Source organism: Populus nigra, chromosome 1 (assembly GCF_951802175.1).
Source record: "Populus nigra chromosome 1, ddPopNigr1.1, whole genome shotgun sequence".
NCBI lineage: Eukaryota > Viridiplantae > Streptophyta > Magnoliopsida > Malpighiales > Salicaceae > Populus > Populus nigra.
This window is the reverse complement of record NC_084852.1, coordinates 1,986,166-2,130,344: the sequence shown is the minus strand read 5'-3', so window position 1 is coordinate 2,130,344 and position 144,179 is coordinate 1,986,166. Positions and strand designations below refer to the sequence as shown.

Here is a 144,179-nt window from a genome sequence, read left to right as displayed (position 1 = left end):
AAGTACTTGGGCTTGGCATGTAGTCGAGCTCAAAGGGATTGGATTTAACATCTTACTAAACCCACAAGTGCTTAATGTTTTATCAAGTTTATGCATATTAGGGCATCACCTTACATTTGACCCTTCTATTCATCGGCCTTTTAAGCTAATTGAGATATGTAAAAAATATATCAATCCATCAATTATTTATTGATTTGAATATGAGATATTTTCTAATCATCTTATATTAAGTGACACTAAGTTTTTTCACTCTTCTTATCTAATGTTGTGTATTTGATAAAATAAATTTTATTTGATGCTAATTTTAAGATTCCAAACCTAAAAATAACAAAAAAATAAACTTTGTTTGATCATTTAATGAGATTCTCTAGTTAAACATATTATGTCCACATTAGAATCAAAGAAGGTATGAAAAATTTACTCCTTTAGTTTTGAACTATATTTTCCTTCGTTGGACTCAAAATTTTCATGGGCTATTGTCTTCTTTTTCTATCACAATAGATCCATTACTATTTGGAAGCGGGCTTAAAGCCCAAGACAGGAAAAATCATACAATGGACATGGAACTATCCATAAATCTCTGTTTATATGTGAGCAAGGTTGTCAAAAACAATTTTCTGACACAACGCGGAATATATAATATAAACTTGGATCATAAATCAAATAGTAAAATCATAAAATTACAAGTAAAATATTTTAACTAATTATAGATTGACAATTTCATTCAAATAGTAAATAATAATATAACACAATTAAAATAAAAGTGAAATAAACAATACAAATGTCCAAATATCTTAAAATACATAATTCAAAAAAAAAACATACATGGTTTAAATAACTTAAAAATACAATATAATACAATTATATCTATAGAATTTCAATAACTAAAAATCAACAAACCTAAAACAAACAATCTGTTGATGTGTCATGTAACTAAACATAGCCTCATTGCCTTTCTCTTCCTCGTTATTTCTAAAACATTCATCAAAATTATTATCATCTAAAAGATTATTACTGCCACAACTAGTACTAGTATCCTTTTGAGTGTAAGTCAAATAATGCTTGAAACAGGAAATGTCTCCACTAAAATTTTTCTGACAATACTTGCACTGAATTCTTTTTGAATTTTTATCAACATCTATACCATATTGTCATTCCACATCAAGTCTATTGTCATTGGTAGTTTTTTTAGATGTCATGTATCATGTAGTTCAAGAATCAATATATGCATTAATAAGAATATATGATGTAGAGTGTAGAGTGTAGAGAGTTTAACAAAATATCATAGTTCATAGTTAGAACTGCAATTTAGGAAGAAGAAGAAGTCGATCATGGCACAATTTTAATCTTAACATGGTATTGGTGGTATTTGTGAAATGTGTTTTATAATCTTCTTTTTTTTTTCATTCTTAGAACACAGTTATGTAGTGATAGTGTTTCTATTGATGACTAATAAGGTTATACGCTTTTCTTTTTCTTATTTTAGGTGGGTATTAAATTCTATGCTTTCCTGTTTTCTGCCGTTGATCCATATTCACTTCTAGTCTAGGAAAAAACCTATTTTTGTTTGTTTGTGTCTCATAACCAAACCAAAGCATTTCTCATCAACAAGTTTATATCTCTTCTATTTTTCTTTTTTGTTTTGTGGCCATGACCAGGAATCTAGAAAAGTGATTAGGTGCTGGTAATGAGTCGCCATCAAGAAATAGTGGTGGCAATGGTAAGGTTGTTTCTAGATCTATTGTAGAAAAAAATCTCCAACAACACCAGAAAATATTAATAGAAAGATATTTAGCTCTAGCTCAGTAGCTAAAGATGAGAAATCAAATGGATGCTCATGGCCCGCCGTCCATTTCCAATTACCAAGCAGATGCATTTCTCAAGCCAACTTATGAGCACTGCTAGGTGTTACGAATATGGCATGAAAGTTGAGAACTGTTGAAATGATTTTCTTGTTATATTCGAGACAAGACAAGGAATTCGTAATATGAAGCATTTACCATTTATTATCATGAATAAATGGTGATTTTAATATAGAACGGGTCTCCATAGAAAATTCATATAAAATAGGAGAATTAATATGAGATTTTCTCAATTAACAATCATTGAATTAAGGGTGCCTTGATTTCTTCGTTAGCAGAGATTTTTTTTTTTTTTAGTTTGCGTTGTCCCTAACAAAAACAGAAATTTATTTTTATATAATTATTAATGTAACAAAAATAATATCAACAATAAGTCTAAGATTTATCCTTTATTGTAGAAATTTTTTTTTCAGATCATGAAGTTTTATTACAGAAACACATGAAAAATGCATATGCCTGAAGCACTTCAAGATTTAGCATCATTCACAAAATACTAAACAACAGAAGATTTGAAGAGGTCTAATAAGCAGCATTCAGTGGCAAGTCCTCTGTTCCAGAATTTCTCATAATATTCACTAAATGAGTAATTTCTGTAGGCTGCTGGATTATCATCGTCAATCAACTCCTTAGCAGGTCCCATTGTAGCATCAAGTGATGGGTAGTAAAATGTAGCGATGGATATTCGTTCCTTGTCACAGTTCACTACAGCTCGATGTAGCACACTCTTATATCGATCATTGCTAAGTACCTGATGCAAAAAGGAATGAGGAAAAAAAAAGTTTGATGCACTAAAATGGAAAACGAAATTAATGGATATAAGAGTGTTGGGAACATGGTGGATATTGATAAAAAAAAAACAGTTAATCCACCTGCATTTGGTCACCGATATTGATCACAAAGGTGTTGGGAACAGAATTGACTGCCATCCATTTGCCATTTTTAAAAACTTGCAATCCAGGCACTTCATTTGGTAGAAGAACAGTGATCATGGTAGGATCAGTATGGCCTGGCACTCCAAAAGTAAGCTCTGGTTGTGGACATGGTGGATAGTAGTTCATAGAAACATGTTGGCCATGCTTGCCCAGTGCCTTATTTATATAATCTTTTTCCAGCCCTAGGCTCTCTGAGATAGCCTCTAGCAGTCTCAAAACCAGCGCTCTAACACCTGTGCAATATTCACCCACGTCCTTCCTGATAACACTCAAAAGAAAATTTTCAAACAATGGTGTTTAAGGGAATAATAGATACGTGGCGTCAGCTGACCACACGCGTCACCAAGTATTGAAGATTAAGAATATCATAGTTATCAAATCCAGTCTTGGATTCATGTCAAGGAGCTAGATTACGGATTCTATGAATTAATCTGGATTAACTTGGAAAAATTTAAAAATATATATTTAAAATTTTAATATTTTGTAAAGAAAATAAAAAAAAATTCATGTAAATATAGACTATACATGTGAAACATTGTTCTGCCCCTCAAAAAGAGAGGATGCTATCCATGTGTAAGTTATTTTTTTAATAATATTTATATTTATTTAATTACATAATTTTCTCATAATCAAATTAATTGTAACTCAAAAAGCCAAAAGAAAAACCCTTAGAAACTAGTGGAAGAAATTATGCTTTTAAGGATGTTTTAGTGATTTTATTGTGTTAAAAAGCCCATGAATGCTAAATTTAACATAGTTAGCTTTTAAGGTTAGTCAAGTCGTTTCATTGAATTTTAAAAATGGTAAAGGAATTATATGCCTCATATAAATCCAATAATAACCATTGGATAATGTAAAAAAACCATATTACCCCGAACGGCAACAAGACTATTGATTTTTTGTTAAGAGTGACAAAAATATAATTAAGACCGATTGCATTTAGATTTTTGTTAACATGCCAGTATATAAATTTGTTCAACCATTATTACGTACGCGTACAAATTTCATATATTACTTTTTCCCAGACTATGATGAACATTTAAGGCCTATATGAGTTGTTGTAGTGATGGCTATTTAAAGTATTTTTCGTTTATAAATGTATTAAAATAAAAAATTTTTATTTTTTAAAAATCAATTTTGACATCAGCACATCAAAACAATTTAAAAACATAAAAAAACACTACCACAATCTTTATATTTACCGACCGAATTTTCCATCGGTATTTGTATTATCATTCTGTTGGTAATTAATTTACTAATAAAATCACTGATGAAAATGCTCTGTCGGTGAATCTTTCATATGTAATTTTTTGTTCCTTCGATAAATCTGTTGGTAGTAAAACAATATTATTACTGATGAATTTACTAACGGAAAAGGCATGCAAAAAAAAATTACCCACTTCAGTTTGTTAGTATTTCCCTCGAAAAAATACCGTATGTAATTCCATCGGTAATTATTTAAAAATATTTTTAAAAAATATATTTTAGAAAACTATAAAATAATTAAATTAATATAAATCAACACTCTATAATACTCAAAACGCTTGAAAGAAAAAAGAAGAAAATCAACTCAAAAAAATTCGCAACAAATAAATAACATGAAAAAATAAATTCAACTAAAAAAATTCTTATGAAAAAAATAAAGTTGCAATAGCTAAAAATTGATCTCATATGAAAAAAAAATTCCTACAACAACATTCATACAATTATTAAGAACAAAAACAATTAAAAATAAAAAAAAATATAGTGAAAACAACTTGAAAAAAAAAAGAAAAAAGAAAAATCTTATCTTAATATAGTTGCAAGTGAAGCTAAGAAGAGAAAATTTTTTTCGTAAAATATATTAATTAAAAAAAAACTGAGAAGAAAAAAGAAGAAAGGAGAAGAAGGCATATCTGAGCATGGAGGAGAAGAGAAGGAGTTGAAGAGAGAAGAGAAGAGAAAGAAATAGATATTGATGTTTTTTACATATGGGGAAAAAGAAGCACAAAGGAGCTCCGTCTGTTGTGAAATTAGGGATTCTAGGCTTCTTATTTGGGTGTTTTACCGACGGATAATTAAATATTAATATTTTTAATCATTCCGTCGGTGATTCCAACTATAATATTTAATTTAAATTTTTAATTTAATCAAAAAATTTCAGAAACCGCCAAAGATCATGGACAACTTTTTAATCTGTCGGTGATTCCGTCTGTAAAGAACAACAATTAATAATGCAAATTAATAGTGTAATTGAGAAGTGAACAATTCCAGAGCTCTCTGGAAAATACCGACGGATTTTACCTACGGACTTTATTCCGTCGGTAATTCTGTTGGTATAAATTACATGTTATCGTTTTTTTTGCTTTATTTTAATTATTATTTTTCCCACTGTAATTCCCTCGGTATATACCGAGGGAATATTTCCGTCGGTATATATCAAGGGAATATTTCTATCGGTAAAATCCATCAGAAATTTACCGACAAAAATATTTTGTTTGTATTTATTAATTTTCTGGTAGTGAAAATTTTCATTTTAAGCCACAAAAAAATTTAAAATTTTTTAGAAACGCTGTTTACACCGCATTCCTATTCCTAGAGAACAGATACTATTTTGGGTTTTTGTTAATGAAATCAGAAAACAGTAACAAAGTCATGAGATTGTTATTTACCTGAAGGATGGAGGATTTGGAGGCCATTCGTGTACATAATCTTCTAAAGGATTGGAATGAAATCTCAAGAAATCTCTCCAGATATAAACTTTTTCAGTTTTAACGTTAAAAGTAGTCGACAACCTGATGCTCCTCCTATGATCATCAGAGTAATATTTCATCCTTTCATTCTCTGGTAACTTGAAGAACTCCTTTGCCATGAGTAGTGCATTATTCATCATCTTCTCCGGAACGCCATGGTTCCTCACCTGAAAACATGACACATATTGCTGTCAGGGCAACATTTCCTAGCATTTATCTCAGCAACATCAAGGCCATTCGGTTCATAAATGCATATAAATGTAAATTATCTGGCTACCAAAAAGAAACCATAGTCTTGGCAAGCTTGACCAATCTGCATGATGATCTCGGAGCGGCGATGACTGTGCAACCCTTCGAGGTCGACAAGAGGAATGGAACCGGATCTTTCCACCTCGGAAAAATTCGGACGGTCAGAGATAGGACGGATGTAATTGGAAGGAATTTGTTTTACACATGAAGCAGCAACGTCAGTTAGAAGTAACTTCGTGGCCATTACTCAATTTGGTATTTAGTTGAGCACTCAATGCTGAATTGATGAGGATGTATGGATGTGCTGTTGCCTCTGTGACCCTATCTGTAGAAGGAAGGAGGCTGTGGGACTGGCATGGCTACGAATGACATGATATGACCACCCCAGCCAATAATGCTAGGAAGAGACAATGTAGTGGCCGGTGAATCCTTTGTTGACAAGAGGAAAAGGCCCACTTGTCTTGGTTATTCGATAAATGAAACTAGTTGCCCTAAATACTTTGTTTACAACAGGATTTTAATGGATACTGCCGTATCATTGGATTTTATAACAGTTTCCATTGAGATATGTGTGCTTCTGACAAGTTTCATTGCGTTGAACCTTCATTGTAAGAACATCACCCACATGGACCGAGTTATTAAAAATTCATTTGAATTAAATAAATTTCACTATATTTAATGTTTTATCTAACTAAACTAGAAACTTATTCAAATTAAACTTCACATTTTAAGTTTTTTCAATTCAACTTATGGTACCTTGATGGATATTGTGGCAAGAGCCAAAATATTTATCGTGAAAAATTAGAGTTGCAACCAAATAATTAGAAAAAAAATACAAGTTCCAAAGATAAGTATTGATTTAAGAGATTTAAATAGGGGGTTAATTATATTCAAGGAAAAAATAATATCACTCTCACAACATCATTTCTTATGATTATTTATAATATGTGTTTTATTATAAATTTGTCTTTTTGAATTGACATTAATCATCTTAATAATTGTTAATTCTTTTTTATTTATATTCAAACTATTTATAAAATATTTTTACATCAATTCCCAAAATGAAAGACACATTGTTTTAGCAATTCGTAAAAGAAATTAACATCATTTAAAAAAAAAAAGAAATATGCACACAAAAGGCTCGATATCGGTTTTAAAAGACGAGACTTATCGAAAAATAGAATGAATTAAAATTATGGAATTTTGACAAATTTATTTCTACGGTCCTATTTGCTTGAAACAATTTGTTTTTTTTTTTTTTACAATGGGTGTTATTTAATTTTAACTTTTTTATCCTTTTTTCATGATACAAGGAAACTTAGCACAAACCCAATACACTATCCCTTTGGATTTAACCTAGACAAACCATAGCCCAAAAGGAAATTGATGGATGTGTTAACTTGTTCTCTCATTTTAATTATTACAGGTGACCTACCTAAGTAACCTTATTTTTATGGGTGGCCTATCCAAGAAGATTTCATTCTTACGAGTGACCTATCCAAAATGATCTTATTATAACGAGTGACTTACCCAGTGTAAAAATAATAAAATTTGGTTGTTTAGAGAGGTGACCTGCCTCAAGATGTAGAAATGACTTACCTAGCTACAGGATTTTCTGGCATTTTCTAATTGCATGGTCAAAATTTTTTTTACTATCATGGCTCAAGGATAACTTTTTTATTGATTTGGATTCATTTGAGCTTTCTTGGATTCTATCAAGGATTTTTTTGCATAAACAATATGAAATGCTTTGGGATTAAATAATATGCATGCATCTTTACCTAGTTTAAAATATAGCTCCCATTTTTCTTCGCCATCTCTCTTACTTTGTTTTCACTTGACTCTTCAGCTCACTGGAATTTTTCCCGTGTGATTAATATGTCTAATTGCTTCTTGGTTATATAACGAGGTGCCACATATATTGCTCTCTCTGTATGTGCTACGTGAAGCTCTTTCTCAGTGGACCATTCCTTGAGAAATGATAAAATGCCTGTTAGTTGTGGAATTTATAAGTCATCGTGCAGTCATCATTTATCTAAATAAAGAATCGATGCTTCATTTTCTCTTTGTTTTTAAGGAGTTTAGCATGTCATATACTACCAACAATTATTTTGAGTTGCCTTCAACTGATCTGGCTATGTAAACCCTTTCAGTGATTAAAAAAAAGGCACTTATATAGAACCATTTATGAAAGTTGTACTTCTATGTTTTAGCCATTACTAAAGACAACTCAAGCCCAAAATAGAGTTTTACAGCTTTAGTTATGATAAAAACACTAGATAGTGTTTCGAGTTGGTTAAGCTAGGTAATTTTTAATCTTTGCTTGGAATCACTATGGAGTGATGATTTTAATAACAAAATTATAAGAATGAATATGAAAATGAAAATGAGTAAGAGTATGAGATCCTAAGAAAATTCCTTATGATTGGTTTGAGAATACTAGTTGAATGAGAATTAAATGAAGATGTGATATTGGTTGTATTGTTGATAAAAACTGAATCCATGGTGGTACAGGGGAAGCTGCGGGGACTGGACAATTGCATGGAGTGGCAGCACGTGCATTTATTCTAGGTAGGTGATTCATCACCATAGTTTGTAATTATTACTTTTCCTTAAATATATGTGTTGTTTATTTAATTGATGTTAAAAGAATGAAGCAAATGAATAAGTTGAGTGATTATTACAAATGAGAATTATTGGTAATTCGTATGGAATTACTGGAATGATTGGCTAACAAAAGAGGTTAGCCGGATGCTGTGTAATTCGTATGGAATTATCAGATTGATCGTGGTAACCAAGATGGGTTAGCCGAATTTCTTAGGTAATTAAGAGAATTATCGGGTTCATTCGTTAACAAGGAAGTTAACCAGATATGGGATAATTCATATGAAATTACCGGATTGATTGGCTAACAAAAGAGGTTAGCTGGAGGCTGGGTAATTCATATGGAATTACCAGATTTATTGGTAACCGAGGAAGGTTAACCAAATGTGTGGGTAATTATATGAAATTACTAGAATTATTGGCAATCGAGATGAGTTGGCCAGATATTTAAGTTTTGAAGAGATTGTGTAAATTAATTGATTGAAGTTAGAAGTAGTAAATTCTAAAGGTTATGAGTAAACTAATTAATATATGACTAAGATATTGAGTAAATTAATTAATGTGGTTATTGGGTATACACAATGGCTTAGAGATTGGAGGGGAATTGATAGATAATTGATCATCATAGTGTTGGTGGCTAAGGATATATTACAATGATACTTAGCATCATAGTGACGGTGGTTAAGGGCATAAATTGATACCTGGCACTGTGATAAGGGTGACCAAGGTTATGTGAAGGATGCTTAGTGACTATAATGTTGATAACTAAGATTGTGTGTGAATGATACATGGCAACCGTGGTTACAATGCATATGATGTTAATAAGAAAAATGAAAGTGGTTCGGTACGAATGGAAGATTCATATGGCAATGATTAGCTATCCAGTTTTGGATAGTTAATAGTATCGATGAGGTTTCATTGGTGCCGACATTTCTTAAATTGATTAGTCGATCCCGGACAATTGGGTGACTAATGATGTTAGTAAAGATTACTAACATTAGCATGGTTACTCCTGGTTAAGTGAAAAGGATAAGTTGATTAACTATTCTAGGTCGAGAATAGTTAATGATATCAATGGGTCACATTGATATTGACAACTATTTCGGGTGTGATTAGTTACTCCAAGTAAGGAGACAATGATGCCAAGGGTACTTGACATCGGCAACTTTGATGGTAAACTAGATATCAATAAGATTTGATAAACTATTCTGGGGAAGGATATTGACACATGAATGTAATTAATTTGTCTAACCCAATATTGGGAGACTAATGATACTAATGAGATTCGTTAGTATCGGCAATCACCTTAAAAAAATAGAAGGGAAATATTGATTAGTTATTCCAAAAGAATAAGATAAGCTAATGACATCAAGAGAGGAATATCTTAGTATCAAATGAGAATTGATTTATAAGAAGATGGTGTTTGAAAACCATTGAGTTGTGTTGAGATTTCCAAGATGAAATTATTCTCAGCAAATAAGATATGATATTAGATAGATATTGGTAATAGATGGAAAATGTATGTTGTAAAAGAGGGTTATGCCTAATTTTATGTATCAAAAGAAATTCTATGAAGATTATTGCGTGTCATTGTTATTGCTTGTTATTATATTTTTATATTTATATGTACACGTTAATTTCTATTTTCAGGACCATCAGGGTCGTGTCAGGAATGGTTTAGTTACCTTTTGCTTTTGACCATGTAATTATTTATAAATTAAGGGTCTTGTCTCCTAAAACTTGAAATGTAATATTAATCCGTAAATTTGAATGTATGACTTTAATCTAATGTTTGTAACTCTAAGTACCTATTTAACAATGCATGTTTATAGTTGAAATCGATTCTTTCACTTGAATTACATTATATGATGTTATTGAATAAGATTTATTGTGTTGATGATGATGAGTTAGGTTGAGATCCAGATGATTGGATCAGGGTGAGAAATAAAATTGGAAGTGTAATATGATTTTGTCAATAACTTGAGACCTCCTAGTATAAGGGAGACTCTGTTGAAATTTTGGTTTAACCTGTATAAAAAAAATTACTTGAAAATTTTCAATGTATCGTGGAAAAAGATGTAGAAAATCAAGGTTGTTACAGGTTGGTTAAATTTCTTTTCTCTTAGCATTGGGTCCTGCTACTAAATGATCAAATAACGTTAGGTCTTGCCTCCAGCAGAACCCGATATAGTTGGATTGCCGCCAGACCCAAGGCATTTAATATATTCTCTATACTCTTCATAAGTGTTTTAATATTTGAAATTTTTATTATTATTAACCCGCTATAGAGCATGGGCCAATATGCTAGTTGTATTATTTTGCATGTAGGTTGTGTAAATAACAATTTTACCTTAATATATTAGATAATATTTATAAGTTGTTCAACCTTGCATAATTTTTTTTTATTGAATCAATTTCATGTGTGTGTCTAATTATATTATCATTTGATTCAAAAAAAATTAATTTTAATAAATACAAGTTAGTAAACTCAACCGGGTAAATATTCCATGTTGCGGGATCAAATATATTGATCTACATTTATCTCTTAATTTTTCCAACTTTGCTTTTAGTTATTGTTAATAATTTTTTTTCATATTTACATAGATAATTATCAATTTATTTAATTAGATACTTGCATAAGCTTTTTTATTTACACTTAGAATTTTTATATATATAAAAAGCATTGAAATAACTTGCATATATATAAATAAAATTGAAAAAAAATATTCATGACAAAACTTGAGTCAAAAAGCTAGTTGTATTATATTGCATGTAGGTTGCGTAAATAACACGAGTGTGTATAACATTGTAGAAGATTAGATTTTTAAGGACTTTTTATCTGTTTGCTCAAATGATATGTTTTAATATTTTTATTTATAGATATAGGATTTTACATCAAGATGCGGGACAATTTTTAATTGGATAAAATAAAACTCTTTCTATTTAAATATATTTTTTTAATAAACCAAATCAAATCTAATCAAATCAACAATAAAAAATGAAACACTACAAAACTAATAAAGACAGTTGATCCAGTAATACAATCTCTTCATATCATCACCTGAATGTAGAGACTGTCATGACGGCTCACCGACGACAATGCTGACAAGAGGCGCATTAAGAAATTGTCACCATCTTTCTTTTTTCTTTCATTTTATTTTTTTGTTTTTTTTGGATAAACAAGTGCAAAAGGAGCTGTGGTGCTATGACTAGTCACCGTTATGTCATTCGTCGCCATGCCAGTCCCACAACTTATTTCCTTCTACAGTGGGATCACAAAGGCAAAAGGATCAACACATCCATACACCCAAATTAAACGATGGCCACAAAGTTACTACTAGCTGACCTTGCTTCGTCTTATGTAAAACAAATTCCTATCTCTGACCGTCCGAGTTTTTCCGAGGTCGAAAGATTCGATTCCATTCCTCTTATCGACCTTGAAGGGTTGGACGGTCATCGCCGCTACGAGATCATCAAGCAGATTGGTCAAGCATGCCAAGAGTACTATATATGGTTTCTTTTTTATAGCCAGATAATTTACATTAGTAAAATCAATAAAAAATTTACATTTCATACCTTTATTTTATGTGCATTGTCGCACGTGTGCGGCGTCACGGCGAAATCGTTCCACTTTAAAACTAGGATGCATCTATCTATCTGGTAAATATGGAAGGATAAGAAAATCTAGTCTTTTATTGGTGGAAAATGGAATGGGAGTCGCCACCTAATATTTTAATCAATAGAAACACTAACTGGTCTCAGAGATCGAGTACGGGGACTGGATGTGTAAAGGGAAGGTATTAGCACCCCAAATACGTCCTACCTAAGGTAAGCTGCATTGTTTTATTGTCTGATAAAATCTAAGGTCTTTTCTTATTTCCTAGTTGTTGGTATGGTTTAAGAAAAGTCCTCCTCGGTGAGGAGATTCTTATCTTATCGGGTAATTCTGACCTCAACACAAGAATTTAATATCCGAAATACGTCTTACGTATAAGGTCGTAACCTCAGATATTAAAAGACAACAAAATAATTTTTTTAGAATTTTTAAAATATTGGCCTAGTTCTCATGGCTTGAATAAACTGGTTATTAAAGCCAAAATGCATGCTAATATATATATTTTTTGAAATTTTCTTTGTTGCCTTTATGCTAAGACAAAGCACATAAGGCATGTCTTGGTTGTCAATCATTCATTGAAAGATAAATAATGAATGACAAAACACAAAAACTAGGAGAATTAAGATCATGATGATATTAAAATCCAAACGAAAAGCCTGAAAGATAACGTAAGCGATCCATTTTTTCATAACTGTGAGCCTTATGATTATTCAATTTTTTTTCATAATCATAAGTCGTAGCCTACATTACATGCCTTCAAAGTCTTTTTTGATAAAAAAAGAAAAGAAAAGAAAAAGATTTGTGTATGTTGAAAGGTATCATCCTTCACAAATAGAGAAAAAACTATAACTTGAATGTGCACCACACGTCATTTTCATGCCATTAAGTCTGTAGCTACCCAATATTTGACTCATGTTTTGATAAATTTAAAAAAAAAAAAATAAGGGTTTACATGTGGCGATAACATAGAGCATCAGGGCTAATATCAAGGAAGCAATATGTCAAGGAGATAATTACTGAATCATATATAATTACTGCAATATAAAATACTATAGATATATGATTTGATTCATGTTGGTTATGGAAAATAATCACTGCAATATAAAATGCCATATATATAGGATTTGTTGGTACTGGTTATAGAAAATAATCTCTACAATAATTATTGCAATATTTCCTTAAATAGCACGTGTAGAGATTTTCTATATAAGTTAACCTCCAGCCATATGCAAAAGGGGGAGAAAATAGACAAAGGGGCAATTTTGCACAATTAAGCCACAAAAAACCCAAAACCACGAGAAAAACCTAAAGCCATACAAAAAAACCTAGAAACCTAAACCCTTACCCGGGCCGCCGCCCCCTGCCTTTGAAAAAGAAAACAAAGGAACCAGAGAGCTCTCTAAACGGCGACCCCCATTTTGGCTCTTGCCATCTTCCCCTGTTTGAAAGTCGTCGACCCCTCTCCCCTTTGGTTTTGAGGTTTTTCTTCTTGTCCCAGAACCAGTAAAAAGCTTGGCTCTCCATCTCCCTCACGACTCTCCCTCCTTACCTAGCTGCTCACACTCATTCCCCACAAAAGAAAGCAACCGCCGCCCTTCCCCTCTCCTGGGACCAAAACCATAGAGAACCTCAAGGCCCTCTTTCCCATCGTCGTTTCTCCTTCCACAGCCATCCCCATTTTCTTTCCCCTCAGCCCTAAAACAAAACCCAACCAATCGAGAGCATCCTCCTTTCCCAGTCATCAATAGTCGGCCACCGCACACTCCTTTCATCCTCACCCGGTAGAGCCACCACCTTCGGACCCAACAACCAAAGCTGCCACCATGGATTAACCCTCGTTCATAGCAGATCACGGCCACCAAAGTAAAGGGTTTCCTTTACAGTAGAACCATGTACGAAGGAGAAGAAAAGGGGAACCAAGAACCGATCTAAAAATGAAAAATACAATGAATCGACTAGCTTGTGTTGCTTTTCTTTTGCAGGTGACAGTGGTTCTCATAGACGGCAGGGAAGGGAAGAAGTCGTTCCAGATCCCATCATCTCCTGGCGTTTTCCTCGTGGTAGCGCGTGAAACCACACTCCGCCAGTGGCGGTGGCGCGTGAACCCACGCTCCGCCACTGTTCCTACATTCCCAAAAGTCTTCCTCTGCAAATCCTGAATGTTTGGGGGTCTATTTTGCAATTTCTGAATTGTATATTATGTCATTAGATTTGTTGAGAATTTATGGTATTTTGAATCATGTAAAAATAATGTGTGAGTGGAGCATAATAAAAAAAGATATGTGTGTGTTTGTATTTTTTTTTTGTATGTTATTGAATTATAAAATCAAAAAGACAAAAAAAATGAATTTAATGTTTTAATTTGGTATATGGTCAAGTATCTGAAGGACAAATAAAATCATGTTGTATTTCCCGTGAAAATATAAGAACATGTTTCTACATATATTCTGGGATTTAATAGCTAATTTATTAAAGCCTTAAGAATTTGACTAATACGTGGTTTGTTGACTTTGATTGTGATTAATTGTGATGTGTGTGTGTGTGTTTTTTACAAAGAAAATATAAAAAATGTTTTTTTGTGTGTTGCATACGGCTAATACCCTAACATGTTTTGAATGTTCTTTTAAAAAAAATATTGGAAGTTTAGAAAATGTGTTTCTGCATGGATTTCTTAAACACAACAAAAATTATTTTCTTCCATTTCTGGATTTTACAACATATTTGTAAAACTCCAAAGGGTATTGGCCAATATTCCAAAAAATACAAAAAATTTATTTTGAGGGAATTCATCTATTATTCACCACTAATGTTTGGATAAAGAAATTCCTAAGGGACGAATATCCAAAATATTATTGGGAATAATTTGTTATTATTCACTGTTAATATTTGGATAAAGAAACCCTAAGTGGTAAATATCCAAAATAATTTTCTAAGAATAATAAGTCGTCACACATCCTTGAAAGAAGCCTCAATTATAATTGAGGACATTTCAACTTTTGACTCTCAGGATTTACGAGCCCTGAAAGTATGAAACACTAAGGCAAAAGGAGGTTTTTAAAGCGCTCTGAATTTCCTTAGATTTCTAAATCTTTGTCCTCCCTCCTTACGATTCACGAGTCGCAAACTCTTGAAATACTAAGGGAAAAATGAGCTTTTAAAGCACATGGAATCTCCTGGATTTCTACCTTAATAAATTTAGTATGAATCAAACCTAGGAAAACTGATGGTATTAGAAAACACCAACACCATAGCTATTATAAGACAAACCAAATACCAAGTAACTTACCTTAGGTAGGACGTATTAGGGGTGCTAATACCTTCCCTTTACACAACCAGTCTCTTGCCTTAGAATCTCTGAAAGACCAGTTAAGTTTCCTAGTGACCATAATACTAGGTGGCGACTCCCTTTTACACAAACAACAAAGACCTGAAATCAATCGAGGATCGTCGTGACGCCGCACTCCGCTGCGAGGGTGCAACAGGATGGCAACTCCACTGGGTTCCCTTGGACTAAGCTTGGTAATTGTTTTTTTTATTATGCTATGTGTTGTTGTTTTTTTTACTACGAATGATAATTTGTTTAAAAGCTTTAGCATACATCTTTACATTCTGTCATACATAATGTAGTCATTCATCACTTTATTATTATTTTCTTTTTGGAGAGCACACACATTAAATTTTAAGTTAAGTGGGGGACTAGCAACTTGCCTTATGACTTGAGTCAAGGTTTAAGTTTGTGTAAACCCCAACTCTTTGCTGAGTGTTTAGACTGATAGTGATTGGTACATGTATCATCCCACTATCTGGTGATCACTAGGACAACAAGAGACCCTTTTTAGAGACCAAGTAGTAAACCTACCCTATGTCTCACATAAAGGAACTAGAACCTATCATTAGGATGTATGCTCCATAATATCGTTTTGCATCTAAACAAGCCTAAGCTCAAAGCATCTTGAATCTTAAGACCTTCATTCAAAAGCTAGCCAAGGGAGAGATGTTCCAGAGTTGGGAGACCTAGGAAGCTTCATAGGTGTTCAAATTTAATCAATAATGCTTGTTTGATCATGATATTGTGTTATTTGCCTTTTTCACCTTTTTAAATCAAGGTTCCAAATATGAATTGGATTTTATCATTGTTTTTTTTTAGCCAAACTTTTCCTTTTAATGAGATCATGCATTTTCAAAAGTTTCAAAAGTTCATCTTGGTGTTTTTACACATCACTTTTCGTTTTCAAAGTCGATCTTCCATAACAACATCTACACTTTACACTGAGAATGAATGACCGGACTTTAAAGAATACATATTAGTTGTAGAAAAGGAAGAATGGGAGGAAAATGACATTACGGGATTCACAAAAAATTAATAAGAACAACATGAATAAGCTTGGAAACCCGATAAAGAGGAACTTGAAACCATAGATGTGGGCAATGAAGAAATCAAGAGAGAGTTGAAGATAGGGACTTTGATCACCCCTAAAGAAAGAGAAGGTTTGATTGCACTACTCCAAGAGTATGTAGATTTTTTTTCCTGGTCCTACAAGGATATGCCTGGTTTGTATAGGGTACCACTAGTAGAAGGATGCAAATCGGTTAAGCAAAGATTGAGAAGGACCAATCTGAATGTCTTGATCAAGGTAAAGACATAAATTGAAAAGCAATGGAATGCTGGTTTTCTAGAAATAGTCAAGTATCCGTAATGTGTGTCTAACATAGTGGTAGTACCCAAAGAGGAAGATAAAATCAGAGTTTGTGTGGACTTTAGGGACTTAAACCGGACTAGCCCTAAAGACAATTTTCCTCTATCACACCTAGATATGCTGGTTGATAATGCAGCACGTAACTCTATAGATTCCTTTATGGATGGATTTTATGGCTACAATAAGATAAAAATGGCACAAGAAGATAAGGAGAAGAAACCTTTGTAACACTATGGGGAACATTTTGCTATAAAGTCATGCCATTTGGGTTAAAGAACGTTGGGGCCACCTACCAAAGGGCCATGTTGACTCTATTTCACGACATGATGCATAAAGAGATAACATGATTGCTAAATCTAGAGAGGGAGAGAATCATGTCCAAATATTGAAGAAATTGTTTGAAAGACTAAGGAAATATAATTTGAGGCTTAACCCAACGAAGTGTTCATTCGGGGTGAAATCTGAGAAGTTCTTAGAATTGGTAAGTGACAAAAGGATAAAAGTGGATCCCAACAAAGTAAAGGCTATTCAATCTATGCCACCTCCCAAGACTGAGAAGGATGTAATAAGGTTCTTAGAAAGATTGAATTACATTGCTCGGTTTATATCCCAATCAACCATGACTTGTGACCCAATCTTCGATTGTTAAGGAAGAAAAATCTTGGAATTTGGAATAAGACTGTGAAAAAACTTTCGTGAAAATCAAGCAGTACCTACTGAATCCACCTTTATCTATCAAGCGAAATGGCAAGTTCTACTGGCTGAGTACGACATAGTATATATGATAAGGAAAGCCATGAATGTCATCGCCGATCACCTAGCTGACCATGCTATGGAATATTATGAGCTGTTAAACTTTGATTTTCCTGATGAAGATATGTTTTCATTCAAGAAAGGGAAATCAGATTGGTGGATTATGTACTTTGATGGTGCTATGGTAACGAAGTGGGAGCAGTGCTAATCTCTCCTGATGAGAAACATTATCCAGTTTCATTTAAGTCGTAGTTTAGGTGCAATAACAACATAGGAGTATGAAGCTTGCATTCTCATTTTAGAGGTAGCATTGGAGCTGAATATCAGAAAGATAAATATGTATGGAGACTCGATTTTGGTTATTTGCCAAATGAAAGGAAAATGGCAAACCAAGGACGAGAAGTTGAGACCTTACCAATAATACCTGTCTAAATTGGTTAGAGAATTTGAGGAAATAAAGTTCACCCATCTAGGAAGGGAAGGAAACCATTTTGTTGATGCTTTGGTCACGCTAGCTTCTATGACTAGAATAGACTTTGGGCACAAGGTGCGGCCAATACACATTGATACCAGAAATAACCCAGCTCATTGTTGCTCAGTTGAAAGAGAAATAGATGGAAACCCTTGGTACTATGATATCAAGAATTTCATCCAAAAACCAGACATATCCCATGAGGGCATCAACAATCGACAAGAAGACTTTGAGAAGGTTGGTAAGGGATTTCTATCTTGATGAGAAAAATTTGTATAAGAAATCATCTGACGGGACTTTGTTGAGATGTTTGGATGACGTGGAGGCAAAAGGTGGTGAAGAAATTTATGAAAAGAGATTTGATTTATCGATATGGTCCACTAGAAAAGATTATATCTAATAATAGCCAGAACTTCAATAGCAAGATGATAATAGAACTCTATGGTAAATGGAAAATCAAGCATTCTAATTCCTCGCCATATAGGCCAAAGATGAATGGTGTGGTAGAAGCTGCTAACGAAAACGTCAAGAAGATTATTTAAAAGATGGTAGTCATGTACAAGTATTGGCATGAGATGTTGCCATTAGCCCTTTGTGCGTGTCGCACCGCAGTCTGAACCTCACTAAGAGCCACCTCGTATACATTGGTATATGGAATGGAGGCGGTGATGCCTTTAGAAGTGGAAAACCCCTCATTAAGAGTATTGGTAGACTCTGAGTTTAGAAGAGGTGGAATGAGTAAAAGTTAGATATGAATAGTTAAATCTGATCAGTGAAAAGAGAATAGTTGCAATCTGTCATCATCAAAGATGGCCAAACCATATGATAATAAGGTTTGACCCCGAGGATTAAACAAAATAGATCTTGTATTGAAGAAAATATTGCTTTTATTAGGAGAGGATCAAAGTAAATGGGTGCCAAACAATGAGGGCCCTTACATGTTAAAGAAAACGTTCTCGAAAGAAGCTTTATTTGTTATCTAGAAGGGATGGAGAAGATCTAGTCAAACCTGTGAATGCTAACTCTATAAAGAAATACTATGCTTCCCGATCAATAAAATAAAGTTCGGCCATGAATTCTCTCTATAAAGAACCTTTTCTTCATAAAACGCATGATCTCATAACATTCAAAATCTTTTACTGTTTTTATGCATGACTAAGGAGATGACTCCATCAATTTTTAAATTGGAGCGATCCAAACCAAATTTAAACTTGATAGGTATTGCACACCACATTGGGGGCAAAAAGTGCACATGGGAGTCTATAGTGAACCAAAGCTCAAAAGGATATCATCATAGAACTTCTGAAACACCTTTTATGAGAGTTGCTTAAAACAAAATATGATGATTGCATTAAAAGTTTCAGTTTTCATGAGTAAAACCAGATCCTTCGAGTTTTCCCTGAAAATAATTTCTTAAAAAATGGAAAAGACAATTAAAACATTTGTAAAAGTATAATAAAATGCAATATTCAATGGAGCAAGAAAGGGCCCCATAAGGAACTAGAGATCTCTTCATCAAGCATAAAGGATAGGAAATGCAGCACGTGGAGCACATATTGGTTAAAGAGGACATGTCAGGCACAAATGAAAACAAGAGCTCGAAGAAGGCAACAACAAAAAAGGGGGACCTATGTTTCAAAAAAATACGTAACAAAAACATGCATGCTATATTTTCATAACACTAACCTGGCAGGAAAAGGTGTGATGAAAGCCAAACTAGTTTCCAAGTTTTTGGGAACTGTTAAGGTAAGAAATCTTAGGTCAACGGAACTGTTTCACTCCTCGAGGTAAGATGATTTCTTTTGAAGTTTAAAACGGGCAGGTCACTCGATATTGAGATCATTTTTTAAAGAAAAAAAACGTGAGTTTTTCTTAAAAATTTTAAAATAGGAAGGTAATCCGATTTTGAGACCATTCCCTAGAAAAAGCATGGAGTTTTTCTAAAAAAAAAAAGGGCAAGTCTCTAGATATTGAGATCCCTTTCTAAAATCCTTTTCACTTACATCTGGGTAGGTCACCCATCATAATGAGACCATCATTTTTTCTGGGTAGGTCACCCATTAGAATGAGACCATTCTCCATTTTTTTTTACGTTGGTAGGTCACCCATTATAATGAGGTCATTCTTCCCCCTAGGTAGGTCACCCATAAAAATGAAACCACTTTTCCCCTTTTCCACTTGGGTAGGTCACTCATCACAATAAGACCATCATTTTTTCTAGGTAGGTCACCCATTAGAATGAGACCATTCTTCATTTTTTTTACCTGAGTAGGTCACCCATTATAATGAGGCTATTTTTTCCCCTGAGTAGGTCACCCATAAGAATGAGACCACTCTTCCCCTTTTCCACTTGGGTAGGTCACCCATCACAATGAGACCATCATTTTTTCTAGGTAGGTCACCCATTAGAATGAGATCATTCTCCATTTTCTTTTACCTGGGTAGGTCACCCATTATAATGAGGTCATTCTTCCCCCTAGGTAGGTCACCCATAAAAATGAGACCACTCTTTCCCTTTTCCACTTGGGTAGGTCACCCATCACAATGAGACCATTCTCCATCTTTTTTTTACCTGAGTAGATCACCCATTATAATGAGGCCATTCTTCCCCTTGAGTAGGTCACCCATAAGAATGAGACCACTCTTCCCCTTTTCCACTTGGGTAGGTCACCCGTCATAATGAAGCCATCTTTCATTTTCGGTAAGTCACCCGTCATAATGAGACCACACACACTTTTTTGTATTGGTTGTGGTTAAAGGAAATCGCCAGATAGGATCTCAGGTTAACCCAACCACAAACAGAATTTAGCTCTTGTTAAAGGGAATCGCTAGATGGGATTTCAGGTTAACCGAGCTACACACCAAGTTTGCTTAGGATTAAAAGAGATCGCCAGATGGGATCTCAGGTTAACTCAACCACACACAGAGTTTAGCTCTGGTTAAAGGGAATCGCCAGATGGGATTTCAGGATAACCGAGCTACACACCGACTTTGCTTCGAATTAAAGGAGATCGCCAGATGGGATCTCAGGTTAACTCAACCACATAGAGAGTTTAGCTCTAGTTAAAAGTTATCGTCAAATGGGATTTCAGGTTGACCGAGCTACACACTGACTTTGCTTCGGATTAAAGGAGATCGCTAGATGGGATCTCAGGTTAACCCAACCACACACAGAGTTTAACTCTGGTTAAAGGGAATCGCCAGATGGGATTTTAGGTTAACCGAGCTACACACCGACTTTGCTTAGGATTAAAGGAGATCGCCAGATGGAATCTCAGGTTAACCCAACCACACACAGAGTTTAGCTTTGGTTAAAGGGAATCGCTAAATGGATTTCAGGTTGACTAAGTTACACACCGACTTTGCTTTGGGTTAAAGGAGATTGTCAGATGGGATCTTAGGTTAACTCAATCAAAAGGGTAGGTCGCCCGTGAAAATAGACCAGCGTAAGTATGTGGGCAGGTCGCCCCTGAAAATAGATAAGGTTTGAGTGTGTGTGGGCAGGTCGCCCGTGAAAATAGACCATTTTTCTTTAGAAAAAGGGGGGGCAGGTCACCCATGATAACGAGACCATTTTGTTTTAAAAAAATGAAGTTCTTGGATGAGTGGATCACTCAGTAAGCAATGAAGACTTTTTTCTTCTTCTTCTTCTTTACAAGCTTACTATGCAAAACATTGAGAAGTTTTGCTTCGTAAGCATTGTAAAGAGGGGGCATCTGTTGCTACCCAATATTTGACCCATGTTTTGATAAATTTAAAATAAAATAAAATAAATAAATAAATAATAAAAAATAAGGGTTTACATGTGGCGATAACATAAAGCATCAGGGCTAATATCAAGGAAGCAATATGTCAAAAAGATAATTACTGAATCATATATAAAATACAATAAATATATGATTTGATTTGTGCTGGTTATGGAAAATAATCACTGCAATATAAAACACCATATATATAGGATTTATTGGTGCTAGTTATAGAAAACAATCTATACAATAATTATTGCAATATTATCTTAAATAGTACGTGTAGATATTTTCTATATAAGTTAACCTCCAGCCATATGCAAAAGGGGGAGAAAATAGACAAAGAGGCAATTTTGCACAATTAAGCCACAAAAAACCCAAAACCACAAGAAATACCTAAAGCCATACAAAAAAAACCTAGAAACCTAAACCCTCACCCGGGCCGCCGCCCCCTGCCTTTGAAAAAGAAAACAAAGGAACTAGAGAGCTCTCTGAGCGGCGACCCCCATTTTGGCTCCTGTCATCTTCCCCTGTTTGAAAGCCGCCGACCCTCCTTCCCTTTGGCTTTGAGGTTTTTCTTCTTATCCCAAAACCAGTAAAAAGCTTGGCTCTCCATCTCCCTCACGACTCTCCCTCCTTACCTAGTCGCTCACACTCATTCCCCACAAAAGAAAGCAGTCACCGCCCTTCCCCTCTCCTGGGACCAAAACCATAGAGAACCTCAAAGCCCTCTTCCGCATCGTCGTTTCTCCTTCCACAGTCGTCCCCATTTTCCTTCCCCTCATCCCCAAAACAAAACCCAACCGATCGAGAGCATCCTCCTTTCCCAGTCATCAACAGCCGGCCACCGCACACTCCTTTCATCCTCACCCGGCAGAGCCACCACCTTCGGACCCAACAACCAAAGCTGCCACCATGGATTAACCCTCGTTCACAGCAGATCACGGCCACCAAAGTAAAGGGTTTCCTTTACAGCAGAACCGTGTACGAAGGAGAAGAAAAGGGGAACCAAGAACCGATCTAAAAATGAAAAATACAATGAATCGACTGGCTTGTGTTGCTTTTCTTTTGCAGGTGACAGTGGTTCCTGCATTCCCAGAAGTCTTCCTCTGCAAATCCTGAATTTTTAGGGGTCTATTTTGCTATTTCTGAATTGTATATTATGTCATTAGATTTGTTGAGAATTTATGGTATTTTGTATCATGTAAAAATAATGTCTCAGTGGAGCATAATAAAAAGAGATGTGTGTGTGTTTGTATTTTTTTTTAATGTATGTTATTGAATTATAAAATGAATTTAATGTTTTAATTTGGTATATAGTCAAGTATATGAAGGACAAATAAAATCGAGTTGTATTTCTCGTGAAAATGTAAGAACATGTTTCTATAATATATTCTGGGATTTAATAGTTGATTTATTAAAGCCTTAAGAATTTGACTAATACGTGGTTTGTTGATTTTAATTGTGATTGACTGTGATGTGTGTTTTTTTTCACAAAGAAAATATAAAAAATATTTTTTTGTGTGTTGCATACGGTCAATATCCTAATATGTTTTGAATGTTTTTTAAAAACAAATATTGGAAGTTTAGAAAATGTGTTTTTGCAAGGCTTTTTTAAACACAACAAAAATTATTTTCTTGCATTTCTGAATTTTACAACATGTTTGTAAAACTCCAAAGGGTATTGGACAATATTCCAAAAAATACAAAAAATTTATTTTGAGGGAATTCATCTATTATTCACCACTAATGTTTGGATAAAGAAATCCCTAAAGGACGAAAATCCAAAATATTATTAGGAATAATTTGTTATTATTCACTGTTAATATTTGGATAAAAAAACTGTAAATGGTAAATATCCAAAATAATTTTCTAGGAATAATAAGTCGTCACACATTCTTGAAAGAAGCCTCAATTATAATTGAGGACATTTCAACTTTTGACTCTCAGGATTTACGAGCCGTGAAAGTATGAAACACTAAGGCAAAAGGAGGCTTTTAAAGCGCTCTGAATTTCCTTAGATTTCTAAATCTTTGTCCTCCCTCCTTGCGATTCACAAGTCGCAAACTCTTGTAATACTAAGAGAAAAATGAGCAATCACATGGAATCTTTTAGATTTCTACCTTAATAAATTTAGTTTGAATCAAACCTAGGAAAATTGATAATATTAGAAAACACCAACACCATAGCTATTATAAGGCAAACCAAATACCAAACAACTTACCCTAGGTAGGGCGTACTAGGGGTACTAATACCTTCCCTTTACGCAACTAGTCCCTTACCTTAGAATCTCTAAAAGACCAGTTAGGTTTCCTAGTGACCATAATACTAGCTGGCGACTCCCTTTTACACAAACAACAAAGACCTAAAATCAAGCAAGGGTGCGACAAAGTCATCCGGTCTTTACCAATAAATGGAAAAGCTTAATATAACACAAACAAGATGTTTTCCCTTTTTAAATAAAAAAAAATTACCTTTGAAACCTTATCTTGCTAAGATACCATGAAAATTTATTTGATCCAGATCATGCTTCTTCTCAAACCCAATTAACAGTTGGCCCATATACGAAAGTGCATCCTATCATTGAATAATATGTTTTGGGTTTTTAACCAAAGCATTTTGATCTTCATGAAATTACTTTCAAATTTAAATCTCAAGGATTTATTTTTCAATAATTAGATTTGAAAAAAATACCATGTTTAAATGGTCTATTTCCAATACAAGAAAAACAATTTTTTAAAAAAATCCTCGATCGAGTTTGCAAAATTCTTTAGCAAAGATGATATTGATGCATGAGAAGTTCACATGGCCTACTAGGAAAACAAGCAGCATGATTGTCTAAAAGGTTAACCAATGATGATGGATAAGAGTGACCTCATTTAAGGGGCAATGTTGTCCATGGACAAAATAGTGAGGTAGCAATTTTATGAGAAGAATATGTATAGCAAGATCAATGTGGCTTGAAACAATCCATGATAATGATTAAACTAGTGAACTCCCTCAACTTTCATGAAGAAATTAACTTCAAATTATTTTGTTTTGAGACTCAAAATCAATAATCATAATAACCCCTTCTTTATAGCTAAAATTTTAGACAACGAGGATTTTCATCCCTTGAAAATCCTTTTCAACTTCCAACTTATTTTCATACATAAACAACATTATCCAAGGTTATTTGGCATTATTTAAATCACAACAATAATTTCACCTTGCTAATTGGAATCCATGATAATCTTCATTAACTAATCAATTTGCCAAGAAAATATACTTATGAGCAGGCTTAAATATGGTTTTTTTTTTCAAATTTCTTTCATTTTAATTTCTTCACGGTTCCACCCCATTCATATCCACACAAGCAACAAGTTAGCTTTTTATTCAATCACATGTTCATATAGCAATGTTCCTTTCTATTCTTACACAATAATCATTATTCTCCTCATATAAAGAATACACAATTAATCTATAACAATACTAATAACAAAAACATATTTTACCATTGCATCTTCCATAAACCCTAACACCCACACAATTCTAATTTCATCAAAACATGTTTTTAATCAAGCTTCCTAAATTTGCCTAAACTAGCAATAGATTCAAAAAGCAATAAGTCATCAACCTCTGATTATTGGTTTACACCCAACGGTCAGACTATATATCATAGAGTTCTGCACAATATATATCAAAATCAAAATGATCCAACAGTTGGATCTCCCTCGATCTAAATAAAATCGAGCTAACCTGAAAATGGACGAGTTAATGTTCAGCATGAACGAAACCTTTTCGGAGAATGATATTCCGATCTCCACCATCCAGAATGTAAGAATCATCTAGTCGCACCACATATCCAATATTGAGCATGATCCAATGGTGGAAGAGAGAGAAATTTCCCAGCGACTAAAACTACCCTGCAGGTGTATTTCCTTTTGTTTTTTAGGAAATTTCCGATGATGATTTCTGTCAAACGGATTATGTTCCTTCCAATCCCTCCGGTCACTTAGTAGAGGATTGTGAGAAGAATAATATATCACAAACACAGCATGATCCAATGGTGGATTCCAGAAATATGGCTACTAGAGCATTATTGGTTTCTCTATATTCTACACTTCTCTTTAGCCGAATATTGTCTCTCCCTTTTCCTTTTTCTTTTTCTTTTTCTTTTTTTGAGCTGGTGGCCTCTTTGCAGTTTTATAGGCACCTTTTCCCCTAATTACAATTTTGTCTCTCATTTATGCCTTTATGTATTTTATTTTATTTTTCATGTATACTATCTAGTTTATTTCTACTTAACCAAGGTAGGAAAACATATTAATAGACTTCATGCAAAATTTAATCTCAAGCCGACGATCGGATTGAGAGCTCTGTTTTCTAATGTAAAATTGGTCAGTTCATGACTTTTCGTCAACGATCTAAATTTTCTTGTTCAATCTTTACATAAAATCATATCAATTATCCTTTAAAGTCATTTTATTATTTTGGAATATATTCATTTTAGAATTTTCACCTTTATTTATTTATCGGGCTTATTACCATTTCAAAGTAACGTCACTGGTTTTTAATCGGTGCTTGCACTTTGAGTCCTACCCTTTTCATTGCACTATCTTTTATTATAATGTATTCTTTATTACCTCACTTATTTCTTAGAAACATTTTGTTTTTTTTTGTCATTATTTTTTCCTTCAAAACATGTTACAAGTTTCTCTATCCTTATGAATTCTAAACCAGAATTCATTTTATGGAGGTCATCCCTTTTATTATATGTCATTATTTATCTATTATTTCTAATCTCGGTTTCCATCATTCATTGAAATCATACCACTTTCAATATTACGTTTACATGAGGGTTTACACATCTACATATTTAAATTATAAATTTTCAGGGTTTCACATTCTCCTCTCTTTCAAGAAATTTCATTCTCGAAATTTAAGATTTCTACTTATATTTGTGAATATTATTTGGTACTTTTTTCTCCCTTTTTTTGTTATTTCTCCTTTCTGTAACATGAATACAAGAAACGCGTCTTGGATTCTATATAAAACATTATCTATACAGGTTTTTTCAACGCATTTTGGTAATTTAAAAATATAACAAATCAAAAAATTTATGCTCGCATGTAATCAAATGAACTTAAAATTATTTGCGTTAATAAATAAATAAAAAATCATTAATGACACCTAAAAACAAAACTTGAAAAATCAAAAGATAAATGTAGATCAAGATATTGAATCTTGAAAAATAGGACATTAAATTGATTGAATAAAAAAAAGGAATAACATATAAGGCTACACATATTAAGAATATCATCTAAAAATAAATATTTGTTATTTTAAAAAACATAGTTTATCTATATAAAAGATAAAAACAAAATCATAGATGAAACATAAAAATCACTCTGAAAATTAAACACATAACAAAAAAAATCAATATTTTTTAAAAGAGGCCCTTGAACAAAATATAAAAGAGGAGGTTTTATCAATTTTTTTAGTTTTTAATTTTTTAACCGGTCACGTCACTTTATTTCTTTTCAATTGCATTCTTTAAAGTTATATTTTCATGGAAACCATAGTTATCAAACCCGGCTTGGGGGTTGACTCGACCAAGGAGCCGGGTCCCGGGTTACACGGGTTGTCTTGGGTTAACTAGGAAAAATTGAAAAAAAATATTTGAGGTTTTAATATTTTATATGAAAAAAAAATAAGAAACAATCCATGTGAATATAGGTTATACATGTTGTAAACAATTAGGTTTAAAAGATTATTTCAAAATATTTTTTATCCCACATTAAAAAGATATTATCTTATTCTTCTAAGTTGAAGTATTTAAACCAAAAACATTTTCTATCCCACATTAAAAAAACAAAACTTTTTTTTTCTTATGAATATAGAGTATATATACTAAAGGACTTTAAATCTCACATTAAAAAAATAAAATATTTTTCTAGTATTTATATAGTAAACTTTGAAATGAGTTAATAACCAATTAAAAAATATGAAAAAAGGGTCTCTTGGTAGGAGAAAAATACATTTGAAAAAAAAAGGTCTCTACCCGGCGGGTCGACTAGGTTACTCCGAACCACTTGCAAGCCCGGATTTTGAATGAAACAGACCATGCCAAGGCCTTGGGTCACCTGAAAAAATTTGAAAATAATATTTGATGCTTCAATATTTTATATTAAAAAATTAAAAAAAACAATAATTAAGTTGATTATTTTAAAAGGTTTTTTTTATCCTACATTGGAAAGATACTTTCTTATTCTTCTAAGTTGAAGTATTTAAATAAAAAAGATTTATTATCCCATATTGAAAAAACAAAAAACAGTTCTTATGAACATAGAGTACATATACTAAAAGGTTTTAAATTCCACATTGCAAAAATAAAACATTCTTCTTATATTTATATAGTAAACTTTGAAATGAGTTAGTAACCAACTGAAAAATATGAAAAAGAGGGGTCTCTAGGTAGGAGACTAAAAACATTTGAAAAAAAAAGGTCACTACCCGGGTTTTTTTGGGTCACCTGAGTTTTGGGCTGACCCAACAGGTCAACCAGTTCACTCTAGGCCAATTGCCGGCTCGAATCTTGAACGAAACAGACTTGGCCAAGGCCTCGAGTCACCGATAAGATTTAAAAAATATATTTTATGTTTTATTATTTTATATAAAAAAATTAAGAAACAATTTGTGTGGATATAGACTATACATGTTATAAACAATTAAGTTTAAAGGATTATTTCAAAAGATTTTTTATCCCATATTGGAAAGATAATATATTATTCTTTTAACCCAAGTCCATGATACTATAATAACTTTTTTTTCTTATAAATATAGAGTATATATATTAAAGGGTTTCAAATCTCACATTGAAAAAATAAAACATTCTTCTCGTATTTATATAGTGAACTTTGAAATAAGTTAGTAACCAATTGAAAAGTATGAAAAAAAAAGAGTTTTTGGGTAGGATGAAAAACACATTTGAAAAAAAAGGTCATTACAGGGGTTGTCGGGTCACCCGAGTTCCAGGTTGACCCGGCAAGTCGACCAGATTACTCAGGGCCAATTGCAAGGTCGGATTTTGAATGAAACAGACTCAGCTAGCGCTATTGGGTACGGCTAGGTAGCAATGTCCAACACTATTCGGCCTTGCTAGGCATCAGCACCTAACAGCATTGGATCTGGTCGTCAAGTCAGATCCAATGCTTTGGGTATCGCTGCGGAGCTAGACCCAATATCATTTTTTGACTAAACACAGAAAATACAACACCTCCCATGACACTACAGTATCATTCAAAGTACAAACACTCCATGTCAAAAAAATATTGAGATAATATTTTTTTATTTTTTAAATTTATTTTTTATATCATCACATCAAAATAATACAAAAACATCAAAAAAAAAATATTAATTTGATGTTAGTAAAAAAATAAAAAAAAATTCAAAATTTTTTAATACCATTTTGAAATGCAAAAACAAACATGTATCAATAAGAAAATTCAATCCAACCTAAAATTCAAAAAATTATCAACTTTTGTACAATATAAAAAAATTACATTAATTTATTTTCTCTTCATAGTATAAAAAAAATTGTTACCGATATATTGAACGTTGCTCTCCTATACGCTATTTATAAATAGCTACGGCAGAAATTACTTTATTTGTAGTTCAACAGTCAGCAACAGTAGCGATTGATCTCATAAGGCTGCTGTAACAAAACTCGTTAGGCATGTTTTTTTTATAAAAAAAGAAGTTGTCATGATAGTTTACTTTGAATATAATGTAATAGAGAAATAATGTAATAGAGAAAGACTGAGCATGTTTAAATATTCTGGAAGGAGGAGAGGTGCTGGTTAAAATTCATACAATTTTTAGTTTGATCTTTAATAGGTGAAAGGCTTTCTTGTTTCTTTGTTCATGGACTTGGGTTTTTAATCTCCTTTGTTCTGAAAGGACAAAAAAAAAAAAAAAAAGAAGGAAGGCTAGGTTATTTATTGTAGCTCTTTCGGACTAGGCCTAGGTATTCTCAAGAAACACAGCCTATATTCTCGAGAAGCACAGCCTATATGGCTGGGCTAGACTTGAGTCTAGCCCGCGTGGCTGGATTGAATTCTTTAAATCTTAAGAACATGTTTGGCTTGTTAAAAATTTCACAAGGAAAATGAATCCATTTTTTGTTTTTAGAATGTGTGTAGTAAACATGCCGTAAAAAATTGTTAACAATTTTGATTTACTGATTTTTTTGCTAAAAAAATTTTAAATGATCTCCAAAAATTTTGAAAAAAAATATTAGGAATCATTTTAGAATTATTTGTAGGTTCCTCACGTATTTTTCAATAATTTAACTATAAAATTATTATATTTTAAAAATATAATAATTAATCACTAAATATTATAACAAATTATGTTTATTTATTAGGATTTGTCTCAAATTTAAAAAACACCACAAAAATTAATTTGTACTGATATAGTCTTTCAAAAACTGATTGTTTCTCTACCCTATAATTACACATTTTATTCCATAAAAAACAAACACGTAAAATAATTTAGGGTTATAAGAGAAACAAGGGTGAATGAGTAAAATTACAACAACAAAAAAGGGGGAGAGAATGTGATATGAAGGTAAATTCTACTATGAAAATTTTGGATATTGCAGTGATATAATATTTGTTTGATTTGTTGGATATCTGAACTGGCAATGATATATCAGGATAGGTTTAATTATTATATTGTAAAGTTTAAACTTTTAAAATCGTTTTCATTAGTCAATGACAATCTTTTATGACTTCTGCTGATCTTCCTTTTAAATATATTTGCTTAATTTAATGTAGATGCTTATGTGCATGAGTTCTATATTACTTCCATATAAAACCACAATTAACAAAAATTAATTGAGGAGAGGAAATTTCTACTGTTCCTTGAAGTATTGTTCATTGCAACAATATTTATTTTATTTATTTAATATAATTTTTTTTAATTTTATCTTTTAATCTTAGATTTATTGAGGATTGAGCTTTATTAACCTAATTGAATTAGATTTGCGGGTTAGGTTGGGTTGACCCGTATTTGATTTAATATGTTATCATCTTAATATTTTTTATAAAACAAAAATGTTATCTTAAAATTATTTTTAGTCAAACTATATTTTTTTTGTTTGGATTGCCTTTGGATATACTAAGTCAATCAAGTCACTTCAAATCAATTCTTCCGTAGTTAAAGAAAATATTAAAAACATGTTAGTAATAATTAGATATTTTTTTAACGTTAAAAAAATATTGAGACAATAACATATTAGATCAACATAGGTCTACATATTAAAAAAAAATTATTCAACCCACAGTGTAGCGCGAATAAATAATCAAGTAATTATTAACTGTCAACATATTACAAAAAAAAAAATTAATTTGACCTGCAGTGTTGCGCAAGTAAATGATATAGTAATTATTAATTTAGTCCCTATATTTTTTTTTTAATCTTGCAAGTTAATATCTGTAGTTCTGAAAAACACAAGTTAGTTTTTTATTCAAAATTGACTATTAATTGATTTTTTTTTCAATTTTTTCTTTCAATATTGGATTCATTGAAAATTAAACATCATAATTTGTTTTGATTTCCTTTCCATTGGGTTATCCTAGTCTCATGATCCAGGTTTGACAAATTAACTCGAGTTTATTCAAGTCTCTTTTTTTTCTCTTTTTTAATTGATTTTCTCAATTTCATTCTCCAGCATTTGGTTGATTGAGAACTGGATTTCAATATGTTTTTTATATTTACTTTCTACAAGGTTATCATGGACTTATAACCTAGATCGCGGATTTTACATGTTAACTTGGGTTGTCCGGTATTTGATCCAATATGTTGTCGTTTCAATATTTGTTTTTTGAAAGATATCATGTTGAAATTGTTTTTAGTTAAACTATATTTTTTTTAGTTGCCCAGATTGTCTTTAAACTTGCGAAGTCGATCAAATCACATTAAGTCAATCTCTACACAATAATTTTTTTTTATTATTAAAAACATATTAGCAATGACTAGATATTTTTTTAACATTTAAAAAAATATTAAGACGATAACATATTGGATCAACACGGACCAACATATTAAAAGAATTGTCAATTTTTAAATGAAATTTGAATTTTGTAAGTGGTAGGTGAGATTGAAAATTTTAATTATAAATTACGGGTATTTAAACAAAACAATAATTTAATTATCATGAAAGATCTATAAACTGATTAAATCACAATCAATTATGAAAATATGGCAACTTCATATTCGGTAACCTGAATATTAAATAATTATATTCGTTAAGATAATAGAGATCAAACAAATATAATAGTTTACTCGTTAGCTTATCGACGACCTAGTGGGGGCGGGTGCAGTTGCTGTCTTCTTGTATAAATCGGCAAGTGGAAGCCAGCATCTTCGGTGGGAAGCTACCAAGCATTCGAACAAGATTTGTTGGACTTGAATGGATCCTCGAAATCAAACCACACCATGACGTAGCCATTGTGACATCGATACAACGTCACGCATCCAAGTTTATATTTTCTTCTTCTTCTCTTTAGTCTATATTTTGTGCGATGGGGCCTCACTTCTTGTGATATGTTTGGTGCGTGTGAAAATGAATCGAACAAGATTAAGTTAGATAAGGAAGAGAAATCTAGTTCTGCTGACAATGATGAAGGTAGTGTGTAGTTACTAATTAACAATTAACAAAAATAAAAAATAAAAAATAAAAAATTAGAGAGTGTGGTAAAAGCACTGTTCACTCATGCTGCAGTCAGTGTCTATTGTAATAGTTCTGTGAATTCTCTTTTTTTTTTATGTCTATTTCCTCCTATTTGATTTGGCGCGACTGTGATGGGTTATTAGAGGTTTTGGAAATTCTCTTAAAATCTCTTAAAATTAAATAGGATTTAAAAATTTTATTTTTTTCAATATTATTTTTTATTGGGTATTTTTCACAATTGATTTAGTATAGATATTATTTTAAAATATAGTTTGCACGTGGCACACACATGCCAGCGTGTGAAATATCCCAAGCCCTTTGGGTTGCGCCTAAAATGTCATGTGGCAGTCACAACATTGCTTGTTCCAAAGAATACATGGTTTGGCGTGTGGAACCTTTATTCTCTTTTTTTTTTCTTCTTTAATTTTCATGCTGGCTCTAAAAAAAAAATTAAAAGTAGCCCTTTACTTTGTTATTTTTTCACTTTTGTTTTTTATTTTATTTTATTACTATTTATTTTATTTGAAATTATTTATGAAATTGAATTTTTTTTTCAAATTTATTCTCCTTTAATTTTTTTATCTTTTAGATTTAGTCTCTATTCTTTTAATGATATTTGTTTTTATATAAGATAATTTTCAAAAGATTTTTTTAAAATTTCATCCTTTTTAAGATTTCTTTTCTACCAATTTGATCCACATTATTTTAATTGATATTTTTTTATCCTTAACAGTTTTTTTAGATTGATCTATTTTTTCTCGATTTCATACTAACAATGACTATTTTTTTATATTTTTTATTTTTATTAAATATTTTAAGTTGGACATGGCCTAGCCGTTTGGGCAAGGCTGAAACATGTCCAACTAGACTCAGTCAAACTAGGTTGGTTCAATTGATGACCCAACAATCCTCTTCTTTTTTTTAATATTAGGCTGGATCTCGGCAGAGCCATCTAGGCTGGGCTGAAACGAGTCCAGTCCGACTCAGATGGTCTTCGGCCTAGCCCAACGACCATGTAAATTAATTTTTTTCTTTTGCATGCAAAAAAAATTATCATTCTGCATGCAGTGGCCAGTCTTATAGCAGGGGGGAGAATAAGCTTACCTAGCATAGGGGGTAGCTGGTACGGTGGTTAAAGCTAGCGCCTGTTAGTGGATGAACTGGCAATCACAGTGGCACAAAGGAGTTATTGGTTGAGAGGTTAACTAATTGTAGTGTGTGGGGGGAAGAGGGGGAGGAGAAGCTCACGGTGGCTATTCTTATTGTTGGGAAAAAGATGGGGTTGCAAGGGTGCTGGGCCACCAATGGTCATGGTGTAGGTGAGGTGGTGGTAGATGCAAGTGGAGAAGAAAAACAATAATGGAAGAAAAATTAGGGAGAATATTTATTTTTTACCAATTATGCACACTAATTTATTATTTCTCAATGCTCAAAATCCACCATTATTTAGAGAGGGTGGAAAAGGTACATCTTATTTTTATTTAGAAAAAATCTTGGCTCTTGATTCAGGTACGAAAGATCCCAACCATTGACCCAAAGGTGTCATCATGGTTTATAAAAATTGGCTGGAAAAAAAGTGATCAGGTTAGCCTCTTTGAGACAGCACTACGGCGGCTACAAAGGCAACCAACCATCAAGGATTACACTGGGTGTAGTAGAATGTCAGGTCATCATGGTGGTGTATAGGTTTGCCTATTTGAAAAATTTTGTTTGTTCTAATATTAAGTAATACGAACATATACATAAGATGCATTCATGATATTAAAAGAAAAAAAAAGAAAAAGTTTTGACTTTAGAATGGCTAGACTTAACCCTAAAGCTATGGTCCATATTATTGGAGTTGATCGACCATTAGACAGACCAATGATTAGAAAACATAACAACACATTAGATTATATCAGATAGATAAATAATACACCTTATTTTAGGTAAGGTGTATTAAGAGTGATACGTCCTCCTTATATACAATAATTCCACTTATCTAAACTCTAATAACAGTTAGGGTTTCTTGGAAGATTAACTCAAGTTTAAGAAATTTGTGTGCACTTGCTTGTTTTTTTCCTTTTTGTTTTTAAATTTTATGTGTTTCAGTTTCATCCCCCAACATTTATTTAATTAAATATTAGACTTCATTATTTTATTTTAATTGATTTTTATAGAATTTTGCACTAAGTTTGATAATGACAAGAATTATATCGAATCTTTTTATTTATTGTTTTTTTTTGTTTAATTTAGCTTTTTTAAAAATTTTATTTTTAAATTAAATTAATTAAATTTATTAAATTTAAAAATGAGATGCACTCATTTTATAATATTATGATTAGTTTACTTTCACAATAATGTTTAAAATGTCAATATGGAGCTTTTCACAATAATGTTTAAAATTATTTCTTGTGATTGAGTAATGTTAAGTTGTTAACGGCAAAACAAAGATAGGTCTGCTTTTGATATGATGATTAATTATTGTTTTATTTTTCATGGTATTTATAATATTTTTTAAATCATATAATTAAATTAATTGTACTTATTATAATACAATCTCAATTTTTTTTTAGTTCTTTAAAAACAGTAACATCAATTTGACATTGAAAATTTTTCCCGTGATATAGAGTCTACCACCTGTCTAGGACAGCCTAACCTTACAAGGACGGTTTGTAGTGGCAACACGTCAGAATAATGACGTCAGTCTACCACCTTTCCCGTGATTCTTTTTAAGTCCTGCACGACACGTCAGAATTCGTCAGAAAATGACGACTGTGATGATGTGACAATTCTTTTTTATATTAGGACACCGATGGTGCTGGAAAAGCCTGATTTTGAAACTTGGAAGAGACAAATAAGTTATTTTTTAAATTCTATTGCCTAAATTTCTACCCCAAAAACCTGACATGTGATTTGACCCAACATAAGGTAGGTTCACTCTATTTTTGTTTTTAAAAAATTAAAATTATATGATTGTGAGAAAAAAAAGTAAATAAATAAAGTTGATTATTTTAACTAGAACGTTTTAAAATATAGTAAAAATTATACTTATTAAAAATTTAATTTTTTTTATATTTTTATATTATTTTGATATGGTGATATTAAAAATAATTTTTTAAAAATATTATTCTAATATATTTTCAAGTATAAAATATTTTAAATCACAAGCGCTACCATATTCTCAAACACATCATAAATCTACGTATCACGAAATCAATTTATATTTTTTACTGAGTTACATCAATTTAACTCCCTCTTATTTTTTTTTATGTTTCATGAGACTAAACTAAGTTAGGTCTAGAATGGATCGATTGATTGGTTCTGTATTAATCTGTCGGGTCTAGGTTTATTAATAGTAGTTCCACCTAAAACCGTCCATTTATTTAATTTTATTTTTCGACGAGGGTACATCGTGGTATTTGGTTTTTGATATGTCATTGCTTGAAACGTCACGATGTATGACAGATTGATGAGGTGACAAATTTGTTTTTAATTTTAGCATTGATAAAGTGATCAAACCGTGATTTCAAAAAAAATTAATTTTTTAATTAAAATTTAATATAATTTATATGTTTTGTATTGTTTTTATATACTGATATCAAAAATAATTTTTAAAAAATTAAAAAAAATTATTAACATGTATTTCAGTAGAAAAAATTATTTAAAAAATAATCGTTACTGGACTGCCCAACACCTACTAATTTTATGTACCAAACTGCGTTGACTCTTTGACAGACGTGGTGTTGCCCTAAGCGTGGTGTTGCCCCACGACCAGTAATATTTTTTTTAGTTTATTTTTTTATTTTTTTAATTTTAGTATTGTTTAATTTAAATTTTTTTCATCATAGTTTCTCCATATATTATTTTCTCTTAGCTGAAACTGTGGAGAACACCGAAGGACATATTGCCTTTTGTCTTCTTGTTGAACAAATGAATACTTTTATTCAGCTTTTTACTGACAAAAGAAAAAGGAAAATTGTTTTAATTTTTTTTAATGAAGAATCAATCAATTTAAAAAATCACATGAAATCACTTTAATTTGTTTTCAAATATTAAGAATTCGTTCCAGTAGTCGAAGTTAAGGGATCCGACAAAATCGAATAACACATCAGGTCAATGATTGAATAACAAGGGCAGTATCTTTCACGATGACTAAACGATCTCAGAGTCTGTACTTGGTACAGATTGATTGGAAATAAATTTAAGTTAGATGAAGCACACAATTAACTTAGTATTTTACTTACTTATTTCACCATTGCTTTGTATCGGTGGAATAATTTTTTTAAAAAAATAAATCTATAAAATTTTTAATGTGCTTTTTTTAATTCTAATTGTAAATTAAAAAATCTATGCATATATTTAATTAACTACATTGAGAATTATTCATGCTAATAAATATAAAAAACAAAATATTAATATATTTATTCAACTCGCATTGCTGCAAGTCAAATTTTTTTTTTCTAGTGCAAAAGAGTTAATGTATAGATGTTATTAACATGTTTTTTAATATCAAATAAAAAAATAACTGTGAATCAAAAAGTCGATACTTATATATGATAAAATATAGTAAAGATCATATGCGTTAATAAAAATTTATAAGATTTCAAATTAATTTTTAATGTAACAGAAGAATAAAACAAGGTTACAATTGCTACAGTGAAAGACAATTTTCTTAGTGTTTGTTTAATAATTTAAAAAAAATTAAAGAAAAAAAATGATAAATCACAATAAAATAAAGATAAGAATAACAAGAATGGTACCAATAAGTCAAATGTAGAGTGATATGTATATATAATAAACTTAAAATTTAATTTGTGAATTATTTGATCAACCCAATTTAATTTTTAAATTATTCTAGATTGGAATTTAAAAAATTAAAATTATATTTTTTTATACATGATTTTGATTCAGGTTAATATTTGTCACATTTATTGTTAAAATTAAAGAAATACATATGGTCATGCAAGTGGGATGAAAAATGAATATGGGATTCCAATCGATTAAAACATTATGAATCGAGGTGTGTGTTGTGTTGTTTTTTAATGGTTACTGGTTTGAATTTCTTCAGGACAACTAGAAATTTACTTGATTATTAGTTTCAGGATCTCATAAAATTCATCGAAATATATATAAAATGACTCAAAGACTAACAATTATATATATATATATATATATATATATATATATATATATATATAACATCATGAATCAGGAGAGGCTTTGAACAAGTCTAAGCAGCATTCTTTTACGAGTCCTCTATTCCAAAACCTCTCATAGTATTCACCATATGTAAAATCTCTGTAAACTGCCGGATGATCGTCGTCAATTAGCTCATTAGGGGGGCCTATGACAGCATCTGTCGAAGGACAGTAGAATGTTGGTATGGATATTCGCTCGTTGTTACAGTTCACCACTGCTCGATGAAGCACGCTTTTGTAACGGTCGTTGCTAAGTACCTTATCATAGTAAGTAAATAAATAAATAACACAACTTAGTTAGAGTTAATAAAAATTATTAATTGCATCGTGGAACCAGTGCGGAATAATTAACCATCAAATTAAGTGCATTTGTGGATGCAAATACAAGTGATTAGAGGCATGGTTGTAAGAACTGCTCAAAGGGTTTGACCCGATGAAGGACCGGAGTCATTAAATCAACTTAAAATAAGATTGTTTTAATGTTTTTAAATAAAAAATAAAAAAATATTATTTAAAAAAATTAAAAATTAAAACAATTTTATTCTAAACAAAATTAAAAAAAAGAATTATTGAAATTGACCCATCAAATCTCACTCGGTTTTAGTCGAGTAAATTAATTGTGAATTGATCCTTAAAATCACCAAGTTCATAGTCGGCAGGTGACGAGAGTAGACAGACAAGGCTGGGCTAGGTTTTGAAAGGTTCTGTAAAAATCATAATTCCAGTGTTGTCGGTCAATTTCAAAATATTACTTTTCCACGCAAACTCCGAGGCAGCCTCATGGGAAGCCGTAATAAGCACATACTAATTCAATGATGACTTCTCAATCCTACCAACCGACGTAGCTATATTATTTGCCAATATTTTGAATTTCTGAGCTAATAACACAAAATCCCCACCAATCTAATGCTCCGATGAATCAACTCCATTTTTAAAAAATATATTTTTGTTCCGATGACCGGAAAGTACAGAGAAGTTCACCTGCATTTGATCACCAATGTTGATAATGAAGGTATTGGGAATGGGATTCACAGCAATCCACTTGCCATTCCTCAGAACCTGCAATCCAGGCACGTCATCTTGCAAAAGAATGGTGATTAAATTAGGGTCGGTATGTCCTGGCAATCCATACGTGAGCTCTGGCTGTGGACACGGTGGATAGTAGTTCATAGCCATATGCTGTCCATGCTTGCCCAATTTCTTATCTATGTGGTCTCTTTCCAGCCCCAAACTTTCTGATATGGCCTCGAGCAGTTTTAACACAAGACCTCTAATGCTTGTACAATATTCAGCCACATCTCTCCTGGAACAAGAAACAAAAATGGTGTGTTATAATTTAGCCCTTAATTTCTAATGTTCTATAAGTCAGTCCTTTGAGTCTTGAAAGTCATAGGTTAGTTTCTTAACCAAAGTTCACTATTGGTTGTTTCTTAAAATTCCCAAATTACCCTTTTCAAATACAATTATAATTTTGTAAGCTAGCACATATAAAACAAATTAAGGGAGTGTTTTTGTTGGCTAGCACATTTAAAAAAAATATTTTATAAAATAGCATAGACATAAAAATAATTAGAAAAGTAGCTCAGTTGAAAGTGTTGCAGTTAGCATCTGCAACTCATTAAAATATGCTAATTTACTAATTATTTTTTAATTGTATTATTTTACTAATTTTTTATAATTGTGCTAATCAACAAAAACAAATTCCTAATACTTGTATAATATTCAGCCACATTTCTCCTGAAACATGAAACATGAAGTGTATTATGATTCAGCCCCTTAATTTTTAATGTTCTATAAGTTAATCCTTTTAGTTTTGAAAATCATAAGTTAGTTTCTTAACCAAAGTTTACTATTAATTATTTTTGAAAATTCCCCAATTACCCTTTTCAAATATAATTATAATTTTTCTCGTAATAAGTGTTGAAAATTTTAATTATTTTATTTTTTAGAAAAAAATAATTTAATTTTCCTTTAAAGTGTATTTTTATTTTTTCTTGTAAAAAATGAGGTTGAAAAAAACAATTCATCAAAAAAGACTAAATTACAAACACACACGAAAATATAAAGACTCAGTATTAGATTTTCCAAATCAAAAGAATTAACTGATATTTTATTAAAAAAAAAAGAGAGGATGTGATGTCTAGTATTAATTCAAAGTATATCGAAATAAATAAAAATTGTTTGAAAAACGTGTGGAATTTAGCCGTTACCTGAATGATGGGGGATTGCAAGGCCATTCATGTATGTAATCTTCAAGAGGGTAACAATGAAGTCGCAAGAAATCTCTCCAACTAGAAATCTGTTCTGTCTTAACATTAAAGCTTGTAGACAACCTGGTGTTCTTAGTAGGATCATCAGAGTAATTTTTTAACCTTTCACTTGCAGGCAAATTGAAGAATTGCCTAGCCATGTTCATGACGTTACCGATTATTTCCTCTGGTATCCCATGATTCTTCACCTGAGAACAGTGGTGCATTTATTTTGTAAGAACATTAACAACCATAGTTTTGAAGCAGAACTACAACAAGGATCTGTACGAAACGAGGAGAGGCGAAAGAAGGAAGGAGTGAAGTGAGCAAGGAATAACAAAGAAAAATGAACATGGTTTCAGTACCTGGAAGAAGCCATCGTTTTCGCAAGCTTGGCTAATTTGTTCGATTATAAGAGAATGGTTAGGACCATTCAGGCCGTGAAGGTCAATTAGAGGAATGGGGACGTCGGAAATCTGAACATCGGAGAGATTGGGGCGATCGGAGATGGGACGGATGTAGCTAGTAGGAATTTGCTTTACACCTGTTGATGCAAGGTCGGCTAGTAGTAGATTAGCAGGGGGAGACATGACGAGGTGAGATTGCAAAGGATTTCTTTCTGGTATGTTCTTAACCTGATGGAAATGAAGACATGGAAGCCCATGTTTATAGCAGAAAACTAGAGGCTGTCATGACATGTGCTAAGCAGGTTTGGAAACGTGTACAACCCGTGTTTATAAATATGTTCTTAACAAACATGGGTAAATTAAAGTTTTTAAAAAAATTTAATTTTTTTTATTAAAAATTAAATTTTTTTTTATATTTTGTATTGTTTTAATGTACTTATTTTAAAAATAATTTTTAAAAAATAAAAAAAAATACCATCACAATATATTTTTATACAAAAAAATATTTTAAAAATAACAATAACTATGAAACCTTTCAGCCGCAATAATTAATGATTTCCAACGGGGCTCCTTGATTTTTAATCGGGGTGGGGTTTCACCTCCCATGCCCTTTCTTGGTTTTTTTTTTTAATCCAGAAAATAGATTAAAAATTCGAGTTTGATATCTTTGAAATTATAAATAATTTACAGTGAAGGTTTTTTTATTTGTTCAATTAGAGTCGGGTTTATTTCCTTGAATTTGCTCTAATATGCAAATAAAAAAAATTAAACTTTAAACAGGAAAGTGTATTTTCTTTTTCAGAATTTAAAATTAAATAACAGTAAATAAAAAACTTTATTTATTATTTATAGTATTTAAGTAGAATTAAATAAAAAATAACACGAAAATGGTGACAACATGTATAAAAACTTATAATATGAGTATCTTAAATAAGAAGTAAAAAATTAAAAACCAAACTAATTAGTCCAATTCAAGATATATTCAGGACTTCTAACCAGATCAGAACTTGTATAATTAAAATTTATAACTAAGAATTTCAATCATAAGATTAAACGGTGGAAAATAAGATTAAAAGTTACATTACAATCAGAGACTTTAAATTTGAAGATAAATTGATTGTAAACTAACTAGATAAACCAATAAAAACCTTTGTAGAGAAAAATAATAAGCTGACAGTGAAAATTATCTCTAACCGACCTATATCACTCCTGAAAATTCTGTTTATGAGTCTACTCCAAAAATTCTACATAATGCCCCCAATTTTTATTTTATTTTTATGAACTAGGTGATCATATAGAAAAGGCACAGAGTAAAATAGCCATAAACATAGTAATTAAATATAATCTAGTGCTAGATCCGGGTCATAAACATAGTAAAATTTGGTTTAATGTAATAAAATTCTGTTTAACTTCATAGAGATCGGAACAGGCATGCTCTATCAAAATAGATTTAATTTTATTGTAAAAAACGGCATGCAACTCTCCAGGTCATTTTCATCAGTCAATGCTAATATTTTATGATTTTACTAATCTTTTTATTATATAATACAGTTGTTTAATGTAAACACGTGTGTATAAATATCTTATATATAAACAAAATCATATAAAATGTATACACATATAGCCATAATCATCATTTTTTATCTATGTTTTATATATTTATTAATTTATTTATGACTAGTTTGCATAGCGATGCTATGCTATGAGAGGATAAAAAAAATTAAATGTAAAAAAAATATTCAAGTCTCGTGAGAATTGTTTTTGATATTATTATTACACATAAAAATTAAATATTTTTTAAACAATGGGTTTAACTATAATTAAATATTACACACCTGAGTTGTAAAAATGGAAGTAAATGGTACTAAATTTTGTAAATATTTGATTACCATTGTTTCTTCCAAGAGATAGAAAGTCTTCCTCACCCATCCTTTTTTTTAAAAAAAATAAAACGGTATTGTTTGGTCTTGTTGCTGTTAAAAAAAAAACTCTTAAAATATTAAATAAGTACTTACGTAAGATTTTAAAGAATTAGTTTTATATTATTATTTTATATATATATATATATATATTCAAGTATTTTATTATTAAAATTTTAATATCATATCAAATAATTATCTCTACTAAAAAAATTTAAAGAATAATTTTATATGCTAAATTAGTCATTCCATTCCATTGAAATCAACAAATTTTCATTGGCATGTTTGAATTTAAATTTTACATTTTCGAAGATGAAATATTATCTCTTCTACCTCCTATTTTTTTTTTAATCGTGGACCATCCCTCGGATCTTGATTAGAAAATACAGCATACAATCAACCTTACAAGAACACAATCAATGTTTAAACCCTCAAATCGCATAGGTTGTAAGAAATAAATAAAGTGCTTCACTGAGGGCCATGGTTTGGTCCAATAATTGATCAACAATAAATAAATGACACCTAAAATACTAATTAAGTCAGTCGGCCAGCAGGAATCAACCAGTCTCTGGAGTTAGACGTAAGCGAATATACGACATACCATTGACATCACTTCAAAAACGTCATGCATCCATCATAATTTCTTTTCTAGCTATCTGTAATTTTAATTTTAGGCTCACCTAATAAATTTTTTTAACTATTTATTATTTAGTAAGTAAAGAAAGATGGTGTGTGTGTATATATATACACAAATTAAACAACATATATTGTGATTTTTCTAAAATAATCATATTAATATGAAAGGTGTGTCTCCTTAAGATTAAAATTTAATTTCCATTAATATAGAAGCTGATTTAATATTACTTTTTTCATCGTCAAATGATATATAGAACTAATGTTTATTAATATGCTAAAATTGAAGCACAGGGATTAAAATGATATTCGTCGGTAGGTCACGCTCCATATTCACACGAAGATCTTACAAGGACGGTATCCCGTGGTGATTGATTTTCATGACGTTATCCATGATACGTCAGCATTAGGGTTGAAAGTGGCGACTATGATGATGTGGCAATGCATTTCTTCGAGAAATAGCCAAGTTGTGTTTGTATTCGTGATACCAAATTGGATTCATGATAGATTATATTAAGAAAAAGAAAAAAAGAGGTTGATGAGATGATAGAAATGGTGCTCATATTATTCTATATTTTAAAAGATGTGGAAAAAAGATATTATGTAAGTATTATGAATATAAATTTATTATATTATGAATCACACTGTAGATATAAAATATTTGCACTGTGGACAACACTGTAATATTAAGGGGCGTTATCTTTTCTGTTTTTTAATCAAAAAGTGCTATTAGGTATGGCTTGACCGCCAGATCTAATGTTGTTGGATCTGACTTATAGTGAGATCCAATAGCATTTGGGACCTAATCGCATTTAGATATGGCTCCGCAGTCAGACTCAAGGCTATTGGATCTGGCTAGACCGCCATATCGAATTTCTTTGCCCGCCAGACCCAATGCCTTTGGGTTTCACTCTGTCGCCAGACCCAAGAATCTTGGGTCGACACCCAAGGTATTGAGTCCACCATGGTTGTCAGACCCATGGTATTGGGTCTGCCAGCCAAGTCAAACTCAAGAGTCTTGCGTCTGGACTCAAGATATTGGATCCCGTAGAGATCTTTTTTTTTCAAATGTATTTTTTTTCCTATCCAAAGATCTTTTTTTTTTTCATATTTTTCAGTTAGTTGGTAACTCATTTCAAAGGTCACTATATAAATACTAGAAGAAATTTAATTTTTTTAATGTGGAATTTAAAGCCTTTTAGTATATATACTCTATGTTCATAAGAAACAAAGTTATATTTTTTCAATGTGAGATATAAACCTTTTTAGTTTAAATACTTTAATTTAGAATAATAAGATAATATCTTTTCAATGTGGGTTAAAAAACTTTTTGAAATAATTTTTTAAACTTAATTACTTACAACATGTATAGCATATATCCACATGGATTCTTTTTTAATTTTTTCATATAAAATATTAAACCTCAAATATTTTTTTCTAATTTTTCCGAATTGACCCGAGTCAACCTGGGACCTAGCCCCTTGGCCGGGTCAACCACCAGACCGAGTATGATAACTATAGTTTCCATGAAAATATAACTTTAAAGAATACAATTGAAAAGAAATAAAGTGACATGACCATTTAAAAAACTAAAAACTGAAAAATAAACAAAACCTCTTTTCTTTTATATTGTTCAGGGGTCTCTTTTAAAAAATATTGATTTTTTTGTTATATGTTTAATTTTATGGTTTTGTTTTTATCTTCTATATAGATAAACTATGTTTTTGAAAATTAAAAAAAATATTTATTTTTAGATGATATTTTTAATATGTATACCCTTACATGTTATTCTTTTTTTTATTCAATCAATTTAATGTCTTATCTTTCAAGATTCAATATCTTGATCTACATTTGTCGTTTGATTTTTCAAGTTTTGTTTTTAAGTGTCATTAATGATTTTTTATTGATTTATTAACGCATATAATTCTTAGTTTATTTGATTACATGTGTGCATAAATTTTTTGATTTGTTATATTTTATTAACTAACAAAATATGTTGAAAAAACCTGCATAAATATGTTTTTATGAAAAATAAAAATATTTGACCAGCGGCGGAGCGCGGGTCACATAGCTAGTGAGGAATTGTATGATGTAGACAATTCAGTGTTTCATTTTTAAAAAAACAAAGAAAAGTATGATTTTTTTTTCATAAAAATTATTTATAGATCTTATTATTATATGTAAGTGAGGGATGTAATTATATTTATCAAACCCAACTTAATTTAACATGTTGATTCAAGATTTGTGCTTGATTTTAATCATTATTTTAAATAATTTTTTTTAAAACAAAGATATATCCAAATCAATCCATCAATTTACAGGTAACTTACCATTTTGTGACCCAAATAATAAATCAGATCAAATTTTATAGCTCTATATATATACACGTATAATATTGAATTTTAATGATCTTAGATTTAAGTTGGTCTATGTATCAAATTTAAAATTATTGTCTACAGTATAAAACGTTTTTGCTCACCTCAAAATACTCAAAATAACAAAATTACATGACTTTAAAAGCTAGGTTTTCGAGCCAGAAATTAGAATACATAAATACATATATTAACGAAGACATAAATTAAGAAAAATTACTACAATATCCTGAGTTTGAATCTTCCAAGAAATTTGGTAGAAAGATGACTTTTTTATTTATTTTATTTCTTTTTATTTTGAGATGGTGCAAGAGTCTCTCACCTTCTACATTGATTTAAATTAACCCCTAATAACTAACAACTAACAAAACCTTTATTACTATTTTCTTCAATGTTGCCGACATATCAGTACGCACGGTTCAGTTAAATTCTTCGCCAGGCACTATCACATCGCCGACTGATGATGGAAATTGACTCCTTACCATACTATGTTGTTTACAGGCTGTTGAACAACTCTGTGGTCATGCGGGACCTCCTCCTGCCGGTGCCCGAAGCCATCCTTTCACACAAGAATCGACGACAATATCACAGCCAAGTGCCTCCCTCTTCCTGCTATCACGTTGGATTTAAATTTTTCTCGAATTTAAAAAATAATATCTAACGTTAGAAATTATTTTAGAATTTTCTTTAAACACGAGACAATGATTTAAATTTTATAAAAACCTTTACATAAATTTTTGGTTAATAATTTTAGTGAATTTTTCAAATTAATAATCGAATTATAAACTTTACTAGGTCATATTATTATTTTTATTTTATTATATAGTAAAAAATATAAAAAACTGATTTGTTGTCAATTCAATATTAAAAAATAAAATTAAATAAAAATCTTATAAAAAATAAAATTAATAAAAAAAAACAAATATTCAAAGGGCTTGTGACAACAAGGTCCAGTGCATGGCTATACATGCTTTAACTAACTAAGTTGAAATATGAAGTTGTTATAAAACAATTTAAAAAATATATTAATCTAGTTTATTATTTATATAAATAGTTAAACTAACTATAAGTTATTTTACTACAATAATAGTTTTTTTTTATAATAATTAAGGAAAATGTTAAAATAGCCATTTAGAGGATGGCGAAGTAAAAGAACGAGAAGTTATGTGTTATAAACCTGAAAATTGCTAAAAACAAAGTAAAAGTTGGAAAGAAAACGTATAAAACACCCAAGTAACCGATAATCAATGCAATGTGAGAGGAAAACACACTTTCTAGTCTGATTAAAATTTCTTCAAAATAATTTTAAAAATAATCTTAAGAGTGTAGTTTAATTGGTTAGATTCTAGGTTTGCTCGCTAAAAATCACCGGTTCGAATTTCATAAATTTTAGGACCACTAGAGATTTATATGGTCGTTAACTTCAGGACTTATGTGATTAGTTGAGGTACACGCAAGTTGATTCGGACATCCATATTAATAAAAAAAAACTTTATAAATTAGATTATACCTAACTAATTAGGCAAATAGTCCAAGCAACATCAAAAGAGAAAACAATTCCACGCTTTTCCTTGAAATGTGATCTTCGGTTGGAAAAGCAGCTCATCAAAAGTCTTCGAGACGTAACAAAAAATACCCCCACCAAGAAATGAATTTTGACAAAAAATTCAAAGCAAACTTGCACGGAAGTAATCTGGTACACACTAGTATGGACATTTATCAAATTCTGAGATTGCTTTCAATTATGGTCTCTGACAAAACTGGACAACAGGTTACGTATGAATAACTAGAAGCAGGTCCTGGGATTTATAGATGCAGCTTAATTATATAAATTGGTTTTATTTTAATGGAATAAATAATAAATGAACTAAAATATAAAAAAAACAATGAGGATAGTTTGGGGAAAAATCCTTTTTCAAAAGGAGAAAACCAATGCAATTTAATTTTTAACTAAAAAAACAAAATTAAATAAAAATAAAATAAAAAATCAACTTGAGTTAATCCGAGTTAGTATTATAATAAGCATGAACCTAGATAGTAAAAAGTAAGCCAACCTGTTATATTCGTATCTCTCCAATCATAAAATTAAAAGAATAAAACAAAAAATAAATTTTAAAAAACTACAAAGTTCATTAATTAAAAAATAATAATATAGAACAATAAAATCAAAAGAAAAACAAAAAAAAAACAAAAAATACTAACCTGAAATAACTTTTCAGGCCCATGTACCATGTCATCAAACCTTTGGTTATTGAAATAAATCAATGCTTGATCCAATTGACAACAGATATGATCGGGTTAAATGGATTCTGACTAAGTTTGTCAGCGTCATTTGCTTATCTGGTATTTTGTCGGCACCGTCCAGTTGGATCGAAGAGCGACTATAATTAGTGTTGGTAAGCCGGTCTGATCTCGTTAAATATCACTAATTCTAGAGACATTAATGCGTATATGCAAGCATAATATATGAAACGTGGCAAGCTTGTCTCTTAGCTAAGATATACTTCAAAACTCCTGGGCACGGCAGTGATGGTTACCGACTATAGCAGAAACTTTCGGTTTTGGCTAAGTTCTGATAAAAGGATGATCTCCATGGGTATTATCTTTCAAATTTACGCAGGAAGCCTTTTTTAAATTATTTAGACTTATATACAATAGAATGTATAGTTTTCAATCTAATTGCTTGATCAAGTTGAAATTTTGCTATTGTTTTCTATAGATCCAGTTATATAGGTGTAGTTTACTGTAACTAGATAAAATTTGTTTTCATGTTTGATGTTGTTTCATAATTTTCTTTATTTTATTGTTATTTTCAATCTTCTTTTCTAACTAAGTATAGAATATTTATTTAATTCAGGATTTATTAATTAGGTTGTTTTAACTTACTATTTAAAACAAATTTGATGTTATTAGCATTCAATTATTAATATTTATCGTTTTAAATTAACATTATGTTTATAGTTTAACTGGAATTCTAGACATCACTAGAAAATTGACAAGTACAAATAAAAATACTAACATAATTTTTTCGTCAGTATATAGTTGTGAACTTTATCCAGAAAATTTTTCATTCCTACAAATTTTTTCCGTTGGTATATATTGACGGAATTGCAATGAGAAAATAAAGAATAAAAAAAACCAAACAATATGATGACGTGTAATTTTTACCGACAGCGTTACAGATGGAATTAACCCAACGGTAAATTAAATCCTTAAATGTGTCGACAAAAAAATCACTCGGTATATACCGACGAAATTACGGATGGTAAAGTACGTCCTTAAATATGCTTATGAAATGATTTCTGGTTGGAGTTAAATGATATTTTGAACTCCAACGGATACACACAAGTAGTTTATTTTTGGAAAATGAATTTTAAAAAAGTGAATTATTTTTCGATGTTTGTTAGTGTAATGAAAAATAAGTTGGAAAAAACTTTCCAGTGTTTGGTTATGTCATGGAAAATGAGCTGAAAAATAACTTATTAATGTTTTATTTTCTCAAGTTTATTAAAATAATGAGGAACAAATCTTACAAATTAAAAAGTTGAATGGGGATGAAATTGAAAAAAAATATAATTTCTTAAATTATCTCAAATAAAATAAATAATAATCAAAATAATAGAAATTAAATCTAAAAAATAAAATAAAAATGAAAGATGAAGAAATTAAAATAATAATAATAAATATTTCATAAATTATTTTAAATAAAATAAGTAACAATCAAAAGAATGAGGACCAAATTTGATAGATAAAAAATTTTAATAAGAAAATGATAAGAAAAAAGCATATAACAATTATAAAAATGAGAACTAAAGTTAATATAAAAATTAAATTTTAAGACATGAAATTGAAAAATAAAAATTCAAAACAAAATATATATAGCAATCAAAAGTTTGAGGACCAAATTTGATATAATCAGTAAATTTTTCAGGAAAACACTTTCTTGGAAACAAAGCCAAATTTTTCTTTGATTGGAAAGTGTTTTTCGTTGATCAATTTTTCTAATAATAAACAAACACAAAAAAAACTTAAAATATAATTTTTTAAAAATCACTTTCTAAAAAATAAACATAACCTTGGTTACCAATTCAGTTTTCTTTTTTTTTCCTCGACAATGATCAATTTGCCAATTCAGATTAGAAAATAAGCTAGAACAAGCCATGGAGATGGCCCAGTGTACTGTGTACAAACTATGAAACATGATGTCATCGGCTCCTTCTTCGAGTGAGGGCGTTTATTTCTACACTCATGACCGTGCAGTACTTACTGTAGATGAAGCAGGAGACTTGAGCCCGTACAAAAATGCCATAAACTCATGAGAGTGAAAGGAAGAATTTTAAAACAAAAGGACAAGAATATATATATATATATATATGCCTCCGTGGGTGTATAATTACAAGAGAGAGAGAAGGGCTTATAAAATTGTGAAATAGTAAGAACATCTCATAAATAAAAAGCTAAATATTAAAAAATATTATTTTGATTTTTTTAGATTTATTTTGCACAATTTAAAGGAAGTGTTAAATAAAATACTAAAATATCTTTTCTTTTTTATAAATGCTATTCTTACATATCTCTCAAAAAAACTAAAACCAACAAAATGAAATCACTAAAAAAATAAACCAATTAAATATATCTACGTGGAAAAAAAATAACATCAAATTTATTAAAAAATAATAACACACTTGTTTATTCCACTCCAATATAATTGGCTCTTCAAATGGTTTTTTTTCCTATTAGAGTAGATATAATAATAAAAAATCATATTTATACTATTTAAAATACTATTTTATCAATTTAGCTCTTTAAAATAGTATTTTTCATGGTAAATGCTCTAATTGCATAATAGCAAAATATAGTAGAAACCAAAATAATCTCTGTGTGTGTTTTTTGTTGTTTTTTTATGTATGTTTTGTAAATGTTAAAAAAATCAAAAAGATAAAAATAAAGATAAAAAATGTTTTAATTTACATATAGTCAAATATCTTGGATATAAATAAAACCATGTTGTATTTTTCGTGAAAATGCAATAACATGTTTCTACATGTATTTTAAGATTTAATAATTGGTTTATTCAAATCTTAAGAATTTGGCTAATATTTTAAAATTTTAAATCATATTAAAAGCATGAAGCAACTTATCTTAGGTAGGGTGCGTTAGGGGTGCTAATATCTTTTCTAGCCACAACCAGTTCCTTACCCGTGAATCTCTGACAAAAATTAGTATATTCGGGTTTCTTAATAACCTTCAATTAAATATTAGGTGGCGACTCCCAAACCTAATAACAAACAACAAAGAAAATCATCATTGATGCAGCGCGAGGACGTGCGACAACCATCATCTTCACCTTCAAGCTACAGCTCCAGGTACGCCCTTCTTCTCCTGCCCAGTTTTTGCATTTCTAAATTGCTTAATAGTGCCAAGGTAATATTAATTACCTTCGCACTATACAGTGCACGCGTGAATTTGTTCACGCGCGCCTATTGCCTGGCCGACTGGATCCAGCCTAGCCCATATTGCTGGGCTGGATCCAACCAATAAATAAAAAAGGAAAAAGAAAGTGTGGGTTAGGTTTGGGTTTTAGATCCAGCCAGCCTAGTCCATATTTGGCTAAGGGTGTGTTTGGCAAAACACACCCTTATGCGTTTTCCACGTGTTTTATTTCCATTCTATTTTAATATATGGCCAAGCAAGGCTATTTTTGATATTAGAAAATTCCAAAAATATATGGGGATCGTCGTTGATTTATTTGTGGGAACTCACACTTTTTTTTTGTGTGTGTTTAATATGTTGATTTTTAGACAAAACCAGCAATGTAGTCTGCTTCAAGTAAGACGTTTAAGGAGTGATAACATCTTTTCTTTTGCATAACCAGTCTCGTACCATAAAATCTCTATTGACCAGTTAAGGTTTCTATTGACCATAATATTAAATGACGACTCTTTAAAATAGACCTTTACTTTCATAAAATAAAATGCCAGATATATGTTCTTTATGTTTTTTATTTTAACAGATGTCAATTTTAGACATAAAATTCGTTCAAATTTCTTGATTTTATTTCTTATATATATATATATATATATATATATATATATATATATATATATAATTCTAATAAATTCTCCCTCTAACATAGATTATTTCCTTAATTCAAATTTATTCAACGTAGAGAATATCCTTGATTTTCGAAATTTTCTCTCTAGCAAAGTAGAAACTTTAACAATAGTTTCAACATTCTTGAGAATTTTGTAGGCGTATTATTTGGCAAAATTTTAGATGGAATGCAAAAATTGAATCAAAACTTTTACCAAAACACGAGATCAATTCCATCTGACGCCGAGCATAGACTATAGCGCAGGCAGATGTAGGTAAAATAGGCCAAGGCCAGGATGTCAAATGATAGTTTTGAGTAGTTGACAGCAATTTGATCATGGGGATAACTTAAAATTTATTTTGCATTTCTGTTTACCACAGACATTTCCCATTTGCTTGTTGACATTTTGTGTGAAAAATATTCACAAGATCGTGCCAATTTGTGTGGTACCTTGCACAGCTAAGAGGTTTCTATTTGAAGTTTCCTTGGTGGGTGGATGGGTGGTTTCATGGAGTCAAAAACAGGCAAAACTATGCCACAACCCTTCATCTCACGAAGAGGATTCATCGCTGAAGCCTCATCTTGAAATGATGATTATCTATGAAGAATAATAATACTGTTTGGTGTATGATAATCCCATTTAAAAATGGAATAATTGCATCTTCCTAAAGAGAAAATTAATGACTTGTAATCTAACAAGGTTAGATGTACCTAGCTAGTACTTCTCGAATCTCTTCATCCTCAAAATAAATGTTATGGAGGTTGAATTGGTCAAGCAGCAAGCACATATCAGAAATAAAGACCAGCAACCAAGAATATATTTTCTAGTTTTTAGAATTGTTATGTTTAGAATTGATTCTTTTATATATATATATTTATTTATTTTTCATTCCTTATTTTTATGCATTGTAGAATCATCCTTCTTAACGTTTAAATCTTATGATTGGTGGATTAATTAGTGTAATTTGTTTATTACAAAAAGGACCTTATAGCATATATATTTAACAAACAAATGTTGCATTTTGTCACACGCATATACTGGTGAAGTGGGTATCCTTTAAAATATGTGTGAGTGCAAGAAATTAATTTTTATTTTTATTGAATATGTGGTTCAGAATAGAAGAAGAATTCAGAATTATTCAAGAAGAAGAGAAGAAAGAAGTAAAGAAAAGGAGATCCGGGAACTCAAAATCTTTTGAGAAGAAAACGACACGAATACATGTTAAATTTATTATTTTTAAAAAAATATTATTTTAAATAAATAACATGACACCAATAAATTAAAGTTTTAACTTGAGACAATTGTTTGATATTTTATTAAAATTTTATTAATTAAGTGATTATGAGTTCAAATCTTAATATTTTTATTTTAATTAATAAAAATTAAGCATTATTTTTACTTGAAGATCTTGTATTAAAAAATAATATAAAATTATTTTTAAAATCAAATCTAAAAATTTAAATTATTGAATTGAATTCATTATCCACACTTCCGAAATACGTAATCATAATGTCTTATTAATTGTGCAGTGGCCGTTATGTATGATTAAAGAGAGGGGCTAAGACTAATATGCAACTAAATTAATCAAATTATAATTAATAATCATAATAATGTTGCCTCTCATCCCTAACCTACCTTGGTCCATAAGCCATCGAATATCTAACAGCACTAAATAATTGCGAGCTTGCTGCAGGTTGAAACAATTCTACCTTCTAATCAGGGGCCAGCTTGTCAGGACAGAAAACGATGGCTGCCGACTAATTTTGGCAGGTGAGGGGATCATAATTGAGCTACACATGCCCTTACATTTCCAAAAGAAACATACTGAGTGGCACATCTAAACCACTCGTTAGGTTTTGATGAGTCCAACTCATAAAGGATCCAAGTCAATGTTGTGAGCCATAAGGATCAATAACAATATCAACATTGATCATTCATTCACATGCTTTGCATTGAAAAAATCAACACGGTCACAGACCACTCGGTTTCTTCCCAAGCCAATGAATGGCTAATTGGACCTACTGGTTAGACTTGTCAAGTCCTATTTCACCCATCTTGATTTGCTAACTCCCATTTGTTCCACCCATCTCTAAAATTAGGCACGTTTGGATAATTGTGCCTGTTTGACCTGTGTGCACCATAGAAATGTATATTCTCTAGAGTTTCTTGTAGCTTATATAGAACGAGACCTTGCTTTTTTGATTTCCAAATTCAGCCACACCTAAAAGATAGCAAAAAATATATATATCCAAGATAGATATGATGGAGCGTCCGATATGTCATCTCCAGAGCATGAATGGTGACCTGCTAACCGATATCATGTCTCGTGTAGATGGCTCAGCCCTCGCTTCGGTTGCTAGTACGACGCCTGCCCACTTGTCTTGTGTGATGAAGTTGCCAATGCTAACTCTTTGAAACTGCTTGAATGTGCTGAACTAAATCCCCGCACATCTCCTTCTGATCTACTGTCATTGATTGATGTTTATTACAAGAACAAATGTGTCCTCTCGAGGATCTCGGATGGCATACCTGAGGCTGTAGATATATTCAAACATGGACTTGTTTACAGCAGCTGGGAAATGATCGCTGACGAGCGACAGAAATGGTTTCTAAATTATCCCTTTAAACTTGAATTGATGGACATTAAAGACGATGACGATGACGATGACGAAGCATTAGCTTCTCCTATATCATCACTCAATGAGGCTGGAAAATCAAGAGAAAATCTTTGCAAGAAGCTGATAGAGGATCTCAGGTTGAGTTGGATACTAGTGGACAAGAAGACAGGCAAAGCTGTTAACCTCTCAAGCTGGAAGCCATTATCAGTACAGAAGAATTGGCCATATCATGCTACTTATGTGATGCAATTCGGGTGCGTTCTACCCGTGGAAGAAAGTTTGCTTCCTCAGAAGCTGGCCAGATTCATAGTAACAACTAGATTCAAGATTACAGAAAGAGAGGAGTGCTTCGAATGGAGGGAAATCAGCATGAGAATTGAGAACATAGAAGGTGCCCATGTCAATGGAAGGAGTAGTCTGATGATTCTGAATAAGGCTCTTTACAGCCAGCGCAGTACAAATCAGTTTAAAGTGGAAGAGGGATTAAGGAAGTATGAGAAACAGAAGAGAGAAATGATGAGGAGAAGGGAATCCAGGGAAGCTTTGGCTGACAGATTATTTACATTCATCGAGATCACTGTTTTTGTAATTTTATACGTTGCTCTTAGGTAGCAAGTTTAGCACTCTCATATCAAGGGGAGGTGTACACTGGAGAAGGTGTACATTCTCTCAGAATATTAGAAGATTCTGCACCGCACACTACTAACATGGTTAATTGCCCAAGTATGAGCTGAAATTATACTCGATAAACTATCCATTTTAATCTGGAACGTTGGACCTTAAAGATAACAGCGATAATGATAAGAGCTTGACTTCATTGTTAGCGTTCAATGAAGCTGGAAAACCATGAGATCATAGCAAGAAGCTCATAAAAAATCTCAGGCTGAGTTAGATACGGGTTAACAAGCTTGAAAACATTCTCAGTACAGATGAGGAGGCCTTGCAACTTAAAAGCATGCTAATTATGTGATGTATATTGGCTGCGTTATACCAGTGGAAGAAACTTTGCATCATGTTAATGGCGCCATGGAGGGAGTAGCTTGAGAATTCTGAACAGATTAAGCCCCTAAACAGCGAATCCAGTACAAATCAATTTAGAGATGGAAAAAGGGTTTCCAACTTTTCAAAAGTACAAGAAAAGACAGATGAATTGATCAGGAGAAGGGATTTCAGGTAAATATTGGCTGATAGAATCTATACATTCATTGAGATCGCAGTACCTATGTAATCCTTTACTATGCTCTTGCTATTTTAGCATTCTCATATTGCAAGGGCATGTAAATCCCATCGTTATACGCCACAATGCTAATTAATTGCCCAAAAATTGGCTGAAATTCAACTGAATAAATCTTTTACAGATCAATGTTAAGAAAATATATGTTCCCATGATAAATGCTAAAAATGGGATAAAATATAAAACACAATCTCTGCTCTCGCTCAAGAGTTCCCATGATAGCTTGCAGGACATCTTCGGGGGAAACTTTCTTAAAGTTCAGCGTGGTGCATTGAAAAGAGCTTTACTGATGATGCCAGTAGCCTCAATGTAGCGTTCCACACACCTGGAGATGCAGCTACTTTCGCTCCCACTCAGGCTTGACCCTGGTTTTGTGATACACTTGGCAAAGCATTTGTCCCTCACAGTCTGCATTGAAATGGAATTACAAGTAATGTCGACAATTGCACACAAATGCCAGTGAAGCTATTGCATAGTACAAGACATTGAGTCCCATTTCTCAAACAGGAATTCAAGAAAGCACTGACAAATGCTTCTAAGAAATGTATCACTAAAGTAAACTTTGTGATGCCACCAAGTCCAAAAAATCTGATTACAAGTACCAGCCACTAAAGTGATTCTTCAAAACATGAGTCAAAGAGAGGACACCAGAGAGATTTTTCAAACAGGAATAAATTAGCTCTAATATCCTCCCTAGCACCTGACAGATTTTTCAAAACATGAGAGTCAAAGAGAGGACACCAGAGCTGCTAAAGACCCCAAACTGAGCGGTTTTTGAGAGATCAAGTGAAAGTGCGACTCATATATGTAGATACCTCAACCAGTATCCTAAGAGAACACGCTTTACTAAGATACAAATTTGTACATGAACACAGGTGTTTATATGTTTCCTTCTGCCACAAAAAATACCAGGAAAGTAAAGCCTGTGCATGACTTTGTAACGAGATGAACTTGAAATTCAGTACTAATATCAGGGTATATGTGTTTATAACCTCCACTTGAATGCCAATTACAAATAAATAAAGTAGCCAGGGTAAAACCTCTTCTTAGAAATTTGAAGTTACACAAACAGCTGTTAGACTTAAACCGATGAAACTGCAAGTTCACCTTCATCATTTCATTTTAGGAACAAGACTACCATCTGAAATTCTAATTTGATGATCAGAAGATAATTTCTAATTCCCGATTCCTTCACATAGAATTGCACGCAACTAGGCTTCTTAGCAATGAGAAAATCCAACCTAAGTGGTGCATGAAATATCATTAACACACAAAAAGTACTTCTTGATCCTTTAGAAGAAAAAAAGATTTATCTTCACAAAAGCTCCACATACGAACACAAAAAAGGTACATTTATATACAAGTAACATCTCCGACTCTTAAACAGATAACAACCTAGCAGATTTGTATACAAGATTACCTCCAACACTTCAACCAAAAACAACCAAGCAGAAGTAATTACTTAACGTAAACCATCAAGCTTAGATGTTGCAAACTCTTTTACCACCCAATGACGGCAGAGAATCAACATTTTACCTAAGTCCTCTCCCTAAACAGATGAGATAAACACCAAATTACATGAATTGGAAAGCTCATCATTATTACAAGTACGGAATAATACTCCCCCGCCCTTGCATTGTATTCCCCTAAAATTGGAAACTTAAAGCGCAACTCTCACATTAGAATCAAAATAAATATAAAACCCAGATAAAAAAAATTCAATCTTTGAACTAAAAATCACCTATAACTCATCTTTGACGACTAAAACAATATCATCTTTAGTCATTCTTTAAGCTAAAAACACCCAAAACCAAACAATTTCTCCACTAAAGCACCAAAGATGGTAAAAAAACAAAGATTTATGCATTAGAAGCAAATAAAAAGAGAGAAAGAGAGTGATTAATAAAGAAAAAGGTGAACCTCAAGGAACTCCTGGGCATAAGCTTGTGCAAGTTGATTCTTTAACTGGTCCTTAAAATCTTCTGCTGACATTTGAGGTGACCCAGATCCCATACTTGAATGTGAAGAAAATGAATCCATTACTTCTTTCTTGCTCTTCTCTCTGTTTTCCTGTTGGCTCTGTGACTCTGTTTCAGTGCTTAAGGAGAAGAGGGGGGCAAGATTTCGATTTAAACCCTAGAGAGGGCTGTGATCCTTCTGTTTTCAGTTTAAGAAAATCCTTAAACCCTTGTTGGCCCAATTGACGTTGTCCTGAGCCAGCCTAGTTACAAAAAAATTGTTGCAGCCCAAAGCATCACAGCAACTTTGTCAACAGAATTTCTTTAAAAACATCATTCATGGGTGAATCTCCCACCAGTTAATGGATCCCATAAATCTAAATTTCTTGAAAGTAAAATTAACATTAATTATGATTTGTTTATGGTGGTTCAAATAGTTTTCACAAATGGTTTGAGTAAGGATTAAATCTTGGTTCATAAGCAAACAGGTTATCCTTAAGTCAATTCTTTTTTGTTAGTATGGTCCTATATATTAATAATATTGTAAAGTTATATTTGGTTTTCTCGTTACAGAGGAATGCAATTTTTTCTTTTATTTTTTATGGATGTTGTTTTTATTTTTATTTGGGATTCAATTTACTTATACCTATTTGAATTTTTATCTTTTAAATTTATTTATATTATATTATATATTTTAAATAATTACACCAGATAAACTTAATTTAAAGATACCCTTGAACATATTCAAAATACCATAAATTATAATTATCTTATTTACTACTAGTCATCTTATTGAAAAGAAGAAAAAAACACTAATAATGCACAATATATTACTCATCAAATATGATAATTTTAAATTCACTATCTTCGTAGGCCTTCACATTGGCAATGGGCCTTGAAACCCATGATGGAATTCTTTTTTTATTTAATAAATTTTAATAAAAAAATAAATTACACAGCAAACCCAAACAACATCTTAAAAATAAAAGCCACCCCACATTCTTTGTGATTTGGGTTGTAATTAGACCCAAAGACAAGCCTCAACGAAAAGCCATAGTTGATTTTGGTCTTGGTCCTTGAACCATTTTTGGGTCCATGCAAAACAAGCATACACGACCCCCTTTGTTTTGATGATGATCCACTTCCGAGGCAAGGTGGAAGATCAAAATACATAAATCAAACTGGTCCACGCTATGTGGGGGGGATGAAGTTTTCTTTTCAACATAAAAAAAAAGAGGTGAATCAAAACGTTTATACATATATTTAATAAAATAAATTGGTAATTATATGTCTCAATAAATAATAATAAATAAATTGATAATTATAAAAAGTTGAGATAAAAATGTTACTTTTTAGGGGAAAAAATCTTGAATATTTATTTCAATTTGAAATTAGATCTTTAAAATTTTAAATGTTTTAAATCAATAAAATTAAATTTTATCCTGCCATTTTAAGAGTTAATTCAATGTTGAAACTTATTTTTAACATTGTGAGAGCTTCATATAAAGCCAACCACAACAAAACATTAAACTTAATCTCAAGTCAACTTAATATGAAAGAATTAAATTGAGAATAAAAAAAAGTCATCAAGTGACAGAAAATTTTTTTTAAAAAAAAAAAACAATACGGGTAACTATTGTAACTTATCGTAAATTGTGTCTTTTTTCTATGATACATTTTTATTATTTTTTTTCATATTTCTTTCATCTCATATTACCTCGTATGTTTATAATTCCAAATATCATTTCTTAATTTATCAAGCATTACTTTTAAGAAAAATCAAACTGTAATTGTTAAATAAAAAGCAAAAGGGCTCAATATGGATTTAAAAGAGAAAAAAGACTTTATATAAAAAAAAAGATAAGAATGAAAACCAAAAAGCTTGGGACGGTTAACTGTTTATAATTCAAATACCATTTCATAGTTTATATAACATTAATTTTATGAAATCGAAATATAATTATTAAATGGAAAGGAAAAGAACTCAATAAAAAAAAGAACAAAAGATGTAAATGAATTATAAAGAATCCAATAAAAAAAAAGAAAAATATGTGAATGAAAAAAAAAGGAAGAAGATTTGAGAATACTATTCATGTTAACAATGCTATCTTTTAATGTTTTGTTAATTGTTAATGTTAAACAAAGTTTTTGAAAGAAAAACAAAGTTTTCAATGTTCATAATTAAATTACCATGCATTTTATGATTTATAAAACATCAATTTTATAAAATAAACAATAGTTGTTAAATGGAAACCAAAACAACTCAATAAAAAAATAAAAAATAAAAAGAAAGTAAAATGTAAATGAAAAAAAAAAGAAGATTTGAGTATACTAGATCATGTTAAGAATGCTACCTTTTAATGTTTAGTTAATCGTTAATGTTAAACGGAGGCACAAGAAGCATATAGAGTGGAGAGCTCGTGGATTGATGTTGCTAGCCAGGGTGCAAAACTGCACACAAATCATGGTATCAAAACAGATGAAAACAACTTGCTGCTTTTGCATTGAGCCCCCAAATTAAAATCCCCCACTTGCTTAAAATTATAGCCCACAGCTTGGTGTCTTCACACATGCATTGAACTGGATTTAGTTGCCTTGCTTAGTGCAACTTGCAGCTAGCTAGCTGTGAAATTTCCATTTTTCAATACTAGCATAGATAATTTGCTACCAAAACCTTACCAATAATTGATCTCAACTTTGAAATAAAAATAGATTATATTGCATACAATAATAATAAAAAACATTACTATATTTTAAACGAACATTCAATCTCTTACCTTCAACCCATACGCAGGTGCGCGCACGCACACAATTAAAAATATTTTGAAACATAAAACAAGATAGCCGTCAACTGTCAATTGGAGGGTAGAGCATTCGAGCTTGGTGGTCCAGTTGAGTTAAGGAGTGGTCCTAAACCTATGATCTCAACAATTAAGGCCATACCTCATTGAACTTCGGTTTCTTTTGTTTGTTTGTTAGATTTTTTTCTGTAATCATGTTCTAGATCCTAATATCTTCCATGATCACCGTGCATTGAACTAGCCATTATTATAACTAAGTACACAAAATTTCCCATTTTGGATGAACACAAGTAGACAAGATTAAAATTAACGAAACTCATTAGTAGAAAAAGCTATCCAGGAAAATCAAGCTAGCTCTCAAACTTGAAAACCTGTGTTCCTCTGTGATTGTGTGACATACTTCTGTCATGAAATCAGAGAGGCCGTAGCGAGAGGTCCCCCTCAAACTTGATGTACACGGCAGGCACTTCCAAATCCACCGGTGAAAGCTGAAGCAAACTGATGGAATCCTTTTATCACCAACAGATCTTGCTAATGAATTACTTTCACAAGAACAGCGAAACCCTATCGTCCTAAAGAGTTGGGAGGGGAGGGGAAGATGAGGAAGAAAAAGGAAAACATGCAACAGCTTCATATATATGTCTGGTAATGGATAAGTGATGAGTACGTTAATTCTTCTAACAGGTTAGAAATTAGTGGATACTCTTCCCCCACATCAGTGGATGCTCTTCCCCCATCCTTCTGCACATTGCTTGATTTATCATTTTTGGATGATAGCTAGCCAGCTAGCTAGCTAGTTTTCTGTGCATGGTACGTACACAAATTGTGAACAATTTTTCTTTTCTTTTTTCAATCCTTTAATTTAATTATTGCTTTGTTAGCTCTATTTTTATAGGCATTGATCAGTTTCCAACAACAATTAATCATCTTCTGGGACATATTTCATTCTAATTGATTTGTTTCAAAGATTGCTTCTATGACCATAAACTTATGCAAGCTTTCATTTTTCTTGAAAACGGTACGGGGGCATACATAGACTTAGATCCTTCATAATCACTATTCAAAGAATATTTAATTCTTCTATTCATGTACAATTTAAAAATTAATAAGAAGCCAATAATTTTTAAGTTGGATTGCATTTATATGATTATCTTTGCCATGGAAGTACTTCAGCTTCCCTGGAGGATTTATTAAACTATTCTCCTCTACCTAAGGTGGGAATCCCATTAATGATCATGCCTTTTTCAATGACTATATATTTCCCTTTACCAAATAACTTTTGGCTTTGGATTTCAAAATCATATAACTTGAATGATGCTCTATTATAAGACTTGTATACCCTAATAACCATGCATCTTGAGAGATTATCAGAATTAATTAACGATCCATAGATAATTAATTAGTGGGGTAGCAGGATTTTATGAAGTATGCCTGCCTAATATATGATTCACTTTTACAAACTCAAAACAAGGACTGCTTTATGGTAAACAACAATATATTGAGATGGGCTAGAGGGTACTAATTAAATAGCTGAATTTGTTAGGTTGCTCAATATTCGTAGTCAATCTTTGTTAGGCTACATGTACTCACATTGTATTGTTGTATTGAGATTCATAGTGAGTATATATAAGTTAAACAAACCCTTCATCTTTTTTTATTGAATTTCATTAAAAAAAAGTTGAATTTTTGATACCAAACATATCCGAATCTTTTTTTTAATTTCTTAACACACTACTAGTACTTAAATGTTTTCAATTTGAAATTAACTGTGTTTTTTAACCAATCATCTTGTAATTCAACCGATATCTATATTCCTTTATGCTAAAAAAAATTAGGGTTTAAGTTTTTTCCATATAAAAAGACAAGTAAAGAAAAGAAAAGAGCATGTGTTTGGAGACTAGCTACACCGACCCTATTCACCCACGTAAGTTAAGATGTTAGCCAGGGAGGGAGAGTATTTAATGTCCAATTTGTGGAGATAAATAATAGAAGACAATATATATCCTAACATAATTTTGAAAGGTGTGTGTGTCAAGTGTCAACGAGTCACCATTAATTTGTTACCAAATAGTTGTCCTAATCCTTGCAATTCATCATCATCTACGTGGAAAAGGCTGCTGTCTATTTCACTATTGCTTATTGCTATTTGCTACTGTCTTCACGTACCCCACTTTACCCCCACCAAAATTGTGAGCCCGCGTGCTCCTCCTGTGTTCATCAGATAGTGATATGTTGTCCCAGAGAAGTAGAAGAAGAAGAAGAAAATTGTGCCAAGACTTGCAAGTCTGTGGGTTTTAATTTGCACATAAATAATTTTACTTTAGTACACAAGACTAAATTAATTTGTTTCGCGTGCCCCTCATATTTATTATCAAAATGGTTTAATACCACCCTGATTCAATTTGTGGTTGGTTTATTGATTTTTTTTTTAGAAAAAGAAAAAAAAAACTATTTTGATTTTTGACACACGAAGCTAGCTAGTCCTTGGCAGCTGGATGTGAGAATAGGCCGTAAAGACAAAAGAATATCAGCTTTGAAGTAGATAATACGATACGTTATGATGAAGAAATGAAAAGAAAACCAATTTGGCTTGTCAACATTCAGATGGCACGAGGTTAGTTTATTTCGACTCCACAATTTTGTGGACAAAAGACAAATCTTGAGTTAAGACTTCATGCATTAACATCAATTATTGAATTTTAGTCCCTGGAGTTATTGAATTTTAGTCCCTGGAGTAGCACTGAAGGACAAGGCCGATCCCTTTCGCGCGCGTTCTTCATGGTCATAACATGGCATAAGAACCCAACCACCCAATCAATAAGGTTCAATGACAAGGTATATTTTAATTAAGGAGCATTCTCCACATGATGCATTGGACTCTGTCAATAATTTGAATTTGATAAATTTCTTCAACATGACAATTGACAGTACGTATCTCCACATGTGTGGCCTAATTTCCTCATTATTTTTTGTATAATTAATTTTATTGTATTACTAAGTTCTGAGAGATTTTGAACGAGTTCAACACACAGTCTATTAGAAGATGAATGCTAGATATAGAGTTTTAAATCTTATATCAAGGATTAATTCCAAATCTCTTAGGTAGTTCGATCACACCCAGCTTGTAGCCCATTTTTTAATTAATTTCTCATGGCTCGAATCAATCCACCCCCACTGTTGAAATCCACCGCACCAACCATTTAATCAAACAGTTTTAGTTTAGATAAATTCATTTACTCAATCACTATAATAATAATAATATTTTTTTAAAATATCTTTCATAAATAATAACTCTGCATGCGGCCCAAAAGCAGCAACTTGAGTTTGATTTAATATCCCAACAAAAAAAACGTGAAAAAAAACCCTTTTCAAAGTCGCACCAAATAAGTTCTTGTCTACAATCTCAGGTGATACTTCGAGGAAGTTGGAATATTTAATCAACAATACATTTATCTATATCTTAATCACAAATTAAGGGAACAAACAATAAGTAAGACGGAGAATTCCAGGGGCCTGCATTAGCTCAAAATGTGGTGTGTTTTTTTGAGATACGAGAGAGATGGATGACAAGTTGGGGCTGATTTCGAATTAGGTGCAAGGCAAATGGCCTTATTAAATCAAGTCAAAAGAATCACTAATAACCATCATTAACTAAGCATTAATTATTAGTTAATCATAGCAAGTGATAATTACTTTGTTGATTAGATGAATAAACTCAAACGTCACCCTATTTGGGGAGATGACGAAAGTTGCTAAACGTATTAGTGAAGAATAGCTAGTGTACCATGCATTCACTAGAAAAGGCTGGTCCATTATATTGAATTCAAGTGGGAGAGGGAGTGACCTAAAAGACAGACATGTTAGCACTACAAGATTCATTTTCTAATTAATTAGTTTATCTCTCTCTCTCTCTCTCGCATTTAACATCATTATTGAAAATAAAAAGATGGGGATCCAACTTTTAAAGTGAGTTCATGGTACATTCCTTGAGTTTGCTATAGGTGAGTTTGTTTGTTTATTTATTAATATAGAATAATATTCTATTTAACTAGCTTCACTTTAATTTGGTGCTATTCCATATGACTTGAAATTAAATTTCACTAATACTTCTAATGATGATAGTAATTAACCAAGAGATACGATTATCATATTGGTTTATTCATATTGTAATAAAAATAAACTTAGATTTTACATCTTCATGTTTAATTATTGTTATTCGTGGAGATATCTTAAAATATATATTTATATTCACATCTAAAATGGTAAATTTTCTCATTTTACATGTACATGTTTTTAATTATTGTTGTTTATGGAGATATCTTCAAATACATTTCTATATTAACATATAAAATGATAATTTTTCTCTATTAAATATGATGGAAATATGATGGAGCACAAAAAAAATATACCAAATTAAAACCAAATATTGATCATTCAAAACAGCTAGGACACCCTCTATTTCTTAATTTCTCTATTCCCGAGATGTCATTATTGCAACACCAGGTTGTACACAAGATTTTTGGTATAGCAATCACCATAACCAATGGCGATCGACCTCTCCACTAATTTTACCGCTCCTGCATTTCATGAGGTACTTGCAACTTCACACACCGAATGCTTGTAATGCCATTCTCTGCGCTCTATAAGGTGAGCACTAACCTCTTCATCAATAAATGCAAGCCAATTCAAGACATTTAGGTTCATAACAAATTCAAGTGACAAAAGATCATTCATAAACACAACATAAATTTCTCTTACGTTCTCTTATTATTTTCTATTTTCTGTCCATTAATTAGTTCTTTTCGTATGTTTACATTTGTCCTCTATTAGGCATGAGACTTGTTTTGTAAGAAATACCGAGTCCAAATAGAAAAGCTTGCATTTAAGCTCATTGACCACTTACCATAACGCAGTCATCAAAAGCTCATAATTGTTTGAAAAGTTTTCATGATTTCCCACTACTAGAAAATTGAAAAACAACAACGAAAATGTTGTTGACCTTTAGGTCAAATATTTATGTTTCTATATATTTTGATGATAAAAATAAAATGAAAAATGGATTAATAATATGTCTTGTTGAGAATTGATTTCAAACAAATTTATTTAAAGAACATATCAACAAGCATGGTGAATTTCATGAAAAAATCAATCAAGCAATCCAAGAAGGAAGTGAAGTGAAGACTTAGATTAAGTATTCATTTTAAGTGCTTAATGTAAATCTTTATATCCTACTTGATAGCACAATTAAATTAAACTCACACACTTCACTAAACATACATTTAAAGGCAATAAATCATATGATAAAATAAACTATAATTCTATATGAGCCAAACGACTGTTTAGTGTGACTAAATAAACCATTTGATCACTTATTCATCAATGATGAACATTTGAGATTTCTGCAGGAACTAGTCAATCAATTGGCTCAACCAATATGAACCACTCGACCGTTAAAGTCGTCAATGGGATTATAAAAGCCATAAACATCTAGTTTTTCTTTAAAACACACACACACACACAGCTCGTCTAATTGTAAAATTAAAAAGAGAATCCAAACATATACTATATACAAGCTATTCTAAGAGTAAAACAACTTTAAAATCATCAATAATTGATTATACTCTAATTTTTTCTATTAAAACCTTCATATTCTAGTACAAAAGTAATTAATAGAGATGATGACCCTAGAGTTAGATTCCCACCTTGGATTCTTATATCCAAAGGAATCATTGGCCTAAAAGGGTGTTAATTCTAGCATTTTGCTAGACTCACAGGCACTTGGGTTCGGCGTATAGCCAAGCCCAATGAGGTTGGGTCTTAACATCTTGTCAGGCCCATAAGTGTTTGGGCTTGGTGCATAGCCAAGTCCAAAGGGGTTGGGTATGACATCTTGTCATATCTACATGTGTTTGGGTTTGGCATATAGCCAAGCTCAATAGAGGTTAGATTTGGCATCTTGCTAGATTCGTAGGTGTTTAGGTCTGATGCGTTGCCAAGCCTAAAAGGGATTGGTTCTAGTATCTTGCCGGACTCAAAGGCGCTTGGGCTTAGTGCACAACTGCGTCTATAAGGGTTGATGCCAGACCCACTAGCGTTTGAGCTTAGTGCATAGTTGAGCCTAGAGGAAGTGGGCATGACATCTTGCCATACCCTTTTGTTATAGGTCAGCCTTTGCTAAGCTTCTACAATGGATCTTTTTTCTTTTGGTCCATTCTAGTTATAGGCTTTATGAGAAAAAAAGGTTTTCAATATGAAATACATCGATCCATCAATGCCTATATTCAAATTTAAGAAGACATTTAAGCTTGCTCGGATGCAAAGTGGGCTTGCGAGGAAGAGATTAATCCTCCTAAAGATATGAGTTGTAAATTACGTACTTAAAGATTTAATTTAAGGTTATAAAATATAGTCCCAAAATGCATACCTTTTTGCTATGGGTCAGCCTTTGTTGAGCTTCTATAATGGATCTTTTTTCTTTTGGTCCATTCTAGTTATAAGCTTTATGAGAAAAAGGGTTTTCAATATGAAACACGTCGATCCATCAATACCTATATTCAAATGTAAGAAGACATTTAAGCCTGCTCGGATGCAAAGTGGGCTTGTGAGGAAGAGATTAATCATATTAAAGAAATGGGTTATAGATTACGTACTTAAAGATTTAATTTAAGTGCATAAAATGTAGTCCCAAAATGCTTTGATAAATATATTAAAAAAATCTATACTACCAAAAATATTATTTTACTTTGCAAATATGTTTGTTGATTTAATTAATTGAACTTATGACAATAACTAATTAATTACTTTGAAAAATATAATCACAATAATTTATAAGTATCCAACAAGTAATAGTCAATTAAAAGATCTATTATTTAACATATCAATAGTTATATGGATGTAAAATGTATAATAAATTTCTATCGAATGTATTATTACTTTTTTTTTAATATATATTGATAATGCTCCATAATCTAGTATGCCGGGAAACTTGAGTTTTTTAGTGTTTGGATGATGGATGATCACATGTTCGTGTTACTATTCTATTCTCCATAAATGAGGGTGTAGAGGGTCGCACTATCAGAAAATTAACAAATACAAACGAAAATACTAACAGAATATTTTCATCAGTAAATTACAGTGAAAATATTCTCTTGGTATATACCGAGAGAATTATAGTGGGGAAAGAAGGAATTAAAACAAAGCAAAAAAGTACGATGACATGTCATTTACACCGATGATATTAATATTGTCGGTAAGATCCGTCTATAAACTCGTTCGTAAACTATTCACTTTTCCCTGACACTGTTTATCATGTCAATTACAAAAGGAATCACTAACGGATTAATTCCGTTTGTATTTTTCAAAGAGTTCTAGAACTATTCACTTTTTAATTACACTATTAATTATTGTTCTTTACAGACAAAATCACAAACGAATTTAAAAGTCATTAGTCTTATTTTGCAGGTTTTTGAAAAAATTTTATGAAATTGAAAATTTAAATTAAATATTACAGACAAAATCATCGACGGATTAAAAAGTTGTTGGTGATATTTGGCATTTTCTGAAATTTTTTTATTCAATTGAAAAGTTAAATTAAATATTACAGACGAAATCACCAATGAAATTGTTAAAAATATTAATATTTAATTCTATGTTTGTAAGACCAACGATAAAATGCCACAATAAAAAGACTAGAATCTATTATTTCACAACAGACTGACCTCTTATTATTATTATTATTATTATTATTATTATTATTATTATTATGTAAAAAACACCAACATCCCTTTCGTTTTTTTCTCTTATCTTCTCTCCTCAACTCCTTTTCTCCTTCATGCTCAGGTATCTCTTCTCCTCTTCTTCTCTTTTCTCTTCTTAATATTTTTTAATTAACATACTATATGAACTTGTTTTCTCTTCTTAGCTTCACTCGCAACTACATTAAGGTAAGATTTTTCTTTTTTTCTTCTTTTTTTGTATTTGTTTTGAATTATATTTGTTTTTTATTTTATTTTAAATTTTTTATGTTCTTAACAATTCTATGAATGTTGTTGTCGGATTTTTTTTTATATGAGATCAATTTTGTTGGATTTTGTTTTTCAATTTTATTATTCAATTTCAATTAAATAATTTTATTTGTTGCTAGATTATGGATTTTGAAATAAGTCTTCTCATGTTTTTTTTGTGTTATTTATTTGTTGCAAATTTATTTGAGTTGAGTTTCTTTTTTTTTTTTTGAACAACTCAGTTCCTGGGTATTATGAAGTGTTGATTTATATTAATTTAATTATTTTATAGTTATGTTAAATAGATTTTTGAAAAAAATATTAATCATCGATGGAATTCTATACAGTATTTATGTTGGTTATATTACAAGCTTCCCAAGGAAAATACCAACAGAATAAAGCGGGTATTGTTTTTTGGGATGCTTTTTCGATCCCGTGAGTAAATCCACCTGTAAAGGGAAATGATGATCTTAAATTCCCATGTTGGGTGCTTGGATCGAAAGTAATCCGAGACCCAAGGATGTTGGGTCTGATGTCTTTCAAGACCTGTATGCGTTTAGGCTTGGTGCATAACCAAGCCCAAGGGAGTCGAGTCTAGCATTTTTCCAGATCCACAGGCGCTTAGATTTGGCATCTTGCCAGACCCATAAGTGCTTGGGAGTTGCGCATTGTTGAGCTCTAGAGAGTTGAGTTTAACATCTTGTCAGACCCGCTTTTCACGAGTTTTAACTTCTGTCAAACCTTTATATTGGGTCTTCTTTCTTTTAGTTCCTTTAGCCATATGTCTTAAGAGGAAATGGATTTCAACTCTGTGTGTGTGTGTGTGTCAATCCCTATTAATTAGAAATCAAGCTCGGAAAAATCAAAGAAATTATTGTACAATCATAACAAGAAAAACATGTTAATTAATTGTTTTGCCCCTTAATATTTTGAACTGGGAGAACAAAGAACACCCCATTTTCATCTTTCACTAATCCACTCATATGATTGTCCTATGTTCTAAGTGATTGGCAGGTTTGTTACGATGAATGAACCCTGATTTCCTAGATAGGTTGAAATGTCCACAATTATTAATGAAGCTTTTTCAGGACAAACTTGTAATCATTTTGCTACTATGTCATTTTAAATATATTTTAGATAAAATTCCTTACAATTTTATCCTTATAGTAGAAATGAATGAGTTGTATTACTCCTAATAATATTTTGAATACTAATCCCCCATACAAGTTTTTTTATCCTTATATTATAATGAGTACCAATAAATTATTATCACAAATAATATTTTTGATATTAATTTTTTTTTATGTTTTTTATTCTCATATTAAAAGTGAATAATATATTTTCTTGTCAAAATCCTTTAAAATTTTATAAACTTGTTGTAAAATCAGGCAATATTTCTTTAACATACCAAAGTATTTTAGATTTTTAGAAAAAAAGCTCAAATAATTTTAAGATTCTTGGCCATATATATAAGGCTTTGTTTGGCAAAAACTCATTTTTTTATTTCAGATAAAACTATCAAAACAAGCCAAAAGATGTGTTTGCCAAACATGCCTTTAAGCAAAAAATTCCTTTATAAAAAAGGTTGAAAACCAAACAAGATTGACCTGAAATCATTGATTCAACCATGAACCGAATAAAAAATCTTTGGTTTAACTCGAAAACAAACCTAAAACAAAATAAATAATCCAAAATAGATTAAACTTAAAAAACACAAAAACATGAAAAAAGCATTGTTCTATCAAATCAATCCAATTAAAAGCTTTTATTACATAGAAAACATCAAACACATCCCAAAAATGCTTCAGAAAATAACATCACACCATAGAATAAAAAAACCACAACAACAAAAAGATAATCACAACCCTACTTTCAAGCATTCCAAATCTTATCACCATGTTTATAAATATAAATACAGATCAAATGACCATCATAGATACCTCATGCAGGTCAAATGAAGTCCACCTTTCTATAGGAAATATACCTTCAAACCCCTAGAACAACTATTGCCTTCTTTGTTTTTCTTTGTAAAGTTTTGCTTCCACAAACTTCAGCCCTTTCAAAACTTAAGAAATCATTGTACTAAGGTCGTGAACCTTTATAACTAGGACTTTTCTTATCAAGATTTCTCCTCTATTTTTCTCCTCCTCAGCTCTAATTTTCCAATGGGTGTTTATTGGGTTTCGTAAAGATTTTTTTTATGGATTCAGTCAAGGATCAAGTCTATGTTAAACCCTAAGATTAGGGTTTTTAAATAGGAATTCAGCCAAAATTCAATTTAGTCCCTAAATTCTCAAGTCTTATTGAATACACTAACTTTCAATTTTATGTAATTTTATTCTTGCCAAACTCAATTTTACAATTTGGTCATTGGTTTTGAATTTCAGTAATCAAGTCCTTAATTACCTATCAAACTTGAATATTTATGCAATTAAGCCTCTAATTTAACAAAATTAGCTTTTCAAAATTGTAATTCAACCCCTAGACTTCAATGTCTTTCAATTAAAGCTCAAATTAAACTCAAAAACCAATCTTCCTTGTAATTAAACCCTGAAAAATTCAAATTAATTTCTTAAACATCTAGTTTTGGATTTTTCTTTCCAAATTGGATTTTTCTTGTCACTAGGGCATTTATCAGTCAAAATTGAATTATTTTTTTTCAACTTTAGATATTTTGATTCTCTATAACCAATCTTTGATAATTTTCTAGGCATTCTTTATGTTCTCTCCACTAATATATTTTTTTCAATTTTTATATTTATTTTTTCTGATTATTTTGTGTGTGGGGTCCCAAAAAGGGTAACAATAACAACACCTCTCTTTTCTTGTATTTTGCTTGATATAAATGAGTTCCATGATGGATTTCCACGAGATTAAATGGTATAGATCATTGATTATATGTTTATTTGGTAGTACTTTGAAAATTCTTAGAAACATGGTGATATAGACATAAAAAAAAAGATAACAAGCTAGAAAGATAGAATTGAAGTTGAATAGAATTGTCAAACAAAACTCCAATTCATAATTTTATTGCTAAATATTTTTCTTTAAGAGTTTTACAACTCTTTAAATAAATCCAAAAACTAACCTAAACTAATTAAAAAACTGGCCTAAATTGTTGAAACAACACAGTTTGGAGCTGAATCCTTCAGAAACGTTGCAGACCTCCTTCTAAACTTTCTAACACATCTAATTTTGCATTTTTATGACTTCTGTAACTCCAAATATAAGCTAAAAACCAAAACATGTATGGGCCACAATGAACTTTTCGACAAATTCTGACTTCTCTGTTTTGGCTATTTTTTTAGGCTTCCAAATGGTAAAACTAGGTTTCTATCTATTCATAAAATTTTTAGACCTATATCTTAGCTTTTTATCTACCTAAAGAACACCTAAAAGCAAGATGTGTGACTCCTATTATGAATTAAAAACAAAAAAGTGTTACGGTTTGCATAGAGTTTTCCAATATGTTTTGTAAGGGTTTGCAACTGGTGTTTTTTAGGCTATTCCATATTGGCTGCAAATGAATGTTTTTTGGGATAGAAGATGGTTTTTTGGATGAAGTTTTAGTGGTTATACTTGGTATGGTTTGGGGGTTTGAAAATGAAAGTGTGTGTTGTCTGCAAAAACAGTGGGCTTGATGAGAAAAATGTTAGAGAAACCATAAGTGTAGTTGTCCTAGTGAGGAAAACATAAAGGGGGAATCTTTTTTTCTTTCTTTCTTTTTTTATGGCCAACCTTCTCCCTCTCTCTTTTTTGTGATTCTTTCTTTTTTTGTTCCTCACAAAAACCTCCTCCTCCCTTTTTTTTTTCTCTTGCCCTTTATTTATAATAACAAAATAAATTAGGAAAGAATTAATTGAAGATTTTTTATTTCAAAGAATTTAATTGAAGATTTCAAAGATTTTTTGAAAAATTAATTGAAGAATTTTTCCTTAAAAGAAAGATTAATTGAAGATTTCTACTTTAATGAAAAAATTTTGTTTTAAATTCACATGATTTTTTTTTGTATTTTCCATTTTTATTTGAAATATATAAAATGAGGGGGTAAATTTTGAGTCATAACAGAAGATTTGAAAATTTACTTCACATTTTTTATTTGAAATATAAGAACATCAGTTTTGATCTCATTAATTCTAAAATTCTCTTCAAGACATACAAGGCAAATCTTTTGCAATGAGCTTCATTGAGATCATTGAATTTTGATACCAATTGATGCAGATGGAAACATAAACAAAAAGATAGCAAGTTAGAAGGTAGAATTGAAGCCAGATAAAATTGTCATAAAGAATATCTTAATTCATAATTTTATTATTGAATACTTCTCTTCAAGTAATCTGTCTCTCTAAAAGGTTTATAACTCCTTAAATAAACCCAAAGAACACTTACCTAAACTAACTAGGAAACCTGAAAATAAAATAAAAGCTATAAAAGTCCTAAACAAGATAGGAAAAATAAAATGACCAATCTCAATTTTTGATTTCCTATTCCTAAACTAAATAAGAAATAATAATAATTAAGAAAAATAATCCTTACCTAAAGATCCTCGTACATCACATGGGCAATCAATTTATTGTTTAAGACAGTCATGACACATCAATCACTTTATATCTTTGTAATACAATCACATGAGTATTCAATTGGTGAAAGATAAAATAAGAGGTTTTCTTTTCACCTGGTTCATCTAGATGTATGGTGGGGTTATGAAATTTTCTAATTGAAAATGACTTGGAGATTAATATGAAAAAAGGTTTGGAATATTACCGAGTTAATTCGAGTTAATTATTTTTATTAAAACAATATTGTTTCACTAATCTAGTCGGATTCAAACAAGTTACAAGTTAACCTAGCCAGATCAATTAGATTTCATCAAGCCAATTTGTACATAGATTTAACTTTAGATAATAAGTTTTGTACATAGCCGGGTTTTACAACCATGCTTCTTGAGACATTACATAAGCATGGCATAAATCTGGGGATGCATAAGTGGCGGGCCTATGTGGGCCTTTTGTGACTGCATGCGGCCCTGCAGTAGAAACTGTAGTCCCCAACTTGATATCCTTTTCTCTCCTGTTGGCAAAAAGCAGGAGGGTGGTCCGTACGAATTAAATGAAAGGAAAAGCAGAGTCAAAGACCCTAACAACCCCAGTTACTCCCTTGGATATCATAGATACCTTCTCCTTCTATGCTCCCTCTCTCCCTTCCTCTACCCTTCCTTTCCTTATAAGAACAAAAAGTTAGATATGATCTTTAAACCAAATCTCACCTAGTAACATTTTGTCCAGTAACACTCATAATTACATATAAAGACTACCCCAGTTGGAGTTTTGTCTTAATACTAGCTAGCACGATCGTTTTTGGAAATGAATTTTTGCACATCAAAATTAAATCTATTTCTTTATCTTTACCGTATAAAAAAACATATCATCCACATCTAGATTAGAAAATCCATGAGAATTTTACTCCACTTAGTATAACATAAGTTTGAATAACGATGATTAAGGAAGAAATACAGTCTTTAATCCTAGCATCGGTCATAGGATTAGTGTTAATACAATAGGATTAGATTAATAGGAAGATTCATGTAAAGAAACAATAAAGTAAGTAGCAAACAAAAATTTATATTCCTAGTTGGGGTAAAAACAATTGCAATTAGAACCTCATGCTCTTCAAAACAGCTGGCCTTTTTAGGATCTTATGGAAAAAATTAAGAAATTAATGTATACCACCAAGGATGATGACAATGACAAGCTCACATGAATCCAACCAGATAATACATGAGGTCCCTACATATAAACACACCCCTCCATTTTTATTTATTTTTCTCTCTCTCTCAAGGAAGATAGAAGCAAGGATTTAGAATGAGGAAGAAAGGCAAAATTGCCTAACTTGAGAAGCTTCCAGGCAAGCACCCTTGTAAGAAAATCACACACATGTGCCTACCCTTGTTTCACTCTTATTTTCCATCTTTCTGATTTTTTTTAACATTCCAACGATAGGAACTTGCACCCTTTGTAACGTCTGTGAAGGAGCTTGTTGTCTAGTGTTGGTTTTCTTCAAGTCTTCTAGCTTGTCAAAGAATATGGCAGTGACTGTCATTGAGATTATGGAAGAAGAATAATCTTTAACCCTAAAAAAGAGTTACTTTTTAGTACTTGTCTGTTTTGATCCACCGATTTGCCTTTAAACACAACCCCCACTTCTTTTCTTTTTTGGATAGAAGGAGATACTATTTCTAGTTTGCTAACCTACTTTGATCTTTCCCTCTCCTAGCTTGCTAGTATTAGATCTTGCCAAAGGAAAAGACAAGATCTTTTATAATTATTAGCAAAGAAATGGAATTTGGGACAGGTTTTAGTGAGGGAGATCAAATGAGTAGAGGAAAAGGACTCCCTTTTTCTTCATACTCATCTTCGAATTCATCTCCTTCATCATCTTCTTCTCAGCAAAGAAATCAACTTGTTTTAGGCCAAATCTATGAAAACCACCAAATGGGTTCTTGGTTAGGTAACAAGTATGAGCAGGTAGATCAAGATACATCAAGATTTAATGAGAGTGTAGCTGTCAACGCCGCTAAACTTAACCTTATGGATGTCAATGATGAAGAAGAAGGCGGCCGAGGAGAATCTAGTAGTGTGCAGGTGATAGAAAAGGAGCACATGTTTGATAAGGTTGTAACTCCAAGTGATGTAGGTAAGCTAAATCGCCTTGTGATACCAAAACAGCACGCAGAGAAGTACCTTCCTTTAGATTCATCATCGAATGAGAAGGGGCTTTTACTGAATTTTGAGGATATGAATGGTAAAGCTTGGAGATTCAGGTATTCATACTGGGGCAGTAGCCAGAGCTATGTTATGACTAAAGGTTGGAGCCGTTTTGTCAAGGAGAAGAAGCTTGATGCTGGTGATATTGTGTCCTTTCAAAGAGGGGTAGGTGAATTGGGTAAAGATCGTTTATACATTAATTGGAGGCGCCGGCCAGACGCACCGGACGACCCCTCTCGCCATCAACACCTCTTTCACAACCACCATTTCTCAGCAATCCCTTGGAGCCCTTTACTCATGCGCCCACCAACAGTACCAGTCTTGCCAAGGGACCACCTTCACATGTCTAATCCTAATAGAAATACTTGTTACAAAGTTGGTGGTAGTTCTTATGGTTATGGTTATGGTTATGGTAATTACAGCAATGTGGTAAACCCTTGTTCATCTTCTGGTTCAGTTTTTTACATGACATCATCAGCAGGAGCAGCAGCAGCATTAGAACCAGCCCCGCAACAGGTTGGCATGGGGATGGTGCAATGGCAGCTAGGAGGAGGTGGGGTTGTAGAACCAGTGGTGTATGAGTCGGTGCCGGTGGTCCAAGGGAAAGCAGCAGCAAAGAGACTAAGGTTGTTTGGTGTAAACATGGATTGCCCCATTACTGATCAATCCGATGACTATGGTCACAAATTGTCCTCAACAACAGCAGCAGCAGCAACATTACCTCATAATGCTACTATTGCATTGCAGCCTACTCCTCAACTCTCTTCACAATCTTTGCAACATCCTCTCCACCAATTGAGACTCTATAGAGGCACCCCACTACCAGCAATGCCACCCTCCACCACTCAATTTCTCCACAAAGGGAAGTCATCATCACCATCATCATCCTCCATGTCCTTGGATTTAGATATCTGATTATTGACTCCTTATGAGGTCCCAAATTCTAAACTTTTCCATCAACAAACACAAGAAGAAGGTGCATATCAAGAAAACTAGCTGATTGATCACTTCTTTTACATTAGATATCTTTATTTCTTTGATGTTCTACCTCCAAGAACCCAGAAACCACAAATTATGCTCCTCCTTCACCGGTCATGACTTGATGATGATGATGATGATGAATAAAAGAGGAATGAAAAGGATCTTATCAATGAATTAATATTGCTGCCTACAATAGTACACAAGTGGTTTGTTGAAAGTTTGGGGGGTTTTCAAAGGATTTATTAGCCATCATCCAGAAAACATCAGAGACTTCGAGAGAGATAGCTAGCTAGCTCTAGCCGCCACCAATGTTTCAAGTACTGTCTTTCGTTTTCACTTTGTATAAATATATGTAGTGCATGTCAATAGATATAGACATATCAGACATAGATCCAACCTTGTTTCCCAAGATTCCATGTTTTCTTTTCTTTTCTTTTTGTAGATCCTGGTTTCGTTTTCCCCATTATGTATCAATGCCGTGGTTTCTCACTGATTTTATTAGTTTCCAACGTCTTTTCTCATAGGGTACTAACTATGATCTCTCTCTGATCTTCCTTATCTAAGTACATAGACTATAGCATAGTATAACAACCTCTCCTGACTCCTGTGCATAAACTTAGTACTGTAAGATTATTAGCAACCTGATATAATCTATAGGTTGTTTTCTTCTCTCTTTCTCTCTTGTTTTTAGCTTGGCATCTAGGTTGTTGTTCTTGTTACTGGTTTGCCACAGGTTTAGCAGACAAAGTAGCAGAGCTTTAAAGGTAGTGTTTTTCTCTTATTTCTTGCCCTCTTTATTTATTTTATCTCTGATTCTTGTTTCCATGTCTAGGTCTCTTCTTTTTACAACCTTTTTCTTTTTTGTTTTTTGTTTTTGGAGGGGGTGTTCTTTATAGCCAATTAATCCTCATTAATTCCCTTATGAATCATCATTATACAAATAACTTAAACACTTATTTTATTTTATTTTTGTGATTAGCAGTAATCATGTTTAGTTGCTTAGAAGATAACCACAAAGTCTAAGATAGTGATACTAATACCTACTAGTTGCAAGTTGTTACTTATCTTTAATCATTAAATATTTAGTTGAAACGATTAAATAGTACAGAAAATATTTAAAAAAATAATATAGTTTGGTTACCAAATCATACCAAATCATATATATATATATTATTTTTTAAAATATTTTATATACTGTATTATTTGTTTTAATTTTTTTTACTGTGCTAATTTTTTTTTTAAATCAACTTTTTGTTCACTTCACTATTTCATTACACGCTCTCATGACCATGTTTTCAATGAAATATAATTATGATAGAAGGATTCCTTTACAAACTTGTCCCTTTCTTTGATGCTAACATGAATAAATTATAAAGTATTAGCAGTACTGTAATTTACTTATATTTATGTCATTTTCACTTCAATCTTGCACTTCAAAAACATGCTAATTAATTTAAAACTATTTTGGTCTCATGTATTCTTCTCATTCTTATCACAATTTCATGATTTAGCAGACCAAATTAATTTCTTTTCCAATGACATCATAATTGGAATCCCATTGAATCTCTGTGTTGACCATCACTAAGCCCTTATCAATGATGAAAAGGACAAGTACTGTAGTTTGCTTGTTAAAACTAGAATGCTAGTTTGAGAACAAGAAGACATGAATTACAGTACTCTGCATGCCACAATACACCGCAGGTCATCTGAGTATTATGTTAAATACATCATGTCGAATGTGGTTACCTTTATTTTCCTTCTCTACCTACTAGCCATTTCTCCAACTATATATATATATATATATCAGCTTGTATTAGGCTATGCTCCTGGCCTCTTTTAAGATGACTAGCGCCTACAAGTTAATTTGTTTGCAGTATTGGAACAATGAATGAAGAGGTTGACAACAGATAAAATCTCATGTCACTCTCTTCGTTATTGAAATAGTTGATGGGTTTCTGATCAAGCTCATACAATATGTGTCCTCTTTGCAGCCATAAATATTCTTTTTTGCATGTTCTAGTGATGTGGTGAGCTCTACATGATGATGCTTGAGTAATCACTGAGATATCCTTGAATGTGAAATTAATCTTTTCGCTATAATCAAGAAATAGCTATATATTATTCCATAATCCTAGATGCATGCAGTCTCACAGGTAAATAAATCCATATACCTGTTGGTGCTACCCTTTTTATGGCATTCTCGCTAGTCCATTAATAGTATCACAAAATCTATGAATTTGCTTAAGAGTTTCCAGCTCGCAAGATGCCTTTGAATGTAGGTTACTGGGGTTGAGTTGCATGCCAAATTGATTGTGTTGATTTTGGAATGCCTTTTTGATTAACTAAACACTTTTAATATTATGATTGGAGCAAAACATAGTTTCAATCACACTTCAACACCCTACCAAACAGTTAAACACAACAATAACTAATTCTTTGCATTGAAGAGAAGTAATTTTCTCACTTTAAAAATGGTTTTGAGGCATTGTCAGCCAACACACGCAAGTTCAATAATACTGCACATGAAAGAGGCCAAATCTTAGGTTAAACAGCAATGACAGACCAATGATTAGTCAGTAATCCATCCATGTGCACGTATACTGTTTAATCACATTCTTGTGAATCCCGCAATGAACATAGAAAAATTGGATCCATAATCTAAAGTGCTAGTAAATGATTAATCTAGAGTTAAATGATATAATCACAACCTTATCTTAATTAAGGCAAGCAATAATTGAAGACAACGAGTATATACAGCTACCTGAACTATATCTTAATCCCCTAAATTAACTATACCGGCCCTTTGAAGGCCAAATCTTTTTTAAAAAATAATATCCCAACTTAATTATGTGGAGAGAGCACTCTACGTGAATCCCTTAATTAATTAATTTGATGGCCTACTATCAATGTGATCAATAATTATAAGGGACGCGAGATGAGAATTTAAGTTAATTAGGAAGCCGAATTTAAAAATACACACTAGTTTATACTTAGAACCTCTTTTAAAGGGTTGGTGAAAAATATTCTTCACTTATTTGGTTTAACTAAGATAAATTTTATTTGATGAATAAGAACTCGGATTCAAATCCTTTGATCTAGAGGAGAAATTATTAGTCTTGAGAGTGTGTTTTGGTGCATGGATGGATGCGATTTGATCAAATTAGCCAGATTAGAATATATTTTATATTCTATAGTCTTATATGTATACAAAATACAAATATATCAGATTTTTTCAATGTTTAGTATATAGATGTTTAATGATGATCCCTAAAAATCTTTAGATTAATAATTGCTAGTTTTAATTCCTATACCAAACTTTGAAATTTAAAGTGGAAAAAAATGTACACCGCATCTACGTATACCAAACACCTCCAATAAAATGGAAGCATAAATTGATTTATTCTTTCACCAACCATATTATAAAAAACCAAATTAAATATGCCTACGCTTTACACATTCCTGTCACACTAGTGGGAAAAAAAAGGCAGACTTGTTTTATTTCAGAAGTTTATAGGGCTTAGCTAAGACTATGTAGTTTTTGTAGAGTTGTAAATTAATTTAGGGGCTGTTTGGAATTTTAGAATTGTGTTTTAAATGGTGTTTCATGAGAATATAAATTTTTCTTGTTTAATTTTTTTTATTTTTAATTGTTTTAATGTATTAATGTTAAAAATATTTTTTTAAAAAATAAAATATTATTTCAATATATTTTCAAACAAAAAATATATTGAAAAACAATTACAATTATACTCTTACTTGAAAAAGAAACTGATCAAATCCCAATTTTCATGTCTCAAATTGGGTGGACATGAGCTGTAGAATAAGCATAGTTTGTTGTTGGATTGTTATCCTTCAACAAAGACAGGCCACTGAAGTACTTCACTCTTAAACATGAACCAGTCAGGGCTGTCTTAGATAGCTAGTCAGGGCTGCCATAGAGAGTCTTACACTAGATCACAAAGCCAGTACCACAGCAGAGAGACATGATCTCTAACATTAATATTTTGGACCGTCTTATACCATTTTTATGGCTTCAATTTCATAAGTTAGAAAACACTCATTATAATAACTGCATTTTGTACACTTTCAGGCGAGGGGAATAGATTATGCTTTTTATATGTTCTTTAAAATTATATTTTACTTAAAAAAATATTAAATTAATATGTTTTTTATAATTTTAATGTGTTAATATTAAAACAAAAAAACAAAAAGTACTTTTAAATTTTGTTCTTAGGCTCTATTTGAGAGAGTGGGAAAAGTTGTATTTTAAAGTGTTTTTAATTTAGAAATATATTAAAATAAATTTTAAATAAATAAATAGTATTTTGATGGCATTCTCAAAGGCCGCCTAAATTACATCATCCAGATATATTCATAGCTTAAACCAGGAAGTGATGACTAATTAAGCTTAATGCTAAATAGCCTAAGACCTTAGCCCCACTTGTGTTGAATACTTAGCTTAAGTTAAAAAAAAATGGAAAACAAAAATGACTTTTTTATTATAATAAGAACAAAAATGACTTGTACGTACTACATATCACTATAAATTAAAGTTAACCTAGCTAGTTTGGAGTTCATTAATATATATTTCTTGAGCATTGAAATGCTTACCTCAACACTATTTGTGGTACAAGATTATGTAACCTAACACTCTATGAAAACAGTATTGAAAGGGTTCAAACAAGTTCAAAAGCACCCACCGATGGTAACAACACATGAAGGATAATAAAGTAATGAAACCAAACTAGATGCCAAGATTTTCCAACACATAAACCTGAGGGTATATCCATGGAGATGGGGAGAGGGAGAGGGAGAGAGAGAGAGAGAGAGAGAGAGAGAGAGAGGAGAAGAAGAAGAAAAGTCCCCACTCTAGCTAGAAAGGGATTGTGTAGTAGGGTTAGGGTTCATAGGCGTAATCAATGACGACAATAAAGAAAGGGATACAAAGAAAAGTAGTTAATTTCCATTGGTCTTTAAGCCATGGAATACATACATTTCTCTCTTGTTTTTCTTTCGAATATACAAGAGAGAAGAGTGTCGACACGCACCATACTCAGTGCTCCCACTCCCTAGAATTGCATGGACCACGTTTAATTATTATTTTTTCCTTTTTGTTTGTAAGGCATCCAATTCCCCGTGATTGTATATCATTACCATGCCCTTCTTTTCTTTTACTTTTTATGGATAATTAAGTGTAATTTTTTTTTTTTACTTTCGAGAATTTGTTTATTTTTTTTCTTTTTAAATAATCAAGAGCATATATATATATATATATATATATATATATATATATATATATATATATGATGAGTTTGATGACCTCACCTAATAGCTTAAGATATTGGGTTGAGATAATTATCTGATATGATATCAGAGCATTGATGACCAAGCAATTACGCGTTTCAAACTCATCATTCCTATTTATTTAATAAAAATTAAGTATAAAGTAGCGTGGAACTATGCAAGTTTCAAGCTCAAAAAGCTTTAACTTGATGGAATGTGTTAAAGAATAATATAAAATATATTCTAGAACTTCACCTATCAACTTAAATTATTGAGTTGAGATGATTTTTTGATACAAAGTAAAAAAAAAACATATAATCTAAAATATAAAAAGAAAAATAATGTCATGAAAACTTGTCTAAGCTAAGGAAAAAAAACAACACACCATTTTATAAGCATCTTTACCCGGTAAACATTAATTTTCTATCAGCTGTATTCAACTATAAAGCAATAAATGTAAAACTAGCTCCAAAATTGAATTCCAATCCGCAACTCTTCATGAAATATCAATTGATTTCTAGCCATCCAAATCCTCCACAAAATTCCATAAACCAAAATGATGATAACTTGACATTGAAACTTACCTTTTACCAACATGCTCCACTCTATCCGAAGTTTTGGGTTATTATTTTGGTTTGTTTTATATGTTATTATTTTGGGTTCAATCCATTTTTATTTTTTTTGTCATAGATATACTAATTTACGTGTAACTTAGTTTTGATCATATACGAAAAGGAATGAAAATACATGACTGTTGGGAAAATACTATGAATGGTAAAGAGTAAATACCCTCTTGCTTTCTCTGCAATTATTTTTATTTCTATGTAGTAAAATATTAAAGAAGAAGACGAAAGAATTGAAGAGTGAGAGAAGAGAGGAGAGAGAGGTGCATGGCATGCTTTTTTCCCCTCATTCTACACTGAACATTCCATGTCCCTTGAAGAGTTAAAAAGGCCAAGATATAGAATCTGGACTGTTATTGATTATGAGTCATCAAAACATGTTAAGGAATGAACGGCTAAGATTGAATACACACACACACACACAGAGAGAAAGGGGTTGCAGTGCTTTTTATCTTTTGGTTTCTTTATGGGATCATATATATGATACTTTCCTGCAGAAAGAAATGAGAAGAGGCAAAGAAATTAAGCAGCAGAAAAAGAAGAGAAGCAGAAGTAGAAGTGAGTAGCTAGCACGGAGAGGAAAGAAAAGAAAACAGAGTAAAGCTATGTTCAGTGTTTACAGCTATATAAGGCTTTCATATTATAATTATGGCATGGCATTAACAATATTGTGAGAACTACTGCAAAGAGTGGCAGCAGATCCCAGAAAGCAGCCACAATCATATAGGGTGGTGTTGATAGCAACATCTCATTGTAGGCACACACACACCCCTCCAAAACAGCCGTAAAGATAAAGGAAAACGCATTTACATCATGCATGTGTATAGATCTGTCTTCTTCTTCAAACCATTAGGGCATTCTTGCACTAGTTTTTTACATGCCAAGTCTAAATCTTTACTAGATTCATACATTTCAAAAAAGTTTCTTTTTAATTGTCTTTCATTGGATTCAAATATAAAATAACAACGTCAAGAATAAACCCGATTGTTCGATGAATATGCTTGAGTATGTTCGATGTATGAGAGGATGATGATGATAAGGAAAATGCATTTACATCATACATGTGTATTTTGGGACTAATTTTTATGTTTTAAATCTAAATCCTTATTACGTTTAAAACCTAGATTGATAAGTTAGTGTTTCAATGGACTAAGTTTGGGGTTTGGATACGAAGTAATAACATGGAGAGCAAATCCTTTTTGTTAGGTATTCTTTGGTTACCGATTCAAGGCAGAGAAGATAGAGATAATAGATATGGTTAAAAAACTATCTCAACCCAGTAGTTTAAGCTGTAGGTAAGGTCTTGGAATATAATTTATATTCCCTCTCAAGTGAAAGTCCTATGAACTTGAAATTTGTACAGGTTCACTTTACCTTGTGCTTAATTTTTATCAAATAAATAGGGATGATGAGATTAAAACTCGTGACCGCTTAGTCATCAAGGCTCTAATACCATGTTAAAGAACCATCTCTACCTAATAGCTTAAATTGTTAGGTAAGGTCCCTAGATATGAATTATATTATTATCTAACAATTATAAAAATATATTTTGTTAGAGAAATAAAGATAGAAATATAAAATACATCTATTTCTATAATATTTCTGAAATGAATTTTGTAATTTCAAAACAAGAATTAATAACATGAGCAAAGTCATTTGCTAAAAGATAAATTTGTTTCTGAAATGATTTTTAAAATGATTTTTTTTTTACGTATAAATTATCTCTATTATTTTATCCATAAATAATAATCAAACACTCCCTTATACAAACACCACAAATTTGTGTGTAAAAAACTTAAATTACTACCTTATACGTACAAACACTAGAAAGTTGTGTGTAAAAAACTTAAATTACCTGAACTTAATAAATACAAGTGAGATAGCTAGATGAAAGGATAAAAGAGAGGACGATAATAATAAAGGGGTTGGCAAGAGGAGCAACATCTTTCTCTGAAATCTCTGACCCACCTGGATGGGATAGGGCTGGTATATTTTGTCCTACACATGCATTGATCTCCCTCATTCAATGCCGGGTGCCCAGATTGTTGCTCTAAGGTAACATTAAATAACTGCACCATATTCCAGGCCCAGTTGCCTATTCCCTAACATCTCTTTCGTCTCTTCCTTCACCTCCATTTTTTTGTCTTCTTTTATCTCGACCTACACAGTCATCCCTCTCTTTTCTTTTTCTTTTTCTTTTTCTGCTTTATATTCTTTGACCCCTACCACCAGCTGCCGTCCTGCTTGCTTCCTGCCATTTCTTTCATCTTATGATCCTACCTTTCGTTATGGCAATAGAATCATTTCGGTTTCATGAAATAATGATTAAGAGAAAATAGGCCATATGAACCATATGGGGAGAGTAAAGAAGGTAGTTTTTCTCTTCTCATGTAAGCTAAAATGCATGCACCATGTGGTTTGGCAGCATTGATCCTTGAACCACAAAACAGACTGATTTCTTCTCTTTTCTTTCTGGCCATCTACGAAAGAACATTATAATTTGCATAAACTAAGTACTGATACTTGCAAGTTTTGGAGTTAGGGTACATGGTAACAAATTGCCAAGTTAAAGGTCCCCTCCATTACAGTGACTAGTCCCTTTTGTCCTTGTGGCTTAGTGACTACATGGGTTGTCCTTGTACTTTCCAAATTCCAAGTGGGTACACATATCCTAAGCCTAGCTAATACGTTTCATGTTGTGGTACCACTCTACAGTGAATGAGAGACAAATGAAGTTGTTCCTACCCTCTCCAATCTCTGGCCATGGAATTTCCATCTTATTTCCCTTCATTTCCTTACATTAAGACAATAGAGGAAGCATAGATTTCTAACGACCATTTACCATGACAAGGTAAAAGAACAATAAGCAGCAAATGGTTAAAATTAAGGAAAGCACCACATGTGAAAGTGTATGTATCCCCTTTGACATGAGATCATAGTTATAAGAAGCAACTGGTTAATTTAACAAGATAGCCTGGTAAACTAAACTATTGAACCAAGACCTTAACAAAATCAAGTGAAAAAAAGTAGTTTTTTTTCTTTCAAAACTACATCGTTTTAAATTATTTTTTTTAAAAGGTTTTTTTTTTGGAGTTTATTTAAAAAAAAAGAAAAAAACCTTGGATCGGCTTGGGTCTGGTGAGTATGGATAATTAAATGCTGATATCTTCTTCAGATATGCTGATGAATCATGGTGATGTGCATTTGCATCCAACATTGGAGGCTCCAAGCCCATGTTTTTCAGTGGGCATTAGACATTACTTTGGGATGAATTGGTTCTTGGCACTCCCATGTGACAGGTATTAAACAAGGTGATGAAGCTAAAAAGTCGTTGAGATGATGCCAATCTACAAGTAGCATATCACAACATGCTATGACTCCACCACTACTGTCTGCTTTCCTAAAATAACATTGGTATCCAATGTGCAAATTGGTTATGCAGTTAGGGCAATCAGCTCGGGAGTGCCTGAATTTAGTTATTTCATGCCCAAAAATTCAGACAAGTCTTAATTTCCTTTTCCTAAACAAGAAATAATGAGATACACCATTATGGTATCTCTGAAGCCCATGAAGGAACAAAGCTAGGCCAATGAAATAGAAAAATAAGGGCAACCATAAAACAAAAAGGGTTGCATCTTTAATACTGAAGCTCAGCCAATGTGATTTGAGCTCTTTAAGTAAAGCTGCAGTAGGTTAAAGGAAAGGAAATATATGGAGCCAGGCACATAGCCATGAACTCTTGTTTGGATCACAAATCAAAATGGCATGGCAGCAGGTCAAATTAGAGAACTCAATCAGTTCTGCAAAAATAAAATTCTAAGCCAAAGCATATATGGACATACTAGGTTTTATAGCCTAGTGATATTTCTTCCCCTTCAAATAGTGAACTTGCAGCATTTGAATTATAAGGACAGTAGTCTTTACTATACTCAATTGTTTGTCAAAGAAATAAAAAGATGTTTCCTTCCCTTAGCCCCGTCAATGAAACAGTCAATTGCCCATGTGCCCCAGCAGTATCAAATATAAAGTCGAGTGCTTCGACAACTTCTGTCAAACCAGTATAACTTACATGTATATACATCTGGATGCAAGGTGGGTTCCCAACGCAAGAACTTTACAATAAAATCACCAACCTCACAGCAGAGGGCAGGAAGAACAGAAGGTTGCATCGAAAGCCCTTAAGGGAGAGCTCAGGTAATTACAATATCTTTTATCTTATTGCCATCTTTATCTTTTCCATCTCAGTTTTCATACCCAGAACAGAAGCTTTATACTTCATGGAACAAAGAGCTGCTTCAGCCTCGTGCCACAAATTCTTGTAGAACAAAACTTGAGGGTTCTCTTCTTCCTCAAGTTCATAATGTCCTTCCAGAGCCTTCTCATTGACCTACATCACCAACAAAAATGCAAAGATTTGGCTGCTTAGAAATTAATTCTACCCACAAGTTCCAGAAATTGAGATTGGTACCTCAGTAATGTGTTCATTTTTATTGAATCCTCCATTCCTTGCATTTAAAGAATCCAGGAATCTCTCCCTAAAACTAGTAGAACTCATCTGCCTTTCATGCTTATTCTGATGCCCAAGTTCATGCGAAACCATTACAGCCTTTGTCCTTGTTGTTTGAAGTTCCATGTTCGAGCACTGCCGAAGATATTATTCAGGTTCGCAATAAGTAATGATGAAAGGCCAGATGAAATATCTACTGCAGTCAAAAGCAATACCAGACAAATCATAGCACAAAAGGAGAAAAGAAATTCTTCCTTCAACTATAACCCGGAAGAACACAAGTTATTTATCATGGAGAAAGAAGACAGCAATTGACATGAATAAGAAAGTTTTGAGCAGCAATCATATCGGATGTGAGTAATGAAGGTATCAAACAAAAGTCATTCTCAAGAAAATAAAACAGTGAACTTGATTGTTAGTAATAACATAGACCATGTGCCTACATAACTATAGCGACACAACCTTGATACTTCTACAACTAGCAATATACAAAACTTATAACCATTCAAAACCCATTATGAGCCTGAATATGCTAAAAGAAGTTGAGATATAATTTACAGAAGAAAGTGAAGTTCTTCCATCTCCTCAAATCAGATTCACAACTTTTAGAAACCAAAACACCATACCTTGTTTAGATGAGTTGATTTCCTAACACAATATGAAGTGTGAGGATGACTTGATTCAGACATAAGAGTATGTTCTCCAGCCCTGTTTCTGATACACAGAGTAAGATTATGGATAATGCGCTTGATTATATCATGTTCATGCTCATTCAGAGAATCTAAATCATTTGTGCAGTTTTGCATAAGCAATTCTGACAGTTCATTCATTGTTTTAACCACTATTTGAAAATCTAATCTTGGAGGTGAGCACAAAGGCTTAGTTGCACCCCCATATGTTTCACTTAAATCAGTAGAAACACCTTCTCTACAGGACGATGAATCGAAGACATGTTTGCTTGCAAACAACGACACACTAGTTGAACCATTAGGTGCTGTATCCTTGATAGCCTTCCCAAATCCACCAACACATTGCCCAGTCAGAAGCTGGCCACTAGATGTGAAGTAATCTTCCAGAACAGATGGTAGAACCACACAAGATGAGCCATGCATGGAGCTACTGCTGGAGTCAGTGAGTAGCTCATATTCCTTATTAGGAACATGCATGTCACTATAGCAATGTGCCTCAGTAATACTGCTCTGTTCTGAAGAAGATGATCCAGCTGTAGCGGAATGTTGTAGTCTCTGTTCTCTGGAGAATAAACTAACCACAGAAGACGCAGTCTTCTGGAAAGAAAAACAATCATTTCCATCACCTTCATTTCCACAGTAATTTACTTTTTGTTTGTCACTGCTGGGGAAAAAATGAGGCGCAAGAGGATTTAAATAACTGCATGCTTCTTGTTCGCTTTTAAGATGCTGGAAATTATCAGGTACAGAAACTTCACAGCTTGATTGCTCAGCGGCAAGTTTTCCTTTCCAACAAGGAGAATCCAGATCAGAATCATTCTCGTTGATTACTTTAGAAGAATTTTCAATAGGATCACTTTCTTTAATACCAAGGGATTCCAGGGTCAAATCAATAAGAAGACTGGGACAAGTGATTTGCAGCTCAGACTTTGCCATTGACACGGGCTCCATAACCTCATGGGTGACAGGTTTGCCCAATTTTCCTTCTTTGCCTTTATCTGCCAGGACTTTATGATGGAAAACTTCCTTGCTTTTATCCACTTCCAGAGTCAAATCAATAGGAGGACTGGGACAAGTGATTTGCAGCTCAGACTTTGCCATTGGCACGGGCTCCATAACCTCGTTAGTGACAGTTTTGCCCATTTTTCCTTCTTTGCCTTTATCTGTCAGGACTTTATTATGGAAAACTTCCTTGCTTTTATCCACAACAGCATGAGGCTTCTTTAAACTTGCTTGACCATACCCAAGAAAGTTATTTTTGCTAACTCCACCATCTCCATCAGAATCTAGGTTCTCTGACAACACATGATTAAAGGGTAAATAGCCTGGACTAGCTACTGATGGCTCGGAAACTAAAACTGGCAAAGAATTGAAATCTGATGAAGGGGGAACATTCTGTTTGGCTGCATGAAAATCAAGTTGCTGTGATAAGCTTCTCCCAAAATAAGCAATGTTTGTATCACAGGAGCTCCAAGATACTGATGGTGGTAGGTAATTTATCCCGCTTTGAGGATCTTGAAGAATGGCAGAAGAGTTCAAATCTGATGTCGTTGAGAACTTTGAAGAGATTGGCACACTTTGAGAGTCAATTTCCCTAGTTCTTTTAGGTCTGACTTCATGATCATTTAATGAGATCCCAGAGAGTTTTCCGCACAAACTATCAGATGTTTCAGGACTCAGCTTCAATCCTTCAGCAGGAGATCCTGCTGGGAAGATGAATAGCATGTGAACTAAAGCTACCACAAAGATAGTAATTTCATTCATTAATATGCATTCGACATTTATAAAATGTCCAAAAACCTAGTAAAATTGAAAAGATTAAATGAAACTACTTTAGCCAGAAAAGAAGAAATAAACACATACCCACTAGCAATTGAAAAGACTATCAAATTACTTCATCCAATGGGAAAAAAAAAAAAACCATTGATAGAAAATCTACTTTAAGAAGAAAGATTATAGCAGGAAAATGAGCAATAAAGAATAGAGAATCAACAAATAAATCAACCCCTCAATCTCATGCATGGGATGCATTATATTGCACAGAATGGATAATGTTTAACAAGACACGTGGATCTCATTTCACAGTGAAAAGGTTTCAATTTCCTCTGAAAATGAACGCTGCTTTGTTTCTCAAGAAGGATGGGTTGTGCCATGCAAATATGAAAAGTTAGCATGTCAGATACTAGCAGTCAACAACAAGCATTCCATGATCATCCAAAGCACCCGCCTCATCTTTTGGTTTTAACTGATGATGATGTGCATTTTACATCTCATCAGAAAAAACACTACGCAGGTTCTATTCTCTTCAATATACAGGTTCAGCAGGCTAGCGATGCCCAAATGCCAAACTTTGCTAAGCTACTACTGCTATCCCATTGATGTTGAAACCCCATCAGCAACATTTTTATAGCCAATTTCATTGCCAGAATTTCTCAAGAGAAAAAGACACAAGGAAACACTTATGTTCATCACATACAGTTCTACACAGACTATCTTGTCATTTAAATGAACAATCAATCAATTAGTACTTTTGGCATTGTTGAAGCCATTTTAGGAGCTATCAACAATTTATACGGTTTTCCTAATCAAGGAAGTTATTCAAGTTGTCAAAAGAAACAAGAAGTCTGAATTCATGGCCTAATATTAAACATCAAGAGCATTAAATTTATGCTGGAATGAATAGGTTTTTCCTCTTATCCACTTGCAAGTTTCAGAATTTAGCCATAAAGAGTAAACAAGCCATATTCAGTCTTTTTATACAGCATAACTAATATAACAAAATTAAAAAAACATTGACGAGAACTAATTTACACGACTGATTCTCTGCCATGAAATTTAAATCACACCTTGTTTCGTGGAGTCATAATTAAACATTGAAAAACCACCATGCTTATCTTTCCAGTGAAGAATCCCTCGAAGATCACCACTCTTGTGAGCCTCATAGCCAAGTTCAGTGGACTTGGTTACAGGCACAGCATCAAAGTCTGACTTTGACTCAGTAAACAAACCAAAATCGGCTGAACCTTGCAAAACCCCAGATGGGTATTGAGGATAATAAGCAAAGGAGTCGCCTTCTAAACTGAAACTTGAAAAGGACCGATCAAGCATGGAACTGGAAGGGTTAAAGCTTGTATCTTGAAGTGAAGAATCACGGGCAAGACTTGAAAAATCAGCTGAAACTTGCAAAACCCCTGGTGGGTATTGAGGATAAAAAGCAAAGGAGTCACCTTCTACACTGAAACTTGAAAAGGACCGATCAAGCGCAGAATTTGAAGGACTAAAGCTTGAATTATTGGGTTTGCTCAAGGTAAAAGGCCTAGCTAATGGTGATAAACGAGAAAGAGACCCTCTTTTTGTGTCACTGGCCATTGTGTTTCTTGGGTTTTTTTGTACAAGTTGACGATGATGATCGAAACCCCAAGAAAAACACAGAATTTGATAGAATCCACAAAAGGGTTCAAGGAGAATGTGAATTCAAGACAAAACCTTTATACTTTTTAAGAACAAAAACACGAAAAATACGAAAGGAAAGTGAAAGTTTGTGTTGGGGTTTCATGTTTTGGTGGTTTGGGTGGTCGTGGGTTTCTTCCGCGTCTCCGCTCCTTTTCTCTTCTTTGAGACTGTAGGAATTGGAGAGACAAAGGGACACTGGAAATTTTGGTCTCTTGTGAAATTTCTTTTGGTGGCCCAATTTTATTTTTTTCCTGGTATTTTGTTTATTATTATTTTATCAAGGTATTTTGTTTATTTGGTCACTCAATTTTGATCAATGTTCATTTTGGCACCCAATAAAGAAAAGGAATTAGATTGTGACTCATGTAGTTTAACAAAACTAATTTATTTATTGAGAATAAAAAACTAATTTATTACTAATTCTTATGGCTTCATACTTATTTGTGAGTTTGCTTTTTCATGAATTTTATGCTCTATTACAATTAATTTTTTTCTTATTTGAAAAATATATATAAAAAAAATTAGTTAAAATGGGAAATTTGATTAGTAAAGAAGGAAATTTTAGAATAAAAAAACTATTATATTAGATAAAAGGTTAGTGTCCATAAATTCAACCTCTTTTTTGCCAGTGTTGACATATTGTGCACATAGATAAATTAAGAAAGGTAAATTCCAGGATAAATATTAATTAATTAAGGGAATTTTTAATTATTTTGATTATTGTAGGAATTAATTAATTAATTAATTAATTCAACCAAATCACAAGAACTATTGTAACTAATTCAAATAAGGTATTACGATATTGTTGATAAAATCGATACTTAATATGTTGAGCTTTTTATATATTTTCCAATGCTATACAAGCAAATGTTCCAAATAAGATTTCCATATAAAAAATCAATAATTTAAAATTTATGATATCCACACTTTATTATTTATTTATTTATTAATGTATTAGTTTGTCAAAGAACCATCTCAACTCAATAGCTTAAGTAGTTAGATGAGATCCTAAGATATAATTTATATTATTTTCTAACGCGCTCCCTCAAGTGAAAGCTCTTTAAACTTGAAACTTATATAGACTCACATTACTTTATATTTAATTTTTATCAAATAAATGAAGATGATGAGATTTGAGCTCGTGACCGCTTGGTCATCAAGCCTCTGATACCATGTCAAAGAATCATCTCATTTCAAGATATGATTTATATTATTTTCCGACAAGTTTATATAAAAAAATTCAAATAACTTGCATATTATTTTATGACAAAATGTTGCGAATTACTTACATTTTCAACTGTTAAATGTGTCAAAGGGGGCAATTAACTTTTTTAAGAGCTTCATCATTATATATAAATCGAGAGATTTAGCTAATTAAAGATGGGATCGAAGTTAAATATGGAGGCCTTCAACCAAAGTAAATTGAACTTTTGCTTCAAATTTTTGGAAAAAAGAAAAATAATTAATATTAGATAGGTCAATCCAAAGGCAAGGGACAATTTCAATCTGAAAGTTTCTATGTAATTTGTCTTTTATTGTTTTGCAATTCAATACTTGTACAGCACTATTTAACAGGTCAATTTGTAAATTAATTAGCCATAAATTAACATTATTCAGTTTAGATATTTCATATTCAAATTAATATAGTGATTCGTCTTTTTTTTTAAGGACAAATCTATGTTCATTAATTAATTTAATCATGAAAATATCATTAAATATGTACAGGAAGAAAAGACATAATATTCATCATCGTGAAGGAGGCAATCAGCCTATTTTTATATTAATATTTTTTTTATTAAAAAAAAACCATATTGCTGAAATATATTCAGGTATTAACAACACAACTAATTAAGTGTTTAGCATTGTGGAAAGCAATTTTAAAAAATACTTTTTATTTAAAATTGTATCAAAATAGATTTTTTGTCTTTTTTTATTTTGAACATCAAAAACATTAAAAAATACTACAAAAACATCAATTTAATACTTTTAAAGTAAAATATACTTTTAAAACAAACTCAAGAGTAGAAACTATCACCCTCCTAAATAATCACTAAATGACATGGAATTGGTTTAAGTGTTTATATGAACATTAAATCGGGATTATATATTTATTTAATTATTTTATAACATCTTTATCATATAACTTAATTGGTCAACGCATGTCTGTGATCAATGATAGTTCATGGGTTTAGCACAAATAGGAGTAATATTTTATATTATTTAACAGATTACTTGTTGTTTATTTTTTTTTTCTAAAAAATAAGGGATTAGACCTTCTTAAAAAGAAAATAAATATTAGCCTAGGCATGCGGCTCAATAAGGATGTTATGTAATAGGCCCATCCGCGTTGTGCCACTCAAGCTTGCATATCTCGGTTATTTTTTTACTATCTCTTTAGGGTTTTTTTTATCCTTTATTTTTTTTTTCAATTCTATTATTTAATGTAAAATTTTTTATTGAATTTTATCATTAAATATTTTATTGATTGTAAATCAAGTTTTATTTTTTATTTTTTATCATATAATAAAATAAAAGAATTAATTCATCTAAATGGAGTTTATAATCTAGGTTATGGATTTGCAGGTTGACTAGGGTGAATATGACTTGTTTTTTTTTTTCCTTTGATTTTTTTAGTTGGACCTACTGAGTCAATAAGGTTACGTTAGAGCAACTTTTATATTATTTAATTTAAAAATTAGGTTAAGTAAAGAATCAAATCAGGATTTTTCAAGTTTAAATGGTTGAATCAAATTTAATAATAGTATCAAAAAATATAAGACAGTCTAAATATTTTTTTTTATGCTCCAAAGATAAGGATTTGATGATCGTCTCCATTATGGAAGAATTTTAGTCCAAGCCAAAACAATTGTGTGGAAAATAACCTAGTATAATTATTTTTGTTGGATTGTATGTCGTCTATCTAATCTACAAACACATCTGCAACACATTTCCTGTCACAAATTTGCATCCAATTGATTTATTCACAAAAAAATATCTTAAATTGAATGGAAAAGACATAATATTCTTTGTTAAGTACTGTGCAATCAGTCTATCTGTGCATTAATATTTTTTACTAAGAAAAAGGAAATACATTGCTAAAGTATATTAGGTATTTTTTATATATATAATATAGTTATTTAATCAAGATAATTAAGGATTTGATGATCCAAAGCGTGCATCGTGGAAGAATGAAGATCAATGAATACTACAGTACTGCTAGCTAATGGTTTTCCAATACCAGCTAGCTAGGAAAATCTCCTTCTCCTGGGGTTTTAGGGAGATGGGAACAAGATATTTGAACTATTTTTTATGATAACAATTATTTATACAATCCACTTTCTTGCTAGCACTGGGGTCCATACCTCAAATTCCCCGAACCCTACCGCCATTGATGCAATATTCTATACCAATCCAATGGTCAAAACTGTGCGAGAATGACTGGCCTTCTAAAAGAAGGAAACCTGTCTGAAAAACCAGCAAGAAACGAAAAGGAAAAGAGGGGGAATCTCCTGGAAAAAAGTTGAAGCTTATTTTGACAACAAGTGGAGGGTGAGGAACTCCATAGGGAAGTAACTTTGGTGATTGGCCAATCAAATTATTTTATCCTTAGCCGTGAAGTTTTCTAAATTTATTTAAATTCTATAATTCAGGAATCAGCACGCACTTCCTTTGTTGGCCCTCATTAGGGTTTTCATTGATTATAGAAATTTGTTCAGAAAGGGAACCCGGACGTTTATTGAATTAATGGCAATTAATTTAATCATGTTTTATTCACTCATGAAACTCTCTTTCTCTCTCTCTCTCTCATATATATATATATATATATATATATATATATATATATATATATGAGGGAATTGAACTGATGTGAGATTAATAATTTATTCTTTTGTGTTAATGTGTTTTTATATCAAATAATCATATATTTAAAAGTATTTGGTTAAATTAATTGTATATTTAAATTTTGAAAAAGATACTTTTTTAATGTGTCCTTCAATATATATTAATTTAAAAATAGTAACCATAACCACAAATATTATTAAATAAGATTTACTACGTACTGTCTTTGACATTTTAAATATTTTAGACTTTTAAAAAAATTGATATGTTTTTTTTCCCTGTCGAATAAAATAATTATAAAACTTAAAAAAGAATAATGAAAACATATATAAATTATAGTACAAATTAGGACTTGGAATTTGAACTAGAAGGCAGAATTATTTGATATGGACATCTTTTTATACAATGATAGATAATACAGTGGCATGAAAACAAGCGCATGAAGCTAGCTGTTCCATTGAATATATTCCATACCACCAGAACATACCATACCACCAGAACATACAAAGCAACACACAAACTTTTCCATGGCTCACAGATAAGAGGATGAACAATTGATGATACATGCCATCCTCATACAAATAAAATCTCACCTAGATTCTACACACAAGCCTTTCCCAATAGCTACGTACACACTTGGAACTTGAAGATACATATAGCTAGCTAGCTAGCTACATGAGACAGCAGGCATTAACGTTGTCATCGTTAAACATGTTGCTGACCTTGTCGTCTCCCCGGTGGCTCACCGGGATGGTCCCATGCCTGTCTGCAAGGTTGTAGCCATGCTTGTAATAGTTGTAACTCTCTTTGAACTCACTAGTTGTGTCCTTGAAATAGTGATTAGCTGATGTGAAGTACAATGGCGGATTCGGATAGGGCCAGAATTCTGCTCTCTTTCCTGCCCTCCTCACCGCCTTCAGCACCTTGTTTCGATCAACATATCCCACTACAGTTACCTTTTCCATCTCCAAGTCCACCTCCACTGAATCAATACCTGATAATACATAGATAAATTAATGAATGGAATGAAAAATATTAGATACGAATCCAACAAAAAAAAAATTTGTTTTGCCGAAATTGAAGAATGGAATGAAAGATATACCTTTAAGCTTGTAAATGGCATTTTTGACAACTCTTTCACAGCCAGTGCAGCACATCCTGACTTTGAGCTCCACAGTCTAATAAAGCAAAAAGATGAAACACGGTTTAAACACGGTTTGGAGATATTCTGATTTGATGTTGGACCTACATTAAATTGATATAGCTTCAAGATTCTTATGTTCTCTAGGGTTAGGAATATTTGGGAAAGTTGGCCTTTCCATTATTTTTCTATAATGAAACCAAACAGAAGAAGAAACATGTTTCAGTACTTGTTGATTAAGATACCAAATAATTTTTTTTAGACCCTGCTCTTACCGGCTTGAGGATTCCTAACCGGAGTTTTTGAAAATTGTAATTTTTTTTTGAAGTATTTTTAGATCGTTTTAATATATTAATATTAAAAATAAAATTTAAAAAATAAAAAAAATTATTTTAATATATTTTCAAGTGAAAAAAAATTTAAAAAAACATTTGTTGCCATTACTCAAACACCCCCTTAAAGCCAATGTAAATTTTTGTTCTTAAAAAAAACCCTTAATATATATATATATATAAAAAAAAAAAAATAAGGGCAGTATTTTTTTCCCCATTATATATATGTTGGAAGAGGGAGTTCTAACTTACAATAATTAAAAGATATATGCAAATTATTCACCAAAAATACTATCCATATCATTTTTCTAAAATCCATGTATAAATACCAAGCAAAATGGGGTTATAAGATCCAAAAGTCATTTTTCCTCTCACCTATTTTCTCACATATAGAACAAACTAGACTCTTTTTCTTTTTTGTCTATGCCTCTCCCTAATGAAACAAAAAAAAAGAGGAGTTTTCCACCATGCACTAGCTAGTACGTAATAAAACAAGAGACAAAAAGAAGAAGAAAAATGATTTCATCTAGGCAGAAAAAGAACCCTTGTATTTTCTCTCTTGCTTGGCAAGTTGAACGAGAAGATTAAGGTGATGAAAGCCGAAGCAATATATAGAAGATACCTTGATTGCTAAGAAACAAGAAAAAGAAAAACTAGTTGAAGGAGGAGATGAAAGCGAACCTGCAAAGAAAGTGGTCTCCCCTTAGGCATGTTGTGTTTGATATTTTCGAACCTCGTGCGGTACTCTTCTCGAAAGTAAATTTAAAGTAAGATCAGTAAGCAATGGAATTAGATAAGAAAGACTTGAATGCTCGCTCTAAGATGGTAGCCATGGCGGTCAATATATATATAGGGTTCCCCTTCAATACATAAAGCTAGCGAAGGAAATTGAAGGGGAGAGTTAAACTAGCTAGAAAGACAAGCTAGACCCAAGAAGATATTCCTTTGTGGGTATTGGCATCGCTTCCTTCAAGGTTCTATTCCATCGGCATGCATGCGATATATTCCATTTGCTAGTTTTCTTGCGCTTAAATTCAATGGAATTTGGAAAATGTGGTCTCTTCCAAAATAATTAAAACAATAAAAAACAATTCTTTTAGAGAAGGGAATGGTATCTTAATCTCCCTCTCACATGAATTATTTATACTTGATGTGTGGGTCAAGAGCTTCCGATGACATAGACGAAGAGGAATATATATCATGACTCATATGTGATACGGATTGGATGGGCTTAAGGAAAGAAAGCTGGGTTTTGATGCCAAGTGATGATCAACACATATATTCTACCATATTCTTCCTTTCTCCACCATCTATACACAAAGCCTCGCAAAGTTACAGTTCCATGAGTATTTTCAATTTAAAGAGTATATTAAAAAATAATATAAATTATAATATGAGATTTCATCTAACAGCATATCTCAATCCAATAGCTTAAATTGTTAAGTGAGGTTTCATGATATGATTTATATTATTTTTTAACATACCTCCTCAAGTGAAAGTCTTTTAGACTTGAAACTTGTATAAACTCACATTATCTTATGTTCATTTTTTATCAAATAAATAGGGATGGGGAGATTCGAACTCGTGACCGCTTGGTTATCAAGGCTCTGATACCATGTTAAAGAACCAATTTAACCTAAAAGCTTAAACTATTAGGTAAAATCTCAAGATATGATTTATATTATTCTCTAACAATAATAAATTATAAATTCATCTCTCTCGTATTGCATTATAAATTAGATACTAATCTTTCTGGTTTCAGAAAATTAATTAGTTAGTTAGTTCATTGACCCGTGTTGATTAATTATTCTTAATATCATTTTATTTAAGAAACTAATTATTAGTCACCTCATACCAATCTTAAACAGGCTTACTAATTAATATTATCTTGTTTCAAAATATACATATATATGTTTCAAAATATACATATATATGTTTCAAAATAAATTTTTGTAGAAGCTTAATATTTAAGAAAGTAAAAGGAATATTTTGGGTTGATATTTATATTTTTTTTAATGAATACAATGGTATTTATACTTATTTGTACGTCAATTAGGTAGGAGCATCATATACTAAATTAACAATAAATAATAAATATACTGTTATTCCCATCACAACCACCGAATCCTAACAAATTATGGTATTATTCCAGCAATCACACTAACGTATTATTCCAGCAATCACACTAACCATAAAACCAAAAAATGAAAGAGGGAAAATGAAGAAAAAGGAAAATTAATTGTTTCGTTGTGGGTAGGGATAACACTTTAACATGAAACAGATAGATACCGACATCACTCTTTACTTGATAAATATAAATATTATCAAACTCAATTTAAAATTTACCAGAACATAACTTAAAATATATATTTATATTATGTAGATATATTTAAAAAATATTTAGATTTTTTTAATACAATATATATATATATATATATATATATATATATATATAGACACACACACAAACTTCAAATATATATTAGCAATTTTATTTTTTATTTAATAATATATATCTTAAAATTGATAAATATTTTATAAATATTTAAATTTTGTACTCAATAAATAATTAATGAATAAGGTATAAATATCAAAAAATCGGATAAAGATATTAGTAAGGTAAGGTGCATAATTATATATTGTCCATATATACTTAACTAAATAAAATATAATATTTCACCATGCTATATATAATAAGGGAAATCTGACAATAAAAAGGGATATGGATTAAAAAAGAAAAAAAAAAAACTATGACCACCGAAACCCATTGTAAATTATCCATATACAACATCGGTGTGTTTTTAGTTAGTCCCTATACCCTTTCAAATCTTTTAATCTAGAATTTGTACTTTCAATTTTATTGATTTGATCCCTATATATATATCATTAACTGACATTTCCATTCAATTTAGTTAGTCCCTATAGGCATATGCTAGCTATTTACTCACGAGTTTAGACGAAATGGCCAATTTAGTAACAGAATGTAACACCATTTACTGAAAGCAAAGAAATTGTTCTGATCAATTTTAAAGTAAAGAGCTTAATTTAACCACATGTGCAAAGTAGAGGGACCAAGTTATCTACTTTTTTTCTCAAATGTAGTAGAAAATTCTCAGAATACCTTGTTAACATTGGAATCGGAGTGTCTGATAAGAAACAATACCGTGTGGACATTTATTGGAAGATTACTGACATAATTTTTATTCTCACTTAATGGAAGGTTTGATGCTGCCATGGATCCTTCACCTCTTTTGTCTATAATAGTATTTCTCTTGATATTTATTTCAAAAGAGAAAATTCTTGTTCCTCGAACAAGGGTTTCAAAAAACATAATCGAATGTATGTTTTTAAATAATTTTATTTCAAAAGAGATAATATGATGCCTGCCTGGCTACTTGCAAGTGTATTCCTAGGCAGGCAGAGAACAATAGGCATACCTAAAAGTTATTATGGAGGAGGTTCTCGATTCTTAACATCAAATTGCAAGTGGGCTGCAGCACTAGGGGCTAATATTTAAGCTATATCGATCATAGAATCCAAGAATTAGGCAGCATGGCCCTTAAATTCACGAGCTAGGAGAAATTCACCTCCCAAACCAAACCTTCTTAAGAGCTAAATCTCATGATGAATAACCCCACCTTGGAGGGTTTTTGCTTTGCCGATGTGTCGTTAGACATTAGGAAACATTCTTGTTCAAAGACAGATTTTGTGGCATGCACTGCAATTGCGTCTTAGTGTAGCCAGAGTTTGATACAAACTTAAGCACTCCATCTTATTTTTGTCCTAAAATATCCAGTCCCTTGCCTTATACAGTTCCAGTCCTTCCTCCGACAATGGTAGCCCATCGCACAAGCCATTTTTAAAAATTTGGCGATGGAAGTTGAGCCGAGGAGGGCTACATGGTGCAAGAGAAGAACCTCAGGTATGAGAAATTGTAATGATCAGATTGTTTCTGTGGAAGAATTTGTTGTTACTAATTAAGATATCATTTGTGTATATGATATCTTCGTTTAAAATATACATGCTCACCAACCACTCTTTACAGCCATATTATATTGTGTGATCATCCACTATAATTAATATTTCATGGAAGCTGCACTCTCAAAGCACACTGCAAGCCAAATGGCTGGCCGGGTCATAGTACAGAAGGGATCCCTCCTGTCAGTTCTTCCCCAAATTACAATTTGGCTTTTTTTATATATATATAATTATTCTCTTGAAGTTCCAATTTGATTTTAATCTCTCTCTTCAGTGATTTTCTTACTAAGTTTTCAGTATTTTCATATTTTGTGCTTAAATAGCATAGAATGATTCCCCTCAATGTTTGTGATTCTTTTTATCAATTATCACAGCAAATAGCTAGTTAGTATCCAATTGAAACAACTGAAAGGGACGTCGTAGAATAAATCCCGGAGAAGAAATTTTAAAATATTTATCAAAATGTAGTTTTAATTAATAAATTAACAAATTTCTTTTTAAATCATTTTTCATAGCCAATGAGGCTATTCTTTAGGCAGCGCACTAACAACACCCATGTGGCATTACTGACGTAAACTTTAACTAGATCATTCATATTTAATTAATAATGTAAGAATTACTATGAAAATTACTGTCATAAATTCTTCACCAATCCAACTACCAAAAATTCTTAAACCCAACTACAAAGAATACATTAATCATAATGAAAAAATTCGAACAACCAAACAGTGATAAAAAAAATTTGATTTTGAAGAGAGAATTTTGATTTTGATAATCTATCCCACCACAAAAAATATATCTAAGATTTAAAATTAACAAAAAATCAGATCTTAATTTGTATTTTACTAGATTGTTAACCGAACCCTATTAGGACATCTTTAAAGTATGTGCTAAATGAAAAGTAAAAAATATATATAATAATATTAATGTGGCTTTTCAATCTCTTATAAAAATGTTATTTCTATGCATCTTGCAAAAAAGCAAAAACCTTATAAAATAATATTTATTGTAATGACATTTTTTTTACTAGTTATTTTTCTTTTGATTTTTTTTTAAATTTATATTTTTTTGGTTTGTTTTCTATAAGATTATCCTAATCTTAAGACCCATTTCATGAGTTTGATAATTTACCCGGGTTAATTTAGGTGGTTTTTTTAATTGATTTTTTTTTAATTTTATCATTTAATATTAATAAGTTGATTGAGTATTATTTGGGTTGTTTTTAAACCCATCAAGTGAACCGAGTCATATTGAGTTGTTAAAATAGTTATGTATTAAATATATTAAAATACAATTGACTCTTTTAAATATATTTTTATCATTGTAATACACATAAGGTTAAAAAAAACATATTTACATTATTAAAAATCCATATAAAACTTGCCTCCTTTTCCCATGAAAGTCCCCTTTCTACTAATAACATGTCAGTTTCATCAAGCAAAAGACAGTAAATGAAATGAACTAACCAAGAGAATGAACTAACCTCAAGGGATGATCTCGGATGGTCCCGTATATTGAAAGCATTTTTATAAATTTTTAGCAGCAGCTGAGGCGCCAGCAAAATTAGGGACTCGATAGTGAACATGTCTGGGCTTCTAAGCAATGTTTAGGACCTTCATCAAATCCCAAGTTCTCTTTTGGATGTCCATTTCCAAGCTTTGGGGCCATCCTCTGGACTCATCTCCATCTCTCTCTCGTTTCTTGGATATCGGGAGTGGATCAAGGGAGACATGAGAATTTTGATTGGTTTAAATTTTGACTGTGAAGAGAGTTTGTCTGCTGGGTAGTAAATTTTTTATTGGTTTAAAGTTTGATTATGAAGAAAGAGAAGTCATAAATTGAAGAGAGAATGTTTTGGGTGTGGTTTTGTTGTTTTTCTAATATATATATATATATATATATATATATATATATATATAAAATTTTTCATTAACCAGCGATTTTTTTGTTGTTTTCGAAATAATTTAAGTAAAACATAAAATTAAGAATGATCAAGATAATTTCCCCTTAATATATTTATAAAAAATCATTTTCATATACCATTCCTTAAGATTTGAACATTGATAAAAAATAAAAATAAAAAACACCCAAGAAGAAGAAGCTAACAACCAGTATGTGCCTCCTAGAGTCCCAGCTCTATTTCAAATTATTCCATATCATTATATTTGATTAATATTTCAGTACAGAAAAGAAAAACATTAAAAAGATAAAAATATATTTGATTAAAAAGATAAAATAAAAACATAAATAAATTTATTTTTAAAATAAAAATATATTAGTTCAAATAAAAAAAATATAGAAAAACATCTCATTTATTTCAACTATCTTTTTTTTATTTCGAAAAACACGGACAGACCCAAAAACCAAGCAAAGTACTCTTCGCGAAACAATAAAAAAGACAATTTCGTCTCCAGGTTGGGTTTCGCGGAAGGCTTCCGACAAGAACAATAATAAAGCAATTAAGCTGATTTCCAACCAATCGATGTGGGACGTGCTAAAAAGCAGCAAGAAATAACATATCAAGCAAAGAATATTTACAAGTACAGAGAAATCTCCATAAAATCAGATAAGCACTGAGAAATTTTGAGGGCTGCATGTCTCTGTCATCATTATTATGGCAAACCAAGAACATTATCTGGAAAAATTGACAGGAAAGTTGAAATCATTAGCTTATCGACAAAAAAAATCCATGTTTGGAGGCTAAACCATCAACAATGGTGAGAGTAAATTATACAATAGGTGGTGCGCCATGGTCCCCGAGCTTTTCATCTTGAGAGGAAGTTGAATGACACGTGTATTGCACAGATTGAGTAGCTTATCCAGGGTGTGAGAGTAAATTAAAACTAGCTTTTTTAAAATACTTATATATCCATCTTTTTTTTAAGAACTTTAAAGGAATAAGATAAAAATACTGTGAGTAATATAAAAAATAAAATAAATTTCATTTCATTTCATTTCTTCAGATCATGTAAATTCAAATTAAATTTAATTACATAGAAAATTGATTTCAAACAATTTGTTAATAAGTTAAAAAAAATTATTGATAGTAGTCATGAATCCTAATTCAATAAAATAAAATTAAAAAAAAATATTAAGCAATGTATATTTATGGTTGTAAATTTGAGAAAAAAGTGGTAAATTAAAAAAAAAAAGGAAAGGAACAAGACTTCTTTTTTTTTTCTTTTTCTTTTTTTGGCCTTTTGAGGGTTAAAATGTTAATCTCCTCGTCAAAGACCGGGTGGGTTTGTCACTATATGTCCATCACTCACTCTCTCTCTCTCCCCCCATTGAAGAAGTGAAAACAAAGGCAACTCCAATTTTACAACTCATCGAAGAAATGGATAAGGCTTGTAATTAATTTGTTGTCTTCCGAAATGAAAATAAAAAATTGGAATTGTTCTAAACTATTATCCATGAAGTAATTAAAAGAGAGGATATTCTAATCTCTACCGCACAGAACATACATTCAGTACTCTATCAATTTCAAACAAAATCTAATTAATTAATCCAAACATAATAGAATGTATTAAGATTAAAAAAATAAAAAACCATACCAAACCCGAAAACTAAGAGCACTCAAATTACAGAAGAGAACCACTAATTATCATACAAAAACTCAAACAAAAGCTAAGTTAATTAACTCTCAAACTATTAACAAAAGGAGATAAAACCGCAAAGAAAAAGAAAAAGAAAAACGAAGGAATTAAGCATAAACAAAGAGGTGGGTGGTTGCGGTGGGAGAGGAGAACTCCCTGTAAACAATTTCAGTGAAGTCTAGGAGCTAGCTCTATGTAGAGGAGGACGATGATGAGAAGAGGAAGCAAAAGGAAGATTACGTAGAATGAGAAAACGAACCCTTCTTGGAAAAGGTGCATCATTAAACACATGTTCCAAAACCCTAGTCAGAAACGCCATGTACTCCTCCATCAGCTCCGCCACTATTGCCACCAGTATCATCACTTCAAGAATTGCCAGAAGTCCCAAGATTTAGCTCCGCCCCTTCAAAAATATTCTTGAGCTTGACCAAAGAAACAGTATAGAAGGTGAGTATTCGTAGAAAGGAAATTAAAAACAAAGAGGTTCGGCAGTTTAACAGTCAGAATGGTTAGTGGTTTTCTCTAATGATCATTTAAAGTAAGAATTATTGATGTATTAAGCAAAGGAATTGGATTACCACGGAGCCATCAACAAAGCGATTTCCTTTTCTTTGTTCTAGCTGGTCGGCTGTTTCTTACACGTGGATGGATGGATGGATGGATGGATTTCTTTGTGACTTCACCACATGAGCTTGTTTTAAATTCATTAACTTTATGATGATAAATTTTAAATTAAGTAAATATTGAAAAATAAAATAAAAAAAATATAGAAAAAAACATCTTTCTTTACTGTTGATATAAAAAGTGAATGAGATGAGTTTATATCCGATTGTTTTAAATGTATTAGGTAATGATGATAGAAACTATAAATTTTCAAATGATTTTTTTTAATTAAAATTTAAGTTAATTTTAGATCTGTAAAATTAATGAAGATATATATAAATTGACTCAGACACTATATTAATCTAAAAAAACTCTCAAATCAACGAGTCAAATTAAACGTGATAGCTATGATTATATTTATGATTATAATAGGTTTTATATTAATGAACCTAGCACATACAATAATTTCTTTTTATATATTTTTACTGATAAATATGTTTTTATGATGACTCCTATTTATATATTTAAGAAAAATAAAATTGGTTAAAACTAGAAATAATTTATAAACAAATTACTTAGTGTGATTATTCTTGCATAGAATTAGGGATTTAATCAAATCATTTTTTTTAGATAAAATTAGATTTTCATGCTTCGTGTCTTTCACATGTATTTTAATTACTTCACTCAGTTTAAGTGAAAACCTAATTTTACTCGTAATAAATACTTACTGGGTTTCTAATTTTGTCTTGTCCTAGTCAAATGACATGATGTGCTCGGTTAAAAGTAAACTGTTTGTAAAAAAATTGATTTTTTTATTTAAAATTATTTTTTTATATTTTTAAATTATTTTGATATTTTAATGTTAAAAATAATTTTTTAAAAAATATATATTAATTTAATATAGTTTTCAATGAAAAATAATTGTTATAACAATACCAAAAACTACCCTTGCCTGCTTGTATCAATGAACAAGGAGCTGGATAGTTTTTACCTAGATTATGATGTAACTGCAATAGTTATTTTTATTGAATAATAATATCTTGGGATCAATTTATATGTTAATTGAAATTAATTTTTTTAAAATATTTTTAAAAAGAATATTTATTAAAAATTAATAAATTTTTTTATTTAAAATAATAAAATAAAATAAGCAAACCTCTTTGTAACAAAACCAAACTCTTACCTTACACTATTTCTCATGTTTTTAATTTTTGTTTTGAAGTATATAAATGCGACTACTACACCCTAAAAAATTTAGCTTGATATAAACGTAATTAAACATAGAGATTAAACAAGTAATTATCAATGGTAGGATGCAAACCTATTAATTAATGGGGACTTTACATATGTTTTTAATTCCTTGACTTTGACTTCTTACAAATTGAATAAATGTCAGTAATTTACTATCCTGAAGGGTAAACACTTGAATTATTGGTAAAATAACAATCGCCGCCCAAAATATCCAAGTAAAAAAATACAGGAAAAACAATATTGGTCCCGCTCATAGTAGTGAAACTTGATTTAAGGTTAACTCGGTTCAAGTTCCGGTTCAAGGTTCGGTTGATTTGGATTAATTTTTAAAGTTTTTTTAAAATTAAAAAAATATTATTTTAATAAAAAAATTTATAGAAAAAATCAACAATAAAAAGCAGTATTTTAACCAAGTCAATCTCAAATTAAGCAGGTAATCTTGATTTTGCATGTTTGAGAGTGTGGTTTTAGTTGTTTTGTTTTTTACTCGGAAATGCATCAATATAATTTTTTTTTAAAAAAATATTTTTAATATCAGCTAATCAAAATAATTTGAAAACACTAAAAATATATTAATTTAAAATAAAAAAATTTTTTAACTTTTTTTAAAATATAAAAACAAACCAGTTTTAATCAAATCAATCCAAGTCTCCGATGAACTCATTGCTCATGTCCGAGTTCTACCACTGTGGTCATGCTAACACATGATAATATTAAAAAATATTATCACAAAACTTTATCATTATTAAAATTATCTTCAAAACAGCCGGCAGCAGTACGGTTTGATCACTTTCCTCGTGTTGATTGTGTTAGCCCCTTGTTTCTGTCGCATTAGCCCACCATTTGGATGCTAAGATGCCTTTGCTCCATAGCGTAAACTGCAAAACCTTCCTGCATTCATGTCAATACATTAAGGGAATGTTTGTTATAGCAGCGTAGCTGTATTTTAAAACAAATCAATATTTTTTATTTAAATTTAATTTTTTAATGTTTTTGAATTATTTTGATGTAATAATATTAAAAATAAAATTTAAAAAATAAAAATATTATTTTAATATATTTATAAACAAAATATAATTTGAAAAACAATAACCACTACAACATCAAACACTATCTAAAAAATAAACATTTTAAACAGTATTGAGGGAAGAATTTTAAGGTACTCAATAATTAGTTACTCTTTTGATTCATTTTAAAAGAAAAAAATAAAACAACTAGGAGAAAAAAAGTTTTAAATGAAGATATTTTTATTATTTTTTGTCATTCATGAGTTTTATCTTTTATTTTCTTTTTTTATCTGTTTTTTTTAAATAAACCCAATAAATAATTGTTAAGATACTACTAATTGCACGTTAAAAACTTTTGTACCGGAAAAAAAAAAAGACCAGTTGGCCTTGTACTACAATTAAAAGAAGAGAAAATGGCTTAAAACTTAAAATGGGCGTTGAAAAAAATTTACATTATTTTTTTTATTTTTATAATAAATAATTATGTAAAAATATAATGGATATGAAATAATAATAATAATAATGATGATGTATTAGAATGGAGATGTTAGTGATAATTGGCTAAGATGTTTTTTAATAAATAAATTAAGTTTATATGTTTATCAAAAAAATATTTATGTTAACCGGTTTCTTATAAAATATTTTGTACAAAATAAATATAGAAAATTAGAAAAGTATTTTTGACAAAACTAATTAAAACCTCATTTCAGTTAGAGGTTTCTCGGCTTTCTTTACCATGAAACGTAATGTAATTTCAAATGTCTTTTGGTATTTCAGTTTAGCTGTAATTGTTTTAGAAAATAAAAAAAAAATACTTTTTTATTATTTTGATATACGGATGTTAAAAATTTAAAAAATATATTTTAATATATTTCTAAAAAAAATAATCTCTGTAGTTTTATAATTAATTTGATTAAGATTTTCAAATATCTACCGACAGTCATAAGCTTCAAATTGGAGCAAAATTATGGCAAGAAGGAGACTTTAAGAAATATTTTAAATGGAGTGAGAAATACAGGGTATTTGTTTAATTTTAGTCAAAGTCAACCTTTGACTTTACACCGTTGATTCAAATGTAAGATGTAATATCATCAATTTTTTTTTTTAAAAAAAAAAACTAATTGTGTGTTTTGTCTTTAAGGATAATGATTTGAAAATATATTTTTTTTAAAAAAACTATAAATTATATTTTTTATAATTAAAATTTCAAGATAAATTTGAAGTAAAACTTATATAAAATTTATGAAATATATTAATTAATCAAATATTTTTAAAACTATAATTAAAATAAAATACAATTTCAACAACACTATTAGGGGTAATCTTGCTCCTCTCCGTAGCACTTCAATTCAATACCATTTGACTCATCAAAGGGTGTATTCGTCAATTGAATAATGCTGCTCCCTGAACATTAAGTATCCAGTAAATCCATAAAAACCATTAGCAAGTCTTCTGCTCCATCAAATTTGCATATATCATCAACTTCTTGATTTCCTGGTTAGGCATGGGAATGGCAGGGAAGCTCATGCATGCCATTCAGTATGATTCTTATGATGGAGGACCTGCTGCTTTAAAGGTTTTTTTTTTTCTACTTTATATTTCTTTTCCCTTCTTCTTCTTCTTCTTCTTCTTCTTCTTCTTCTTCTTCTTCTAATTTCATTGTTAATTAGTTCTCTATGTGTTCATGGCTTATTTATTTTCACCTTTTGAGGGTGTTTTTTTTCTGTATCGTAAGTCAGTCCTTATTTTTTTAACGATTTTGTAAGTTAGTCTCTTATGTGTTTTAACGATTATTAACAATAATTTACTTTTTTTTCGTATACGTAGGTAATTGAAATGATAATCTTACAAAATCTAAATTAATTTTTGCAACCATGGGAATTTCTAGCTCAAAATTCAGCTTCTGTTTCGAGGTTTTAAAGATTTGAAAATCATGTTGAACATGAATTGCTGACTGAATTTTGATTCTTAAAATAAATAAATTTTTATTGTAGCATGTTGAAGTTCCACTTCCAAGTCCTCAGAAATACGAGGTTTTGTTAAAGCTGGAAGCAACCAGTCTGAATCCAATTGATTGGAAAATCCAGAAAGGCAAGCTGCGGCCTTTTTTTCCTCGCAAATTCCCTTATATACCTGGTAATACAGCATTACTTTCTTGCATTTGGCAAACTTCTTTCCCTTGGACGTAAGCATGGTTAATTAAACCATGTTAAACAATCTGTCTATGTGTGATTTCTTCTTCTATTTGCTGTGATGATTCTCTATATCAAATTGTGTGATCCTAACATTATTTTAGAACTGTCTGTGGCGTCTGAAACTTGGAGATTTGTAATGGTTTTGTTGAGTTCTATAGCTGCATTCTTATCTCTGATGTTTTGATGTTTATCTGATTAAGTTTGCTGATCATCTGATAGTTTAAAGAACCGAAATCGACTAAATTAATGTTATGTAGTCATACCAGAAATCCTGTTGGTGCAAGTGAATATCAAGTTCTGAACAAAAACTCTGTAATTTTTGTCTTTTACGTTGTTTGTTGTCAATGACAAGAGTTGAACTTTTACCAGAAATCCTAATTTTTTTTTTCTTTTTGTTTGCTTGAACAGGTACTGATGTGGCAGGCGAGGTTGTAGAGGTTGGAGCAGAAGTAAAGAACTTCAAAATTGGTGACAGAGTTGTTGCAGAACTTGGCCATCTTGTAAGTGCTTATTCCTGCCATTTCCCCTCTGATGAATTTGTGTTTTGAAGCCTTAGATTTGCCAGCATTAGGGAAGAACGAGATGGGACAATGTTTGGAAATGAATTAGACTAAGCAAACTTTGAGAAATGACAAATAATCTTGACATATAATATCTGCTCGCAGTCGGCCAATCTTAACATTCAAAGAATTTATTGTGTTGTGCAATGGCAGTATGGAGGTGGACTAGCTGAGTATGCTGTGGCAAAGGAGAGCTTGACTGTGGTGAGGCCATTTGAAGTTTCAGCTGCCGAAGGCGCAGGCTTACTTGTTTCAGGTATCACAGCTTACCAGGCTCTCACACAGCATGGTGGGATCAAGCTTGATGGAAGCGGGCAGCTGAAAAACATTCTGATCACTGCTGCCTCAGGTGGTGTAGGTCTTTATGCAGTTCAGCTAGCAAAGCTTGGAAATACACACGTAACAGCCACTTGTGGTGCTCGTAACATCGAATTGGTCAAGAGCTTAGGGGCCGATGAGGTTCTTGATTACAAAACACCTGAAGGAGCAGCTCTCAAGAGTCCATCTGGTAAGAAATATGATGTTGTGCTCCACTGTGCACTGGGCATTTCTTGGTCTACTTTTGAACCTACTTTGAGTGAAAGTGGTAAGGTTATTGACATCACTCCTGGCGCTAGTGCCATGATGACTTTTGTTCTCAAGAAACTTACCTTCTCCAAGAAACAGCTGGTGCCCATATTAACCGTAAGCCCCAGCATTGAGAGCCTGGATTGTCTTATTAAACTAGTGAAGGAAGGGAAGCTTAAGACGATCATCGACTCCAGACATCCATTGAGGAAGGCAGAAGATGCTTGGGCAAAGAGTATCGATGGCCATGCTACAGGGAAGATTGTTGTGGAAACTTGAACATAACCACCCTATGTTTATTCTGATTGTTCATTGAAATAATTGAAAAAAACATTAAGAGTGAAAAACAATGATCAAAGAAGAAAATAATTTCCACATTTCAACTAGCATCTTTAGTTTGCACGACAAAACCATCATTCAAAAATAAAAATCATAAATTACAGCATTAGAGTTTCAAGCTGGCCAAGTCAATCCTCGAGAGTGAGCAGACGATAATACATAAAATAAAAACTATATAAATATTTTATATAATGCACGTATCTTTATAAATATCTCTATAAATATCCTAGATATTTATATTAAATATCTTATAACTTAGATATTTATGAGATATTTATTTTAAGAAAATTAATACAAACAGAGCTTCATTTCTTTAGATGAAAAGTATGTCAAAGCTCATATATTTAGACTCTATCTCTCTAGACAACATATGTCTAAAAAAACACAAATCTAGTATAAGATTTAAACAAGACTTAAGGAACATTACAAAAAAAAACCTTAAAGGACTCAACTTTTCCCATAGCAAGTGAAGAGAAACAATGTGGATTCAAGCAGTATATTGATCATTTTGTCCTTCAATACACTAAGCAATTGCCTTGGCTACAAGGGTAGAGTTGCCTTTTTAAGGAAATCAAAATATCATTTGTCAATTGATCGGGATAATTTAGTAAATTTATATTTTTTTTTTATGCAGTGAAATTACTTCTTCACCATTGAAAGCTAAGAAATAGGTCTTTTAATTTGTCCAGGGTTTTTGTGTATTTTTAACTTTATTTGCACAATTAAATAACGATGATACTCTTAAAAGTTTTAGCCTTGCAGAAAGGGGTTTTTTTGTTCTTTGTATATTTTTTTTACAGTAAAATAACATGTCTAGCCTTTAACTTTAAAAATTCTAAGTCTGGCAAGGGAAGACATTTTTGTCTTTGCCACATGTTTTTGTGTAATATGAGGATACCCTTAGAGGCTTTTTAGTAATTCAAATTATTAAAATATTAATAAATCAATATAAAAGGGCAATGATTATCATTATCCCCCTGCCAAACGAGAGGCACGTGGGATGTATTATGACAATCAAAATCCATTGACCGTCATGTCAGATGGCGGTGTAGCTACTAGTATCACATGTTTGGCCTAGTTGGTGGAAATAGAAGTTTTTCCTCCTCCCTCCCTCCCTCCCTCTCTCCATTATGCATTGGTTTCCATATCAAGCTCTTAAAAATTCAGATGTGTCCCCCAGTTTGTATTTATTTTAATGTTGGTCATCATTCTTTTGATTTTTATTTGTTTTGATTTTAAGGCTTTTCAAATTTTTTTTGTTTCAATTTCATCCCTTTGCATTTTATTTCATAGGATTGTTTTTATCTAATTTGGTCCTCATTCTTTTTATTGCAATTTTTTTTATCATTTGCATTAATTTTTTTTTCATCCTTTAGAATTTTTTGTTTCAATTTTAGTCATCATTTTTTTATCCTTTTCTTCATTTATTTTTTTTTCAATTTAATCCCTAATTATTTTTCCTTCAATTATTTTTTTGTGAATGATTTTGTCCTCATTATTTTTATTTTTGATTTTCTTCAATTATTTTATGATTGAAAATTTTGCTTCATTATTTTTTGTGTTTATGAAGACAATCATGACCCAATCCATCAGTTTTAATGATTAACCTGGTTTAAGTTCGTAAACAAAGATATCGGGGATAGATTGCAAGAGAAGAGAGAAGTAATAGAAGGAGAGAGAGGAGGAAGAATTGTTTGAAAATAGAGGAGAAAAGACCGAAAAAAAGAGGGAGAAGGGAGAAGATTATAGAGGAAGAAAGAAGAAAAAAAAAGAGAACCACTAGTGTTCTTCCTCTCCTTCGCAACCAGCAGCGCCACCGTCAGCCTCCCACCATCTTCCTCCCCCTGCTGCAGCACCAATGAAGAAGAAGAAGCTTGCACCTCTGCATAGACAAGAAAAATAGCAGCAGACACTGCCCGTCACCATAAAGAAGAGCCACTATCGCTTCGCCAACAACAACAGCCACCATTAGAAACAAAAGAAGAAAGGAGAAGCAGGAGACAAAAGTGGGGAGAAGATGAAACACAGAAAAAAACAGAAATAGAGAAGAACAGAGCAGAAGAAAAAACACAGAGAAGAAGAATAAAGGCCAACCACCGTCCAAGCCATTCTCTAGTCAGCAACCGCCAGTAGCACTGCCTCGAAGCCACCACAGGTCCGCCCCTCTTCCTTATTCTTCTTTTTCTTCTTCGCTGCATCGTTTCCATTGTTCTGCGTGAATAGTGGAGAGTGCTCCACTGTTCACTGTCCGGCCCAACTCAAAATGAGTGGGTCGGGTCCATCCCAAAATGAGTGGATCGGGGCTGGCCCAGTCCAAAAAAAATATATTTCAGAAAATTTGTGATATCCTCGCGTATTTTGGCTAATATCGGTTTGTATTTTTATACCGTAAAAATACAAATCCAGTATTAAAATACCCAGATTTCGTCAAAACATTAAAAAAAAAACATCTTCATTTTCATGCATACGACTAAGTCTCTAAAAGCAAAAAAAAAAAAAAATCATATTGTATTTTCATACAACAAAGAAAACTTTTTAAAAAATATGTTTTAGCATGCATTTTGGCTTTAATAACCAGTTTATTAAAATCACGAGAACTTGACCAATATTTCAAAAAAATCCAAAAAAATTATTTTGTTTTCTTTTAATATCAGGGATTACGAATTTATACATAAAATATATTCCTGATATTAAAAAGGTAGTTCTTTTGTTGATGTTAAAATAGTAGGTTTTACCTGATAAAATAAGGATCTCCTTACCGATGAGGACTTTTCTTAAACCATAAACAGACCAACAATTAGAATATGATACAACTGTAGCATATATCAGACCATAAAACAATGCAGCTTACCTTAGGTAGGGTGTATTTGGGGTGCTAATACCTTTCCTTTACGCAACCAGTCCTCGTACCCAATCTCTGAGACCAGTTAGGTTCCTAGTGGCCAAAATACTAGGTGGCAACTCTCATTCTATTTTTCCACTAATAAGAGACAAGCCTTGTCCCCCATATTTGTCAGATAGATACAACACACCTGAGAGGGGGTGGATGATCACCGCAACGTTGCACACGTGCAACAAACTTGATGACTCGAACCTAGTCTAGGTTAGGTTTTATTTTGAACTGAATATTTTTACGAAAACAGCAATGTTTTTTTTCTTAAAAAAAATGGAAATTATGTTATTTAAAAAAAACCTGAAGCGTCATCATTTTGGTAAAAAAATATATATTAAATTGACCTGCTGATGATATATGAAAAACTACACGGATGTTTTATAAAAATTACACACATATAATTCTTAAGATATTTATCTTAAGAAAATCTATATAAACGGAGCTTTATCTCTCCAAGTGAAAAGTTTGATAGAGCTCATCTCTTTAGACTCTCTCTAGACAACACAAGTCTAAAAAAACACAAGTTTGATACAAAACAAGGCTTAAAGAGCATTTAAGCCTAGAGAATATTTCTTTTCCCCATTATCTGGACAAACACTATATTGAATTAAGCTTCGTACGATTTTTCTTACAGGTGTTGCGGGCTCACCAAGTACTCTAGATCTAGTTTTATCAGCCTAAGAAACCTCCCTAATCTTTCTACTAAGGATTTTTTTAGCCTCATCAATTGGTGCCGTATATGGGAACTTTATTCTTATTTCTCAAATCATCTTTCCATAGCTGATGAAATCTCAATGCAACGATGACTATGTTAGTGACTATGTCTACGACTATACCAACAAAATGCTAGCGGCTACGCCCCACGTAGATGAGGCTAGAAAAATCTTAATAGAAAGACTAAGAGCGCTTTTCAGAGGATGAAAAACTAGAATCGGAGGACTTGGTGGGCTCGACAACACCTGCAAGAAAAACACTTCGAAGCTTAAATCAGTATAGTGTTTGTTTAGATGACAGAGAGAATAAATATTCTTTAGGCTTAAATGTTCCTTAAGCCTTATATCGAACTTGTATTTTCTTAGACTTATGTTGTCTAGAGAGATGAACTCTCACAAACCTTTCATCTAGAGAGATGATATATAGATTTTTTTAAGATAAATATCTTAAAAAATATCTAAGATATTTAATTAAATATCTTATATAAATATCTCATAAATATCTAAGTTATAAGATATTTAATATAAATATCTACGATATTTATAAATATATTTATAAAGGTGTGTAGTTTTTTCATGTATTGTCAGAGCTCCCTAAGTGTGTTTGGAAGACTTGACCTAGCAAGAGTGAGAGATAAAATACTTATAGTGGGTAATGTTACCTTTTATGTATCATCAAAACCCCTCAAGTCTTAATGACACCTTTTGTGTTTACAATCCACCATAAAAGTAGTTTGTGAGCGTAACCTTGTTGCATAGTTGTGGGCGTAGTCGTAGGTATACCTGTGTATAGCCGCTGGCGTAACCTTAGCATTGCCACGTGCGGCATAAATGATGATGCTGACATGTTATTAGCATAGTTGTAGACATAGTCACTAGCATAGTCGTAGACATAGTTGTTGGCATAGTTGCCGCTGCATCGAGGTTTCGTTAGTCATGGAAAAAGCTTTTGAGAAACAGGAATGAACGGGCTTTTTGCTCCTTTCCTAAAGATAACTCCAATTGATGAGGTTGGAAAAATTCTTAGTAGAAAGATTTGGGGCACTTTCCATGAGCTGATAAAAAATTTCATAGAGGACTTTGTGGGCCCAACAAAACCTGCAAGAATAACTTTATGAAGCTTAAATTAGTATTGTGCTTGTTTAGCTGACGAGGAGAATAAATATTCTCTAGGCTTACAATAGATAGCATGTTCGCGCTTCTCTGCGAGCTGACTTATTTTTTTTAAAGCGTAAAAAAATAATGATAACCATCAACCCCTAGGATTCCAAACGATGAAAGATAAAATCAAGGAAATAAAATCAATGAACAAAAAAAAAATATCAGCGAACCTGGGTGATGAAATTAGAAAAAATCAATATTATGGATCTAATGATGAAATCAAAAACAAGTTAAAATTTGATAAAGGTTTCTAAAATAAAAATTTAAAATCAAAACATTGAAGGTCGAATTGAAAATTTCTAACTCCATAAATTCACAAAAGAATCCAAAATAAAAATAAAAATAAAAATCAAGTGAGTGAGGATCAAATTCAAAAAAAGAAAAAAATTTAAAAAATCAAAATCAAAATACATCATTTAATGCTCAAAATACTCAACCTGATGAGTTAACTCGTGACCTAGAGGACTCGGGGCTTAGGTTAGCCTAGGTCTCAAAAGTAATTGGAACAAAGCACGAAAAAACTTTTGATACTTATATTTAATTCAAAAGCAAAAATCATCATAAAAAAACTAAATTAAACAAAGCCAAAAAAAAAAAACTCCAGGTAACATATGTGTTTTTCAAAAAGAATGGAAAATCCTGTAGGTAGGGGTGTTTAAAAAAACCGAGTAACCGAGAAAACTGAGAAAACCGATGGAAAATTAATCGAGAAAACCGAACCGACATGGAAAACCGATTAAACCAATTTTTAAAACTAGAAATCTTGCTGGTTCGGTTCGGTTTTGGTTTTACCACTGAAACCGGTGAACCGAACCGGTCTTCCCACAAAAGAAAGTTAAAAATGACCTAGTATAAATAATACAACAAAAGTGTAGACCTACCCTAATTGACATTACATGTGAAGATGCCGCCCACACCAGACTAGAGAGTCTTATCGCCTTCTTCCTTTCCCCTTCAATTTTCATCCTCTCTACGTCTTGCCCCCTGCATTTGTCTCTTCTCTAGTCGAATAATAAGTAAATAACCCACATCTCTGCATCCATATAGTATACTTGTAGTCGAAAAAAAACCCGAACAAAACCCCTTGGCATCTCTCTTCACTTGCAGCAGAAAGAGAAGGCTCCTCTATTAGAGAAAAAACGGCAAGGTAAAGTTTACTGTTTATCCATTTGTTAATTCTGGCCTTCGTGTGCTTGTAAGTTGTAACATTTGTTTCAAACTTTGATGCTTCTCTGACCTCTGCTTCTCCTTTTTCTATCCTCTTACAGCTAGGGTTTTAGCATATTTCTTCAGGATTGCCCCTCTTTCCCTGCCCTCTCTCCTTTCCGTTGATTTGTGTTGATATTGAGTTCTTGATTACTTTGTTTAGCATTGTTAACTTTAATATGTATCTGTTTATCTTGATTGCTTTGATCTGTATTATCGGTTTTTTTTTATATGTATTATCAACTATTAATCTGTTTTATCTTGATTGCTTTGTTTAGTTATCAATTTGTTTTCTGTTGTATCAATTCTGGCAGTAAGTTCATTCTGTTTTATTCTAGCAGTAAGTTAAGCATCATGTTAGGTTACTCGGTTTTCATGTATAATCTGTTAATTGTTATATCTGTTCATTGTTCAATAATAAGTTCAAGTGAAAACATGGTTGTCGGGTAAATCTGTTGTATCAAATTGGATTTGAACAGTGTTCATAACTTTATTATGTTTTATCTTGATTGATTTTCATGTATGATCTGTTATAAACCATTGGTCCATTATGGTGTACACCTTGTTTGAGATGGTTAATCAAGATAATTGGTTAATCACCATAAGTTCATTCTGTTAATTGGTCCATTACAGTGTAAACCATTCATGTATGATATGTTATAAACTGTTGGTTCATTTTGCCTAGTCAGAATGTTAGGTTCATGTTAGGTTCATTCTGTTAATTAGTCCATTATAGTATGCAGGTTTTTTAGAATAGAGAGGTGACAGATGCCTTTTTGCAATTATATGAACCTAACATGATACTCAACTTTTACTTAATTCTCAATTGTAGTCAGATATTGATTCATGTTGTTGTTTTCTTAATTCCAGATGGATAATGGGGAAGATCCTACATCAAATGAGTCAAATCCTTCAAGTTCAGAATCAAATTCTTTGCCTATTCCAGTTACTACCTCAAATTTGGGATCACTTTAAAAAACTAGATGGTAATTCTAAAACTCTTAGGGCTGCATGTAAGTATTGTAGAAAAGACTATACATATCATACTATACTTAATGGGACTAGTAACATGTGGAGTCATCTAAGTGTATGCAAAAAATTTCCTTTTGTCATTAATCGAAAACAAAAAACTTTAGTTTTAGAACCTAAGCCTATAATAGAGGGGGTGATAATGGAGAGGAAAATTTTGTGACTGTTAAGGCAGTGGGTTATAATTATAAAGAGTGTAGGAAAGCCCTTGGAAAAATGATCATACTTGATGAGCTACCTTTTAACTTTATAGAAAATCAAGGATTTAAATCATTTTGTAAAGTAATGCAACCTAGATTTCATGTTCCTTCTCGTTTGATAATTTGGAGAGATTGTTTGAAGATTTATTTAGTTGAGAAGGAGAAATTAAAGAAAGCTTTTAAGGATCAACGTTTATGTTTAATAACTGATACTTGGACATTAATCCAAAATATTAATTATATGTGTTTGACTGCTTATTGGATTGATGAAGGTTGGAACTTGAATAAAAGAATTCTAAACTTTTATCAAGTTTCTAATCATAAAGGTGAAACAATTGGCCAAGTGATTGAGAGTTTTTGGTTGGAATGGGGAATTGATAGCATTTTAACAATTATAGTAGACAATGCAAGTTCAAATAATTTGACAATAAAATATCTGAAGAGATTAACAATTAATTGGGAAACTAATTTATTGTCAAATGACTTCATGCATGTTAGATGTTGTGCACATATTGTTAATCTTATTGTATGTGCGGGATTGAAAGATATTGATGATTCAGTTGTTAAGATTAAGAATGCAGTAAAGTTTGTTAGATCTTCTCCTTCTAGACAACTTGTTTTTAACCAATGTGTGGAGATGTTGAAAATTGGGAGTAAAAAATTTGTTTGCTTGGATGTTGCAACTAGATGGAACTCTAAATATATGATGCTAGATGCGGCTGATAAATTTGATATGGTTTTTATTAGGTTAGAAGAAACCGATCCTAGATATTTGAGTTACTTTGAGGTTGATTCAAAAGGGAAACAAAAAAACTTAGCTCTTCCTAATTTAGAAGATTAGGAAAAGGCTAGATCTTTTTTCAAGTTCTTGAAACTATTTTACACGGTTACATTGAAATTTTCTCGCTCGTTGTTTGTGACATCTAATTCTTTCTTCCATGAATTGATTTCCATGCACACAAGCATATCTTAACTTTGTAGAAGTGAAGATGTTTATGTAAGTAAAATGGCCAAGAATATGATGGCAAAGTATAAAAAATATTAGGGGGATCAAGATGCACAAAACCTTTTGTTGTATGTGGATGTTGTATTAGATCCACGTTTCAAATTGAAGTATGTGAGATTTTGTTTTGGAAGAGGCTGAAAAATTTACAATTAAGGTTAAAGATACTTTGCTAAGGTTGTTTGAGCATTATACGAATGTTGATGAGAATGTTGAGGTTGCTCAAAGTGTTGGAACTAGTATAAATAAAAATGTTAGTGTTGATTTGATGGTGGTAAATGATGATATGTTGGATGACTTAGCTTTTCAATTCAAAAAACATTTAGATGAAGAAGGCGATGTCCAAAAAAAAATGAGATTGAGTGGTATTTGGGTGATGATTATGAAGATCCTAATGATTTTAAATTAAATATTTTGGGTTGGTGGAGGTATAATGCTACAAAATACAAGATTCTTTCTAAGGTGGCACAACACGTGTTAACCATCTCGATATCTACAGTTGTTTCTGAAGCAGCATTCAGTATTGGCGGTTGTATATTAGATCCATTTCGAAGCTCTTTATCTCTATCGACAGTGCAAACACTTGTTTGTTGTCAGAATTGGTTGAGTTTAGCATCAATTCCAATCAACATTAAAACCTTCATAGATTATATTGAAAATTTTAAGATGATTGAGTCAGGTAATTTCTCTTACAAATTTAAATATAGCTATTTTATAATATTGTTTATTTACATATGTTTAATCTAACATTTTAATTTATGTTTTTTGTAGAATTTTGTGAAAGTTCAAAAATCTCAACTGATTGTTTGTAAGTAGTATTGGTAGCTTGGTGTAATCTTGAAATATAATTGTTTTGGGTAATTAATTTACTTTACCTCGTTAATTCCCTTTAAAATTTTGCATTGTTAATTCTTTCAATAGTTGAACTCTAATATGTTGCTAATTTGCTAGTGTTTTTTATAGCATTATCCTTTCTGGAATTTTTAGATGCTGCTGTTACTAGAATTTTTGGATGTTGGTGTTGCTGGGTTTTTTCTTCAAACTATGCGAGATGTTTATGATAATTTATTGCTTGTTGCTAATGTATCCGCTTGTTAATGTTAACTTTTCTAGTGCGAACAGACTTTTAATTTGAGGTGTTCAAATTCGATTATGCATCTTGCATATTGCATTGATTTAGCACTTTGAAAAGCATATTAAAAGTGAGTTAATTTGCATCTATGTCATATTTTAATTCATGTCCAAATTTAGCACTTTCACAAGCTATGAATTCAACGCTGAACATTGTAAATTTTTAAAAGCTGAATTTAAAGATGTGAATTGAAAGCTGTAAATTTTAAAGCTCAATTTAATGTAAAGCTAAGCCAATTTTAAAAAAAAATCAAAATAAAAAACTCATATGATGGGATTAGGTTTCGCGGGTTTTTCCCAAAAAAACCGGATTTAACCAAACCGAACCAGTTCGATTTGAACCGGTTTTCGGTCTGGTTTGGTTAATATTTTAGAAAATTACTGTAATTCAGTTCGGTTAGTTTTTTGAGTTTAAACCGAACCGTGAACATTCTTACATGTAGGAATTGAAAAAAAAAAAAACATAAAAAAACATTTGAGGATGAAAGTTACAAAAAAAATAAGCTAAAAATGAATGACAACCAATCAAATATAGATGAACATTTTAAGTTGAAGTTCATCTTTTAAAGTTACAAACCATTAAATTCCAAACCTAAACTCAACTAAAAAGCTAAATATAAAACAAATTCAATATTAAAGGCTGAGGTAAATTTCTTTAATTAAAAACAAATTCATTATCCAAATATTTTGTAGTGGTTCGTGAAAACTTGTAATGAGAATTGTGCATTTCATTTGAAGCTCTTGTACTGTATTTGAAAGACATGCACGAATGCAAAGAAACCAACTAGAATGAGAAGCTGCTAAATGCATACAACAAAGGCATCATCTACAATCAGAGCTACTTACTGTACTAAAAAACTTACACAATTTACACCACCAACAGTTCATATAATTTTATGCACACTAGTAGTAACCTAAGTTATATATGCCTTGAGTGTTTTAAGTGCCATCTACAAAACTATTCTGCTCCTCGTGGAAGAAAACATGCACTACAAATTATCGCTTGCACCATCCTGTATCCAGAGAAACTTCACGGTCATATGGGATCTCCATATTCCAGCAAACGCTACGATTGCGATTAAGAGGAGGAAAATGCTGACATAAACTGGAGGTGCTGCTGGAAATGCTGCTGATGCTATCTGGCTGCTCTCGGATTCACCCTCCTTTTTCGCCCTTAACCTCAAATCTGAAGAAGATTCTTCAGCAATTTCTCTGTTAGTCTTGGAACTAGGAAGTGGGCTTTCTTTCTGCAGATAGTCAGCTGTAGGGGTCTGTTTTTCAGCATCTCCAGTGGCCTGCAGAAAATAATTGCATGAAATCAATAGTCGATGGGTGCATTTCAACAGAAACCCCACATTGTCGTGGAGTGATAGCACTTACCTCTGTTACAGATGATTGCACCTCATCTTCATCTTCAATGTAGCCTGCATCTTTAACCTTGCAATATCCAACTGACTCAGACAAAAGCTTCGTTTGCAGCTGCAGAAGGATTCTTCTTGGGCCACTGCCCTGGGCAATGAAGATGTCTGACTGTGGTCGGACTCGAGGCTGGCGGGCCCTAATCTTGATTCCAGTTCCACTAACACCACTGCCATTGTCTACAGAAGTCATCTGACTGGTTGCTTCTTCCATACTATTAAGCACACCAAAGGATGAGATTGCAGATTTGGCAGATGGAGCATCTTGTCCAACAAAATTATTGCCAAAATGACTAATATTTCCCCTTCCAAGTTCTCCATAAAAAACAGGAGTGGGTGCTCTCAAAGTTCCAAGTGCAGGCTGCATTTGAAATAGTTCATTGCTACAAAATTGATCACTAGGCCACGCTGGGACTCTCATGAGCGAAACATGCTGGTGTACATCAAAATTACAACAGGATTTTAGAGCTTCAGAGATTATTTTCAAATAAGAATAAATCAACTATGTCAAATTGCTCAAACAGCAATAAAAGAAAATACAAGATTTAACAGTTAAGAGCTATGACAGCTAAGAGAGATTCAACAACATGGTTATTTGAAAGCTACCAAAAGACCATAGTTTTACCTGTAAATTGTTCATGAAACTGTATATACCATTGTCCGGAGCATAAGAGTTTCCTGGTGGTATCTGACCACACAACTGAGTCTCAGTTCCAACACCCACATTGATCTTACTTGTTTCTTCACCAGAACACTCGTCATGGTTATTGAAGAAGCCATCTAACAATTCTGTGATGGATACATCCTGTTCAATGGAGACATCCTGAAAAGGAAATCCATTTTGATCGTTGCCAAAGTCACTGGCATAAGGTGAATCTATGTAGCATCCTAGGTCTGCTGGAATATGTGATTGCACTGGGGAGAAAACTTCACGATCAAGTTCACCAGATACAGGCTCGTGTATAAGAGAACTTTCATCCAGCAGCGGACATGCCTGAAAAACAAACTTAAAAAAATCAACTTTCTCATAATGTTTATCTTGAGTGGAGTACAAGAGGCCAAAATACAGAATCCAGTACTCACCTCCACAGCTGTTGCTTCTGGCACTTGATCTTCAATATCTGAAGTTGCATGTCTATTACTGCAGATATCAACAGGCCCCACAGAATTAGCAGTCACGTTGTCAGACTCAGTCAACCACATCTTTATATCTTCTGACTGCTTTCCTGAATGCATGTCAGATGTAGCTGTTTCTTGAACTAGATCTGATGATGCATTATCAGGAGAGGACTTAGCAGCTGTAGGAGAGTATCCAATCTGTTCTATCTCATCATACTTTACACCATTGGTTCTCTCTTCTGGCTTTCTGAATAAGCGAAAAAGGACAAATGCAACCTGATCCAGGTGAAAAGAGGAACTACGTGAGTTGAAGATATAAACAGCATCAATGAGAATCAACGGTATTCATTTCAACAATAGCATAACTGTATAGATACAATACAAAAGGAAATTTGGTAACTTTAAAAATCAACAATGAAAAAAAAAATAGATTCCATGTACATCACTTACTACTAAAACTGAATTCCTTCATTTTAGCTGCCGGCATTATGTTCATACATACATCAAAATAAATTAACATTGAATGCATGGTTAATAGGAAAAAACATAACACAAAAAATTAATCACACAGCATGTAGACAAAATTTCCTCAGTTTTTCCAACGAATGAAATCAAAACTAAGCATTTCAACCAAATATAGCATGTCAAAATGAACAAGTTAATAACAAGAATGAGATCAAGAACGCTAGCAACCTGGCCAGGGCCGGTACCATCAAGATCCTCTTCAGTGGGACGATACTCATGCATTATCCAGTTCGTACGCTTTCCCTTTGGAGCACGACCACGGTAGAAAACCAATGTTTTCTTCATACCAATCAAGGTCGTATTACCAGCCGATTTCCGAGACTTTATTGTTCGATCCTTCCCCGTAGCCTTCCAATATCCAGCATCTGTTGCTCTATTTGAACGATGACCATTAGGATACTTCCTATCTCGTGGGCAGAAGAAGAACCACTCTGGATCATCAGTCTTTATCACAGATTGCCCTACAGCCCAACATTCAAATTCACTTCTCGTTTAGCTAAAAAAAGCAGAAAATACCTTATTTCCAAAACATAATGATAATCTTTATAGCAAGTTCAAGGGAATTGTAACCCTAAGAAAAACCCCACATTCCTAATGACTCCAAATTTAGCTAAAAATATCAGAATTATACACTAAGTGCACTTAATTATAGAAACGATACTAAAATACCCTGATTCTAAGAAATCAATATTTATTACTAGTAAATTCAAGGAATCTTAGTGATGAAGGAATTACCCAGATAAGCAAAAAGTGGAATTTATTCATAGAGAATAAAGAAATTAAACAACCAATAAAAAATATATCAAAGATTCAACCTTTAAAATCAAAGAAAACGCACCTAAAAAACAAATTAATAATAATAAAAAAAGAACGGATTTTTCTTTTTTACCAGGCAAATCCCAAGGCTCCCATTTACAAACATCAATTTCAGGTATGACTTCGACTTCAGAATCACGACCGTTGATTTTGAGTCTCAAGTAGTGGCTTATCAATTCTTCATCAGTTGGCCTGAATCTAAACCCTAAAGGTAGGGAGTCCATAGACACCATAGCCACCATGCTGTCTTCGTTTTCCTTTCTTTAACCAAAACCCAACAAAGAAATTCAATCAAAGTTTGAGTCTTTGCATCAGTTACTCCAAAAACTATCAATCTCTCAATGTACTTGCCTGCTATTTTATTTTTGTTGTTGGCGGTAGGGTCTGTGTTCTTCTCTTATTTAACCTCTTTACTTTGTACTACTGGCCAATGGCATCATGACAAAACAGCAGATGTCAAATGTCTGGTCTCAAGAAGAATTTTATGTGTACGATGTTGTTGGCGTGAAAACAAGTACGATCCAGTCCTCATCTTTCGATATGTATTCATTCAAGTCACGTCTTAAAGTAAAATTTCTTTTAATTTCATCATTTTATTATCATACTAGAAAAAAATATTTCATTAAGAAATGAAGAAATATCTATCTAATTCATTAAAATAGAGTAAATAAATATACATTTGACCCATCAACTTTTAGCATATACATATAAAAATAGATTATGATTAACAACAAATAATCACAAAGATAAAAATAAAAATAAGTTGGATTTAAGATCATTTCGATAAATAATAAAAATATCTAGATAACGAATGTCAATTATAAAATTTATAAATACTAAGAATGATGAGTCATTTAATTTTTGAATAAAATAGATTAAATTTCCAAATCTATTTACAAAATCTACCTATGAAAAAGATGCAATTAAGATACCTATACAAAAATATCATCTAGAATACGAGTAGATAATGCTTATTTAAAAAGTATATTTAAAAAGAAAAACATCTTTATCAATTATTTTTTAGCAAAGATGATAGATTTACAAGTGTTTTTAAATAAATGTAAAACACTCACTTTAAAAAAATATATAGAGATACAAGTGGGAGATAAATTATATACAATTATATTCTTATTATTTTTTTATCGGCCATAAATTTTATGTTCTCTTATTTCTGTATCTGTTTTTTTTCTTTAAAACGAACTTCAAAAATTAATTAATAATATATTATTAGTTACTTGAGTACCATAAATTTTTTAACAACCATCCCTGAAAAATTGCTAGTTTTCTTTTAACCCAAAGGAATTAACTAGAGGAGATTGGATTATTAGGTAATAGGCATTCAAGTGTTAAAACTGCAAGATTTAGTAAGTTTGAGGATTGGTTTGAAATCCTAACCATATTGGGGACATATATATATATTCTTTTCTCTTAAAACAAAACACAACAATATACTAGTGAATTGGTGACTGGACTACGAACCTTCCTGTCTCCAGATCAAGGTTGTCAATTCTGTTCCGTTCCGCTCGGAATGGCCGAAACATTCCATACTAATTCAAAAAACGGAACAAAATGGAACAAATTTCATCTCATTTTAAATCTCGGTCCGTTCCGGATTTTTCGTCTAAATTCCGCCCGAAACGTTTCTGTTCCATTCCACATGTTCTGTTCCGCTCTTGAAAAGCCATTGAATCAAATTGAACCTTATTCAATTTAATTAATTAAACCACCCAATTATAAAAAGCTCTTTTTTATTACTATTTTCTATAACAATGATATTAATAATAACATTGAAAATTATTATTACTATTTTCATTAACAATGATATTAATTTTTAAAAATTAGATTTATCACTAATATATATGGTTTATATTCATGTTGTTTTTTTCATGTTTATACTTTGTAGGAATTTGAGCAAAACAAGGGATGCTTTAGATTTCATTAGCCTTAATAACATTGACCTAACTTTATATTTAAAATATTTGTGTTAAAACATTTTACTTTCATAATATTTTGATATTTTGTTTAAGTTGAATTACTTTAAGTTAAAGATCTATTTAATCTTGACTATTTAGAAATATTTTAAATTTTGAAATTATATTTGTTTGGCATTGTGTTTGTATTGCATAATTTATAATTAATTTATCTTGAATTTGAATTATGTTTGTTGAATATATATATATATATGAACAATACAACCCCGAAACGGCACGCCGAAACACTCCGAAACTGAAACATTCCGTTCCAATTGAAAAAACAAAACACCTACCGAAACGGAATTGACAACCTTGCTCCAGATGCAGATGCTAGCTCTCAAGTACACATGTACTGTTCACCTAGATTTTTTAAAAAATTAATATTTTTTAGTTTTAGATTAATTTTCTTATATTTTTAATCATTTCATGTTAAAAATAAATTTTAAAAATAAAAAATATTATTATTTTAATACATTTTAAAAAATAATCTCCAAACAAAAAATGGCTTAATTGTCAATTTTCTGGTTCTGTTTAGTGGAGTGGTTCGGGATGGTGGGATTAAAGAAACTCCACTTCCCTTAACCTTATCCACAAAGGAATATTTTCTCGCTTTTCATCTTTTTTTTCTTCACTTTTTCTGAGTTCTAATAGATTGATCCACATGCGATTACTTCTCGAAGTCGTCTTTCTATTAATTGCAGATTTTCAGCATTAATTATAACCCATAAATGGTATTATAGTTGTCAAAACCGACATGTAGCCCTCTTAGGAGGCACATGCATCTGATACTTCTCTCATTAGCCGCTGTTCTCACATAAAGTGAGCCAACAAGATACCCCGGCCCCAATAAAGAGCCATCAGTCTTTTGAATTGTGAGGACTGAGTGTACATAATTGGACCCCACATATGGAGCTGATTCCTTACCAGTCAGTCCAGCAGCAAACCAGAACTTTTGGAAAAGAGAACCTGATAATAATAGTCTTTGAAAGAAATCATCAAGATTTGAGGAAGCCTCATCGTTTTGCTAAAACTTCAAATCTTGATTGAAGAGAGCCCGTTGGGCCAAGGCCGATGACAGTTATCTCTTTGATCATCCCTCCATATCATTTCTCCACCAATGTAACTCATTTTTTTTTCATGCTTTGAAGGGGAAATAAAGTTGAATAAAATTCCAAGGAAACTGTAGGGAAATGAAGTTTCGCAAAACTTAACGGCGTATTGTCATACGCGAGCACACTTGAGTAATAATCAACAACCATCGCCAAACATAACATGACATACTATATATGAGGTGAATAATTTATGTGTACTACTGCCCCAACAAATTAAGACTTCTCTTGTGAGTTCTATCTTCATTCTGTACATATTTACCTACCTACAAAGCTGGATGATACCCGTGATTCACATTGGCATCTGCCCTCTGCACTGGTCTCCTAAAACTCCACTTAATGCAGAAGTCCAGGGCTAGCCGAAGCGCGGTTCCAAGTCCGAGCACAACAATGACCCCTGTGTAATGTGTGTCATAGTTTTGACATCAGCATGCATATTGTTCTTCAGTTCGTAATGCTACTATTTGCATGTGGACAAGTCAGTTAACTGTTGAAAACTGATATAGACGTGCTTACCGATTATTATGTTAACAGGTAAGGCAGAGACACCAAGGGTGATGGATATCAGCACATCCAACAAGAGGCCACCAGTAAGAATTGAGAATGCCACCCAAAGTGGACTAAAACAACCCTGTTTTGAAGATGAATTCATTCAAAGTCATCACACTGAATACTATATCCAAAAAAATACTCTCAATTCCCTTACCCTATTGTGATCTCGTGGTCTTAAGTTAGGGTCGATTCTCCAAACCCAGTAGTTTGTCTGCTTCATGAAATCACAGAAACAGAATATCAACATTAAGCACTGCATGGTTTATCATAAAAAGTTCTTGTCATCAATCTGTGCTGCCAAACCAACAGTCTATAAATAGTGCTTCCAGATATTGTAAACCCTTGTCCAGTTTTTTAAAGCATGCCACTTGGCCATTTGGTATTTTGGAAAAACATTCCCTACATTTCCAGCAGTGTCATTGTGATTTTAGAAGCTGACATGATAAACTAATCTGAGACAGGCCCCAAAAAAGATGTATGAGCTGGCATCACATTCCAAATCCAATGCATGTATAATTTAGACCAGATAAAAATGAAAAATGCTATCTTAAGCATACATTGTAATTTTGCTCCCAGAAATAGAATACCTACACTTGGCTGGGATTCTGGAGGTGAAACATTTACAGCTACAGCCCTGAAATAAAAGGTTTAAATCATATAAAGTTAATTCAGCAACCTTGTGCCAAACTTCATAGCATAAACGGACATGGTGAAGGACCGACTTACTGGCATATCTCACATTTGTTGGATCCTCTTCTGCTAAACCAGGTATCTATACATGTGCGGTGGGCTTTTGCAAGACCACCTCTACATTTGCATCCAAGATCTATGAGAACTTCTTCCTTCTCCTGCTGGCAAACTCTGAAGAATAATGAATTAATCTTAGTTATTGCTTATGTGATGAGTTCCATGTCTCTCTTCATCTTAGTTCTTTTCTCTCTAATGGTTCTGGTTTTCTTTTTAATCTTAGCAATTAAATTATATAACAATTTTCCCTTCTAGAATATGAAACCATGATGATGGATGAGATTATAAGACAAATGATACTTCTGGTTCGCTGAACTACAAACACAAGCTGGATGATGCTACTTTGTCAATCCCTGAAATGTGGTGTTAAGGAAAACAGCAAATTACTTCCCAATACACCAATAAAGATTTAGATTTCAGTATCTTATGTTGTACAACGCTAAATGAATACCAGGGGATCACTAGGAGTTCCAAAAAAAAAGTGCATATAAAAGCAAACTGGAACTTTCAACTTGAAAGGAGAAAATTCACAAGTTTATGACATGGAACAGACTCATGATTTTCATAGTCAATTAATGTCATAATCCAATCAAATCAAGCAAGATCAAAATGGGAAAAATACACAATACACGATGGGTTCCAACAAAATTATAACAAGAGCAAGAACTATTAAGTATAAGTACCAACCTGCATTGTTCGTGCAGACTTGAAGTCCTTGACAAGGACCCTTTTCTGGGAGAATCTACACTAGGCAACTCTTCCTTGCTGGCAGCCACAGTAGACTCACCATTAGAAAACGCAATGGCAATTACTGGTGGAAAACCAGAATTCCCTGACAAGATCTCATTACCGCCTTCTTGCGGCAAAGCCTTACTGTTATCCTGCTTCTCCAGGTCAACCTCAGTAAGGGCTAAACCACCAGCACCAGCTCTGGTGGTGCTGTCTCTATCAGACAAGTCATTCTGCATCTGATTCTATTAAAAAAAAAAAAAACATTCAACAAAACTTCAGTAACTAAAATAAATCCTAGAAACCACTTAACTCTCAAAAAGATTAAAAGGGTTTATCTTTTTAGGCATCATCCTTGCACCCCAAGTAGAATCAAACAAAAATATTCAATCTTTTGTCAAAAATATATCAAATATCAAAAAGACAGGCAACATAGTAATAACCCAATTAAGAAATTCCGTCAAACAGCTAAAACCCAGATGGGATTACAATAGAAAAACAGCAAAAGAAAAGGCAAAGCAACTTGAATAGGCAATGGCTTTCCATTTTAGAGAGGGAAAAAAAAAAAAAAAAAGGAAACCCTGTACCTGGAAAATGCTTTCGCTTAAAGGACAAAAACAAAAGTAATCTCTATTTTGTTGTTAAGACTAAACCTTCATTGCTTCACAACATGGAAACGGAAAGTAGAAGAGAAATGGTGACCTGACCCCACGAGCGGGTTCAGATTTTTTCTTTTTTTTTATTCTCTCTCTTACATAATTATCTTTAAATTTTATAGTTTATACTTTATAGATTATTTTGTAGTAATAATAATAAAAACAAATAGTATGTGTTTGATATTATAATAAAAAATATATTTTCAAAATTTTTTTAGTTTAAAAATACATTTTAAACTGCAGATCAAGTATCCAGTATATATAAACACTTAAAAACCTAAAACAAGAAAACTAAAAAATAGGCTATGAAACTTGCCCCCAGCAAAATTGGATTATTTTGGAAATTAAAAAATTAACTTTTTTTTTAATTTTTTTTTTAATTTTTATATATTAATATTAAAAATAAAAAATAATATTTTTTTCAAAGATAAAGTTGTTTATACAAAAGGTTTAAAAAAATTAAAGATGAATCATAAAAACTCTTTAAAATTTAAACGCATAACAAAAAACAATTGTCATTTAAAATATGATATCTAAATAAAATAAAAGAGAGAATGAGTATTAATTTAAATATAAATAAAAAATATTCAAAGAAAAAAATCATATAAAAAAGCATTAATTTAAATAAATATATATAAATATATATATATATATATATAAATATTTTAGAAAAAAAAGTCAAGGGCCAAGCGTTGCTGGGCCTAGCCTATTTTGTCAGGACTGGTGCGACCGGACCCTTATTTTTTTGTTGTAATTGTTGTCTGCCTCATTTTATTTTGAAAAAAAATCAGATGACATGTCACCTATTAATACAAATAGCCTTTTGTCTTATTTGTCCAAATTCCATTCATTGTGGTGACTGTAAAATAAGGGTTTAAGTTTTTTTTATTTTTCTTCGTTTGTCCAAATTCCAGTCATTTTGAATGGTAGAAATTTTGTAAAGCTTGAAGAAAATGCTACGCAAAGCATTTGATTATATCCACACGTCAGACCAAAAGAGAATGGAGGATCCATCATCAATTATGAATTTAATGTTTTGACGCAATACTAAACCGATAACACTGTTTGAATCCAAGATTAATAAAATATCTTTTTGAAATGGAAAAATATGACTATGCAATTTTGGAATTTCATTCTCGAAAGTTGGGGAGTAAAAATGGGTTATTATCTATTTCTATAAGGCATGGTCTGGCAGGGTTAGCCTCTATATTCATTTAAAAAGTATAGATATAATTTTAGACATTAAAGAACTCAACCCAAGACCTCCTTCTATTCTAGCTTTCACCACAATATGTCATTGCACCTTGTAAATTTTCATTTGTTTTGCCACTCCAGACAATAAGAATTTTCATTTCTTCCTTTAAGGTTTTGATTGTACTGTCCCCATGTGAGCTTTTGATGTCGAATCAACTAACAATTTTATTTTTAGTTTTTAAAATTTTAAAATTTGATTAAATAAAATATTTCGTAAATAATTTGATAATATAAAATCTTCTAATATCAATTAAAAGAAATAAATAATGCATATTTAAAAACATGTGTACAAAAATCATAAAATATATATTTAAAAATATAAATACAAAAAAAATATCAAATTAAAAATTATATACGAAAATAGAGTTTAAACTATGAATCTCATTTTAAAAAATAATTATTCTCTTTGTTTTCTTTGATGAGTCAAGCACTCATCACATCTTAATGTCAACATTAATAGTTTTAAGATTTTAATTTTTTGTAGTTTTTTTATTTTTTATTTTTATGTTTATTTTTTAATTTTTATTTGTTTCCAATGTAAACCATATTAAAAAAAAGATAAATTTTAATTTTGTGTTTTATATTTTTAAATATAAATGATATATGTGGTATCATTTGAACCTTCTATAATTGGAATAGATGATGATTCGATACTATTAAGTAATTTTAAGAAGTTCTATTTGATTAAATTTTAAAAATTAAAAAATTAAAACTTTAGATAAGAGAACGAAACATTGAAATAATCAAAATCTTAGAAAGAGAAATTGGATTAACCTTTAGAGGACAAATTAAAATTATTTTTTCTCAAGAGTCGATTAATTTCCATCAATTGAATTTCTGAAGTGAGGTAAAACAGTAAAATTATACTCAATTCTTTGATTTTGTTTTATAAAAAATATACATTTTGGGAAATTTAAATAAAGAGAAAATTCTCTTCATGAGATGGAGTACTTGTTTTGTTTCCACTAGCATGGTACCAATGGAATAAGAATAGAGCCTTATCATTCACAAAAGAAAAAGAAAAAAATTGTGGAAGGTAAACTCATTGCCAAGCAATCCTTTCTCTTTCCATCTTTAATAAATCAAATTCTTATAGTGTCTTCTAAGTTATTCCCTCCCTTTAATTTAATCAGTCTTTCCAACAGTTGGCACCTCACATTTCCTCTTAAATTCAATGGAGCCCCTCTAGCTCCAACCCCAAATTCCATAACTTCAATTCTCCTGCATTTTCTTACATTCCTTGCTAGCCCCGACCTTGTCAGCCTCAAAAATCATGGCTTCTGACGGAAACAAGAACAAACCTCTCGATCGTGAAGTTAGAGACATGGTGAATACCATGACACACCGCATTGTTGGTCAATTTCACAAGCCAAGTGCAAGTCTCCACGACCAGGAAAGCGTGGCTGATGAGGATGGTCATGGCATTAGAATCGTTACTCTTGCTGGAACCAACACAGGAGCTACAATGCGAAGCGAGTTGGATGATCAGAAATCCAACAAGTTGCCTGATGGGGTGTCATTTGGCGATCCTGATGCATCAGGGACTTACGTTAATAGCAATTTCCAAGCTGTTAACAATTCTATCATGTTTGGTAGCAACTACAGCACTAATGATCCTGGTGTTCATATGGACATTTCGGATACTTATGAACACCGTGGACTTCGGCCTGATAAGCATGGAAAGAAGAAAGACGAGGAAGCTTTCGAAAGTGACCAACATTCTGAACATTCAGATTGAGGTCACTGAAGAAGAAAATTGAAGCAGGAGGTTCAAAAGGAATGAAGCTGTGCTTTAGTAATGCTCTATATACAACAGGGGTTTAAGTTTGCTTGTTAAAGATTACTACAGGTTTGGTTTTCAGAATTTATAATGATCAGACAATAAAGTTCCAAAAATCATATATGGTGTGATTTACATATTGATTGATGGTGTGTCTGTATTGTCTTAGCTATTATATGTTGAGCATAATATGAACAAATATTTCTTTTACCGACAATGAAAGTCATTGGCACGCATGCAGTGATACTAAGCTAATATGTTTAGTAATTGCTAGAATCACGAGTTAATTTTAGGTTATACTTTGTATGTTCATAGTCCCAAGCACCGGCGAAGCAAACTTTGACCTTTGTGCCTAGAAGTGTGTCTTCGTGTGCTATGCAGAATTTCTATGTCCGTGTTATGACTCATGAATACGGTTATGTTGTAAAAAATATGCAGCAATTATTGATAAATATTATTATTGATAATTATTATAATAAGAGAGAAATTAGAATAATATAAGATTTAACGCGGTTTAACAATGTATTGTATTTATAGAAATGAAAAGCTTTTATTTTTTAATATATTGAAATAAAATTACATGGTATATATTTATAGTAAATCCTAAACTGTCTAAAAAAACCTAATTATCCAAGAAATTATAACTACACATCCAAGAAATATTAATAAGTTTTTATGATATTCATTTACTATATCGTGGTGTCATCACCCTTGCACCCCAAACTTATTAATCCTTCGTAGTAATAAAACATAAAATAAATCTCAAAGAGATAAATATTATCATTCTGTTATACACAATACACTCCACTCTGATACCTATTTATAAGTCATGGAATTATAACAGTTTGCGTGTCTTGTTAAATGTTTTATTTTGTAAATCAGAACCCTATTATTTAGAGAGGGTTTCTAGGTCTTGGAGAGAGATTGTGAAGAAAATTCCCCTCTTCTCTCTTCACACAATCCAAGTATTTATGTAGAAAATAACTATTGAGGTTATCCATTACATCAGAGAAGGCTAATCTAAAATAGAAAATCTACTTGTTTACAGCGCAATTGCAAGTTGATCGATGACCTTGTATCGGTCTAATTGTGCTTCAGTCTTTGAGTGGTGTCTCTATGGTCCAAGAAATGATCATATATAGGTCATGAGTCATGATGTTTAAGCTCCAAAAAGAGGGACTCTACACCATGGATTCCATTTATCAAGTAACATTATTGATGAGGTCACATTTTCTTCTAGCCTTGAGGTCTCATGGGCTTTTGGGCTATGACAGACCATGACCATGAGTTATTGGGTTGAGTAGAAAGGATGAGGTTTGATCTTCAATGTTGGAACTTTCTCTTGTTAAATCAATAAGCATGTGAAAATGGTCACCGAATGGGGCATAACCAAACCTTTGATTACCCTTAATATTAATAAAGGCAGAGAGAATCCTTTATGAAGTGTAAAGTGTGTGCAAAGAGTGTAGCAAATTTGTCAACATTTTTCAACCACCATCAATCACCATGACTTTTAACCACTATATTTATTGTAGTAGTTAGGAGTTATTTGTTTTTTTGTTGGTTACTACCAAGGCTCTCATTTCTCCTATAAATGGAGACAAAAGAAGAGTAAGAGTGAAGTGAAGAGTAAGTGTGTAGTGAGTGCAAGTGCAACTGTGAGAGTGAAAAAAAGCAGATTAGAGAGAAACACTGAATGTAAGAGTGAAACACTGGGTTTTGTGGGATTGTACTGGGTTGAGTTGAGTGTTTGTATTATTTCTCCAATAATATATAATTTGCTACCTCCGTGGACGTACCCACTTTTAAGAAATCACGTAAATCTACTTATTTATGTTTTATTTGTGTTTTTTTTTTGTCCAGTATGCACAACAAATAAACATGAGAAAATAAAGATCAGGGCAAAGTCCCGCTATGTGTGAGCTTTTGCCTTTCCATATTGAGCCTAACCTTCTATAGTGGTGTGGGGTTATTTTCATAAATTCTCTATTTTTGTTAGCCATGATTACCCTTTAAATAAAACCTTTCATGAAAGGGATAAGGAGTATTTTCGGTCTCCATTGATTTTATTTTTTTTTTGTTCTCCCACAAAGAAAAACGTAAGGTGTCCTCCATGCATTAGAGGAGGTTTTATTTCGAAATGAACAAGGGTTCGGGAATAAAATCATGAGCCCATGGTGCGACTTCCAACTCCGAAATGTGAACCCCGAACTCAAAGGAAAGGGACGCTTGCTCGGTGAGCTTTCCAAATACCAAACGTGTTGAAATCAATTCACCTTGAGAAAGGTTTCTGTGCTTCTCCCAAGATGGCTCATGGCTTGCCTCTTTTGATCGGCCTGCCCCAAACTTGCTGTCCTGGTTTGGGATCAGACATGGTAAAAATACGAATTATATCAGTCATTCCTGGACGTTTAAGGCCCGACTCCTCCAACTATATACAAGAGCCTGCACAGATTCTTCTCCACCATGAGACTCAGGGTGTTAGAATGGTTTTGTGTTAACATGTTCTACAGGCAGCCACCTACGATATCCAAATTTTCGGCTTAATGCTTCAAAAACGTTTGTATGATCATAAAGCTCCACCGAAGAACAGAATTGCATACAACCTTTGCCTCCATAACAAGGAGTACATCCTATCCGATTCTTTTCTCCTTTCATTTTTCTTTTTCTTGCAGAAAGAGAAGCTGAAAATATTTTCTTCGAGATTTATTCGAATGTTAGTGGAATTTAAAGGAAAGTACAATTAGTACCAAACATGGATTTTCTTGGAAAGAGGAAAGATCATTTAACTTGGCCTCAAGGACACCTTGAATCACAAGAGACAGTACTGACAACTTGTAAGGGGGGCTCTTGTTCCTTTATCTCTTCAGCTTCTTGAGCTACTCTTGTTGCGTGATTCTGCATTTCTTTGTTCTTACCCCAAAGAAGAATGTACAAGCCAATTATCACAAAGATGGATCCCAGCAAACTGCTCATGAAAAACCCTTTTGTGAAAAATAAAATAAAAATAGAGGCAGTGTCTAGTACTAATTAAGACAGAATGGTCAAAAAGTTCACCTGCCAAGATAGAGTTCCTCATGGAGGATAGGGACATCAAGCATGGCTGCCATTATCTGAACTAGGGGACTGAATGCTGCTGTAAAGACTGGACCCCTTTTCTTAACACACCATGACATGCCCACATAGCACAAGCCTGATCCTATGATTCCCTGCATAAATCAATGGTTCATTCAGCAATGAAGAGACACAACAGAAACTAATAGCTCTATGGATTTCAGCTTGTGAAGGTTATGCTTACAGCATACAGGACAGTTATAATTTCTATTTTCCCCTTCAGAACCCATATGGAGAGGCTCCTTTCAGTGGACAAGCATAAAATAGCTGACTGAATGGCACCAAAGAAGGACATAATGGCAGTGCTAGAACATTGGCAGGGGTATCTCCTTCCAATATGTGATTGAAGTACAAACCAACCAGACCACAACAGCGTTCCAACAAGCAAAGCAATACAACCAAAGGTCCATCTTCCGGCCCTTTTAGTTTGGCTCAGCTTTAGGCTATGATCCATGGCTCGAGTTACAGCTTGACCAGGTGAATTGTTAAATAATGGTGCTCCTCGGATGAGAGTCAACAGCATGGCACCAGCAACACACACCAGGGTACCGAGTACTTTGGCTTTTCCGCTATTGGATTTTATATGAACAGTCTCCATTCTGCAAGGCAATAGATAGAAACCAAGAGAAGTTAAAGCTGCAAGGCTACGACAAAGAATATAACACATTGCGGAACCAAGAAAGTTGAAAGAAAATTATTATAGATACTTGAATGGCAGTGCCATTATAAACGTAACGACAGGAACCATGTTGATGAAGGCACATGAAAATGTAGCAGATGTATATTGAATGCCGATAAGGAAGAAGCATTGTGTCAGTGATGCCCTGCAAGGAAAAATTAGTTAGTGGCAAGGATATTGAAAACTTGAAAAGGCTTAAACAATACTCACCCAACAATCGCACTGAGGAACAGGTAGCATAAGATGCGAAATGTGAGCGGCGGTCTGCTACCCCTGCAAGCAAGCTTGATCTGTAAGATCTGTTGCTTTAATATCTGAAAAGTAGTATCACAATGCTACAATAAGAACTTCAATCCTAATTTGTTAACTTAATTAGCCGACGAACATTTGGTTCTAGCAAGCTAGCTAGCTAATGCCTGTATAGACTATTCTGGGGAAGGGCACGAGTTTATACAGTCAAGAAATCAAAATAAAAATAAGCAGAATGTTGGACTAAAGAGCTACTACCTTTCCCGGAAGTAGCCGATAGGACCCAAGAAAATTGCAGAAATCGAAAGCCGGTATGTGATAAGGACCAAACGGTTAATACCCTCATCAAGGACTTTCTTGAGAAGAATATTCACAATGGAAAAAGCAAAATCAATTGTTATCATTGCTATGAAAGGTTTCCATTCATCACAGCTCTTCAAATCAGCCATTGAATCCAGCACTCTTGAAAGAAGTAGAGTAACACCTTTCTTATCACTCTCTTTGCTAACCAATTTCCTCTATCAGACAGTACTACAAGCTTATGTGCAGAGATATTGCTCTAAATAAATGGACTCTGGAATAATTGGGTAGAAAGCAGAATTAAATTCTTCAAATCACATCAACGCTTTAAGCAGCCAACATCGACAATATTAGTTTGCTATTTATTCTCTTCTTTACACTTTCTTTTGAGTGATACTTTCCAACAAATGGAGATTACAAGAGAATCATTTAGCATCACGGATCATACAAAACAGTGAAGCATCAATACATGATTTCGTCCTCGAGAATGGTAGAAGAAGCAGTGGATATTGGCCACGAGTTTTTCACTTGCATTTTCTTCTAGGCTTCATGTTGGTGCATGATGTACTTTATGAGTTAATTTATTGCTAGCCTTGCTAAGCATAGCTTAACGGCATCTTTTTAGTGGGGTTCCCCTGCACGTAGCATCTAATACTACATCTTTTTAGTGGGGTCCCCAAGGAGTGTAGCGTGGTGGCAAAGGGCTTGAGATCTGCACAGCAGGTCTCGAGTTCGAGTCAGGGCGTGCACCTCTTGTAAGAGCCTGGGACAGCCGGGGTTTTACTCACTCACCTGGGCCCACAAAGTGCGCTTTCCGGGGGGTGGGGTTTCCTCGAATCCAAAAAAAAAAAAAAAAGGATGGCTAACATCCTTTACACGCAAGGGGAGAGAATTATGTATCCAAGAAAGTCTCAATTTGTGACGCAGGAGATCTTGAGAGCATTCATATTTTTTTAATTATTTTTTCGAGTCAGTTGGTATTATAACTGTATTAATTAGTATCAGAAAGCTCCTAGTAATAATGTTATTCGCACAAAGATATTGCTAAAGGATTCATAATGAAATGACTTACATAAAGAAAAATTATTGGTTTTCTAATTGAGGAATCACCATGGTTGAAGTTCGCAAAGAACATATTCATGGTGGACGATGATTTATGAATAAGAAGATTCTGCTTAAAGAAATATGTCTTGAGATTTTCAAAGACAATTTGAATTCAAGAACAAGTTTCTTCTATCTTAATTAAAAAAATCATACAAGAGCAATTTTAGAAAATTAAATATCATCTTTGTAATTTTATTTTTTCTACTTGGTTCAGAAATCCCCATATTAACTCTATAATTATCTTTTAGGATTTTTTTTTTCCTAGAAGGATTAGGGTTTAGACCTAGTGATAATATAAATAGCATTGTTTGGCATGCATCTTCAACGAACATGGATTAATAAGATTGAATATTTTGATCTTTATGTAATTATGTGATTTTTTAGAGATTTGGAAATCATTTGCACCACGTTCTTAAAAAATTCAATTTTTTTTTTACTAAAATTTAATATGGTTTGTATGTTTTGGATCGTTTTGATGTGCTGATGTCAAAAATAATTTTTAAAAAATAAAAAAAATTATTAGCATGCATTTCGACATAAAAAATTATTTGAAAAGCAATTGCTACCATATTAACACTCTTGATACGAAACAAACATGTAAACCTTTGGGAGTTTTGATATATATCAAAATCTAGCTACGAGTCTTCAAAGGGGTAATAATTTTCATTATCATTCGCGATAGGTCATTAGTTGGTACTATAAAGTTGCGTCAATTTCCTCAATCAATGTATTGCACTCAATTGCTAGAAAAATATCTTGTTTTATTATTCTAAATTAGGTTCAACTGAAGGCTATCGTGCTGCAGATTTTATACAAAAGAGGACAATCTGTGTCCACTGTTTCCAGACCTCACGAGAAAACTGAACTTTTTAGTTTATAGCTCAAACACTGTTGGCGTTTACAATGTGCAGAGCGAGAACAATATGTCAAATCTTCTCGTAAATACCGGAAAGAATAGTGCAGAGAAAAGCACCGATCACCTTGATTAGACGCAGCAACTAGGAAGATTTCTGTGCACTGTCGTCTGTCCAGATCTACATTTCAATGGTGCCACTTCAAATGTCTGTGTCATCTTTTACACGCACGCACTTGTCTTCTACCTAGCTATCACTTCGGATTGTATCCCTCTCTATCTCACTTAATTCCATCCCAATCTTCTAGCTGCTAGTACTTACCTCTCTAGCTGGCAAGGAACTATTCAACAAACAAACGTGGCCCGTGTAATATCTTGGCAGCTTGTAGTACTCTTTGAAGTGCAACTAATACGGGGGATCCTGAGCTAAGAGTTATTGTGATTGTTCATCACCAATGTAGACTGCTGCTGAGCAGGTAATAGGAAGAATACTGCTGTGTGGATTCGCTAAGAGATGCTTTTACACTATATATCAAGATATTGAATATGTCAACTGTTTCCATCTTTGAACTTTCTAGCTAGTTAAGGCCCTAGCACCACCCCCCTCTCCACCTTCACTTTTTTAATTCTCTTGTAATGTAGAATTGAGAACCTGTTCCTGATTCTATATTCCAGCTGATAACTTTCTGAAGGAAGAGCCACAGCCATTCATTTACCTATCGTCTTTGTACAGCCGTACTATGTCTGCGTTTGGATACCATATAGCAGCTCCCAGTTGATCTCTTTCTGGAAAGTAATACATTGTTAATGGACCATATAATTTAGCCAGGTGATAATGGATTTCTTGAATATTTAAGATAAGCACATATGATATTACCATGTGACACAAAAGAAGGCTCTTTTTTGCCGACAGAAGCTAAACACAGCAAAAAAATTCAGAATATAGAAATTTGATGAGTGAAGGTGACTGGAATGTGAAACTTAAATTCACAACTTTATTCCTTCTAAAAATTTCTAAAACTTAATGTTTATAAATTCTGTTTTTTAAAGAGGTTTATAAAACTTTAATTGTACCATAAACTCTACCTTAACTAGAAAATAAAATGAAAATTTAAAAATACAAAGAAAATAATCATGAAAACCAAAACAAAGTATAAAATAAAAAAAATAACAAAATTGGCCTAATCAAGGTCCTAGGAATGAGATTCTTGATATCTCAAGATCCGATAATATACATAGCGTTAAAGGCATTACTATATAGAAAACAATTTCCAGAAACTCTTATAACAAATTAAGTAAGATTTAATATAATTTTTTTAGACTATCATACTGGTCTAGAACAACCAAATCTCTTCTTAGATCTAGATTAACCCCACTAATTTATAAATATACCTATTAAATCATTTATATAATCTACACAACATGATTATATTAAATTCATATTTAACTATTCATAATCACCTGTTATTTCTATTCGGACCACGCCACTTTTTATTTTGTTTTCGCATGAGGGCTAGTCCAATAAAAAATGGCATAATGTTCCTTTTTCTTTTCCACTTCAGTGTACGAAGCTTCTCTTATTATTAAGTATCATTAAGATACAAAAAATAAATATAAAAATGTGTTTAGTTGAAAAAATAAAATATAAATTAAAATTTATTTAGTGAAAGTTTTGGAGTGAAATTATATATATTTTTAAAATAAGAAGATATGTATTCTTTTTCTTTATTATTTATGTTTTTTTTTAATTATTATGAGACTGTAACTGAACGCTAAAAATTTCTTAAAGTTATAATATATTTTATTTTTATATTTTCTTTTGTGAGATTACTTAGCATTCCACCTAAAACACATGAAGATAAACTGCCAACGTGGATGATGATTTAGACCTTAAACTAACCGATACCTTATGTCCTTTCCTAAGGGAGCAAGAGACAGGAATGAAACAGTAGTCACTTTGGAGTGCTACAGGATTCCCCTTTTAGACTCTATCCTCAATAGTAAAATGGCGTTCAATTAACATCGTCAGGCTCGCGCGGTCTCTGTCATGTCCCTGCATCGGGACAAAAATGCTATGTCAAAAACAAAGAAACATTTCAAGCTAGCATCTGTGTTACCAGGTCCAAATGAAGTAACAAGATGTTATTTTATTGTCTTAAATCGGATCTTTTGGCTTTTGATTGCAGGGCCATTATAGCTGTCCCTATCATACTGCTTAGTAACATGGGCTAAATCATCTGCTAGAGTATACTAATATATATCCTCCAGATTCCGGATATTGCTGTCGTTTCAACGATGATCCCAAGGAAGCAACCATCTTACATTTCGAGGCTTCATACAGTGTGTAATGGAACCTTTTTTATTTTTTTATTTTATGGACTTAAATTCTAACAGTTGACATTATCTTAATCTTCGCATCTCATGCTAGATCAATACATTATCGTAATCTTCGCATGCTATACTAGATCAATAATTTACTGCGGATATGTAAGCCAGTTCTGGATGTTGTTGTTAGGGATTCAAACTTCAGGATATGAACTGTTATTCGATTGATGTCCATCTTCCCGCTAGCCTTACCATTTCTTGCACATGATTCCTGTTCCTTTCAAAAATAAGAAAGAAATGGAAAGTTGATTTTTATTGCTTGATCCATGACGACGAAAAACTTGAGTGCTTAAGCTGCAGGAGCAGAATTTCCAGTCTGATAGGATTGCTTTTCAGAAATATAAAAGTTCGACAATTGGCAGCATTCAGAGGGAATTTCTTCCTTTTCGTGATCAAGAAATAGAAGGAATTACTTCACAGCTGAGGCAATACAATTCCTTCAATGAACAAAAGATTGTGAAACATACTTTGCATACTAGATTTAAGTACAAATTACAGATATTGATCGCTCCCTGGAAAAAAAAATTCTTGAACTTGCAAGCCCTGTATATAGGTGGGAGTTTATGGTGCACATGTAAAAGAATGATTAGCTGGTAACTGTAGTTGGTAGGGAGAAATTGCAGTAACAATGGAGGAAATGCTAGATCATCCAATGTCACCCTAACGCTGAGGAATGAGGATACAAGAGAAAGGGATCCCAAGTGCTATTACCACCAGTCCAGCCACTATTATCACAGTGCAGGAATTGTTGCTCAGTGGACCAAATACCTTGTTCATCAATTTGCAATGTTGGCATGTTTGTTGTAATCATTCGACTAATCTTGTTCATAGGCATCTCAATGGTGCACGGATTCGAATACATCAAATCAACACATGGTTGAGCTGTCGCAGAAAGTGGCCATGCAGAAGTAGTAATTGAAGTACTACTGGTAAACATAGCGGCCTGATCAGAAATATGGTTCATCTGCGTGGCCCAGGCGACTTCACTTGGTGCTGGTTCACTGGGCCATTCCAAGTTTGTTGTTGCTGTAGTACTATGGCATAGTTGATTCCACAGGCCAGCCGCAACATGACCTGCCATCATGTCACCATGATCATGATCTAAGACAAGGTCAATCTTACGAGATCCTGAAGTACAAGGATCCTGAATAGCATTAAGAGTTCCAGCTCCGCGAGGAATAGAGGCTGTCGATGCCAGATCTCTCTTAGAATTGTTTTTGTGAGAAGTATTCGCAGCCAAGTTAGGCTGCACACTAGAAGAACAAGCAGCAGAGGGAAGCACCTGCAATCCCTTGCCATCAAGCAGCTTGGCTTTGAGCGCACCAAGAATCCCTCCCGCTTCACTTCCCGTCCCGCAAACTTCCTCAAATGAGAAAGGCTCAACTTCTATAAGACTACCACGGCCAGCACCGGAATTTGGTGCAGGCTGAGGCAATTCAAAGTTTGTACGCGCATTAGCACCGCGTAACGCCCTAGCCGCATCATCATATGCTCTTGCAGCATCCTCAGCAGTATCAAAAGTTCCAAGCCAGAGTCTAACCTTTTGCAACGAGTCCTTAATCTCTGCCACCCATCTCCCTGATGGCCTCTGCCTAACCCCAACAAACCTGTGGTGTCCCCTTGATGATGACTTCCTTCTGCCTCGCAAACCACCACCTGTTGGTGCTCCCATATTTCCTTCTCCTGCTACAGAATTAACCCTCTACTTTATGGAACCGTGCCAGGGTCTAAGGAGCTGGTTTTTATAATGCTAAAACCATGCAGGTATCTGCTGACATCCATGTATGGACAAGTGAGAAAATGTTATCAGCTAGATTGAATATTGCAGGCCATGTTGTTTATATCGAAACAAGAATAATATATTTGCAACATTACAGTATTCGTTGCTTTTAACAGCTAGAACTATTCCTGTGATGATCCATTATCCAGAATGGTAGAACAATGAAGGGATCCACACACCAATTGGGTAGTCAAGCTGGTTGTGTACCTTCAATTTTCTTCAAAATATTTGGAGTTCTAGCCAGTTCATGGAACAAAAATTAAGATGATCCAGGCTCAATAATTCCAAAAATAAATTTAATTAGCCATCATTTCGACCACTGGTTAATTAATTAGAATTATAAATATCTTTATAAGTTTTTATTTCTATTTCTATTTTGCATTTATTTTCCTCTAAAATCATCAAGGCTGATTGGAATGTTATTGTCTATTGTGTCATATCAAATAATTAAATATTACTATTTGATAAAGTATATATAATTTTTTTTTATCAAGATGATATAATTGCAGGTCCCTTTTCTTTTCTTTTCTTTTCTTTTTTTTATTTAGTCCCTATGTTTCATCTATTATTTTAAGAATATATAATTGCAAACCAATCCCTCAACTTCTATTTTATCCTGTTTTTGAGTTTTCTAAAATTGCTACTCGGCCAGCAAACTATAATCAATTTGGATATCTACAGCATTAGTTAACAGACTATAATTTAGACATTTCTCAACAAAAAAAATAATAAAAATAACCCTTTAATTGAAACATTCAAAGTGTCAATTTCATTATCAAAATACCACAAACTACTCAATTTAGTTCTTCTTTCCCTTTATATTTATATATAAGCATATTAAATATAGTTATATAAGTTTTTCTATTGGTTCTTCATTCTTAATTATACAACCTTTGACTTAACAACAAAATAAGTTATTGCAAGAAGAATTCCCTTCTCAAAGTTCACCTTTTGAACATGAACATGAACATGGTTATTAACTCTGTATTATATATTAATTTATAGATTTAGAATCTATTTTTGATTAGGTAAACTCGAAATGATTTGATCAAATTAGCTAAGCCAGTCAAGCTAGTTTTAAGGTTTTATTTTTATTTTTTATTTAAATGATGATAGTTTTAGGTTTTTTTTTATTTTGTTAAAAATAATATCATTTTAAGATTAATAAAAAAAAAACCTACAACTTGGACCGTTTTGGAAGATAAGGGATTGTAGAATATAAAGACATGCATGTAGTTTACTAATAAGAAAGACCAACCTTCTGATCAATAATTCAAGTTAGAAAAGGAAAATTAACCGCTCTAACTTTACCATTATTAAGCTTTTCATACATATAGCAAAAGGTAGACGTATTAATTTTTATTTTTAACTTTAATAGAAGGAAGTTACGTTGATTTTTATTTTTTTTACTAGATTGCTTATTTTTATATTTCAAAAATATTTTAGAATAAAATTAAATTTTTTTTATTTTCTCTTTACTTCAAATTAATTTTTTTATATTTTCAAATTGTTTTAATATATATGTTAATGTCAAAAATAATTTTTTAAGAAAAAAATATTTCTATGCATTTATAAATAAAAAAATATTTTGAAAAGCAATTACTACCACAAACCTACTATGCCAAAAATATTGAAGGCAGAAATATATATATATATATATATATATATATTACATTTCATTACCGTTAAAAAATTATAAACACTACTAGAACAAGTATTGTACAAGATTGAAATTTGGTAACCATTAAAGACAAAAGGTAGATATAGCATAATTAATTATAAGCATGGTTATTAAATTGAATTTGGGGTTAATATGGTGCAAGATCAAAGTTACGAGTTGAGTAAGTTAACTAATTGTTTTTTACAAAAATCAACACAATGTCATTTGAAAAAAAAAAAGAATTAATGAATTTTAACTAGATTGCAAGTCAACTTAGGTTTTTCATCAAGTCAATTATCTTATTTTTTTTTGTGAAACCTAACCTGAGTTAAGTCCTAAGTCGATCAGTTGAGTTGGGCCAGGTTTATTAATAATAGCGACTATATAATGCAGTAAAAGCTAAATATTACATCAATAGCACATAAAATACAAGAATTTGATTAGTGAAAAGAACTGCAAATATGAACCATAAATTTGCAAATT

At 31.9% G+C, this 144,179-nt stretch overlaps 12 protein-coding genes and 1 long non-coding RNA gene across 16 annotated transcripts; 4 read left to right on the top strand and 9 right to left on the bottom strand.

The window, feature by feature from the left end:
• Positions 1-2,232: 2,232 nt before the first annotated feature.
• LOC133702227 (protein DMR6-LIKE OXYGENASE 1-like) lies at positions 2,233-6,216 on the bottom strand. The gene is made up of 4 exons (XM_062126518.1): positions 5,804-6,216; positions 5,446-5,693; positions 2,732-3,053; positions 2,233-2,610 (listed from the first exon to the last, which is right to left on the bottom strand). The coding sequence occupies exons 1-4, from the start codon at positions 6,017-6,019 to the stop codon at positions 2,356-2,358; spliced, it is 1,041 nt and encodes a 346-aa protein (XP_061982502.1). The 5' UTR covers positions 6,020-6,216; the 3' UTR covers positions 2,233-2,355.
• A 31,205-nt stretch (positions 6,217-37,421) lies between these two features.
• On the bottom strand, positions 37,422-40,515 carry LOC133701634 (protein DMR6-LIKE OXYGENASE 2-like). The gene is made up of 4 exons (XM_062125632.1): positions 40,175-40,515; positions 39,771-40,018; positions 38,542-38,863; positions 37,422-37,818 (listed from the first exon to the last, which is right to left on the bottom strand). Exons 1-4 carry the CDS (start codon positions 40,397-40,399, stop codon positions 37,564-37,566), a joined length of 1,050 nt encoding a protein of 349 aa, XP_061981616.1. The 5' UTR covers positions 40,400-40,515; the 3' UTR covers positions 37,422-37,563.
• Positions 40,516-43,586: 3,071 nt separating this feature from the next.
• On the top strand, positions 43,587-54,465 carry LOC133671603 (probable F-box protein At2g36090). Its single transcript, XM_062092402.1, has 2 exons — positions 43,587-43,718; positions 53,596-54,465. The coding sequence occupies exons 1-2, from the start codon at positions 43,587-43,589 to the stop codon at positions 54,463-54,465; spliced, it is 1,002 nt and encodes a 333-aa protein (XP_061948386.1).
• A 538-nt stretch (positions 54,466-55,003) lies between these two features.
• LOC133694244 (mitochondrial import inner membrane translocase subunit Tim13-like) lies at positions 55,004-57,341 on the bottom strand. Its single transcript, XM_062115734.1, has 2 exons — positions 57,008-57,341; positions 55,004-55,495 (listed from the first exon to the last, which is right to left on the bottom strand). Exons 1-2 carry the CDS (start codon positions 57,125-57,127, stop codon positions 55,346-55,348), a joined length of 270 nt encoding a protein of 89 aa, XP_061971718.1. The 5' UTR covers positions 57,128-57,341; the 3' UTR covers positions 55,004-55,345.
• A 16,368-nt stretch (positions 57,342-73,709) lies between these two features.
• LOC133693572 (B3 domain-containing transcription factor NGA1-like) lies at positions 73,710-76,103 on the top strand. Its single transcript, XM_062114808.1, has 2 exons — positions 73,710-73,765; positions 73,849-76,103. Exon 2 carries the CDS (start codon positions 74,185-74,187, stop codon positions 75,526-75,528), a length of 1,344 nt encoding a protein of 447 aa, XP_061970792.1. The 5' UTR covers positions 73,710-73,765; positions 73,849-74,184; the 3' UTR covers positions 75,529-76,103.
• Positions 76,104-85,380: 9,277 nt separating this feature from the next.
• LOC133668458 (uncharacterized) lies at positions 85,381-90,373 on the bottom strand. 3 transcript variants are annotated; one of them, XM_062088325.1, is made up of 4 exons: positions 89,543-90,373; positions 86,634-88,432; positions 85,969-86,142; positions 85,381-85,887 (listed from the first exon to the last, which is right to left on the bottom strand). In XM_062088325.1, the coding sequence occupies exons 1-4, from the start codon at positions 90,063-90,065 to the stop codon at positions 85,711-85,713; spliced, it is 2,673 nt and encodes an 890-aa protein (XP_061944309.1). In that variant the 5' UTR covers positions 90,066-90,373; the 3' UTR covers positions 85,381-85,710. The 3 variants fall into 3 exon arrangements, with proteins under 3 accessions (XP_061944309.1, XP_061944318.1, XP_061944325.1); XM_062088334.1 differs by having other exon boundaries at positions 86,634-88,402; XM_062088341.1 differs by having other exon boundaries at positions 86,634-88,399.
• Positions 90,374-94,341: 3,968 nt separating this feature from the next.
• On the bottom strand, positions 94,342-96,306 carry LOC133699870 (heavy metal-associated isoprenylated plant protein 30-like). Its single transcript, XM_062123378.1, has 3 exons — positions 96,144-96,306; positions 95,092-95,167; positions 94,342-94,983 (listed from the first exon to the last, which is right to left on the bottom strand). The coding sequence occupies exons 1-3, from the start codon at positions 96,171-96,173 to the stop codon at positions 94,661-94,663; spliced, it is 429 nt and encodes a 142-aa protein (XP_061979362.1). The 5' UTR covers positions 96,174-96,306; the 3' UTR covers positions 94,342-94,660.
• Positions 96,307-102,921: 6,615 nt separating this feature from the next.
• Positions 102,922-103,720, bottom strand: LOC133681039 (uncharacterized). The gene is made up of 2 exons (XR_009836414.1): positions 103,615-103,720; positions 102,922-103,458 (listed from the first exon to the last, which is right to left on the bottom strand). It is a non-coding gene; the product is annotated as an uncharacterized LOC133681039 (long non-coding RNA).
• A 3,550-nt stretch (positions 103,721-107,270) lies between these two features.
• Positions 107,271-109,602, top strand: LOC133680972 (chloroplast envelope quinone oxidoreductase homolog). The gene is made up of 4 exons (XM_062104045.1): positions 107,271-107,473; positions 107,892-108,033; positions 108,501-108,592; positions 108,806-109,602. The coding sequence occupies exons 1-4, from the start codon at positions 107,402-107,404 to the stop codon at positions 109,496-109,498; spliced, it is 999 nt and encodes a 332-aa protein (XP_061960029.1). The 5' UTR covers positions 107,271-107,401; the 3' UTR covers positions 109,499-109,602.
• Positions 109,603-119,601: 9,999 nt separating this feature from the next.
• On the bottom strand, positions 119,602-123,218 carry LOC133681006 (NAC domain-containing protein 14-like). The gene is made up of 6 exons (XM_062104086.1): positions 122,846-123,218; positions 122,125-122,417; positions 121,396-121,707; positions 120,938-121,306; positions 120,275-120,745; positions 119,602-120,189 (listed from the first exon to the last, which is right to left on the bottom strand). The coding sequence occupies exons 1-6, from the start codon at positions 123,012-123,014 to the stop codon at positions 119,884-119,886; spliced, it is 1,920 nt and encodes a 639-aa protein (XP_061960070.1). The 5' UTR covers positions 123,015-123,218; the 3' UTR covers positions 119,602-119,883.
• A 2,723-nt stretch (positions 123,219-125,941) lies between these two features.
• LOC133698624 (uncharacterized) lies at positions 125,942-128,616 on the bottom strand. Of its 2 annotated transcripts, none has more exons than XM_062121620.1 (7): positions 128,470-128,616; positions 127,841-128,127; positions 127,133-127,267; positions 126,998-127,040; positions 126,561-126,620; positions 126,371-126,485; positions 125,942-126,251 (listed from the first exon to the last, which is right to left on the bottom strand). In XM_062121620.1, exons 2-7 carry the CDS (start codon positions 128,119-128,121, stop codon positions 126,121-126,123), a joined length of 765 nt encoding a protein of 254 aa, XP_061977604.1. In that variant the 5' UTR covers positions 128,122-128,127; positions 128,470-128,616; the 3' UTR covers positions 125,942-126,120. The 2 variants fall into 2 exon arrangements, with proteins under 2 accessions (XP_061977604.1, XP_061977612.1); XM_062121628.1 differs by having other exon boundaries at positions 126,561-126,617.
• Positions 128,617-130,938: 2,322 nt separating this feature from the next.
• On the top strand, positions 130,939-131,782 carry LOC133697738 (uncharacterized). The gene has a single exon (XM_062120490.1). It carries the CDS (start codon positions 131,066-131,068, stop codon positions 131,528-131,530), a length of 465 nt encoding a protein of 154 aa, XP_061976474.1. The 5' UTR covers positions 130,939-131,065; the 3' UTR covers positions 131,531-131,782.
• A 2,475-nt stretch (positions 131,783-134,257) lies between these two features.
• On the bottom strand, positions 134,258-136,493 carry LOC133703465 (WAT1-related protein At3g30340-like). Its single transcript, XM_062128004.1, has 6 exons — positions 135,873-136,493; positions 135,576-135,638; positions 135,394-135,510; positions 134,871-135,285; positions 134,630-134,781; positions 134,258-134,540 (listed from the first exon to the last, which is right to left on the bottom strand). Exons 1-6 carry the CDS (start codon positions 136,061-136,063, stop codon positions 134,369-134,371), a joined length of 1,110 nt encoding a protein of 369 aa, XP_061983988.1. The 5' UTR covers positions 136,064-136,493; the 3' UTR covers positions 134,258-134,368.
• Positions 136,494-144,179: the final 7,686 nt, after the last annotated feature.

Coding starts and splice junctions, on each gene's coding strand:
- LOC133702227 (XM_062126518.1), bottom strand. CDS start 6,019: ATGGCCACGAAGTTACTTCTAACTGACGTTGCTGCTTCATGTGTAAAA. Junction 5,694..5,803: donor AAGACTATGGTTTCTTTTTG/GTAGCCAGATAA, acceptor TCATGTTTTCAG/GTGAGGAACCATGGCGTTCC. Junction 2,611..2,731: donor ATATCGGTGACCAAATGCAG/GTGGATTAACTG, acceptor TTTTTGCATCAG/GTACTTAGCAATGATCGATA.
- LOC133701634 (XM_062125632.1), bottom strand. CDS start 40,399: ATGTCTCCCCCTGCTAATCTACTACTAGCCGACCTTGCATCAACAGGT. Junction 40,019..40,174: donor AAAACGATGGCTTCTTCCAG/GTACTGAAACCA, acceptor CACTGTTCTCAG/GTGAAGAATCATGGGATACC. Junction 37,819..38,541: donor ACATTGGTGATCAAATGCAG/GTGAACTTCTCT, acceptor TACTATGATAAG/GTACTTAGCAACGACCGTTA.
- LOC133671603 (XM_062092402.1), top strand. CDS start 43,587: ATGGCTCCGCAGTCAGACTCAAGGCTATTGGATCTGGCTAGACCGCCA. Junction 43,719..53,595: donor ATCTTGGGTCGACACCCAAG/GTATTGAGTCCA, acceptor TTCGGTTGCTAG/TACGACGCCTGCCCACTTGT.
- LOC133694244 (XM_062115734.1), bottom strand. CDS start 57,127: ATGGATTCATTTTCTTCACATTCAAGTATGGGATCTGGGTCACCTCAA. Junction 55,496..57,007: donor ATGCCCAGGAGTTCCTTGAG/GTTCACCTTTTT, acceptor ATTTCAATGCAG/ACTGTGAGGGACAAATGCTT.
- LOC133693572 (XM_062114808.1), top strand. CDS start 74,185: ATGGAATTTGGGACAGGTTTTAGTGAGGGAGATCAAATGAGTAGAGGA.
- LOC133668458 (XM_062088325.1), bottom strand. CDS start 90,065: ATGGCCAGTGACACAAAAAGAGGGTCTCTTTCTCGTTTATCACCATTA. Junction 88,433..89,542: donor TTATGACTCCACGAAACAAG/GTGTGATTTAAA, acceptor TCTTTGTGGTAG/CTTTAGTTCACATGCTATTC. Junction 86,143..86,633: donor AATCAACTCATCTAAACAAG/GTATGGTGTTTT, acceptor TATCTTCGGCAG/TGCTCGAACATGGAACTTCA.
- LOC133699870 (XM_062123378.1), bottom strand. CDS start 96,173: ATGCCTAAGGGGAGACCACTTTCTTTGCAG. Junction 95,168..96,143: donor GGAGACCACTTTCTTTGCAG/GTTCGCTTTCAT, acceptor TTGCTTTATTAG/ACTGTGGAGCTCAAAGTCAG. Junction 94,984..95,091: donor TGCCATTTACAAGCTTAAAG/GTATATCTTTCA, acceptor ATGTATTATCAG/GTATTGATTCAGTGGAGGTG.
- LOC133680972 (XM_062104045.1), top strand. CDS start 107,402: ATGGGAATGGCAGGGAAGCTCATGCATGCCATTCAGTATGATTCTTAT. Junction 108,034..108,500: donor CAAATTCCCTTATATACCTG/GTAATACAGCAT, acceptor TTGCTTGAACAG/GTACTGATGTGGCAGGCGAG. Junction 108,593..108,805: donor TTGCAGAACTTGGCCATCTT/GTAAGTGCTTAT, acceptor GTGCAATGGCAG/TATGGAGGTGGACTAGCTGA.
- LOC133681006 (XM_062104086.1), bottom strand. CDS start 123,014: ATGGTGGCTATGGTGTCTATGGACTCCCTACCTTTAGGGTTTAGATTC. Junction 121,307..121,395: donor CAGAAGCAACAGCTGTGGAG/GTGAGTACTGGA, acceptor TTTGTTTTTCAG/GCATGTCCGCTGCTGGATGA. Junction 120,746..120,937: donor GTTTCATGAACAATTTACAG/GTAAAACTATGG, acceptor GATGTACACCAG/CATGTTTCGCTCATGAGAGT.
- LOC133698624 (XM_062121620.1), bottom strand. CDS start 128,121: ATGCAGAATGACTTGTCTGATAGAGACAGCACCACCAGAGCTGGTGCT. Junction 127,041..127,132: donor AACAAATGTGAGATATGCCA/GTAAGTCGGTCC, acceptor CTTTTATTTCAG/GGCTGTAGCTGTAAATGTTT. Junction 126,486..126,560: donor GACCACGAGATCACAATAGG/GTAAGGGAATTG, acceptor TCTTCAAAACAG/GGTTGTTTTAGTCCACTTTG.
- LOC133697738 (XM_062120490.1), top strand. CDS start 131,066: ATGGCTTCTGACGGAAACAAGAACAAACCTCTCGATCGTGAAGTTAGA.
- LOC133703465 (XM_062128004.1), bottom strand. CDS start 136,063: ATGGCTGATTTGAAGAGCTGTGATGAATGGAAACCTTTCATAGCAATG. Junction 135,639..135,872: donor ATCGGCTACTTCCGGGAAAG/GTAGTAGCTCTT, acceptor GCTTGCTTGCAG/GGGTAGCAGACCGCCGCTCA. Junction 134,782..134,870: donor TTATAACTGTCCTGTATGCT/GTAAGCATAACC, acceptor TGATTTATGCAG/GGAATCATAGGATCAGGCTT.